At 41.4% G+C, this 144,179-nt stretch overlaps 1 protein-coding gene across 4 annotated transcripts; it reads left to right on the top strand.

The window, feature by feature from the left end:
* The first annotated feature begins 43,978 nt into the window (after positions 1–43,978).
* pcdh19 (protocadherin 19) lies at positions 43,979–118,401 on the top strand. 4 transcript variants are annotated; one of them, XM_061787142.1, is made up of 5 exons: positions 43,979–46,756; positions 49,102–49,216; positions 84,803–84,861; positions 88,490–88,662; positions 115,942–118,401. In XM_061787142.1, the coding sequence occupies exons 1-5, from the start codon at positions 44,625–44,627 to the stop codon at positions 116,499–116,501; spliced, it is 3,039 nt and encodes a 1,012-aa protein (XP_061643126.1). In that variant the 5' UTR covers positions 43,979–44,624; the 3' UTR covers positions 116,502–118,401. The 4 variants fall into 4 exon arrangements, with proteins under 4 accessions (XP_061643126.1, XP_061643124.1, XP_061643125.1 ...); XM_061787140.1 differs by having other exon boundaries at positions 49,102–49,429; XM_061787141.1 differs by having other exon boundaries at positions 49,084–49,216.
* Positions 118,402–144,179: the final 25,778 nt, after the last annotated feature.

Genomic DNA, 144,179 nt, shown 5'->3' with positions numbered 1-144,179 from the left:
CCTGAATAGTTGGTTCCAGCCTTGACAAACGTTCCTGTGAACAAAAAGCTGCACAGTACTGTATATCAAACATTACAAAGGGTGATCAATCAAAAATATGCTTATTAACGAAGACAACAACAAGTGGAACTGTCCTACTCATTTATATGCAGCTGCCCTGCCGACACGCAGCCAAACAGTGTCACGAGTCGCTTTGGTGTGTTCATAGCCAGTTGGAAATCACAAAAACCTTAAACTTTATCAACCAGGTTGCTACAATTATGAACAATAAAAACCTAAATCCACTTTACCTTGACTTCTTGGCTTGCAGCTTCTTATCTTGACAACAAGTTAGCATGTAAGTGCCTCATCTCACAAATGACAGTTTCAGAAATACTATTACTTGCTAGCTGATTTTGGTTTAAACGAGCAACAGCTTTTAGACTTGGTCCAGAAGTTTCTCTCAGCACTTTCGAAGATACTTCACACCCATTGGCCATGGTAGCAACAAAATTTATTTATTTTCCACAATAGTGGCAATTGTGGACTTGTTTCTTCCATACTGTACTGTAGCCGACTTGAGAGCATGCTATGCAATGCATGCAACATTGATATACTACTCACAAATAGTCTTTTTTAAGTCCATAGTGAGTCCCTACCTCTTGTGACGCTTGTCCCTTGCTTTTCTTGGACCCATATTGAGCAAGCAAATGTGAAAATAGAGTTTGAGAGTGGTCCGCCTCCCCACAATGGCTGCAGTATCTGGCAGAAAATGGCTCCACCGTCGGGACAAACGAGATGAATGAAACGTTCGCCCACTGCGACAAGGTGCAACTATCGGACAATAGTTTTGTTTGGTCTGTGGTTTGTACACGGAATAATGAATCAGGGTTCCATTTGTAGTTTGCTGTCTGAAGAAGTACAACATGGTGTCAGATATAAAAAGTTGGCCAGTAAAATACTGGCACGGAAACAGGAGTTTACAACATCCGTAGAGAGATTCTAACATTCGTTTGAAAATAGTATTTTTAAATGAATTTATTGTTAATTTCCCCATAGTGGACAACATTCAATAAAACATTTGGGAACTGAGGACACTAATTGTTGAAGCTTTGTCGGTGGAATTCTTTCCCACTCTTGCTTGATGTACAGCTTCAGCTGTTCAACAGTACGGGGTCTCCCTTGTCGTATTTTATGCTTGATAATGTGGCACACATTTTCAATGGGAGACAGGTCTGGACTGCAGGCAGGAATCAAAGGTCACGGGCATTCAATATTGGTTTTCGGCCTTGCCGCTGACATGCAGTGATTTCTCCAGATTCTCTGAACCTTTTGATGATATTATGGACCGTAGATGATGAAATCCCGAAATTCTTTGCAATTGTACGTTGAGAAACATTGTCCTTAAACTGTTCGACAATTTTCTCACGCACTTGTTCACAAAGAGGTGAACCTCGCCCCATCTTTGCTTGTGAGTGACTGAGCAATTCAGGGAAGCTCCTTTTATACCCAGTCACGGTACCCACCTGTTCCCAATTAGCCTGTTCACCTGTGGGATGTTCCAAACAGGTGTTTGATGAGCATTCCTCAACTTTCTCAGTCTTTTTTGCCAACTGTCCCAGCTTTTTTGGAACGTGCTGCAGCCATAAAATTCCAAGTTAATGATTATTTGCTAAAAACAATAAAGTTCATCAGTTTGAACATTAAATATCTTGTCTTAGGAGTGTATTCAATTAAATATAGGTTGAACATGATTTGCAAATCATTGTATTCTGTTTTGATTTATGTTTAACACAACTTCCCAACTTCATTGGAATTGGGCTTGTACATAATTAATAAAGTATCTAAATACCTACCTAAGAACAGGTACCTATCAAAGAAAATTAAATGTACAAAGTGGTAGCTTCATACAAAGTTTTAAAACCTTGACTAGGTGTTTCTTATCAAGAAAGAAATGGAAAAAAGATTGTAACGCACATGTTTTCGCCAGATGGCACCATGACCCCCAATCTTGGACGGGGCGGCATCCCTGTCTCCGCCCCCCTCGCCGAGACAAACGGTCACGGGGATGCTTTTTTAACTCATACGGACACTAAATGAATGACCAGCTAGTCTGAAAGAGCTCATCAAAAGCAGAGACGAGAAATCATGACTTCTCACCTGGACTTTAAATTAATTAACAGTTACCCCAGAAACCTGGGCTCACAGTCATCAGAAGACCCTCTGTGTGTGCAGGGCTCAAGATACCGACACAAAAAGTTTGAAAATCCGCTGGCCTTCTACCTTCAAATTATGAGAGAGAGTTTTTTTTTGTCACTTTTTTTCCTAATGTTTTACGGATCTAAAAAGAGACATGATGCCCCTTTTTTTAGATAAAATAGCCTGATTTTAAGATTCAAATGTAAATCGGACTAACCCGGCAGTGAACGCAGGTGTTCAACTTCGGCGAATTCATTTCTCAATTAAATTATATTTTATCCCAAATCTATATACGCTACAAGATAAAGCTTTACACTCACGGACACACGCACATACACTCGTAATTTTATAACAATGATATGTGACGTCATGACCGTGGAATCTGTTTTTTTTTTTTTATTATTCCCAGTGACAAGTTTACCAGCTGATATAGGTAATACAGTACAGGGTTCAAATAAGTAAAGCAGTGGGTGACCGGTGACGGGATAGTGAAAGACAGTATTTGCTTAGCTTACTTAGCTGTGGCAGTAGGGCTATGCTAGCTAGCTCCTCCATTACCCTCACCAGCAGTCGGGCTGACTTTGACAGTGTACACTTTTCTTGGACATGTTATCCAAAAGGAACAAATCCTCCAGTGAATATATCGAAACAGCATTCTCTTCGTTTCGCTTTTAAACTGGCCGCGTTTGGGAAACCAGCATGTACATCAGTGGCCTGTGTCATTTTCATGTTGGCCAACAACAAACTATAGGCTACATGCGTTCCATTGAGGTTCATTGTTTCAATTCACCCACTTGTTAGGCTGCTAAACTCCTGAAAAGGTTGCTTGGCCCAATAGTTTGAAAGCAAGAGTTTATTTTGCTTCCCACTAAGTTACATGACTGAATCATGTCCACTGATTCAGCGAATGAGGACTTTATGCACTTCCACCTTTCTCTCTTTCTCCTATGCCGTCCATGCACCCATTTGGTTGTTGTCTTTTAGAGACAGTATTACTACGCAATCATGTAAAATTGCACATTGTTAAAGCAACGTTCATGATTATATTGAAGGCAATATATGTCACCCATCCCTAAATGTACAAGTATTTATAGTTTAGGGCTCTAGCCTCAAAATACATGCAGATTGTCCCAAAACAGATGCAGAAGCAATTATGCTACAATATTAATGATTTTAAACTTTAAAACAAATGGAAGTTTTCTTCCAGACAGATGGTGAGCTGGTCTGTTTATGCAACATAACTTCATATCCAAATATAGTTTTAATATGTAAAACCAGCTTACAGTTGTTAAAACTGTGATTGTGAATGTAAATAATCTCAACAGATCATGATACTTTTCATCAACAGGCAGGGCAGCTGCCACTTCCTTTAAAGAGAACCACTTTGGTGTATCTTGTGGATTCTGACCCATCTTAGCACCTCAAAAAGAAATGTTCTGTGTGCTACCATTTGCCCTGTGGCCAACATCATCTTACATGTCAACACGATGATGATATAGGCCGTCAGCGATTCTCCAGATGTCTCACATTTCTGTCTGCATCCATGCAACTTCCAATGAGCAAGAAAAACATGTTTGATGAATCAGAAAAGAAGAGTGGGGCAGAGTGGAGTTTGGGAATCCAGCGCACTCTTAAATAATTCCACTTGTGCATAATCAAGGCTAAATAGCTGAACGAGGACTGATATTCAAATTGAAAGCGTACATTATGTGCTGATACCTCCATGCTGCGATAGCCCAAGGGTGCTGCTTGGGTGAGCAGCAGATAGTATCAGCATTTAAAAAAAAAAAAAAGGCCTCAGATAGTGTGTGGTATTGCAGAGATAAATAAGAGGTTTCATATCCACTCACCGCTCTCTCATTCTCTTTGAACACAATTTGGGAATGCCTTCACTGACCTAGACCTGAAAGCCTGAAGAGCACAGCACTTCTGACATCTAACAGCTCTCTCCGCGTACCTGGTCTCAATCACTCGTTCGAATGTCAACTTCAGAGTAAAGATGATACAGTGTAATTGATGCATTGCTTCGCTCCAGTAAACAGCCAACCTGCTGGTGTGAAAATAATTTAACCCCAAGAGACAATCGGCCTCATTCACTAACAGGTTATACGCACAAATTTGTGATTCATCAATATGTTCATACTTGAATTTTTGCATCTTTTGCAAACAAATTTCGAACCACCTCAGACCATGCAAAACTGTAAACACTAGTGGTCGGTCTCTCCCCTTAAAAACCCAATCTATATTCCTATTGTCTTTGGCGAGCAATGGTCGGATCCATTCGATCTCCTACTCGTTGTATTATTCCAAAATAAGTACAACAAATGAAAAATCCAATTGGATTATTTGAAAATGATCTATAGCCCGGGGGCACGGTAGGCGACTGGTTGGAGCGTCTGCCTCACAGTTCTGAGGACCGGGTTTCAATCCCCGGCCCCGCCTGTGTGGAGTTTGCATGTTCTCCCCGTGCCTGCGTGGGTTTTCTCCGGGCACTCCGGTTTCCTCCCACATCCCAAAAACATGCATGGTAGGCTGATTAAAGACTCTAAATTGCCTGTAGGTGTGAATGCAAGTGTGAATGGTTGTTTGTTTCTATGTGCCCTGCGATTGGCTGGCAACCAGTTCAGGGTGTACCCCGCCTCCCGCCCGATGATAGCTGGGATAGGCTCCAGCACGCCCGCGACCCTTGTGAGGATAAGCGCCTCAGAAAATGGATGGATGGATGGATCTATACCCCCCTGTTGAAGTCCTGTTCGCAGCTTTTTGAGGTTACGGATTTAGTCACAACATAAAGAAAGCGGGCGGCGGGCGCATTTCCCCTCTGGAAAAAAGCTGTTTCCAAAACCTTTCTTGTTACTATAACATGGCTTATTTTAACCCTCGCTGTGGCCAAGGTCTGTATCAGCAGATCTCGTTGTCGAAAAATGCGAACTCCACGCTGCCTGGCAAAATCTTGTCAACTACCAGGTAGTTAGCTTAGCTGCTAGTTAGCGGAAGCTGTCGTCAATCATCTGCCACGATGTGTCGAATAAATCTTGCATAACTTTATCCAATTCATCTGCCGCGGTCGCAGTCTGCCATGAACATTCGTGCAAGTTCTCATGGGGCGCTTCGTTCTGCAGAGATTTGTGTCTCAGTGGAGACGGCTCCATGATACGTTACATATTATACATTAGAGCGACCAGTCGGTACTGTACAACTGCGCATGCTCAGTAGGTCATACGCACCAGAAGTAAACAAGGTCGTGGCCGGATGACTTCATTCATTTCAGCTCCTGTCAGAATAAGATAGGTCAGTGAATGGGATTTTAATACAATATCTTTTTTTTTCATTGATAATTTGGGAATTTATTTGAATAGAGAATATATTTCCTAGCCCTTGTAAACACACCTTTTACCCAAGATGCACAACGTATTGAAAACACAGTCTTTCATAAAAACCTTAAAGATGACAACAGAAACCCATAATAATAATGAGTTGACTAAATGTACTAAATAACAGTGAAATGGACACTTTACCTTTGCAAGGGTGAAAGTGATCAAAATGCGTGAAGGTGAAATCGCGTGAGGGTGGAAGTGTCCAGAATGCGTTCTGTTTAAGAGCTATTATGTGCTGTATGTGTGTGTATGTACAGTTTGTATGTAGCCAGGCACGGGGAGAACATGCAAACTCCACACAGGTGGGGCCGGGGATGGAAACCCCACTCCTCAGAACTGTGAGTCAGACACCCTAACCAGTCATCCACCGTGCCTGTACTTTGGAAAATTATAGTATTTAATTTAAATTAGTTTTTATTTTAGTTCATTTTTCAACTTTAATTCTGAATTTGAAGATTATGGTCCTCCTGTAACATTCATCTTCTGTTCCACTTCTCCTCACTAGGCAAATTCTAAGTTAATGATTATTTGCTAAAAACAATAAAGTTTATCTGATTGAAAATTAAATATATTGTCTTTGTTGTGTATTCAATTAAATATACGTTGAACATGATTTGCAAATCATTGTATTCTGTTTTTATGTATGTTTAACACAACCTCCCAACTTCATTGGAATTGGGGTTGTAGTTTGTTTGTTTTTCAAATGTAATTCTAAATTTGAAGATTATGGTGCTCGACGAGACCACAGACGTTTCCAATCTAAGCCAGCTTGCTGTATTCGTGCGTTATGTGAAAGGAAGATTTTTATTTTGTAAGCCTCTTGCAACAACAGTTAAGGCAGCCGATGTTAAGAAACTTGTGGATGACTTTTTCAGAGACAACAATCTTTCGTGGGATATGGTTTCTACAGTTTGCTCAGATGGAGCTCCAGTCATGCTGGGAAGAAAGTCTGCTTTTGGTGCGCTAGTGAAAGCCGATGCACAACACATAATATTTATGCATTGTGTTCTGCACATGCATGCGTTGGTAACAAAAACATTGCCTCCAAAAATGGCAGAAGTACTAAAAATTGTAGTGGAATGCGTGAACTATGTACGAAATAGTGCTCTGAGGCACCGCGTCAGTGAGCTGTGTAAAGAAATGGGCTCTGAATTCGAGGTACTGGTTATCCCGGGGACAGGTGCTGAATCGTGTTTTTGCAATGCGTTTCGAATTAGCCCTGTTCTTGCAAGAGCACAAACATTGTCATGCAGATTGCTTTAAAAATTTAGTTTATTTTCATTTTAGCATACATGGCTGATATATTCGCAGCTCTTAATCATCTCAATCAGCAGTCAACATCATCGAAGCGGAAGAAAACCTGAAGGCGTTTCAAAAAAAGCTACCATTATGGAAGCGGCAAACAGAGAACAATAACTTCGCAAACTTTCCCCTGCTGAACGACTGTGTGAGTAAGGCCGAAGTTCTGTCTGGAATCGGAGACATTTCTGTACCTGCAGAACTGAAGCAAGCAATTGCCACGCCCTTAGATGAGCTTGCAAAGTCTCTCGATGGATACTTCCCTACACGAGAGTCATATGCAGCATGGGTGAGACAGCCGTTCACGTTTGATGTTGAGACAGCAGATGTCAATGATGTATACCTCGACGAAATCATTGAAATTCAGCAGAGCCAGATTCATCAGCAACTCTTCAGATCAACAACGCTCTCAACGTTTTGGTGTTGACAAATGGTAACATACCCTGTTATTGCTAAGAAAGCCCTACAGATTTTTTACGTTTGTTACGATATATCTTTGCGAGCAATCATTTTCAAGGATGCTGGACATAAAAACAAAGAAAAGGAACAGACTTTGTTGCGAAAACGATCTGAGAGTGGCACTTGCCAAAGTGAAGCCCCGCATTTCTGAACTGGTTTCTCAAAGGCAACAGCAGAAGTCACACTGATTTGGCATAAGTATTTATTGTTATGTTTTTGTTTTTGTGTGAAAATCCTGTTTTGTCTGTTTTGTTCTTTGAACACAGTGACGTTCATGCACAATTCATTTTGTGCACCAGTAAAACATATACCTATGTCTTGAATTTAAAAAAAATAATAATTCACATTTTATTGTTCAATAAAGAAGGGTTCGGTGACTGCGCATATGAAACTGGTGGGGTTCAGTACCTCCAACAAGGTTAAGAACCACTGCCTTAGAACTATAAGGGGGCATATGATAACCACTCATCCACTATACCGCATTATCAACTAATTTGAAATTATTTGGAGAGTTATCAAAATAACATGATGTGGAGAACATAGTAAAAGGAAGCTTGTACAACATTTTATCAAGTGCCGTCTGTGGAGGAGTTGTAAGTAGCCTCCTAGTAATGACGCCCCTAGTCGTCTCCTCCCTTGTCTATTCACTTCTAAGCGCCAAGCAATCTTAAGAGCACACTTGTCTCCTCGTCGCTTTTTAACAGAAAAGATTATACAAGACTTTAAAAGGGAGGCCTTCAGAATTTGGCAGGTCTGTTTTGTATTTCGTTAAAAGAGCTTAGAATCAAAGGAGATGAATGTTTCTTTTACTTCACTTCTTTAAATGAATAAGAAAATTAAGGGGAAAAAAGGAAAGAAAAATCCCTTTGACAGATGATTATGGATTCCGGGGAATCTCGCTGTTTGAATAGGCCGAGCTGTGGGATGATCCCACTGCAAAGAAGAACAGAGGAGATCAGTTGTCATTGTCAGGCCTGACAAGATTAAGCCGCCTCAAAAAAAAAAAAAAAAGAAAGATGATTAGACTGGGACACATTGTGTATGATGAGGCTAGAAAGGGGTGGCCAAAGGTTGTAAACAAACTTGTGTCATTGATACAGATGGATACTTCATCATCAGATGGAGGCCAAACGCTCCAGCAGCACTGCAGACATACAATGACTTCAATTTCGCTACTGTACATCGTGGCATGTTTGCGAAGAAAAAGATCCCCCAATCTTTTTGATACATTTCTATTTGGCATTAACTAGTGTTGTGTATGTTAATGATTGGGTGGAAGTAGACATGCTGGAATCCTATGATTGGACAACTTAATGGAAAGAATGCAGAACAGACAGAACACAGTAGAGAGGAATCAAAGCCATATGTGTTCTTGTCACCAAATATTGTTGATAGTGGTGGTAACTAAGACAGCAAAAAGACCCAATTTCTCGAACCACATTTCTAACCATCTGTACATCTACCCATCCAACCATCCACGCAGCCATCTAGACATCTATACATCTGGTTGGTCCCTGGTGAGCTAGAGCCTATCCCTGCTGACTTTTTGGAGAAAATGTGGGATAAAACCTAACCTGGTTGCCAGCCAATCACAGGGCACATATAGACAAGCAACCATTCACAATAAACAATTTAGAGTCTTCAATTATCCTAACGTGCATGTTTTTGGAATGTGGGAGAAAGCCGAACAAGCCTGCGGAGAACATAACAAAGGAAGGCAGAATCTGAGATTCGAACCACAAACCTCAAAACTGGCAAAAGTGCAAAGTACTAGACCAGCATGTTGCCCATTTTTAATCAAATTATAATGTTGCCATAACTTGTTGTTAAGTAAACTTGTTGTTCTTGTTCATGACCTGCACTCTGCCCTTTAGAATTTGTTGCTGGTATTTTTTTAGGGACTCTCTTGTTTCTGACATCAACATCTGTTGCTTTTCTTGGCCTACTCATTCCATGTCTTTTATTCAGTCCACCAGTGTTCTATTTCGTCTTCAGGGCAGTCAAATGGTTGTATTGGCTATTGTTAATGTTTGTCCAATGTCTTTGACAGATTTTCCAGTTACATAATCGCTCCCCTCCTCCATCCTTTTTGTGTTGCTTACACCTTTTACGTGTACGAGGTGTGTCAAAGAAAACAAGCCTTGCGAGCCATATCGTATTAAAAGTATGTGAACATACCTCAAGCCTTCTTGAATGGACAGCCAAAACGTCCTCTCCCAAGCACCCAGTGACACCACGTTTTTTTTCTTCTTTTTCTTCTTTTTTTTGCCAACATTCCCATGGCGATCCATTGTTTGACAATAACTTGTTGTCACCACGGTAAAGGTTGTATCCGGTTGTGGTGAAAGGTGACACGTTTTCTGGTCACGCCACAGTGTTTGATTTGACAAGATAAAGGCCAGTGATCGTAAAAGATGGGATACGGTGGTATCCAAATACATAATACACAAGTATTGTAGTGTTGCTACTGTCTGACCGAGATATGGCAAGATTTTTTGGCAGTAGTAAAATCGTGAAAGACCAAACTTGTCTGATCCAGGCACAACACAGCAGCTACTCTCCCACTTATACTCCTCGTGATCCTAAAAATTATTTATAGTTACTTGAAAAAAGGCATGCAAAATCATCATGGGTAACGGGGCATACACTGCTTTACCAAGTCACTCTGATCACAAAATCTCCATTAAAATATAATGTATATGATTTGTGTCCACCAACTTGTGTTTTTTCTCCCCCTTAGTTAATAACTGATTCCTCATCCATCCATCCATCCATCCATCCATTCATTTTCTGAGACGCTTCTCCTCACTAGGGTCGCGGGAGTGCTGGAGCCTATCCCAGCTATCATCGGGCAAGAGACGGGGTACACCCTGAACTGGTTGCCAGCCAATCGCAGGGCACATACAAACAAACAACCATTCACACTCACATTCATACCTTAGGGCAATTTAGAGTCTTCAATTAACCTTGCATGCATGTTTTTGGGAACTCAGAACTGTGAGGCGGACGCTCTAACCAGTTGTCCACCGTCCCGCCTGATTTGTCATAACGAATGTTATTAAAAATAAACAGAAGAATTCTGCAAACATAAATTGGAATTTTTGCTGCGACAGACAAGTCAATCATTAGCATAACAACTGAACGCATCCTATTTGAAGCGTGTTCTCACACGGGCCTGCCAACACCCATCTTTGATTATTCAGTTTTATGTGCGGTCTTTTATGAGCAGCCAAGCTCGTTGATTATAACATTAGAAGACATGCCCGCTCAGCAGACAAAAGTATTAGAGGCTCCGCTACAGCAACAGCCATGCGTCTTCCTTCCGACATTTTCATCTCCTATGCAAATACATACCAAATGGAGTCAGTAATCATTTATCAGGAAACCGTCCTGAAATGGTAACTGCCTCTGTCCTGCTCATTTATTATTCATCACTACGGCCAGGTCAGGTGGCAAGAGGGTCCACGATGACTACAGTCGGCCTTATTCAAGTGTTTATCGGCCACATTGCTCCACCAATGTTCTTCATCTCTGGCACCAGGTGGGCTTTAACGTGGCTGTAGATAAAACACCTCGCCTTCTTTACTACAGCTTCTTTACTGTGTTTAATGAGAAACTGCACCACACGGAACACATAGCCGCTTCACATAAAAATAGTTTTCAAATGTGACAGGCAACATGACGTAGAAAACACTAGATGCAGATGCATGTGTGCAATACTCTTCAGCCCTAATGTGCAAGGTTTGATTGAAATTCCACAGAAGAGGTGAGAACATCAAACTATCACCGAGCATGGGAAAGAAAAATTAGCTGCCACTCCAGTGTCTTTGTGCTGTTTTGTCTTGATCCCTGCATCAAAGTGAATAGACCTGAATGCGATGTGCTTGCATTTAGAGGTCTATCTTCCTCTCTTATGATCAACAGCAGCACACACTCCTGCTGCATACCCCCCTGGAGGCTGGATTCACTTTGAGTGTCTACGTTTTTAGGTTGAAAAATAGTTTTCCAAGCAAGAAAAAAATCCTCAGTGTTGCCAGATGCACGATCATTCTCAATGATACTTCTATGCTAATTTTTCCCTTCGTACAATCAATAATTCCCCAAATGTACAGTAAATTAAGCCTGTTATGTCACTTAACACAACCACATGCCTGTTGTCATTATACTGCACAACAGGAGGCACTGACGGTAATACACCGTCACACTGTCCTAAGAAGGCACGAATGAAGGCAGCAATCTTTTTTCCAGAAAGAACTTCCCAAGTGTTGTGAAACATTCAAATGGTAACATCAAACCAAAAAAGCTGTCTTCCAGCATCGGTGGCGGGCTACACCCTGAACTGGTCACCAGCCCATCGCAGGGCACATAGAAGCAAACAACCATTTGCACTCACATTCACACCTACAGGCAATTTAAAATCTTCAATCAACCTACCATGCATGTTTTTGGGATGTGGGAGGAAACCAGAGTGCCCGGAGAAACCCCACGCAGGCACGGGGAAAACATGCAAACTCCACACAGGCGGAGCTGAGATTTGAACCCCGGTCCTCAGAACTGTGAGGCATATGTGCTAACCAGTCGCACACCGTGCCGCCAGTACTCAGATATGTCATTACAAATACAGATGATAAAATAATAAGGAGAAACAAATTTTTTTCGCATGAAACAGTTGGTCTATGTAATACCTGTGTAATTAGTCTGCGATAATTTTGCCCTACAATAATTCAGTGCTGATGATCTGGCAACACCATTCAGCTCCAAGTACAACGCAAAGAATCTGTAGAGAGAACCTTCCTGATTTCCCTTGCTAATAAACCCATAAATGTCAGATGGTAGTTGTCATGGGAACCGATAAGCTCATTGTACAGTACTTAACTTTTTAGCCTAAAGCAAAAGCTTCAGCAAGCAATGGCAAGGAGTTCTTAGTTAAGATGTGAGTGTTTTGTGAAATCTATGGAAAAAGGCCCAAGGTACATCCCCTTTGGTCTGTTATCATACTTAAGTGAAGCATAGTCTAGGCCCTGCAGCTTACCGCCCCTTGATGAAACCGCCGTTGGTGCAAATTCACCAAGACCCCTTCGAGGCTCATTATTCTCATTGCAGGTTGTCTGAGAATTTGCTGTATATGTAATGCTTCTCCATATTGTGTTTATCAGCAACTTTGACTGACTTGTCCGTATATCCACAGTGGGTACGGAAAGTATTCAGACCCCCTTAAATTTTTCACTCTGTTATATTGCAGCCATTTGCTAAAATCATTTAACTTGATTTTTTTTCCTCATTAATGTACACACAGCACCCCATATTGACAGAAAAACACAGAATTGTTGAGATAGTTGCAGATTAATTAAAAACGAAAAAACTTAAATATCACACAGCCATAAGTATTCAGACCCTTTGCTGTGACACTCGTGTTTAACTCGGGTGCTGTCCATTTTTTCTGATCATCCTGGAGATGGTTCTACAAACAACAAGATTCTGCAACAAACAGTTTGATCAGATCTCTTCAAGTATTCCATCTTTCCTTGTTTATGGTTAAAGACAGGTATGGGATCATTTCATATGTTATGCATTTTTGGACTGCAACTGTTAAATGAGACCTGATTCAGTTCAAGTCTTGGTTTACACATCTGTTGAAAGCTCTTGTGACTTCTGCAGCCTCCTTTCTTTCTTTCTTTTTTTCTTTCTTTCTTTCTTTCTTTTAATGTTTTCATTTATTTGATACTCTTCTGTGGTAAATATTGCATAACTAAAATTCCTGGCCATATGCTGTAAGACTGTCTCCCTCTTTCGCTCTTTCTGTTTGTCATTGTACGTGACCAGAATAAAGAAGGTACAGGGGAGTGAGAGAACAGCATTTGTTGACAAGAGATTTAAAAAATATCAACATAATATGCCAAAATGAGTGTCATTGCATTTCAAACTGTACCTGTTTCAGTTCTCGCTACACAGACATTACTTGCATTGTAAGATTCAGATACTTCTAAAAAAATGTTCACCATTTTTGGAGTGCAGCTGTTCAAAGCACCTCTAAATTTGCAACTGTTATGTTTTTAATTATATTTTCATTGTTTTATGAATTAATAGATTTGTGATCAAATGTTATTTGTTAAAAAAACAAAACAAAAAAAAAACGTAATGTCTTTATGTATTCCACTCAGTCATTTTAGAAAATAAGTGATTTAGTGGACCTGACAAATAATGCGATTTGGAGGTATTGATCACACTTAAGATTGTCAGTGAGATCAACTTTTACTGAAACAGTAACCTGGCTGCCTTAAAATCTTATGCTGATTCGACTAATAGGCTTACTTGGAAAAATTTATTTTTCCTTGTTTGAGAAGCAAATGTAGAAATACATGTTTGTTGGTTGGACTTGTCATGCAATGTCACCTCAACTAGGCATTTAGTGCATACCACTTAAATGTCCTTAAAATTCCTTGTTAGTAGAACTTAGAATATCAAGTTGAGCTAACTGTTTATCACTCATATTAATCAATTTAACTTATTATTGTAAGTGGCATCAACTCAAATGGAAGTGTAAAGAACTAGAAATCCTTAGCTCTGTAGCAGTAAAATATATTCTTTATGAAACGCAACATTTACATAAGGGCATTTTTTGAGTGTGTGTGTGTGTGTGTGTGTGGGCGGGGGGCAAATGATCATTGGAAGATCAATGGTTTTTTTTTTAACCAGCTGTCAGTCAGCTGCATGGCCATGCAGAATAGTGGCTCTGTATGCCATTTATGCTTGAACACTTTTGCTGTGCAACAGGGGAGTTTGAAATAGTCCCTCTGCTTATTTAAATTTTTAAAAAATTATTCTAATGTTTATTGAAAATGCAGCCGGACAGAAAAGGGTTTTAGGGGACAGACAGAGGGACAGAACGGACAAGGGGGAAAGAGGTGCAAACCACAGCAGAGCAATAGTTAGACAGTCTAGATATTTGACCACAAGTAACATTACAACAGTGTAGCGACTATGGCCCGGTTGTCATGGCAACCCCAAGAACCTATCAACTGTTGCATTCCTGCCTCCTGAACCTCAACCAGCCAGGTTGTTTTCATAAGACACAGGAAACCTCATTTATATCATCTGACGCCATAAAAGTGGTTGCAAATGTCTGGCACAGCAAGGGGGGCGGGTGGGTGGGTCATTTGCTGACTGTTGAACAATGGAAACAATCAACGCCCCCAGTGGTGGTTAGAGACACTGCCATTGAAACTCCACGTTTGTAACAAACGAACCTACAGGAATATTCTGAATGTATGCCTTGATGTCCGTGTCATTAATGTGTCAGTTTAAAGGTTCGGCTACGAGGACTGTAGATAATGTAAATGCTTGCTGGCCCAGATTAAAAAAAACTGTGGGCCGTAAATGCCCCCCAAGCCATACTTTGCCCACCACTGTATGAATTATACAATCTCTATATGAAGCATCCAGCACCAAGATGTTTAGTGGTAATCATCTAAGAGTCATGACATTGTTATGCGTTAAGAAAAAAGAAAAACTTTGACAGTCTCACTCCATCTAGTGCTTTCTGGGCAACCCAAATGTAGATGTGTCGCATGCATTAACGTGAGTCACAAGTTGCACAGAAGGAAAGGAGGTTAGTCGGCCCAGAGCAAGAATGACATGCATTCCGTCTACATAATGTGCTCCAACTGTACGTCAAGCACACAAGGCAGCCAAGTTGCAGACATAATTGTGAGGGACACAGACTTGCTGGGGAGGAACAGGCCATCTGCAAAGGTGCAAACTATCACTATGATGCTCACAAGGGCATGAGTGCCACTGACATGACCAATTTATGCAAAAATCTGGTGTGCTGCCTGGAAAGAAGTTTGTATCTCTGATTTGAATGTGAGAAGGCGCACAGCAGGAGCCAAGGCCAATGTGTTCTATGTTTTTTTTTCAATATTTCAAATAGCATATTACCTAAGATTTTGCTTTTCTTTCCAGAGACAATGAGTCTGATTGATTGTGAGACTCAAATTGCCTGTTAACATCCGCTATGGGGTTGGCGCCAGGGAACTAAATTACAGATGAGAGGACAGGATGAACAACAGTACTTTAATTCACCACGACTAATTTGATAATAAAAGTCCATTTCCATTTCACAGAATAGCCAATTGCAATATGCTGTCACCGAGCTTGGCTGCCATGACTGCAGCTGTAGCAGTAGCAGCCAACGTGCACTAGTTCCCTGGTGCACAATGTCTTTGATGTTTTTCCTTCACTTTTGTCTGCGTGTGTGTGCGTGTGGGTTTTTTTCTACTGTGTATGTAAGATAATGAAACCATAACACACACAGGAACGAAAGGCCAAGTAATCGCTTATTAAGAGATGAAAACATGCGTTATAAGAACACTAAAAACAAAATTAACCGAAATACAGCATCATTCAAAAATTAATTGGAGTCTTGTCTTTGACATTGAACAAAACCACTGGATGTTCACAAAGGTTACTTAAAACAAAATTGTGACTCAGGATGCTGTGTCAATAACCTAGTGTTTGGCTCTTTGACCTCACCTGCCACAAGCATTTTGGCTCAAGCATCGTTTAAAATCAATAGTAATCTTGTTTTGACAACAAAACAAAAAATCCCTGAAAATTTGAGGAAGGTCAATTGAAATGTGGGTCGATTAGTGACCACAGCTACACTACAGGCGGTGCTGGAGATTGAAACCCGGTTCTCAGAACTGTGAGGCAGACGCTCTAACCAGTCGTCCACCGTGCCGCCAATAAAAAAATCAATCGAATCTTTTTTTTAATTTTAGTTTTTTATGTAGAACAAATCCTTGAATGTATGGTGTTAAGTTGAAATGTGTTACTCCTACAGTGGTGACAATGAATGCCACTTGATCACTGAACCCAGCTACCTTAGCGTCTTCGATTTAATATTCAAAATCAATAGCAATCTAATATTGACAGAAGTAAAATTCCTGAATGTTTGAGGAAGGTCAGTCAAAAATTGTGACCAACTAGAAGTGGCATTTTATCTTTGATCTCAGCTGCCTTGCTATGGGTGACTTGGCTCATGTAAAAACCTAAATCAATAGGAATCCTGTTTTGTTTTGCACTAGAACAAAAATCCTTGCATGTTTGAAAGTAAGAAATATGTTATTCCTAGCATGGTGAAAATTAATTAACTGTACTTCAATAGTCATTTGATATTTGAACCCAGCTACCTCAAGCGTCTAAATTCCATCACTCCATCCATCCATTTTCAATAACAGTTGTCCTCATTAGGGTCGACCACAGTATGTAGCATGTTCAGTACATTGTATAATGCAAGCTATTGTGCTCGCTTGCTACAGTCGGATTAAAACCAGAGGTCAAATTTTAAAATTGTCCACTCTTGTGTTCAGTCATAACATTTTACCTGCACTGTAATGTTTTACATACAGTGTCAGGGTGTGCACTTACCATCCATAGTGCAAGCTCAATTCATGACCATTTTTCCAGAAGCGCATTTGTGAGGTTACACACTGATGTTGGATGAGAAGGCCTGGCTCTCAGTCTCCGCCCTAATCGATCCAAAAGTGTTCTATAGTGTTGAGGTCAGGATTGTGCAGGCCAGTCAAGTTCATATCTACCAGACTCTGTCATCAATGTCTTTATGGACCCTGCTTTGTGCAGTGGTGCACAACCATGTTAGAAATGGAAGAACTGTTCAAACAAAGTTGGGAGTCAAGCTAAGCAAAGCAAAGCTAATTTATTTATGTAGCACATTTCCTACACAAGGTAACTCAATGTGCTTTGCATGATTAAAAGCATTTAAAAACAAAGGAAAACAAAGACAGCATATAAATATTTAAAACAAAGAGAAAAATAAAAACAAAACAGCGTACAGTGCAAGAAAGATCATTTAAAAGTGTAAATGCTTAAATAAATGCTCTTTTAACCTGGACTGAAAAACATGGAAACATGGAATTGTCCCAAGTATTGGCTCCTTCGCTCCAGAGAAAGGAACTCTGAAGCATTCAGCATACCAAGAGCTTCTCGATAATTCATTGCTTCCGACTTTGTTGGAACAGTTTGGGGATGGTCCCTACTTGTACCAACATGCTTTGTGCACCAATGCACAAAGCAAGGTCCATAAAGACATGGATGAGAGAATCTGGTGTGGATGAACTTGACTGCACAGAGGCCTGACACCAACCTGATAGAACACCTTTGGAACGAATCAGAGTGCAGACTGAGAGCCTTCCTTCTCATCCAACGTCACTGTATGACCCCATGCGCTTCTGGAAGAACGGTTAAAAATTCCCTTCATACTCCTGAACCTTTTCAGAAGAGTTAAATCTGTTATAGCTGAAAAGGGTGGACCGATATCATATTAAACCCTTTGGATTAAGAAGGAGATGTCACTTCAGATCATGTGAGTCAAGGCGGGTGAGCGAATGCTTTTGGCAATACAGTACTATATATAGTGGCTGTATACTGTATCTTCTTCTTTCTTCTTTTCCTTTTGGCATGTCTCATTAGGGGTCGCCATAGTGTGTCGTCCTTTTCCATGTAAGGCTAACTTCTGTATCATCTTCTCTAACACCAACTAATGTCATGTCTTCCCTCACTCCATCTATCAATCTTCTCTTTGGTCTTCCTCAAGCTCTCTTGCGTAGCAGCTCCATCCTCATCATCCTTCTACCACTTGTACTACTCACGATGTCCAAACCATCGAAGTCTGCTCTCTCTAACTTTGTCTCCCAAACATCTAAACTTGGCCGTCCCTCTGATGAGCTCATATTTAATCCTATCCAACCTGGTCACTCTTAGAGAGAACCTCGACATCTTCATTTCCGCCACCTCCAGCTCTGCTCTGCTGTCTTCAGTGCCACTGTCTCTAATCTGTACATGATGGCCTCACCACTGTTTTATAAACTTTGCCCTTTATCCTAGCACACCTGTCACACAACACACCTGACACCTTCCTCCACCCATTCCAACCTGCTTGGACCCATTTCTTCACTTCCTTAGCACACTCACCATTGCTCTGGACTGTTGACTCCAAGTATTTAAAGTCCTCCACCTTCACAATCTCTTCTCCCTGTAGCCTCAACTGTCCCTTTCCACCCCTCTCATTTATGCACATATATTCTGTTTTACTTTGACATATCTTCATTTCTCTCCTTTCCAGTGCTTGCCTCCACATTTCTAACTGTTGCTCCACCTGCTCCCTGCTTTCACTGCAGATCACAGTGAAACATATAGTGTATATACAGTATACTGTATATATAGGGTATATCTAGGGGTGGTTTCCACCAGCCTACCAATTGTGTCCCGTGTGTCGCAGCGGGACTTTTATTCTTCACCAACAGAACTCATGTAGAAGGCGTCAGTAAAAGAAGTGCATGGGCATAAATTATAACGGGAGTGGAGACAAGTGAAGGAATCATAGGTGTCAATCATCATTACATGTCATCTGCTCCCAATCGAAATTCCAAATGATCTCTCAATTAAGAAGAAAAATGAAGGCATGGATATGCTTAGTATTTGACATCCTTATTAATTACTGCATACTCTGTGAAGGACGGACTCCTGCTTTGTGTCACCTTGGAGTCCTTCTGTGCGCTTCGCTACATTAGCCAAGAGAGCAATGCAGTAAGATTAAATTGCAGGTGAGAAGTTTTGATAATATTTTTAAGATGTGTATGATGTCATAAAGCTGCACCATGAAATAGTGGTTACCACATCTACCACACAGTTCTGAAGCTCAGATTTTGAATGTTTACTCCAGCCTTTGTTTGTGAAGTTTGTGTCTTCCTCGCACATTCCAAAAACTTGCATGTTAGGTTAATTGAAGACTTGTCCATAGGTGTGAATGTGAGTATGAATGGTTGTTTGTTTAGATGTACCTACGACAGTCTAGTGACCAGTGCAGGGTGTACACTGCCTCTCAGCTGTGATAGGCCTCTAATGAGGACAAGCCCTATAGAAAATGGATGGACGGACGGATGATATCATCATGCAAAAATAGAAATGCTTATTGTCCTGTGATTGTTGTGACTATTGCACCTGAGCTTCACATTTTGAAAGATTTATTTTTTTTATCTGTGTCAAAACAATAATCATTATGATTTTGAATAATGATCCAAGACGGTTGAAAAGAAATGTTAATCTACAGTATACATGGAAACCAGGACCAGGCCAGTAAAATGTTATTTGATCCAAGGGGCTCTATTTTCGTGGACTGCGCAAAGTGCGGCGGAGAGCAAATGGTGGCATATCTTGATATTCATGGAACCGCAAGGATCGGTGGTGTGTTTGGCAATTTGACGGAGCTGCCCCAACAAGGGGTGTGTCCTTTTGTGACTATTTGGTGACTGAAAGTCAGTCTGAACTTCAGCCTGGTCAGACCATGTCTAACTTTTGGCACATCAAGTCTAATATGATTTTCCAAAATTATTTTTTTTCTTTCTATTACCATTATTATTTTCTTTTCAGTAAAATCCCTGTACGTTTCCCTTTTAAAACCCCAATTCCAATGAACTTGAGACATTGTGTTAAACATAAATAAAAACAGAATACAATGATTTGCAAATCATGTTCAACCTGTATTTAATTGAATACACTACAAAGACAAGATATTTAATGTCCAAACTGATAAACTTGATTGTTTTTAGCAAATAATCATTAACTTAGAATTTTATGGCTGCAACACCTTCCAAAAAAGCTGGCCCAGGTGGCAAAAAAGACTGAGAAAGTTGAGGAATGCTCATCAAACACCGGTTTGGAACATCCCACAGGTGAACAGGCTAAGTGGGAACAGGTGGGTGCTATGATTGGGTATCAAAGGAGCTTCCCTGAATTGCTCAGTCATTCACAAGCAAAGATGGGGGCGAGGTTCACCTCTTTGTGAACAAGTGCATGAGAAAATTGTCGAACAGTTTAAGGGCAATGTTCCTCAACGTACAATTGCAAAGAATTTCGGGATGCCCATGACCTTCGATCTCTCAGGCGGCACTGCATCAAAAAGCGACATTAATGTGTAAAGGATATCACCACATGGGCTCAGGAACACTTCAGAAAACCAATGTCAGTAAATACAGTTTGGTGTTACATCCGTAAGTGCAACTTGAAACTCTTCTATGCAAAGCAAAAGCCATTTATCAACAACACCCAGAAACGCCCCCGGCTTCTCTGGGCCCGAGCTCATCTAAGATGGACTGATGCAAAGTGGAAAAGTGTTCTGTTGTCCGACTAGTCCACATTTCAAATTGTTTTTGGAAATTGTGGACGTTGTGTCCTCCGGGCCAAAGAGGAAAAGAACCATCCGGACTGTTATGGACGCAAAGTTCAAAAGCCAGCATCTGTGATGGTATGGGGCTGTGTTAGTGCCAATGGCATGGGTAACTTACACATCTGTGAAGGCACCATTAATGCTGAAAGGTACATACAGGTTTTGGAGAAACCAATGCTGCCATCCAAGCAACATCTTTTTCATGGACGCCCCTGCTTATTTCAGCAAGACAATGCCAAACCACATTCTGCAGCGTGGCTTTGTAGTAAAAGAGTACGAAAACTAAACTAAGCTGCCTGCAGTCCAGACCTGTCACCCATTGAAAATGTGTGGCGCATTATGATGCATAAAATACAACTATGGAGACCCCGGACTGTTGAACAGCTGAAGCTGTACATCAAACAAGAATGGGAAAGAATTTTACCTACAAAAGCTTCAACAATTAGTGTCCTATTTTCCTATTAAATGTTGTTAAAAGAAAAGGTGATGTAACACAGTGATAAACATGGCCCTGTCCCAGCTTTTTTGGAACATGTTGCAGCCATAAAATTCTAAGTTCATGATTATTTGCTAAAAACAATAAAGTTTATTAGTTTGAACGTCCCAACTTCATTGGAATTGGGGTCGTAGATTTAATTAAATTTTCTACAAGATTCCATTTCCTGTTGTGTTTTGTGTGTGTTTGAGTATAAGTGGAAAACCGCTGTAATCAAGAACTCTTATATCATAAATATAGCACCGTTCTAAATAACAGAGATTGATAGAGGTTTTTTGTCACTCTTCCAAAATGTTTACGAATATCAAAAGAGATGTGGTGCCCTATATGAGAAAATGATAGTTTGATTGTAACTTTAAACATACGTCGAACTAAACCGGAAGTGTTCGTTTTTCCAAATTAATTACTTTTTTTATCCAACAGTCAAACCGTCTTCTTATTTGTCGATGAGGAGACACTCGGTGAGGGCATGCAACAACTAACCAACAGAGCAAGATGAGAGACGACAGAAAAGGGCAGGACAGGACAGGATGTGGGAAATGAGCAAGGCAATGCTACTGATGAGTGGTGTGGTGGGATGCTTTTTATAATGTCTTAACACCAGTAAGCACCTGTGGGTTGATATCTTAATATAACCTGTATTATTATGAGTGGTCCCAGCACAAACAATTAAAGCCTATAGCGTGTCTATGGAGCGTATTAGTGAATGAAAACCATATCACATGCATGTTAGTCAACTGCTGTACGGAGTTGCTGAGCCGACACATTGAGGAAGGGTGGGCCTGGTGCCCTCCACCCGCAATTGGGGGAGCAAAACAGAGCTCAAGAGCACAAGAATGAATCAGAATCAGCTTTATTTGCCAAGTATGCCCAAAAACACACAAGGAATTTGTCTCCAGTAGTTGGAGCCGCTCTCGTACGACAGACAGTCAATTGACAGAGAACACTTTTGAGACATAAAGAGATTGACAAAAAAAAAAGTCACTGAGCAGTAAAGGGTTGCTAGTTATCTGGTAATGCCGGTACATTTTTTTTTTTTTTTTTTTTTGACAATTGTGCAAAAAGATGCAGAGTCCTCTAGCACTTAGAGCATTTTGAATGACTAATATTGCAATAGCCCGGTGCAATGACCATTGGACCAATAACTACATGGCAGTCACGGAATACGATAAAAAACTCTATCAAGCATACGGGGGTGAGGAAGTGAATTGTCTGACGCTGCCTAGTGTCACAGCTCTCCCTAAAAAACAGCTGATTGCCAATTCGTGACCGGTGCGCTGCCGGTGTTCAGTCAGGTACTGAAACTCAAACACAAACTGAAAAAACAGGCATGACAGTTTATAACGAATGCCAGTGGACAAGAATGGACTCTGCAGTTCCAGCTCTGTTTGTTGGTCATATAATAAAAAATCTGCCATATTTGTAAAAAAAAATTAATTGTTCACAAATGAATAGTTGTGAGAATGGACTCTGTATCGACTCCAGTATTACATCAAGTATCGACATTTTAGGACTGGTTTTCCCACCACTCCAATGCACACAATCACGACAACACCTCCTCACCTTTCGTTCTGTAGGAAAACCTCATTGTATTTGTGCGCAAATGCTACATCAAAAGCCTTCGTTCTACATATTCATTGTTGTCTGTATGACATTTTTTGGGGGCAGCTTGATAGGGTTAAGCATGAGTGGATTAAAAATGCCGGCACACATCCGTTTGCATACTTTAATCCTCTTAGTGCCCACTCCAAATACGTTTTTATATCTTTCCCATCTCTCGTTGAGGTGAAATATCAGATTAGTTGCTCAGGCTCGATTCGATCTCATTACAACCTCATCTAACACCGAGGGCTTGTTAGGCCGATGGCGGCGAAGGGCGGCTGCTTTGGTCATAGAAATACAGAGCAGCTTGCAATGATCGCGTTAGTGGGTTATCATCTGAGTGTGCAAACATGGCACACACACACACACACGCACACACATGCACACACACACACACACACAAACACGTGTACACATAGTGGAAACATATTGGGTGGTAATCCATCTTCTTGTCCTTTTGCATATGGAGCGGCACTTTGGGTTCATGACGAGGAGACATGATGGCTATTGACTCTGACAAGCACATACACACATATCAACAAAAGCTACTAAATAACCCATACCTAGAGTAAATACTGTAAGTAAATTGCCTATCAACCAGAGACCTACATTAAATTTACTTGCCGCCCTGAGCTGGATCAGATCTCATAGTGCTAAAATCAATCATTTTGTTGCTAAGGTTAATGAAACGTAGTGCAAGGGAGCTAAATCAATGAGCGTGTTTTACCCACACGACTCTCTGTGTTGGTGTACAACACAAATTGTCCATATTTCAGAACTATCTTGCGTTCACAGCAAGAGCAGCGGCCATTGCAATTCACTACGTGGTTGATGGAAAATACCACATTCAAGAGGAGAAAAAAAGTGCTTGCTGCGAAGTTGTTACTCTGTTTTATGCTGCGAGTGGAGAAAACTTTTTATTTATCCCAAAGATTATTTGGTGTTTTCGAACAGAAGGAGGCCCAGCTGGCCAGAGGCCCAATGAAAATAATTTAATTCAGTCATGATTAGTGCCAAATAAAACCCCCATGCTGACCCTTTTGTTTTGCAACACCACTGGAAGTCCTAATGATGGCTGGACAGATGGATGGATGGAAGGATGGCTATCTGTAGATGATGTACACGAATATGAGGAATAACATTTAAATTTTCTGATACAGAAGTGTACAAATTATACCGTAGTCCAGTCTTAGGCTATCATTAGTGCTCTTGTTTTATTTGTTTTATTTCAGTTTAAACTACAAAACTGTCTATTCGCGAATCAAACGGGTTTACTTTAACACAACACTCTATATATTTCCATTCATATTTTCCATTCTATAAAAAAAGTTAAAATAATGTGTTTGTATTTTATTAGCCCATGACAATTTAAAAAATAACACCAATAAACACAACCAACATGTCTTCAATTTTGCCTCTCGTTACCCTCATGACAGTCACCCTAAAATAGTATTTTACAAGTGAGTTTACCCTATACTCCGGGAGCACCCTCCACAGGATTCCCCGAGGGACACGGTCGAATGCCTTCTCCAAGTCCACAAAACACATGTACACTGATTGGGTGAACTCCCATACACCCTCGAGGACCCTGCCGAGGGTGTAGAGCATTTCCACTGTTCCACTGCCAGGACAAAGACCACACTGCTCCTCCTGAATCTGAGATTCTACTTCCTGATGGACCCTCCTCTCCATCACCCCTGAATAGACCTTAGCATGGAGGCTGAGGAGTGTGATCCCCCTGTAGTTGGAACACATCCTCCGGTCCCCCTTCTTAAAAAGGGGGACCACCACCCCAGTCTGCCATTCCAGAGGCACTGTCCCCAATGTCCATACGATGTTGCAGAGGTATGTCAACCAGGACAGCCCTACAACACCCACAACCTTCAAGAACTCCGGGTGGATCTCATTCATTCCTTCGGCCTTGCGAAGGAGGAGCTTTTTAACCACCTCGGTAACTTCAACCCTAGAGATAAGGGAACCTGCCCCCCAGTCCCCAGATTCTGCTTCCTCATGGGAATTGCTCGGTGCCTCTCACCGTGGGCAACTCCAGAGTGGAAGAAGTACAACCCCTCTCGAGAAGACTGGTACCGGAGCCCAAGCTGTGTGTTGAGGTCAGCCCGACAATATCTCGTCGGAATTTCTCAACCTCGTAGACCAGCTCAGGCTCTTGCCCTATCAGAGAGGTGACGTTCCACATCCCAAATGGTTTCACATCATTAAAGCAAGTTCATCCACATCAGCTGCGAGGAACGACAAAGGCTTCAAGCTGTACGTGTCAAATTATAGTCATAACTAAGAGTATGTCCTGCATGTACGCGGTAAAGCTCACAAGCGCTGAACTTCAACTATGTTGTCTGTATCGGTTTTCAATATAAAGCAACTTTAAAGTAACAACAAATGCATTAATTTTATGCATGTTAGTCATATTAACTGAACTTGTCTTACCTGGTGAAGAACCGTATGTTTTTAACCAAGAATGTAAAACATCAATGATTGCCTTTTAGTCTTGTCTCTAATGCTGGCGCGCGTATATCCTCTTTTTTTTTTAAATGCCAGCAACATGTGATGTGTTATGCTAAAGTTGAGTTAGTGTTTTAGTGTACCATGCTTCTTGAAAATAGTCCAGTTGCTTTGTTTTTGTACCATATCCTATTTAAGTCTAACCTCATATTACGCCATTCTCAGTGTTTTATACTATATAATTTGTGTGACTGAGTAAAGTTGTCGTTTATGTTAATTTTATATTTTAAAGTGCCATGTTTCTTGAAAATCGTCTCTATTCTTGTATCATTGTTCTGCTATTATCCATTCAATTCTGACCACATTTGTTTGATCAATTTGTACTTATTCCTATTAAATTCCAACATGACTTTTGCACAGTATGAGCATGTTTAAGGTTCAAGAAGGGAATACTGTATTATAATCAGATTAGTTTGTGGTAAATGTTATTTCATTGTACAATTTAATTTGATTTGACTCCAGAAAGTGTATCAAGTAACCTACAGTACAACACGGCTGCTCCTTTTTTTCTCCATTTTTTAACAAAGAACCCACTGAACATATCATAACAGTCAACTGACTAACCAAACATTGACACAATGCTGCACAATGTCACCCATTCATCCATCCTCATTGGCCAACAATGAACGTCGCAGTTCACCTCCTTATCAGCGGAGAAAAGGCAGTGGTTAATCCACAAGGGTTAGGACTGGCAAAGTCAGTCTTTATCCACTTAAAGATGATCCCGCTTTTGCAGCCCTGCACCCTGCAGATATAAGTCGGAGCACGGAAAAGTGTGCGTTGAACGTGCGCCCTGATGTAGGCAATGAGCCATGATGAGTCTCCCGTGAACAGTGTTCCACACTGAAGATTATTAAGGGACGTAGGACAGGTGGACTCAGTAGGTGGCATTCACAGCAGTGTGAATACATATTGATGGGCCCGATTACCAGCAGTGTTGATGCTGGAGGGTAGGTGGCTAAACAAAGCATGTGTGTCATGAGCTATATTTAGGAAATGATATGAAAATCAAAACTTTATTACTTTCGAGCTGGACTTTTTCAGCAAACAAATACATTTCAAGTAACCCACAAAATGTGTACGTTTTGTGCTGATTATAGCACAATACTCTGTAAGAAAGCCGACTAAATTCTTGTGAGAAAGGTCTTGGGACTTGTGAGACAGAAATAAGAAATGTTTGAAAAATATGATTGTATTAGTCCGTGTTTGTCTGTTTGTTGTTGGCAAGATTACACTTTATTAATCCAATGGTGCCTTGAAATATGAGTTTAATTACCTCCATAAATACGCATCTTGAATCATCCATCCCTAATGAACTGAATGCAAATACCATTAATCCGTTCCACTGCCCCCCCCCCCAAAAAAACCCCCACAAAATTCAGTTTGTGTTTTTAATGAATTCGCATTCCATAATATTGTACTTTATAAAACCATACAGTAGTGACATAGTTAAATAGAATGTAAAGAATTACACTGCTTTTGCCACATTTGTTTTGCTTCAATCCAAAGGACATTATGGTGCTCCTTCTAGTGTGCGCACCTTGGCCATCTGGGAGCAGGCTTATACAGATATAGAGACAAACAAAGTAGATTTCACAACTGACTCAGTAAGGTGCAATAATATTTTTCACAAAAGATAATGAATATATGCTCATGAGTATTGTTATATTGTTTTTCTACATGTGTTGCTCCACCATTTCTGTTCAGATATCCGTTGCTTAAAGTGTTATAATATTGACACACAGATGCTATTCATTAGCCCTTTTATGGTGTTTTACATTGTTTGTTAGCATTAACCTTAATGGACTTTATTAATTCAAAGTTATGTGGTTGTTTTGACAGTATACTTCAACTGGGAGTGGTAATGACAGCTTGAAGCATCTTTTTTTGAATAACTATTCACTAGCTGCTAAACTACTACTTATTGTGAAGTGAATTAAATTGAGTTCACTGCCGCCATATGGCTCTCATACCTCTAACATTTACCCGGAAAAAAAAGGCTCATATCACAAAAAAGAAGAAACAAATTCTGAAAATCCACAATTTTAAAGCAATTAGGGTTAGCCAAGGTGATCAGAGAGACAGACAGGAGAGTAGTTGGTGTATCTTCTGATAGGAAAGTGGGGAAGAAGACTTGGTGGTGGAACCTCAAAGTACAGAAAATCATACAAGCAAAGAGGATAGCTAAGAAGAAGTGTACCAACACTTGAAAGGACTAAGGAGAGGAGAAAGGAATACATGGAGGCGCAACGTAGGGCGAAGGTAGAGGTGGCAAAGGTCAAACAAGAGCCATATGATGAACGGCAAAGTTTATAAGACAGTGGATTAAATTAGAAATGAGCTCATCAGCGGGACGGTCAACGTTCAGTGTTTTGGAGGCAAAGTTAGAGAGAGCAGACTTCGATGGCTTGGACACGTCCAGAGGAGAGATAGTGAATATATTGGTAGAAGGGTGATGAGGATGGAGCTGCCAGCCAAGAGAGCTCGAGGAAGACCAAAGAGAAGGTTGATGGATGTAGTGAGGGAAGACATGAGGACAGTTGGTGTTAGGGAGGAGGATGCAGGAGATAGGCTTACATGGAAAAGGATGACACGCTGTGGCGACTCCTCACAGGAAAAGCCGAAAGGAAAAGAAGAAGAAGAAGGGTTAGTTCTTGTCAGGATGCATGCTGTTGATTGAAGAAACTGTAGTTTGACACAATGTTGGTCAGAAAAAATGTGCATTACAATTTTTTAGTGTTTTAAACTTTTCAATGCTAGTACAATTGTGTGTTTTTAGTGAATCGTTTCTAAAGCACATCAAATCATAACTATGTTGTGTATACAACCTTTATGCTCATTCTTGATTTCAACATGAATGAGAAACAGAAAGCCAATCAAGAAACAGTATTACCCCAGTATGGTCATCTCCCTCTCTCGCTTTCTCTTTCTACTGCAGCGGCCGTGAATGAAATAACTTGACACAGAGAATTATTTTTCTGTCCTTGTGCCACTGTATGGCCAGTGGATTACGAAATGCTGTGATCACCCTCAGTCTTCAGGCCTGGGTAAACATGAGCTGACACACGGGGGGAAGGAATGCCCTCTGCCTCGGGCTAGATCGCCTCCTGCCAAAATAAGCAGCACCATCGCACTGACTACATACTAACCAATGAGAGATAGTGAAGCTACGGGCCAAAGCCTGGATGATGGAGAGGCACATGCATGTACTCACACACGCATCAGGAAAGGAAGCATTCAGCAGCAGCAGCCTGAAGTTTGAAGCTGATAGATAGTGAAGAGGAAAAGGCGGAAGGAAGGCTGCCCTTTAGTCATCAACGGCTCAGGGCTTGAATTCAGGCAGGGGAAAGGACTGTTTTTTCAGGTTTTCTTCAGCACTCTGCTCTTGTACTTTGTCACACTCTCACTCCATGCTTCTTTGTTGCTTTTTTTTCAGACATTTATGGAGCACAATGCTGTGGCAGTTTGTCATGCACCAGTAAAGGTTATAAATTCAATTGTATTACCCCAATTCCAATGAAGTTGGGACGCTGTGTTGAACATAAATAAAAACACAATACAATGATTTGCAAATCATTGTATTCAGTTTGTATTTGTTTAACACAACATCCCAACTTCATTGGAATTGGGGTTGTACTATACTATGCATATACTACAAATTTAACTTTTGGATGTACTTTCAAATACAGTCTGGGTAACTGTAAACATAGTTTCAGTACTGTTCACAGCATATTCAACACTGCATAAGGGCACAATCTCCCTATGAAACCAAGAAGTCCTACATTTTCACTTCGAACATCAGCAAATGGACCCGTCACCTCTGCGTAGTGGCTCACGCCACCTCCAATGCTAACGTCTTAGAAAAGCTAATTTCCATGCTAATTTCTTTCTTTTCTCCCTCCCATGACTCTAATTCCAGACCAGGCACGAGGCGGGGAGACATGCGTCGCTCGATCTAATGGCTGAGGACTAATTGCATTCTGAGATACTCGCGTGGAATTCACAATGTCTATGTGCAGGCGGTATTAGTGCAATTAATAAGCCTCCTTCAGGGGGGAGGAAACATTTGGAGTGTCCAGTCAGGAGTTGCACTGCTGCCTTTGCTGTGTTCAGATAGAGAGACAGAAGCGCCATCCCCGGGCAGCCCGACTCCTCTGGGGCTCCACTGTGCTTGGACTATTATGAGGCCAACTTAGCCAGTCTGCTCCAATCACAGAAGCACAAACAAGCCCCTAACCGCACTGAATGCTAAGCCAGATCAGTCTCGGGTGTGGTTTGTCAGGTTTTTGCAGGGATAACATAGCATGAGATTATTTTTTTCAGTCCGTCTCGGGCTCTCACTCTCTCTTTCTCTCTGTATTTTTGCCTGTGTGCCTGTTATTTTGAATTCACATTTTTCAGAGGAGAATTGCTTTTCGACATATGCCACTGACATGCACGCACACTCACACAGTGCTGTATTGTAGACACAAATACACACAAGAAACCCTCTCACCACTTATCTCCCCTTCGACACAATCTGCCAAAACAGTGTGTGTTTATTTGTTGCAGACGGGAGGGTAAAATGAAGACGAGGTGTTGACAGCTTGCAAATTCAAGCCGTTAGAATGGGATGTTGCTGAGCCCAGTGTTATTAGATGATGAAGTGCAACATTTTAAATGGGTCAATCCCTGAGCCAGGGGCACCATTACGGGGTTGCCAGAGGCGGCCACGGCCACCCCTAACAACTAGGTGGCCACCCACTCAACAGTCAGTCACGTAAATCTTAGCGTCACTTATATTAAACAGCGGTTACGGTTGTTATGTTATGTTAGGTTTAGGGCAAGGGTTGGGATTTAAGGCGGTTTAGGATGGGTTAAGGTTAGGATTAGGGTGGGTTAGGGTTAGTGGGAAACATTAATGCCGCCACACTTAAGTCACATACTTCTTTTCTTATCTGGAAGCAGTAGGGTGTGTTCTCCCGGGATTTATCATATTTTCATGTCAATGTGAACAGTACAATTCCGTTTTTTTTTCATATCTGACCTTTCATATGTGGATATAAATTGGATATGTATCCTTGAAATTGCCACAAATGCTTGTTTGTGCACATGCGCAATGTGACGTCCTGTTTTCTGAGCATGTGTGTGACATTACGGACACGTTGCGTCCACAGTACATTGTTTTTGTTATGTGAATGACTACACAAAAAGATCGGATTTAACAAAAAATCAGAATTGGGCATTTTGAGATCTTCAGATTGACTGGCTGGCCTTGTAACAAAGGCAACTGATTGGGAACAAAAAGGTAATCATCCGTATTAAAAGCTCCAGTGTGGGATTGTCTCTGAGTTGTCCTGTTGTGCTTCACACCACACTAAAAAAAAAAAGAATCATTTGAATTGACTTAATTTAAATAAGTACATTTGTTACACATGGTTAAAATGTGGTAAAGTAATTTATATATTTATTTAGTTATTAATTAGGAGAAGAGGTGAAAATTACATCAAGTTGCCATATTTTAAGTATATGCAACCGATGTATATGATCAAATTTAGTACTTTGTTTCAGTGCACCTTTGGGGGTGGGGGAGATTGTAGTTAAATATCATATGCTGAGAAAATATGTAGCTCAGTCAGATAATGTTCACTTCGCGCTACAAAAAATATGAGCATTTTATTTTAACATTAAGCAATAAGCATTTGTTATCAACAGTATGCAGTAGTAATAAGATATCGTGATTTCACTCCTATATGGAGTGCATGTTCTCCCCTTGCATGTCTGAGTTTTCTCGAGGTGCTCTGGCTTCCTTCCACATCCTCAAAAGATGTGTGTCAGGCTCATTGAATACTCTAAATTGTCCGTTAAGTGTGAATGGTTGTTTGTTTATATGGGCCCTGCAATTGACTGGCGATGAGTTAAGGGTGTACCTTGCCTCGCACCCTAGTCAGCAGGGATATGCTCCATTTACCCGTAACTTTAATTGGGACAAACGAGCAAAAATCGATGGATGGCTGTTGTTTGGTTGGCTTTCTTGTTTGGTTAAAATGCTGACCAAAACAACCGAGTCACTGTCCTAGATCCCATGCCAAGCCAATTATGGAGCAGTTCATTTGTTACCTTGCAAACAACCACAAAAGCCTAATTCTTTAGTTTGAGTAGCCAGTTGTAGTTTTTTTATTTAAAAAAATAAATAAATAATTAAAATTAAATTTAAAAAAAGCTGTTCCAGTCAGAATGGAGACCTAGGCTGTCCAGTGGCTTGAATATTTAATATTAGAACAAGCAAGGGCAAAAAATGTGCTGATATGTTTGCATTTGGGCGACATGGTGAATGACTGGTGAGCACATCTGCCTCACAGTTCTGATGACCGAGGTTCAAATCCCGGCCTCACTTGTGTGGAGTTTGCATGTTCTCCATGTGCCTGCATGGGTTTTCTCCGAGTACTGCGGTTTCCTCCCACATCCCAAAAACATGCGTGGTAGGTTAATTGAAGACTCTAAATTGCCCGTCGGTGTGAATGTGAGTGCAAATTGTTGTTTGTTTCTATGTGCCCTGCGATTGGATGGCGACCAGTTCAGGGTGTACCCCGCCTCTCGCCCGAAGATAGCTGGGATAGGCTTCAGCACACCCGTGACCCTCGTGAGGATAAGTGGTATGGAAAATGGATGGATGAATGGATGTTTGAATTTGTTTTCACCAACACAACAAAACATTGAAAATGTTTTATAGCGTTTTTGTAATCACACATTCATTACAAAATGAGAACAATTATATAAGCAGTCTAAAGCCTAAATTACTACTAAACTAATGTGGAGTATTGTAAAATTATCCAAGAGTCATTAAAAAAGAACCAGCGTGATAGATGAGTGAGCAGCATACAATGTCTGTTAATTATAATTTAAAAGCAGCAAAAGCGGTAACAATCATGCACAAATGGATTAAGCTGCTCCTTAACATGTTTTTATTGGAAAGTCAAATGGGTCATTGGGTAACTAATTATTAATTGTTTAAGTGTCAACAAACTGCATATTAAATGAGAGGGGGATTTTGATGTTCAGGGACCCCATCAATCATGCAACTTCAAATGGTCCATTCAGACATTTCCTTTTCTCTATTAACATGTGTATGGAACACTCAATCAATGCAAGTGCATCGGCTTTTTTTTTTTGCTGCAAAACGAGGTGGATGTGCTCTAATGTTACTATTGTGCAGAAGCCTTGACCTCATGAAAATTGATCCAACTAAAAAGTCACTGAGAAGAGGTCAAACTTCGACTAAGGCAGAATATCTCTCAAACTGTACATCCAACTCCTTTGATACAAATTCATGACGTTCTCGTTAATATTGGTTTCACTCCAGTCCAGTAGATGGCGATAATCCACATGACTGCGATTCCAGTTTACATTACGTGCTTAGCTCTACTTGAAGCAGTTTGGGATGGTAGCTTTTCCCACTTCAAAACAATTGGAATCTGTGAAATCTGTTTCAAGCATTATTTGATGGAATGACACATGCAAATTAAAAAAAAACAGTGGAAGAGAAAAATGGTCTCCTGTATTTACTACAAAAGGTGTAGTATAACTGTATGGAATTTACATTAGACAAAAATGGATGAACAAATGAGGCTCCCACACTTGCACTTTTTTCCTCCAAATACTACTCCTCTACCGTTTCCTCAATAGTGCACGTTTTTATTACCTGCGCATAAAACCTTGCAAAGTTTTATCCACATCTAGATTTTATTCTTTTGTTGGCACTGAATGGGATCTTGTGTGGTTGTCATTCTCCTTGAAACCAGTCACGACTTCTCCTTGAAGCGCAACTTGTGCAGTTTAGAAACATAACTATTACTAAAAAATGCATTGTTGAAATTGCTGTTGTGAGACGTGGAGAAAAAAAAGCTTTCAATTACCTTTTTTTGCTGCACTGCGTACTGGAATGGGCGTTGAATGTCTGCTGGATGCAGACATTGGATTGAAGGACCGTGTTTGCTCGCTAAATGTAGCTAACACGAGCTGCAAACGAGTTACCTTCGTCTCCATATCATCCGGAGGAAGCTCCTAATGAAGCTCGGCCGCTTCCAGGCGATCCAGAGGAAGTTCACTCATGTGACGATCTGGCAAGCTGGCAGCTGGCACTTGACCCCCTATGCAAGTGGATGATACCAAAGATTCTTCATTGGTGTCTACCTTGGTTTGTGTTTTGTCGAAATAATAAAAAAGATTGACCTTTTTGCATAATCTGGCCTACAAACCAACAAACCAATTTGGTGGAACCTGGGTTCCAGAACGACCATGTTCACGAACAAATCAGTTTACAAAGATTTGCAAACAAATACTGCTTCAGTTAACAAAGCATGCTTCAGTTCATCCACAGTTACAGCATCCTATTTGTGATTTTTTTTCTCTTGCAGTGTGAACGTCGCTTACTCTGTGTGTCGTATAGTTCATGTACAGACACATATTTTTGTTTTTTGCTCTGAATTAGCCCTCACTATAGCTTATTACTGTTGGAAAATGAATAAATAAATAAAATAATAGATAAAAATGAGAATGTTCTTGTTTCTGATCTCTGTGCCTGGGCATGTCAGTTCTGTACTATGCTTAAGAACAAAGAGGCAATCAAGTGTTCATTTATTTCTATGTTTCTTTTTAATAAAAAAATACTGTAGGTAAACATGGTTCTGGGGCTGGAATGTATAAATTCAATTTCTATTCATTTTAATATGAAAAATTGCTTTGATTCGCAGTCTCTGTAAAACTTAAATCTGTAAACTAAAGGTCCATGCTAAAAACAAATGCCTTGATGGTAAAAAAAGCAACTCTTGATAAGTAAAGGAGGAATAAGCATGAGAAAAATCATGAGAGAAGAGGGCTCACTGTTCAGAAGAGTACTATACACAACGGCATCCACCAACACAAACATCCATCTTTTATTCACTCAAGCGCAGCAAAACTACCACGAGTAAAATAAATAGTGTTGAGTCTGATTGATATGGACTGAACAAAACAAAGCCAAGCAAATGTACCAATGTAATTTATTTTCCAACATAGCCAGTCCCACCAAGCTTGTGCTTTGGGGAGATTTGGATTAAAAACGGGTCAAGATTAAAAGTGGCAGATTAGCAAACACTAGCCCAATAATGAAAAAAAAAACCTAACAAACAGAAAACTTACTGAAAAGCAGAAAGAGAGGCCCATTTTGCTGCTGAGCCCTGAGGGGGTGAACAGTGGAAGACCAAGTGGATGCTTAGCGTTGATACTAATTGATGCATCACAGAGGGTGGTGGCATGGAATGGAGTGAAGGGCGTATCGTCATTGACGAGAGGCGGTAGAGTAAGCCTGTTGGTTCCCATTTCTTTCTTACGCCTCTGGCAAAACATGCATATGGAGGATCAATTTTTGAGAAGTTGTATCGATGAGGATCACAATGACACCAATGTCATCTTTGGCTCAGGCAAGAGGTGTGTCGCACAGGCTCTGCTATTCCATCCTGAGCAAGAATGGCACTGAGTGGAGCGCAGACCTCAGTCAGGGCCGCATAACTCACACCCGTCCAACTCTTTGGATGAATTTCAGTAACGATATTGTATTGTACAGTACACACTCAGCTTTTCTTTCATCAGTTTGGGGTGGGTGCTTTACTACATTAAACCATTTGGTACCGTTAGAAACAGAAATGTGTATATATATATATATATATATATATATATATATATATATATATATATATATATAGTATTTTTTTGGGCGGGGAGGGGCTAGAATGGATGAATGGCATTTCTGGTCATTTCAAGGGGGCAAATAATTTGAGAGATTTGTTTTGAGCATGCTCACGGAACATTAAAATCGTATTTCAATGGGCCATTGTATTGTTTCTCTGAAAACATTTAATAGAATACATTGTTATCATTTTGATACAGTATATTTCTATTTTCTTGCGAAGCTTGTCTGTTTTGTCACAACGTTTTCTCTACAATGACAGCTCTCTTTTTTTTAAATCATCCTATTATACCACAATGGAGAGTTCCTCAGCATCAGGTGTATGGTTTGCTGTTACAAATCCATTAAGGCAATATTATCATGAAGTGTTTATGGGCTTATTGGTTGATTGAATCAAAGTGAACTGACTTTTGCTCATTTATTCAGCCCATTTACAGTATAGAGTACACTTAATTGATTGAACATAAGAGCATCTGTGGTGAAAAGATGGCGGTTACTAATTTCAAAATTAATTCCCAAGAGAAGAAGACCAAGTTAATTAAATTCATGCTATATCATCTTCAATAAGTCAAGAATTTGAAAGTTTGATGCTACCTTAATTTACGAATTAAATTGGTTCTGTCACCAAGCTGACAATTCAATTTGCTTATACATCAAATCACTTTTCCCCATTTGAATAAATTGAAGTGCCATTTATCCATAATTCAGAACGATACGCAAACAAGAAACAACAGAGAAGAACGAGGCTCTCCTGTATTAACTTCTTTTTATTCAATAGGAGACTGAGGGCAGGAAGAAAACGAAGTGCTGCACCAAAGTAGAGACTGAGGAGTACAAACTGCAGCATCCAGAGCTCAGCAAAGGTAAGCTATCATTAAGATTCGTCTGTCTGTCCCTTCGTCCATCCATCCATTTTCTAGTTTCGCTTGTCCTCATTATTGTGGCGGGTGAGCTGGAATCTATCCCAGCTGACTTTGGGCGAGAGGTGGGCTACAACCGTACGTGTCCGACACCTCTTGCCCAGTGTCCAAGTTCCATTGCCAGGCGGGCCACAGGGGTGATAATGCCAGCATCTGTCACACAGGCTCAGCTATTCCATCCAGAGGAAGCTTCAGGGACAAGACCGCAGCCGCATGTGCCATTCCTCGGCAGGAGAGCATAAGAAAAATATGCGATATGAGATAAAATTCCGTGTGTACTTTGAGCTGCAACGGTTCAAGCTTTCTGCCACAAGTGCTTCAAACAACTTCAAACCCCACGCAAACTTGTGAAATTCCCATGGACTTCAATAGCCTCGCGCTGCCTGTCGCCTTCAAGTTAAAGAACAAACCTTGAAGTGCACACAGCACCATGCGGAGTATGTGTCAGGAAACCCAATTAATTATTCACTTCCTATTATGTCAGTCTATGTTTTATTTATCTACAGTCTACTGGTGGACAATCATGTGGATTTGGATTATTCACTAATCTAAACTAGTGTCAGTTTCCTGCATGTTTATCATCCACAAATCAATGCAAAACTGTGATAAGTTTTCCCTTAATCAATATTGTTTAATGTAATTTTCATGGTCTAAAGTCAAAAATGTATATAAAATGTTCCCAATTGGAAATGAAACACATGGATCTGTTCCAGGATCAAACTGTGGCCACCATAAAAATATTTATTAACTGTATAGGTATACCTTATTTAAACCATTTCATAAGTATAACAAGAACCTTAATAATAAACTAATCTTAGCACAAATATGGTGACAAACATGCTTAATGCATCTGCTTTGTCTTCACATTAAGACAAAATATATCTTACGTTTTGGTGTATATTATGTCCCTTTTCCAATTATTATTATGGTTGATTTAGCCTATTGGACTGAGCAGCCAGGACACTGACATACTGTATGTAACCTATGTTCTACTCTGGTAATTAAAAAACTGCAAATGGGAGAAGCTATCATGGAATGGAAAAGGGGCATAAGTGGATCCCAACTGACAAGCACAACAAACTTTTTAACCAGCGTTCTTTCTGCGAAAGGAGAAACGCATTGTAGCGAAATTATTAAATTATTATTATTATTGTTTATGTTTAAGTCTGCCGCTCGAGGCAAGACTGCTACTTTTTTTTCCAATTTTTTTCGTTTCTTTTCAGACTGCACTCGACTGCGGGGGTAAATATACTGTATGTGGAACAATTTGATCCACCTCATGCACTGGAGCAGCTCAAATTGGGTCGAAACTTGCAGACCACAGCTTGGCCCTGAGGACATTGAACTCTCAGTTACGTTGGTTAGCAACACACAGCCTAGAAATGAAGTTTGTGTGTAACACCTTTGAAACATATTCGTACCACATGGGGGGGGGGGGGGGGGGGGGGGGGGACATACTATGAGACGATACAATGAAATACAAGAAATCTTGTAAGTCTGTCATTTTGGTTTATTAACATAATTAGAAAGTCAATGTTCTCCAGTATGTACTGTTAAAAGTAGTTTGACAAAAATTAAAACATGTTATACAATATAATCTTTAACAAGTACCTTCAACCATCCATTCATTTGAGTGCTTGTCCTCATTAGTTTCAGAGGTGAGCTGGTGCCTAGCTGACTTTGGAAGAGAGGCGGGGTACACCCTGGATTGGTCACCAGTCAATGACAAGGCAGACAAACAAACAACCTTCACACTCACATTCACCCCTGGACAAATTCCAGTCTACAGTTAACCTAAAAAGACTGTTTTTGTATTTATGGTAGGAAGCTGTCACACCCGTAAGAGAACGAGGACAAGATGGAAACTCTATACAGGAAGGCCTTAACAGAGATTCAAAACCAGAACCTCTCAACTGTGAGGCAGACGTGCTAACAATGCACTACCACAGTTGTTCTAAACTCTTGTCACCCTGGAACCCGCATATTCCTTCCTTTTTTTTTTTTTTTTTTTTTTTGCAGTCGCAAATTTTAATTTTTCTAGAAGTTAAGAACAATAAATAATTGTAAATTATATAACCTATAACCTTATATAAATTAAATAACCTCTGACAACACATGTACAGTTTAAATTTTCAAAAGCCGTTTTAAATTAGTTTGATGTACTGCCAAAAACTTGCCATAAAATCCATGAGGCAGAGGCTGAGCTGCACTGTATTTGTTTACGGAGTAAACTAGCGACTAATGCGTGAGGCAGCTACACTTCCAATCCTATCGCTTACATAATATGTTCCATGTGGGAATTTGGTACATCTCTGTCCTGTTATGGAAAAATCAAAATATGAATACATGTAATTTTTACTAGCTGTCCAGGACCGCCCCAAAATGATTCTTTGACCCACTTTTGGGTCCCGGCCCACCAGTTGAGAATGACTGCACTACCGTGCTGCTTGAGTATTTATATTGTCCTGTCAAAGCCCGTATTTCCACATTAGACAGAAATGAGTGATGATGAATTTAAGGCCAATCGCCACAACTTTGTTTGAATAAACCAAGTATCAGTAACCTTGCAATGGACTGATACAATCGCCTGACTTCAGTGTAGGCAGCGTTGGTTTAGTTCCAACTCAGTGATGGTGTGAATTTGAGTGAGAAATGCTGTCCGTCTCTATATGTATGTGCCTTGCGACTGACTGGCAACCAGGTCAGGGCGTAGTCCGCCTTTTGCCTGAAGTAAGCAGGGATAGGCTCTAGCACCCCACGACCCTGAACAGGATAAGCAGTATTGAGAATGGATGGATGTTTCCAGCAGATGATTAACAATAAATGTATTGACGTATACAGATACAAATTGTGTATATAATTCACCATTAAACTATGACTAATACTGTTTTCAAATGAAATTAAAGCTGAAAACAGCATTGAACAGGCCCTCATGCACTGCACCAGTCAGCATGAACGTATGTGTGCTGGATCGGGTACTCGGTACAAAAATACAGTTACGCAAGAAGCTCTGACCTCGCACGCTCAGAAGTCAGGTGATTAGATCACTTTACAATCAGTGACAAGATGTGATCATCAGAAATGATTACAGTTTGATTGTCAAAGGTGAAGCCAGCTCTTGTCCGCCATTCCACAGCCACCACGTGGGGGGAAAACTCACATGCCTGGCAATTTAACATCATCCATTGTGCATTATACCTGTCTGAATATGGAAGATATCCAGTAATTCCCCTATAGAAGAAAGCTATCCCTGTAAGTTTTAGCTACTGGGTGGACCTCTTGATGCAGGAACTTCCTCACCCATAATAATTCTGGACAGGATCGGAGCTCAGGAGGCAAGTTAAACTTTCATGTTTCGTAGTGAGTCATCAAACTTTGTGGCCATGCTCCGCCTACACTCTGTGATGAAACTTTCACAATTAAGTGTTGCCCATCTGTCTAGTACACGTCGCTGAAATTTGGCAGGGATTCCGCAGAAGAGTTCATTTAGGTAAAAACCATGGAAATGGCCCCCGGAAAATGGCACTTTCGAAACAGAATTGCTGATTACCTGTGCATTTCACAGCATTGATCCTCCATTGATTTTCGCGCATCGTGTCATAATGAACATCTGTGCCAGATTTCGGGTCAACGGGATGCACTTTTGGAGAGTGCCAATATTTTCTGTAAAATGTTCTCAAAGATCCTTGTGTTTAAAAAGTTAGGTGGATTGTTAAAGGCTGCAAAAGGCGAAATAGCTGATAGACAATAAACAAAGCGACTTCATCAGGTCCTCACACCTTCGTTCTCAGGCCCTATATATCAATACAGCTGCATAGATCCTTTTACCTTAATTAGAAAAAAGATTTTTCTGGTGTAGTCTAATACTATTCGTTTGTGGTGTTTTTGGCGGCACGGTGACCGACTGGTGAGCACATCTGCCTCACAGTTCTGATGACCGGGGTTCAAATCCCGGCCTCACTTGTGTGGACTTTGCATGTTCTCCATGTGCCTGTGTGGTTTTTGTCCGAGCACTCCGGTTTCCTCCCTCATCCCAAAAACATGCATGGTAGGTTGATTGAAGACTCTAAATTGCCCATAGGTGTGAATGGGAGTGTGAATGGTTGTTTGTTTATATGTGCCCTGCGATTAGCTGGCAACCGGATCAGGGTGTATACCTCCTCCTGCCCAAACATAGCTGGGATAGGCTCCAGCAGCCCGCGACCCGAGTGAGGAGAAGCGGTACAGAAAATGGATGGATGGATGTGCTGTTTTTATTAAGTACTTAGCGGTAAAACATGTTTTTGTCCCATTACATACAGGGGGTGCTCCGTTTATTATGATTCAAACATGCGTTTGGAGTTATGACTAGTTAGGGCAGTGGCATAAGAATACATTGTTGCGAGGCAAGAAAAGGCAAACTCAGTTACCGCAGTACTTACTGTTTTTTATTTATTTTTCAAACAAATATTTACTGTAATTATGACTTAATTACAGCAGCAAAGTGGCCTATTTGTTAGAATTGCCTCACAGTTCTGAGGTTGCAGAATTTGAATCTCAGTTCAGAGCCTCCTGTATGGACTTTGCATGTGCTCCCTATGCTTTTGTGGGTTTACACCTGGTACTCTGGCTTCCTCCCACATTCCAAAAACATGAATGTTGGATACACCCAAGACTAAATTGTCCAGAAGTGTGAACGTGAGGGTGAATGGTTGCTTATGTGCCCTTCGATTGGATAGAGATCAGTCCAGGGTGCGCCTTACTTTTCGTTAAAGTCAGCTGAGATAGGCTCGTGTTCACCCGTGACACTAATGAGGACAAACACTACAGTGGACTTGGATGAATGACCAGTAAAACGGAACTCTGTAGTAAACCAAGACCTCCTATATTTGGTTGTTATCGAACACCCATAGCCGGCACTATGACCGACTGGTTAGCACATCTGCCTCACAGTTCTGAGGACCGCCTGTGTGGGTTTTGCATGTTCTCCCCGTGCCTGGGTGGGTTTTTCCCGGGTGCTCCGGTTTCCTCCCACATTCCCAAAACATGCGTGGTAGGTTGATTGGAGACTCTAAATTGCCCGTAGGTGCGAATGGTTGTTTGTTTCTATGTGCCCTGCGATTGGCTGGCGACCGGTTCAGGGTGTACCCCGCCTCCCCCCCGAAGATAGCTGGGATAGGCTCCAGCAGCCCGCGACCCTAGTGAGGATAAGCGGTAAAGAGAATGGATGGATGGACGGACACCCATAATATTCACAGACAAGGGAAATATTGGGAACACTCGTGGACATTTCTTACAACCCCAATTCCAATGAAGTTGGGACATTGTGTTCAACATAAATAAAAACAGAATACAATGATTTGCAAATCATATATTTAATTGAATACAGTACAAAGACAAGATATTTAATGTTCAAACTGATAAACTTTATTTATTTATTATTGATGAAATCCCTAACCTCCTTGCAATTGTACGTTGAGGAACATTTTCCTTAAACTGTTCGACTATTTTCTCACGCACACAGCAAAGATGGGGCGAGGGTCACCTCTTTGTGAACCTCGCCCCTTCACTCCTTTTATACCCAATCATGGCACCCACCTGTTCCCAATTAGCCTGTTCACCTGTGGGATGTTCCAAACAGGTGTTTGATGTGCATTCCTCAACTTTCTCAGTCTTCTTTGCCACCTGTCCCAGCTTTTTTGGAACATGTTGCAGCCATAAAATTATAAGTTAATGATTATTTGCACAAAAAAAATCTACTTTATCAGTTTGAAGATTAAATATCTTGTCTTTGTAGTGTATCCAATTAAATATAAGTTGAACATGATTTGCAAATCATTGTATTTGGTTTCTCTTCTGTATTTATATTTAACACAACATCCCAACTTCATTGGAATTGGGGTTGTACTTTGGTATCTAAACAATCAACATGTTTGGTAACGTTTGGCAACATTGGACTTGGGGTTGTAGACTAATTATCTTGATCCCATTGGGTGAGCACCAAAGATGGCCTCCCCACCAGAAAAAAAGAACGTCTCCAATCGCTCCGTGCGGTTTTTTAACTTGCTGAAGTTAAAAATCTATGAGGTTCAAGACTCCTGTGGCGCGCGACCCCCCCCCCATCTTATGCAGACACATCTCGAAAACTGTTAAGGAGAAGCAAACAAATTGGTACATACTTGGTTGTCAAGGTGACGCAAGAAATGAGATCAATACTGTATATACAGTCCCCTCCAAAAGTATTGGAACAGCAATGTCAATTCCTTTGTTTTTGTTGTATACTGAAGACATTTGGGTTCCAGATCAAAAGATAAATGTGAGACAAATGTTCAGAATTTCAACTTTTATTTCATGGTATTTACATCTAGATGTGTTAAACAACTCAGGACAGAGCACCTTTTGTTTCTTCAGTATACAACAAAAACAAAGGAATTGACTTTGCCGTTCCAATACTTTTGGAGATGACTGTATATCTGTGTGTCTTTGGCAACTAGGATTTCAACAGTGTGTCTGTAGCACAAAGGTGGGCCATTCTTCAGATATGCTTCACATGCATTATATTGAATACATCATCCCCATTACATCCCCATTAAACATGTCTGTAAATTCACCACACTAAGGCCTAACTTAATGATACCCCGTCTGTTTGCATTTTGACAATAGAAGAATTGAAAGCCATTTTTTTTCCTTCTGCCGCAGCCGTTGATGAACAATGATTGGCCTTGGCTCAGTCCTCAATCACCTCTTGGACTCCACATTAATTGTACTCCAACTGTCCAATACTATTTCAATATAAAGAGCAAACTGATTGCGCCATTGTTATTCTCCTGGCTTGGAAGGCTGTCATTTTCTCTCTTTTTCCGCTGCAGTGTGAACTATCAATGCATGCAGCTGCAGACACTAGGTGTCACCCTTGTGACTTTGAAGACGGTCTGCCTCTGCATAGCGTGTATGCGTGTGTGGCCTGAAGTGGAACTCGACATTCACTTCCTCAAAGTCAGACTGAAGACGAGACAGCATTGGTATTTGCCGCTTGAGTGTTGCACGGAACGGGGATTTGTCATTCTTTACATTTTAAAGTTTGACACGCTTCAAAAGTGCTGAAATCAATCCCATGACCAGAGAATTTAACATACAACACTGCGCAGTATTTTCACGACACCTGCCTATTAAATAGAAACCTTATGTTTTGCTCCTTTTGAAGTCCTTCGTTTCAAGCAAAGGCAGCATGATATGATGTGATGTGATGTGATGTGATGTGCAGAGCAGCAGTGAGTCTACGCACAGATAATGATGGTTGGTCATCATATAGAAAGTATATCTTTTAATGAGGTAAATCAATGAATCAGGGATTGTTTTTGTCAACATAAAGGATATACAGAATAATTAAAATGCCGTTTCTCTCTCTCTCTCTAGTAAAAAAATAAACACAAATATAAAATAGAATATATAACATTAGACTGAAGAAAGAAGTAATAGCAAGTACAAATCTCATTTAGATGTGGAGTGCAATATCTTACCACTATATATGTACTCATTATTCCTTAGTATTCATTTTAACAATACGTGTTTTATTGTGGTTGTAGAGTGCAGTGGTGCATCACAACTACTACGGCAAACAAGAACCTCAATATTACACTAAATTTTGTGGGAAATGAACTCATGATGGCAAAAAACTGAGCATTATTATTGTAATTTTTGGCACTGTGCAGGTGTCATTAATATTGGGTCTACTTTTCTTTACCTTGAGATGGACCACCATAGCTGTAGTGCTAAAGCATGCAATGCTGGAGTATGCATGTCGTAATTGCAAGTAGAGAAGAAGAGCAGGTATATATCTGCTGGCAGTCGTGCATGTTATTTTTTGTTTTTTTGCTCCACCCACAAGCGACTCCAGCCCCGGCTGTGTAACCCCTGATTGGCTGAGGAGGGGAGTGGATGGGCGAGGTGGGGGGCGGTATACTGCAGGTCCGTACGCACTGAGCGCACGCAGCGGCTCTGGCGCTACGCGGCGTCTGCCAGTGTGCGTCAGTGGAGCCAGAGGAGCGCATGTTTGAGTCGGAGTTCTTTTACTTGGGATGATAGGAGCTGCTGGGTCCTCCGCTGTGCACTGCACTCGCTTCGCATTTACGGCCCTACGTCTGTTTTTCTCTTCTTTTTTCTTTTTTTTTTTTTTTGGGGGGGGGGGGGGTGGGGTGGGGTGGGGGGTGCATTTGTAACGGATTTCTTTAATGACGTGGATATTTGGTGTTTCGCAGGGGAACGTGGCATCCGCAAGTCTTGAGGAGGGGACTTAAAGAGAAAAGATGTGCTGGAATTAAAACAGATCTTGGACTTTAATGTGTGAAACATTAGCAGGCGACCAAAATCGGACTTGAGCTGTTTATTTTCAGATATTTGAGCAAGGAATTCGAATTGAAGTAGAATCTATGCAGCAATCAAGGGACTTTTGAGCATCATCACTTGGGAGAATTTTAAAAATATCAATTTGATTTTTGGGGACTTGCAACTAACTGGATTTTTCTTTCATTTCGGACGAATTATGGACTTTGCTCGTGTGAGACAGTTCTGCTCTGTGAGGACAAGCACAGCGGCACTTGGATGAAGACGTGCACGGTGAAATCACTGCAGCCTCCCCTGACACCGTGCGCGATGCATAGCCCCGCCGTCACCCCTCGCCTCTCCGCACCGAAAGAAGGACTATACGATAGATGTTAAATGTGCATGCACACAAAACCATTTGTCTCATCATTTTTGTTCTACGTGACATGCTTTTGGAGGCACGTGAGCGCGCGTGTTAATCAAGACCTTTTCTTAAGGCGAACTCAACAAGTCGGGAAGAATGGAATTAATACATTTAATTGTGCTGCTGCTCTTGTGTTGGGTCGGCGGAGAGGCTGTCATTAACCTCAAGTATGGAATAAACGAGGAGATGAAGCCCGGCTCTGTGATAGGGAACGTGACAAAGGACGCGCTCAAACAAGGCTTCCAAATCGCGCCACAGCCGCCCTACCTGCGGGTCATCTCCAATTCGGAGCCGCGCTGGGTGGAACTCAGCCCGGCCGGGATTCTTACCACGCAAATGAAGATCGACCGGGATATCGTGTGCCGCCAGAACCCCAAGTGCATTATTTCTCTGGAGGTGATGTCCAACTCTATGGAGATCTGCGTCATTAAAGTTGAAATTGAGGATTTGAACGACAACTCGCCTAGGTTCCCGACGAGCCACATTGACATCGAGATCTCGGAAAACGCATCCCCCGGGACCAGGTTTCCCCTGGAGGGGGCAAGCGATCCAGACTCGGGCGTCTTCGGAGTGCAGTCCTACTCCATTACCCCCAACGAGCTCTTCGGACTGGAGATCAAAACGCGTGGGGACGGCTCCAAAATTGCAGAGCTTGTCGTGCAAAAATCATTAGACCGAGAGACCCAGTCCCACTATACTTATGAGATCAGCGCGGAGGACGGAGGAGACCCGCCAAAAATAGGTGCGGTTCAGTTAAACATCAAAGTCATTGATTCAAATGACAACAACCCTGTTTTTGACGAGTCTGTGTACACTGTTAATGTCATGGAGAATTCCCCAATCAACACTCTAGTCATAGATTTAAATGCAACAGATCCCGATGAGGGCACCAACGGAGAGGTGGTGTACTCTTTTAACAGTTACGTCACCGAGAAGACGAGAGATGCGTTCAAAATTGATCCCGGGACGGGTATCATCACCGTCAGTGGCGTTCTAGATTACGAGACTGCCCAGATCTACGAGATCGACGTGCAGGCCAAAGATTTGGGTCCCAACTCCATACCGGCACACTGCAAAGTCACCGTGAACGTGATGGACACCAACGACAACCCGCCTGTCATCAGCCTGCTCTCTCTCAACACGGAGATGGTGGAGGTGAGCGAGAACGCGCAGCGCGGGTACGTCATTGCCCTGGTGCGTGTCTCCGACAAGGATGCGGGGGCCAACGGCAAGGTGCAGTGCCGGCTGCAGGGCAACGTGCCCTTCCGTCTGCAGGAGTATGAGAGCTTCTCCACCATCCTGGTGGACGGTCGGCTGGACCGCGAGCAGAAAGACACATACAATCTGACCATCCAGGCTGAGGACAGTGGCGTCCCACCCCTGCGCGCAACCAAGTCGCTGGTGGTCAAAGTGGCGGACGAGAACGACAACCCGCCGCACTTCCTCAAGCCGCACTATCAGGAGATGGTGATGGAGAACAACCTGCCCGGCTCATGCCTGCTGGCGGTCTCGGCAGAAGATCCCGACCTAGGCATGAATGGAACGGTGTCATACACCATAGTCCCTGGTGAGATTAAGCACATGGACGTTAACACGTATGTGAGCATCAATCCATCGGGCCGCATTTACTCCATGAGGTCCTTTGACCACGAGTACACAAGGACATTTGACTTTAAAGTTCTCGCCCGAGACAACGGCAATCCCTCATTGTCGAGCAATGCCACTGTGCGAATCGTGGTGCTGGACGTCAACGATAACACACCTGTAATGACCAACCCGCCTCTGGTGAACGGCACCGCCGAGGTGTCAATCCCTAGGAATGCTGGCGCGGGCTACATGGTGACCCGAGTGAAGGCGGATGACTACGACGAAGGCGAGAATGGCCGGCTTACCTACACCATCTCCGAGGGTGACCGGGCCTTCTTTGAGATTGACCAAGTCAATGGGGAGGTGCACTCCACCCGCATGTTCAGTGAGAACGCCAAGTCCACCTACGAGATCACAGTGGTGGCCCGAGATCACGGCAAGCCCTCGCTGTCTGCCTCGGCCTACATCGTGGTATACCTGTCGCCGGACCTGAATGCTCAAGAATCCATTGGAGCCGTCAACCTGTCCCTCATCTTCATCATCGCTCTGGGCTCCATCGCTGCCATCCTCTTTGTCACCATGATCTTTGTGGCGGTTAAGTGCAAGAGGGATAACAAGGAAATCCGGACCTACAACTGCAGGTACTGACCCACTTTTGTATGTGTGTGTGTGTGTGTGTGTGTGTGTGTGTATGTATTTGTATTGCAATCCCCTGTGTTGCATTCTGGGCCTGCAGATTTTTCTCCTTTGGTTTAGTTTGAGGCTGCTTTTGAAATAAAATTAGTCCATTTAAGGGGCATTGTTGCTGGTGATTGACTGATGTAATCTTTCCTTTGTGACCAACTGCATCATTAAGAATGAGTGTCATGTTAAATTTGTGGGTGTGTTTCTGGTAAATTAACGCCCCACTAGTTCGGTGGTAGTCGAAGACGTTTCTTATTTAACCATGGCTGATTGGTTGTTTTTAACTGTACTCTTTTATGATCATGGAGTTGGTCAGGTTTAAGCCACATTTAATTTGGCTCCCTTCTTTGACAGGACAGCAAATCACAAATAGTTTCAAACGTGGTCTCGATGAGCTCAAATAAACAACACTCAAACGGCAATTTTAACAAATTTCCTGGGAATTGGCACATTATTATTTATTTGCACATCGAATGCTTCGTTTTTGTTCATCAATCTGCAATCAACCCTGTTGCCATATTAACATTATGCATTTACATATAGATTGGATTTGAGACTTCACCTGCAGCCATAATCATATTTTGCTTCAAGTATTATTGGAAGGCAAGTTTAGATGTTTTTTTGGCCCATCATCATTCTAAAATGGTACATTACTACTTTTACTTGTTGCTGTGCATTGTCTGGTTTAATACACTCTCTGGAAACAACATTAGGTACACCCATACAATATAATGGTGATTTAAATACAAGAGGCGTATTAAAACATCTGTCTTTACAAAGCTGATAATACTCAGTTTTGATTGACACACTCCGATAAATGTTTATTATCTATGCTTATGTACAGTATTAGAGCTTACTAGACGGTACAAGCGTACCTAATGCTGTGGCTGCTGAGTGCATATAACCCTCTTCCTAGCAGCTTTGAAGAGGTTAACATTAACCAAACCGTTTTGAACTGAAGCCAGATTTACTGTAGATGGTTACACCTGCGGCATTATCTTAATGGAAAGGGTTTTGCAGGTTAAAATCGTCCCTTCTCTTGCCCCGTTACAAATCTTGTTCAAAGTAGAAACAATTATGAACTATAGATTCCAAAACGCAAGACACTCTCCCCCTTGCTGGGTGTTATAATCAGCAGTGATGAGTTATGTGGCCTTCTTACTCAGTCCCCCACCTTGACTATGAGGAGCAGTTATCTCCGATTGATTGCTTGTTCTCAGTCAGCCTGTCTCACTCAGAACAATCCACTCTCCCTGATTTGCATATTGAAGCAATGTACAGCTGAAGGCAGCATGCTAAATGATGAATGAAAACAAGGCGGAAAACGTTCTGCCTTTTGTTTGCGGCTGCCCATTTTCTTTTCGCTAAATCAAGGGGACTGGGGGGGCTAGAATGAGGGCAGCAGCTCTTTTCAAGATGCAATCTGAGAGAAAAATGAAAGCAAGGCAAAAACAATGCTGCTTCTTAGCCTGAATGATTGTAGACGTGTTGGGAGGATTAGAGCTGTGTTTTAGTGAAGAAACAGAGGCCAGTGGGGACAACAGTTACACAGATATTCCACATGCAACTGAAAAAGACTAACTCGCATTTGAACAATATAAACCATATGCTCCACGCCGTGATGACATAAATGGCATTACAGTATCGCAAAGAAAAGAAAAGAAAAATCACATACAATAATTTTGTCTAATGACATTTGGACATAGCAGCTGTTTTCCTGCGAAAATCCCCAAGCCTGTGAAAAGAATTTGCTATTTCCCAATCTCGGAGAAGCCTTTGATGAAACATAGCACAAGTTATGCTGCTCATTTGCTCTTATTTCAGTCAAAATGCTCTCTTAGAGTTTGTGGAAAACACAGAGGAGGTAAATTAATTTGAATCTGCAGTACCCACCAGCCACCAGCCTATATTCAATATTGCTAGTATGCTTGCTTGATAGTCAAAAGAGTGTGGTTTGTGTGCTTTGGATATGATTGCATAAACCGGTGGTGCTGCGCTGAACCAGTGTCATTTGTATCTGTGGTTTTTGGCATGTTTGCATACTGTCTGCCTGTTTGTGACATGTCCAGTGTTGAGCATGCAAATCCAAACATACAAGAAATGGCAACTCCTTTGCTGTCTCAGGGTGGGGAGTCCCTTAAGTGGGCCTTGCCACTCCTGGACAATTTGTTTGTCTGGCAACCATGGACCCAAACGTTATCCTAGTTGGCATGATGGTGGGAGCGCTTTGACTGTGTGCAAAACAAAGGCCAAGACAGAGCACTGCTTTATTGAGTCTGTTCAGTTTCTTCTACTTGCGCAGGGTGGCTGAGTACTCCTATGGCAACCAGAAGAAGTCAAGCAAGAAGAAGAAGCTGAGCAAGAACGACATCCGCCTGGTGCCGCGCGATGTTGAGGAGACAGACAAGATGAACGTGGTGAGTTGCTCGTCACTCACCTCCTCGCTCAACTACTTCGACTACCACCAGCAGAGCCTGCCGCTGGGCTGCAGGCGCTCTGAGAGCACCTTCCTCAACGTGGAGAACCAGAACTCGCGCAATGCCGCACCCAACCACGGCTATCAGCACCCTTTCACCGGGCAGGGCCACCAGCAGCCAGACCTCATCATCAACGGCATGCCACTGCCAGAGGTGAGAAACCGTGCACAGTAGCTCTGGACTATGTCGGGCGACGAAGTAGGAGAGCAAAGCTGATCGATATTGGATGAACAAACCCTGAAAGCAAAGTTTTTGTAAGACTTTCTTCATCAATCAAAGGCTCTGAAAGGTCTGTTTGATATCCGTTGATGGTCTGATTGGGATAGCAAGATGCTATTTGACACATTTCAACACATCTCAAGTTGTGGTGATATTTAGCATTCCATCACAATGAAGATGGTGCTGTCAGTGAAATGTCTGCCCGTCACTGATGGAAGGTTAAGCTATTTGAAATGGCATGTGTGACATGTCAATATATCTGAGTGAAATGTTCAAAGCATTTCAAGACATATTGAAGTAGACCAGAGACTGAAAGCATTTTGCCAGCACAACCTGGAGAATTGATGGAAGGAATAATTTGCCCTTCTTCTTACATCTTCTTATTTTTGTGCTTCATTTGTGGCAAAAAAGAACCCCTCAGAGCAATGATATATTGATCCAGCTAATCAGCTCCATCACGTGTAATTTCGGGTGCTAGCGGAAAGAATAATCATTGCCTAAATTACCTGCCTGCCGTCCATTTGGCCAAGCAGGCGTGCAGTGTGACCGCATGGCTGCCCTGTGCAGCCAGCCATTGAATTATCCTGACAAGCATGCACGGCTTCAGCAAAGCAGAGGTCTGATGAGAAAGCCCTTTTCAGCTGACAGCGTATGCAGACCAGCTGATCTGTATTTCAGTTTCCAATGTATGAACTGCTTAATTGGATTTCTTGTACAGCCACACCTCTCTGTTGTCATGACCTACTTCTCCTGAATCCTGCGAGAGCAGTCAACAGTTTTGTGAGTGACAGCAATATACATTTTTGCTTTGTTTGCGGAGGAGGTTGTGTGACGCTCACTCCGACATGCAGCACCGGGAAAGGTTCTGCGGCCACACACCCTATCAGACAGAAGTAATTGATGACTCCAATTTCTCTTTGACATTCATGGAAAGGAAGGTGGGGTGTTGGGAGTCTTACAACAGGAAACACAAGATGGATATTGATGTATTGAGCAGACAATCCAGAGATATTCAGGCACCCGTGGATGCAGAGAGGTCAATGAGACCTACTTACAGGCATGCTGATTTACTGAGTCTCTATGAGTTGGTTCAGAGGCAGTGTGTGAGTAAGATAGGGAATAAGAAGTGATGTTTGGGGATGGTTTATCTATCTATGCTAGCGACATACAGTGACAGGCAGAACAATGAAATGCTCTTCCACTGGAAGGCAGAAGGTACAATTAATTTGTATATCTACCGTTTGCCATTCATACAACAGAATGATAGCTTTGTGTTCAATTTAACAGGCCCAGATTTCATGAGTAAGTACATTTCTAAGAAAAGTGAGACAAGATAGCTATTATGTTGGCACGCGTACAGTACTTTTTGCAAAAGTTTTGTTTGTTAGTGTGCCGTGAGATTTTTCGAATATAAAATATGCGACTTAGCTCAACAAAGGTTTTGGAAATGCTGTTCTAAATGGTATTCAACGGACAGCAACTCCAATCTTCATCCAAAAAAAACACATCAGCCTAGTTTGACTTTCGCACTAGCTCCTGAAGCATCCTTCGTCTGTGTCTTAATCATCCAATAAAAGCACATTTGCTGCCGGATTAGCCAGGCCTTGATTTGCCTGGGCTAATGAAAAAGTAAAGAGTTAGACAAATTAGGTTCGATTGATTCCGATAATCTTATATGCAAAGCTCTGAGCCGCCTTGGTGGAGCCTTGCGAGGGGCAAACAGAGATGCGAGAAAGGAGTGAAGACTGAATGAGTGCCAGTGCCAGGTGTCGAGGCCAATGTTGTCTTAGAGCCACTTGATTGGCTTGATAGAGGCCAGGCCTGCTTAGCACGCAGGCTCCATCGCCAGCCACTTCTCTTGAAGTTGACAAGCATCTCTTTGAGCTAGCCAGCCCCCGTGTCTGGAGATGCGAACGAGACTGCGCTTTAACCTCCGACGCGTTTACCTCGACGGCACAGTTGCTGTTGTTTTTCTGCTTCCCGTCGTGACATCTGCCGTCGACAGAAGTCCCGCAACGCACACAAATGTCGCGCTTAAATAAGAAATGCTGTGGGTAAAATGACAGCGCTCCATGTAGCGCTAGCAAACAGGGTTGAAATGTCTCATAACTGATAAGGAGACAACTTAAACTGGAAACCACTTGAGTCTGCCCTTGACCTTTGGACCCTTCTCTATGATTAGGATAGGTGCTTTCGCTTATGTTGATTCATTCACCCTGTTCAAAGGAGTTTTATTGTTTTTTTTGCCAACCAATTGTTAACTAACTCATGCTAACATTTTGGTAACATTGGGCAACATTTTTGGAAACTGTGGTAACTAACTCATGGTACATTTTGCCAACTTTTTGTAAATTTTGGGAAATATGGTAAATGAAATTTGGTTAAAAAAAGGGATACCTTTTGTCAACAAACTTGTGCTAACATTTTGGTAATTGGCATTTTTTGAATTGATGGTAGCTAACATTAAATCATTTCAGTAACTAGCTAAATGTTTTGGAATATTTTTGGCAGCTAGGATAACTGACGTTTAGTAGTTTATTTTGGCAATGTTTTGTTAACTAACCAATGTTGACATTTTGATAGCTTCCAGCAACATTTTTGGAAACTGATAATATTAACTTTTTTGGAAACTTTTTGTGAACTAACTTTTGATGACATTTTTGGTAACTATTGTAAATAACTTGTGGTACATTTGTTAATGTTTTGTAACATTTTTGAAAACTACGGTAACTGAAATCTTATTTATTTAAAAAATGGCAAGCTTTTGTTAACTCACCTACAGGTATGTTGAAATTTTTTGAAATAACCCATTTTTAGTAACTAGTAATGAACAGTCAGTAACATTTTGCAAGCTAACGTTTGACAACATTTTGTTAACTTTTTGTGAATTAAAGGTAAATAATAAAAAACAATTATGTATTTAATTAAAAAAATTTAATGATTTAAATTTAAAAAAGTAAATGCTGTGAAAAATATTGTAAAGGATTGGAATAATGTTTTCTTTTTTTACACAATGTCACAAGAATGTATCTATTTATTTTCCAATCATGTCCTTTTGATCATTTCCTACGTGGCTACGAGGCTACTAGCATTTGTTGTGATTATGCTGACAATCAATGCACTTTGACTATATTGGTTGCTGATGTGAGCCAATGCAAATCTTGCTCATGGCAGAGCAGCTGGTGACAAAGCATTTCCTGCTTCAGAAATACACATCCTGTACTCAAACAGCAGACCAGGTCATGATAACAGTGACAGGTCTCCCCAAAGGCCTTATATCTGCAGTTGTGTATATTGTATTCTCCCTTGTCAGAGTAGTATATACCTCCCTCTACATCCCCGCTTGTCCATTGTTTTGAAGCACTTCAGCTGCAAGATGTTTGTTAGAGCTATATGAGGATATGCGTGATCACAGGACCATAGAGATGTCTTCCATGACTTAATTAAAGTGTATCACTTGCTCGGAAAGACAATTATACAGTCAAAGAATGGCCTTTGGCTACAATGTGTTTTTGAATATGTTAGGAGGCTTTCGCACCTGTGATTCCAGATAATTAGCACGTAGTGGGAAGATAAGTTATTCTAAATGTATTGATTCATCTCAGCCAGGTGTTCCCCCTCCCCGCCCTCCCATATAATTCTGGTAATTAATGAAAGAAGATGACAAATGAAGCAGAAAGTAGGACTTCTCCAGCCGACTGATAGTCAATACAAGTCTCAGTCACTGCACCGTTTCATCCAAGTTGCATTCCCTCCTATTTTATTCCAGATATGTCATATTGAATTATACAATTAGTAGGTAAACCACACTTTGATAAGTAATATAAGACATTTGCTCACTGCAGCTGAAATAGACACGTTTCAAGAACCGTGTGAACCATGTGATTCCTCTCAGCCAATAGGCAAAAAATTTCACTTTTTAACAACAAATGACAGTTCACATTCACATTCCCACCTATGAACAATTTGGAGTCTTCAATAAACCTAACATGCATGCGTTTGGAATGCTTGAAGAAGACGGCGTACGTGGCAAAGAAAACAAAAACAACAACTATATTTGTGCTGAATGTATATGAAGAAAAATCTATACAGGCACAGCATTATTTTAAATATGACGGTCATTATTGAAATTAAAACATAATGAGGGACATTGTATTTATTAATTACTACATATATTTTTAAACAGTGTCAAAGAGAAAAAATGCATCCTGGAAATCAAAGATCACACAGAAAATAATTAATTTAACTCCAGAACTATTACAATTCGTTACATGACTCGTTCTATTTAGCAACCTTCATCATCATAAATATATACATTTTTGTTGTTATTTTCTTCGGCTGTTGACTGGGATAAATCACATGGTTTACCTGCCTTATGTATTGTGGCATTCATTAATTTACCAAATCTGGTGCCTACATAACATTAGCAGATTCTCAGCATCACACCGGGATGCATGGCAACAGCCAAACATAATATCGAGCGAGAGGCAGACGTGTTGCTGTCATTAACATTGTTGCAGGTGGCCTTATATACTCGTGATGAATACACATGCACAGACACAAAACATCTCCTATGAATTGTCTCATTTATTTGAAACGTGAGCTGTGACATTATCATTTCAATCCAAGAGGCTGACTCAGGGAGGAGCGGCATAGTCAATAATCAGACATCATAGTGATCCTGTGTTTAAAGTGGCCTTTTAATGCTTCTGTAGTTAATATTATTGTGTTTCATATACGGTTAGACGTAAATGTTGCTTTTATCGCTGTGAGCGTTATACAGTACTTTAGAGCAGTGTTATTCAAAATATATGGTTGATCTCAGAAGTGCTTCAAATCGATTTAAGCATTACCCAACTGTACATTGAAATAAGACCCTTTTGTAAAATATTAATGACATGAGTTTTTAAAATGCAGTGGCTTTGTTAGCTTGTCGAGATAATTAGCAAAATAACATTTTTCTCACCCCATGAACTTGACAGGATGGTTGTCTTACTTTTCTAATTTTCATATACATTTCAAGGCTTCGTACTTAGTTCCCTTTGGAAATGACTTTGGCTGTCGTTCCACACGTACAAATGGGAACACACACACACACACACGCTGCTAATTTTACTGTTCCGCCGCATCCACAGTCGAAGCCCACCCGGGGTGCCGCCCCTCACGTGGACTTTGGCGAGGGTTAAAAGTCACAGGCGGCGGGGTCACTCAAAAAAAGTCCACATGCCAAGATATTTCTTCTTAATGTGCACATGACATGCAGCGCTGAGGGCACAAAAAACTGGGGAGATGGATCTGTTGATACAAATTCCATGACTTTCCACAACCTGAAACTTATTAACTCCACCAAGGAAGATTGTAAGTTTCCTTTGACGTTTATTTGTTTGGTGCCCGGGGTTACGCTAAAAGTACTCAACCAACGCCTTTGATACCGCCAAATAAATGAGTCTATCTAGAGTTTGGTAACTTTTGGTACCATTTTTGGTTACAATGATAATGACCTTATTGTCACATTTTTGTAATATTTGTTAACATTTTTGGAAGCAGTGGAAACTGGTACCATTGTTGGTTGCTCTTGGGATCTAACCTTTGTTAACTCTTGACATCTAAGCTTTGGTTTCTATTTGGTATTGGTGTTTGGTAACTATTTTGAAAGGTCTTCTAACTTTGGTGACTAACCTATGGTCACATTTTCCTAATGTTCGGTAACATTTTTGGAAGCTATGCAAACTTTTTGGTACCATTATTGGTTACTTTTGGCATCTAATCTTGAGTCAAGTCTGGCATATGACCTTTGGTAACAATGTTTGGTAACAACTATCTAAACCATCTTTTTGTCGTACTTTTGGCAACTTTTGGCAACTAAACTTTGGTTACAGTTTTGTTGATGATGTAAACTAACTTTTGGTAATTTGGTATTTTTTTGTTGATTAACTTTTGTTAAATAACTATAAAAACTGACATTTGGTAAATTTTGGGTAAATTTTGGCATGTACCTTTTGGGAAAAAATTGAGTAACTACAACCCCAATTCCAATGAAGTTGGGACGTTGTGTTAAACAAATAAAAAACAGAATAGAATGATTTGCAAATCATGTTCAACCTATATTTAATTGAATACACCACAAAGACAAGATATTTAATGTTCAAACTGATAAACTTTATTGTTTTTAGCAAATAATCATTAACTTAGAATTATATGGCTACAACACGTTCCTAAGAAAGCTGGGATAGGGTCATGTTTACCACTGTGTTACATCACCTTTTCTTTTAACAACATTCAATAAACGTTTGGGAACTGAGGACACTAATTGTTGAAGCTTTGTAGGTGGAATTCTTTCCCATTCTTGCTTGATGTACAGCTTCAGCTGTTCAACAGTCTGGGGTCTCCATTGTCTTATTTTACACTTCATAATGCGCCACACATTTTCAATGGGAGACAGGTCTGGCCTGCAGGCAGTCTTTTGGTACGAAGCCACGCTGTTGTAACACATGCAGAATGTGGTTTGGCATTGTCTTGCTGAAATGAGCAGGGGCGTCCATGAAAAAGATGTTGCTTGGATGGCAGCATATGTTTCTCCAAAACCTGTATTTACCTTTCAACATTAATGGTGCCTTCACAGATGTGTAAATTACCCATGCCATTGGCACTAACACAGCCCCATACCATCACAGATGCTGGCTTTTGAACTTTGCGTCCATAACAGTCCGGATGGTTCTTTTCCTCTTTAACCCAGAGGATACGACTTCCACAATTTCCAAAAACAGTTTGAAATGTGGACTCGTCAGACCACAGAACAGTTTTCCACTTTTCATCAGTCCATCTTAGACGAGCTCGGGCCCAGAGAAGCCGGCGGCGTTTCTGGGTGTTGTTGATAAATGGCTTTTGCTTTGCATAGTAGAGTTTCAAGTTGCACTTACGGATGTAGCGGCGAACTGTATTAACTGACATTGGTTTTCTGAAGTTTTCCTGAGCCCATGTGGTCATATCCTTTACACATTGATGTCGGTTTTTGATGCAGTCCCGCCTAAGGGATCGAAGTTCACAGGCATTCAATGTTGGTTTTCGGCCTTGCCGCTAACATGCAGTGATTTCTCCAGAATCTCTGAACCTTTTGATGATATTATGGACCGTAGATGATGAAATCCCTAAATTCCTTGCAATTGTACGTTGAGGAACATTGTGCTTCAAACTGTTTGACTATTTTCTTACGCACTTGTTCACAAAGAGGTGAACCTCGCCCCATCTTTGCTTGTGAATAATGACAATTCAGGGAAGCTCCTTTTATACCCAATCATGGCACCCACCTGTTCCCAATTAGCCTGTTCACCTGTGGGATGTTCCAAACAGGTGTTTGATAAGCATTCCTCAACTTTCTCAGTCTTTTTTGCCACCTGTCCCAGCTTTTTTGGAATGTGTTGCAGCCATAAAATTCTAAGTTAATGATTATTTTCTAAAAACAATAAAGTTTATCAGTTTGAACATTAAACATCTTGTCTTTGTAGTGTATTCAATTAAATATAGGTTGAACATGATTTGCAAATCATTGTATTCTGTTTCTATTCTGTATTTATTTTTAACACAACGTTCCAACTTCATTGGAATTGGGGTTGTACTTTGGTATCTAAACAATCAACATTTGGCAACTAAACTGTTAGTATTTTTGGTAAGTTTTTGTTAACTGTTAGTAACTTTAGTAACTACCTTTTCTGGTAACATTTAAAACTATGGTAACTGAAACAATCGATCGATCGATCTATCTATGCATCAATCCATCCATCCATCCTTGTTGTTGCTGATTCAGTTCATGACTGTTTGACCTTAGTAAAGGTCTGCGCCCTATTGAGTGCTACTGTATTTATTTTTCTTCCTATAAAACCTTCAGATGAGGAAGCATAATTTTCTTTTCATCACACTACCATTTACAATGTCCCATTTCAAATTTTAGAACAGATTATTTCGTACTGTGGCACTAAATATTACTTGAGTGTATCACACAACACAGATGTGGCATTAAGTGAAGATAGTGGTGTCAGTGGATTTTACACTGTATCCATCCATCCATTTTCTGAGCCGCTTCTCCTCTCTAGGGTCGCGGGCATTCTGGAGCCTATCCCAGCTATCATCGGGCAGGAGGCGGGGTACACCCTGAACTGGTTGCCAGCCAATCGCACTCACATTTACACCTACGGGCAATTTAGAGTCTCCAATTCATGCATGTTTTTGGGATGTGGGAGGAAACCGGAGTGTCCGGAGAAAACCCACGCAGGCACGGGGAGAACATGTAAACTCCACACAGGCGAGGCCGGGGATTGAACCCCGGTCCTCAGAACTGTGAGGCTGATGCTCTAACCAGTCGCCCACGGTGCCGCCATTTTACACTGTATGTGATATATTTTATTCAGCAGAGACAAAGTGGTTACCATTTACTACTACAACTACTATTTATCCAGCTTTGTTCAAAACCACTGAAAAGGAGGAAATGTGGAAATGTTTTGTAATATAAATCACAAAAACGGGAGTAGGATTCAGTCACACAGCTGCATAAATCGCTCTAAAGACTTCATAAGGCTACAAAAACTTCGGACCAAGGTTGATTGGTCCACATGTAATTTGGAGGTTAAATGGAGTGAAGGAAATGGACGTAGTGATGATGTTTATCACTGGGGAACAGGACATCATGACGCACCTTGTTAAGCCCTGCAAGCAATGCTGCATGGGCGTAATTACCCATTTAAATGAACATCCTTTGGCGTTTTTTTCACCTGCCCCACTCCCGCTTTTAATTTCTCAAATTAAACTCTCAGACATAAATATGCTACATTGTGTTTCCTTTCATTGAAATCATCTGACTGTTTCAAGTCCCAAAAGAGCACATGAATATTCAAATATTTACCGTCAAGCGCATAATGATCAGCATTACTAGGAGGATATGATGGGAGAAGAAATAGCTCATCTTCTAGTAATGGGACTTGGTGTAGCCCCTGAGAATAGCCTACATTCATATAGGGGGAAAAAGGTCAGCCTGCATATTAAAAGCACAAAACCAAATATTTGCAACAGCCAAGCGAGAAATGTCTTTGCAATACAACTCAGCAGTGATAGCCTCCAGCATACAGTACCTGCGACCCCAGTGTGGACAAGCGGTTAAGAGAATGGATGGATGGATGGATTAATCTCCTTCAATATCACCAAATAAACTGGGTGTCTCTCTCTCTCTCTGCCTTATATGTCAAATAGGGATTTAAAGACAGATTGGCAAATCTAATCATTGGCATCTAACAGTGTATGTAACCCTTAATTGGGTGAGCAGCCATTGTTGGTGACTGACTTTAGGTAACATTTTGGTAACAAGTGCAACTAACCATTGGTTACTAACTTAAGGTAACGTTTTGGTAACAGTGGTAGTTAGTTACTTTTTGTAATATCTATGGTTACTATGTTAAGTAACGTTTGATAACATTTTTATGTAAATATGGTAAATAAGTTCAGGTGAAAGATATGTTAGGTTTTGGGTCAGTCATTTTGGTAAAATTTTTTGGAACTTTTGGTTGGATTCTTGGTAGATTTTAGTACCGTAACCAACTTTCTTGCGAGATGTTTGCTAACCATAACTCTGGTAACATTTCTGACCATGTTTGGGAACTGTTTTGGTAATTTTGAAATGGAGGGCAGTAAAGGCATTTGATTTATCCCAGCCAATAACCAGAAATTTAATAAAGTAATTTTAGAAATATTACATCATCATTGGCCTATGAAAAGCTATATATGTTATACAAAGCATAATGCAAAGGTTAGACAGTTAACATTGATTGTTCTATATAAACATTTTAAGAAAGTGCCAATTTGTGTTTTCTGGCTACTTGGTTCATGGAGAATGATGAATGGCGTTAGGATGGCAAATAGCGCCTGGCAAGTTCATGTTTTGTTGTTGCTATATTTCATTTTGTGAAACTGTTGTATCGTCTTTTTTTTATCACAACATAGAGGCACAGACATATTTATTTAATGCTCACTGTGAATGGAAATTTCCTCGAGCAGCCAGCTCTAACACCAGGGAAGGGTGACCTTTTAGTGGAGGCCTAAAACAAGGAGGTTGCGGGAGGATGTTTGTTAGCATTTCACCCATCAGATTAAATGCCAACTTCTGCATGCATTATTGTAGAATAATAAGTAGGAAGACTTGTCAAACAATTTTCCAGAGAGGGTAGAAAACCCCCCCACTGCATTGCAGTTATGCTGCTGCGCTTTGCCACGCTACTGCCACTATATTTGGATGTACATTGGTACCTTGATTTACAAGTTAATTTTTTTCGTCACCAAGATCGTAAGTGAATATATTTGTGCATCAAATCAAATTACCCGATTGAAATTAATATCCAGCCTACCCCAAACAATGTTTTTGTTTTTGTTTTGTTACATGCTTTTAATGAAGAAAAATGGCAGTCTTGTAAAATATAAAACTATAAAAATATATATAAATATGAACACATAAAACAATAAAAGAGAATTTAAAGTGCAATTACTGTACATACTGTACTATTTATGTGTTGAATGTGTGCTTTTAAGGGGTTTGGCCTACTAAGTGACATCAGGAGCTGGAGTCGGGTTGGCCAGCTCCTTGCGAGTATTCTCATTTTGTATTTGTGTGTTTGGTCATTCATCCCGTTCGATAAACGGCTGAACGTGCATCAGTGACTGCGATTACAGTGCCTTAATTACTCTTGTAATTTTTTTTCACTTAACACAGTATATGTAACGAGCTTGTACTTCAATTTTTGTTTTGTAATGCAAAGCAAAAAAGTGACTAAGCGACAACCTTGTAACTTGAAAAACTCAGAAATTGGAGCACTCCTAAGTCAAGGTACCACTGTACTATAGAGCTATAGCAACTAGAATTAGCTTGAATCATTCTATTGTCCCATGCTTTTTAAAAGTGAGAAGGTGTTAAAAGAGCAGCACCGAAATAGTGAACAGACACATGCAATTGCTGCATTGTTGTTGTTTTCTTGGCCCAGTGGTACAAAGGCCGTTCATTTCATTTGAGAACATTCAAATGGCGCTTTTGTTTCAAGATACAAACTTGCAGGGACTAATATATAGAGTTTTTTGCAGTAGTGGTGGCAGAAATCAGCTGACTCAGAGGCGCAGGGCGGCATGGCCAGCAGAGCAGCGGGGTGGCGTAATTGTGCATTGTGCAGCCACACAACAGAGGTAGAGCATGTAATGAGCTACAGCACTTGCAACCAGTCAGCTTAATGGGCTATGACCGAGTGTGGAGGCCTCACATTCCCCCGGCCCTGTGTGGCTGCCATTTTTTTTCTCCCATACCCCCCACCGTTACCCCTGTTATCCCCTTCCTTTATGTCTCCGGCTTCGTGTGTTTAGCTCCTATTCTCATTCATGATGTGTGCAAATCTCAGAGCAGTTGGTGTGATTGAGTTTGACATAAAGCGGAGGAGCTGCGAGATGACATTACGAATCAAGCAGCACAATGAAGGCTCTGGGAGTGAATTTTGCTGATGTTTGATGTCGGGGATTTGTTGTTTGAAAATCTCACCTTTCCATTAAAGAGTATTTTGCATTTTTGCATTCACACGCAGAGATGCAGGTTTCTGCCCGGGCTAGTGTTCCTGGGATTATACTGTAGGTTTCTAGAAAAGGGCCGAGGCGTATTATTTACACCAAATGGCGGCTTGAAGAGGGATGAGAATCCATTTCTTTGCCCGAGTAATGCCAGGTCAAGTTTATAAGACAGGAATGTGTGCCTGGAATAGATGATATCGTGTCTTCCCGGGCTCAGGACACAAAGGATGAAAACACCACTAATGATAATATTTATGACTCCGTTGCTTCGGAATTAAAAATGACGACGCCTCCTCCCGCTGCTCACTTTCGGCATTAGGAAATAATATTCAGGCCGTGGCGCACAATGGGCCGCCGCGTTTTGACTTTCCCCTCATGCCTGACGTTTGACGCGCACCCAACTTTACAGCCAACTTTATGAACAAAAGAAAAGCACTTAGCCTCGCTATGGCAGCTTCGTCATCTTTTTTCCACGCTAACTGCTTTAGTTCCACCTGAGAGCTGCTCACTGTTCCAGTCAGAAAGGTAGAACGGAAGGTCTTGTGCTCCTTAGAGAAAAAGCCTCCATTTATAATCTCTGGGCTTGAATAATGTAAATTGATGATTTCTTTGGTGACCAAAGCAGGAAGGTCACCACAGAGCAGTGTTCAAGAGCTCTTACCGTTTTGCATAATTTTTCTGCACTGAAAATAGTTAAAAAATAGAAAAAAATAATGCCTCACCTTTCGGTATGCTTTCCTTTTGGTACCAGTTGTAATACAAATGCATTTAGTATGGTAATTTATTTAACTGCTTTCATGAAGATTGATGAAGATCCATCCATCCATTTTCTATACGCCTTAGCGCGTTCAGGGTCACAGGTATTACACATTTACAAATCCTGGTGTTGCCTAATAAAAAAAAACGTACGTTGGTAAACCGACATGTACTGAACCGCTCAGCTGCAAGCTAACATTAGCATTTAAAAATGGCTGACTGTCTTAAAAAAAGGCTAAGAAAAATAAAACATTCAACACACGTCAGTCGTCCAACACTGTCACACTTTCACAATGACACATTAAAAGTGTATAATTTATAATTAATATTAATTCACTAGCAGTTATACGGCCATAATTTCCTTCTACTCTATATATTCTTTATACCGTGTATCCTGTTTAGTGGTATTAAAAATGTGTTTACTTCAGTTGCACGTCCTACTGTTGTCTACAAAATCTCGCTCGGAAAAGGGCAAACCAAAATGAACTGTGCGGCTTGGTAGAAACAGTTTAGTTGCAAGCAGAGATTACTTTCCCAAATTTAACCTTTTAAAAGATAAAACAAATTATAATAGTAAAAACACTTACACACTCATAAATAACAGATATTTACTGTGTTCTCGGTAGCTGCTGTGCTCCTCACAGCCTGTCCTACCGTCGGTATCAGTATTGGGCCAAAATGTCACAATACAAGTGTGTGTTTGTCCAATATAGAAATCCTCGTGATGTGTAGTTGCCAAAATCTGAATGTGTTATTAAAAAAAGATATATATATATATATATTTCCACTTTGGAAACCCACAAAATACAGAACTCAAGCAATGGGGTTGGAAAGACATGGTTGTGGTGTTGTGACTTTTGATTTGTATGCTACTCGCTGATTATTATTTGAGCCTCTAAGCTGCAGATTTGACGTTGTTTTTGTTGGATCAGGATAGCTTGGCTTGAGGAGCTTGCGTGAGGATAAGCCGGTTGAAAAAGAGAATCAGGTACATGCATCATGCAAGACATTCTGGACATCGGTACTGACGGTCAGCTAAATGGGTAGAATTAGAGTTTGGTGGCTGAATGAGAGCATATTTCTAACTCTAAACCGCCATCAGTTTCTTTGCTAGCAGCACTGGTAGGAAGCCAGTCTCCCATCTTGAATGAGCAACTGGGGGAATCAGATTTCTTTGGTTTAATTTGGGGGACTAGCTCTAATCCGGACTAAATCTCTCATGGATGAAGCCCCCTCCCGCCTCCCACCACAGTCGGATTACGGGAGTGTCTTTAAAAGGATAAGGGTCCGCTTATTGCCGCTTCCCTCAACATTTGTTTGGGATTTAAAGAAGCGGGGGAAGGCGTTTCAGCGTCACCTGATGTGGCCAGGGCGGAGATGAGTCAGAGATTACGCATCTAACAAATGAGATCAATGGTAATCACAAATTGTATTTATTTAAACCACCCCACCCACTCCCCGCCACCAAACAGACACAAAGGCAAATGTTGTAGTGTTGTTAATGGACTGAAAGAGGCAAAAAAAGAAGTGGCTTTAATCACTTTCTTTCGGTTATTAACGCCACAAACCACAACATGACAAACATATCAGCGCTGTAATGAAAATAATTAACCAATTTGCTCACATTTAGCGTGCTCAAAGAATTTATCGTTGCCTTTTGAAAACTGCCCATAGTCTTGAATAAATACATCAAATAATATTAAATAAACCTTCTCCCATTGTCTTAAAACTCTCGCGAAACTTGTCAGTTTAGATTTAGATTTTAAAATCGAATCGAACCATGTCGAATCAAATATATATGTACGTTTGTCGCCTTTTAATGACGTATAGGTCGGATGAGCGCGACCTTCCGCGTCCATACTGCCCTTGTCACATACGAAAGAGATCTGGGTCAGATATGAAAAAAAAAAAAATAATAATTTTACTGTTCACATTGACATGAAAAAATCTGATACATGTGACATTGGGCACAAAATTTGGAATTGACCTGCAGTGTGAACAAACATAGACTAAGTTGTCCATAGGTGTGAATGTGAGTGTGAATTGCTATTTTGTCTCTTTGTGCCCTGCGACTGACTGGCGACCAGGCCAGGGTGTCCCCCTCCATTCGCCCAAAGTCAGCTGGGGTAGGTTCCAGCGACCACCACTATAGAAAACGGATGGCTGAATATCTACAAATGCTACCAATTAGATCCACGTAGCTGTTTTCTTCTGAAAACTAATAGTCCACTTACCAAAACAATGGTCGCTCATTGCGCATCCCACCAAGGCAGCTAAAGCAATTACTGAGGTCCGAAGTACAAAGACAAATTACAAAGTTCATCTCAGTTGAACTTGAGTGCACTGAACCCAGCAGTGAGCACAGCATGAGCTCGCATAGGGTTTATTTGCACACAGTCGACACATTGATTGACACACATATAGACGACTGACCTCCTGGATCTGCGTTACATGGTTTCTGATATACTGCCCCTGTCAGGAGATGACAGGCATAGACACGAAATTATGGAAATCTATTTTAGGCTCAAAAGTGACATCTTTATTAACTGTACAGATGATGTTTTCAGGTACACTTTAACAATCTTAACTGTAAAACAAGTGTAACAATAAGCTAAAGGAACTCCGTGTCCTGTTCTTTGGCTATCATCCCAATTGTCATCTTTGCAAATAAAATGTACTGCTACATACAAAGTGGTGAGATCATACCCCCCCCCCCCCTCCCCAACTACCCCCCCCCCCCCCTCCCCCTCCACACACACACAACCACACGCACTCTCCTCCGCTTTAAATGCTCTCTGACCCTAACTGTCACGCAATATGAAGTCTAGTGAGATTTCCTTGATGGCAGTTTGAAAATCTGAATTTTTTTATGTCAAATTTCAAATTGTTAGACTGGAGTAAAACCTTACAAATTTTCATAGCAGCTTGTACTGGTGTTACTCTTGTTCATTTTGCATAATTTTTACATAAATTTCATAATTACATGCTTGTTGGGGTTTATTAGCACACTGACTACACATTAACTGACATGCACACATCACACCATCACATCAAACAAGTGACTCCCAGGATCTGTATAAAAAATGTGATAACTGTCGAACCGCAAATGAGCAACAAAGGAAAGCGAGAAAAGTCACAGACTTTCAGGCACGAGTAAATAGAACCTTGTAGCTAATCCTTTAAATGCTCCGAGAGCTGAATTGGCATGCTGAAGTCTTGTGAGGTTTGTTTGATGGTGGTTTGAAATCTGGAGTTTTGAGGCATTTTTTAAAGTCCAACAAACAAGCTGAGTTTGGACGAGAGGCAGGGTACACCGTGGACTGGTCGTCAGCCAGTTGCAGGGCACAGCTAGACAAACAACGATTCGCACCCACATTCACACCTAGGGACAATTTAGTCTTTAGTGAATCTAAAATGCATGTTTCTGAAATGTGGGAGGAAGCCAGAGAAAATTCTAAATCAAATAAAAGTTGGGAAGAAAAACACACGACTGCACGGCTAAAGTGGTGTGAAAGAAAGAGTTCACCCTCCCAGTTGCATTTAATAGTTGCGACAGTTGAACAGACACCAATCTGGCACACTAAAGCATATGTGTTGCTTGAGATATGTAAGTGTGAGGCTGTTGCTTATTTCTCCACGGTGCGACGGTGACAAGGTGACTGTAAATTCATTGCGGATGCCGCCTTTAAAAAAACCCTGAGCTCTTATCTCGGGAGGCAGCCAGGGAGTTAAGATGTCGCCAAAACCACATAGGGAAAGCGAGGCTGGTGTGGAAATAGAAGCACCTCACCGGAGGGAGTTGTTTGCCACGGCGCTTTTGTCTCAGCCTGTAAACACCTGATCGCAGTTGGCAAAACAAACCTTGCCCCTTCACAATTAACAATGGGACCTATACAGTTAGCGTAAAGGCATTAGACGGCAGCTATGCAAAAAATGGGGGAGCGCAGCGATCTCACCTCCAAAGGTACAAAGACATCCCGTGTAGCTTTTTGTTGAAACAGAGTTCTGCTATGCATCTTGCAATTAAATCAGTTTTAAAAGCAGTTCTAAAAGGTAACAAAGAAGAACGCCATCATCTCCCCGCCCCTTACTTTCTTCTCATTATCCATGCAGCCTGCATCCTCTCTAAATAGTTTTGCATGACCTTTGCGACAAAAGCTATAATTATTAGCAGCACATAGGCCCTGTAAGGCACACGGCTAATTAGAGTGGATTTATCTGAGGGGACATTGCCGCCGTTCTTCACAGGCATGACTGAGCTGCCATCAGTGCAGGTGATTTAAAACCACCCCTAAGGTTAATCTGGGTGACACAGTAATAGTAATTAAAATCATAATCATGACAAACACAATTTTGATAGCAGCGCAGAGCAGATCAGTCACAGGGTTCGTGATTAACAAGCCAACTTTATCATTTCTATTGTTTTTTTTTTCTTTTCACTACTTTTGACTGATGTTTCACTATACTTGTTGAATGCTATATGACTACAAAAAAACTCCACTGCCCTTTAATATAGGACTTCTTGTCATTGCGTTTCATAAAGAGTTGTTACTGGAGAAATCCGTATTTTTCAAAGCTTCGACATGAATGGAGAGGGGCAGCAGGAGTTATCTTTTGGCTGGCGGGCAACTCGTGTAATGAGCCTAAGAGGGTTCCAATTATTCCACTTGTGATCAAAAAGGAGATGGAGATTACTTCTCGCCTCTTTTTTCCCTCTCTCTCTCGCTCTCTCTCTCTCTCTCTCTCTCTCTCACTGACATTTTGCACAGTAACATCTTTTGATAGGGGCCAGGGGAGGGAAGGGGAAAAAAAGATGATTACTAGAGAGCGTCTGATAGTCTTGAACAGGCAGTTCTGGCCTCTGCGTTAAGACAAAATAAGATTTTTGTGGCTGTCATTTTATTTTGTACTTTCCTGTCAGGATGGCCGATTTAAGACACAACCCAAAAAAAAAATGCATTAAATATTATTCTTTTTTAAAATATCGATTTCAAATGGTGTGCCTTGTTAACTGCCTTGTTTAAAAGGGCAAATAGCGAAACAGAAAGATCCTGGAGTTGGAACTCCGAGATAAATGCCTTTGCAGCCAAGCCAACTAGTATGTTTGCAAACTCAGAAACCCCATTACGTTTTGAGAAATAGCAACATATAAAATATGCAAACACCTAATACATGCGCTGACTTCGCCAGCTAATTTTATACACTTTGACGCAGGTTTTCCACAATTTAATTAGCAAGTGAACAGGAACCACACTTTTTTTTGAACCAAAATAACAAAATGGAAAGCTCAGAGCTAACAACTGTAGTTAACTTAATAATTCACACTTTCTGTTACTTTTTGAGAAATATGAGCATAAAACACCTACGCCTATGATTCAGACATACCAATATGCTAACTTTACTTTTAACCGATTTCATACAATGTGATGAAAGTGTGCTTTTCGCAAAATTGATTTAGCAGGTGAACATAAACTGTCTTTTTAAAAAACAAAACAACAGAAAGCCAGGAGAGTAGAAGCTCTGAGCTAAACGTCTTGGCAGTTAAACGTATAACTGCAGTAATAATACTCGCTGTTACTTTTGGACAAATATGAGCATCTAAAACACCTACAATACTCTTGACGATTCAGACGTACAGAATCTTGCGCCATTCACTTACACTTGCTGATTTTATACCATTGTGCTTTTGCACAATTGAGTTAGCAAGTAAGTATGAAGTTCCTTTTTTAAACAAAATTAAAACAAAATAAAAATACGGGAAAGCTCAGAGCTGGCATTCAAATGCAATTCGACATAACCAACGGAAGTGATTCAGATGGCCTGTTACTTTATGAGAAAAACACCTGCTCAGAGGATTCAGACGTTAATGCAGAGACAATGACATGCTAACTTCACCAGCCTATGGTGAAGTTCAGTCCATTTACTTTGTGTATTAAGATTTAGTAGACAAACATTTCAGTCCAAAATGGCCCCACACCAAAGTGTGTTAGTTTCTTCTTACATGCACTTATACATTAGCCCATTTAGGCAAACAGGGCTGGATGATTAGTTACGACTGTTGAATTCTGAAACCTTGTAAAAACCATTACGCCTCACTTTCTCTCGGCTGTTGCTACACCACAACATTACCTCATGGACACGTTAGATCAAATATTATATGATCTAAAACAATAGTAATGCTTTGTTTGCAATCAAAACTACAGTACTGCTTCGAGTGCACATATTACAAAAGAGGAGCTTGACTCGATGGCCGAGCCCTGCGCTGTTTTTCTCTACACTGTAGCTGTCAGGAGGAAGGCGTGTTGTGTTGTTTGTGTACTCGCTCGCTGCAGCTGTTTCTCCTCCGCTTAATAGTGACAGCCATGCCTCCCACTCGCTGCAGTACAAAAGGGAGTTGAAGCATTTGATTGTGTACAGATTGTTTCCTCCCCCATTTGATTTATTAAATTCACAGATTACAAGTAAAAGTACATTAGACACCTGGGGGTGACTAAAGGGATTTCTCCACCATTGACTATCAAACTATCGGGGCTTGGGAGAAATGGAGTGATGAAACACAAAAGATAATATTGTGTACTGTGGCACGAGGACAAGGCGAACTCTTCCAATCCATCCATCCATTTTCTGAGCTGCTTATCCTCCCGGGTCGCGGGAGTGCTGGAGCCTATCCCAGCTATCATCGGGCAGGAGGCGGGGTACACCTTGAACTGGCTCCCAGCCAATCGCAGGGCACACATAAACAAGCAACCATTCGCACTCACATTCACACCTACGGGCAATTTAGAGTCTCCAATTAATGCATTTTTTTGGGATGTGGGAGGAAACCGGAGTGCCCGGAGGAAACACACGCAGGCACGGGGAGAACATGCAAACTCCACACAGGCGGGGCCGGGGATTGAACTCCGAGGCAGACGTTCTAACCAGCCGTCCACCGTGCCGCAATTCTTCCAATCAGCCCAGATAAACATCCAGCCTAGAGATATGTTCTTGCAAGATAACAGCTTAGCACACGCGCTGACATACAAACACAAACGCGCACAGAGCGGCGCTTTTGATAAGCATCGAAAATGACTACATGTTGTTTATGGCGGCAGAACAAAAGGATTAAAAAAGACTTCATTTTAAGGAATCAAACCTGTGGAAAGGTGGATGCTGTAGTGTAAGATGCATTTCAAGGGGTTAGATTAGACTTCATAATGGAAACATAATTACAGGGAAACAAGATATGTGTTTGCGTATGTATGTATGTGGCAATATACCAGCACATCGGCTTCCCCATCAATGCGCTGCAGCGGGAAGGAGGCACAGACTCACCGTCTGTTGCTGTTTTTCATGACCCCCGTACATCCCCCCACGGTGAAAAGCTGTTCACCCCCCAAAGTCAGACAAAATACAAATTCAATTAAATGAAGTCAGTTCAGCTATTCCCCCGACACACACACACACACACACACACAATCACTTCCCCCCAACGAGCAACGAGTGGGTCATTGTTATTGCCCACTGCATCTGGCCCTCTCTTTCTCTTCCAGCAGGCCCCTGCTCCAGTTTCTATTCCCATTGTAACTGTGTGTGTGTGTGTGTGTGTGTGTCTGGGTCAACACATTTCACTGCAGATTCCTGTTGCGTTATTCCCCATCCTGACTCATCAGGAATGCACAACGTTTATTCCCCGCCTTATTTATTCTTTCACCCGCTGTATTTTTTTTCCATTGTAAATGGATTATAAAAAGAAGCACAGCACTAGATGTTATTCCCATTGGAGAGCGCCCGATCCTGTTAAGAAGCCGGATTTGCAGATGCAGCGATGATGTGAAAGCAGTTAATACTCTGCTGTCACTCTGACAGCTGCCTAGTAAAACCATTGCCATAGATGACCAAACAGATGTGCATCTCATTGATTTACCAGCAAACAGGATCAAAATCATTACGCAGTATCTGCTTATCTGGATCACTGATAGGCGTGGCGTTGTTGTGGCGTTATCTAAAGCAGTGGTTCTCAATCTGGGGTCCTGGGACCCCGGTGTCCAAGAGCCATAACTTGGGCTCTGCAAAATGATGATTATGTTGTGTCATTTGTCAAACATATATCCAATAGAATAAAATAACATAACATAACACATAACATACTTTACATTACTCATTACTACCTTAGCTTCGGGCCATTTAAAAGCTCTGATGTGATTTTGACGTATCACATAAATGTGACATCCCGACAAGCGCACTGCATTTCTAGCACTCTCACTTTCTTTTCTCAAGTATATTTGGCCAGTTAAGGCAAGGCCACCTATTCAAAATCTTTGCAGCTTGGAAGCACATTGCGGGTCAAATGTTTTGAACATGTCGCTAAACCACTGCTTTTGCCATGTATAAATGGGCACTATGTCTATGTATAATCAGCAAAACTTACTATAGATTAGTATGGTATGGTATGGTATGGTATGGTAGCATTTTATTCACTCAGTATTGAGTCAGTCCTCAATATATGTGGAACATACAGAGGGGTAATATTACTTTTCCAAGAGGCCACTGTCACAAAAAACAATCCCAAAAGAAGACAAACAAATGAAACATCAAGACAGAGAAAAACATCCAACATTTGTTGTATCAAGTGGTTTTACTGTAGGTGAAAGAGGAGTTCTTGATTCTACCTTTACCAGTTGATCATAGATGTTGCAATCACAGCATGCATGACGTCACTCCCGTTTGCCACAAGCTCAAGTTCAAACGACAAAAAGCAACTGCAGCGTTCGTTTCTGAGTAATATACATACAGAAAGTGTCTCCATTTTCCAGTCCCATCTAGCTCAGCATCGCTCCTCAACTCATCCTTTGCCTACGCTCCTCGCTTGCCTCAGCTCACCTGTCTACCTGTCCAGTCGTAGAGCACCATCATAGGCGGTCCACCAGCTCCGACGTTTCCGCGGCTATTGAAAGAGCTTGAAAGTGCTGCCTATCGAGGCTCAAAAGCAACCAGCGGCGACAGTCGAACAGAACCGACATTTCCCTTCTCAGAAATGTTGCTGCTCCAAACCTGCGGCCGAGAGGGCAACCAAGCGCAAGCACCGACATTCTCCTTCAGCTACTTAATGGCACCATCTTGAAAAAACAACAACAACGAACACCGGGGTCTTTTCCAGTCTTACGTAAAACAATGTGAAAAGGATTCCGCTCATGTTGTTTACTTCTTGACAGGATTTAAAATCTATGGTTGCCTTTTTTGAGAAATAGTCCGGACAGTGGTCAGAAAAATCAATAAAATAGCAACCAAAAAGCTAAGATTGCAGGACTGACTGTGCTTCTGTAAAGTAGCTTCTCTCTGTTCCCAGCCCTGTTGTTCGTGGAAGCAGCGCACATCATCTAGTGACGATGGATAATTATTCAATTTAATTTGGGTAAGTTCCTTTCTATTAAACAGTGCATGAATATTAAGGTTGAAACTGACAGCCCCCCACCCACCCAATACAATTCTCTTGGCATTTAGGTCTACAAATGGTAGTTATGTTTATTTGGAGGTTGGGATGATGAAAAATTTCTCCCTTTTAAGGATTCCCTGGACTCAAACGGTTTGAGAACCCCTGATGTAGCGCATCAGTTTTTGATCTTTGGTTTGTCAGACACGAGCTGGGTTAAGATGCCGGTGCGCACAGATATTGTAGCACATGCACCTGTGCTGCGTTCCCTTTAAAAGGTTGTGTCGCCTCTTCACCCGAGCAGTCCAGAGTGTAAACACAATTTGTTTGCGAGACTGGCCCGGGGTGGTGGGATTAGTGAACGCTGATGAAGTTCCACTCGTATACTGGGCGCTGCCGCCCTGTTTGCCGGAGTGGCTCGTGATGGTGGAGTATGCCTCGAGGCGGTGACTAATTCCCTTTACCCAGTGTCAGATTAAGGCATGTCAATAAACAGACCAACTCAATCCATCTCTGAGCAAGTGCATCCGCTTGCCGAGACTTCGCGCTCTGTAATGAGCTGCTGCAATGGACTGAAATGTCTGGAAGGATGCCTTGTCACAGTGCAGGGGCGGGGCAACGTGTGTGTGTGTGTGTGCTGCAGGGAAAGATGGAACTGCTGCCTTACACTACATGGTTTTATCAATTTTTTTTTTGCTCCCAAGTGGCACAATTGGGGGAATGTGGCATGTAATTAGGCTTCTTCCAAAAGTACATAAAATCAGATTGAATCGGATACCTGCTGATGCATCTGCAGCGAAAACGGACAGATAGGATGTGTTAATGGGAACCAGATGCCATTGAAATAAAATTTGTATTAGGGTTGCACAATTAATCGAATTTTAATCGTCATCGCGATTTTAGCTACCACGTTTAAATGAGCCTGATCATCGGCGTTTTTTTACATTTAATATGCGGGCACTGCTGCATATGAAAAGTGCTTCATTTGTAGCAGTGCCCGCAACCTAGTCAGCCAGCCACCAGGGGGCGAACGTACAGTTAAGTGTTTATTAATACATATGGTTAAGGCCTTATCAAGGACCGGCTCCGTGGCCAACTTCAAAATAAAATATTAAAAAAATAAAATGTCATTGATGTCCACTGTAGTAATATATGAACCTTTTATTTTGAAGTAGGCGCTCTCAGCAGAGACAGCGTGTCACGGTAAGACCCTATTAACAATGGTTCTAGGGGCTGCCTTGAATTCAACCTTTTGGCTGACCTGACCACAGCAAAAAAAAAAAAAAACAGCAGAAGTAAATAGAGGGACATCACGGCTGTCGAGTTCTTTGCAGCTTGCGACCGTGCACGACTGATCAATGGTCAAGCAGAACGGAGACGTACCGTCCTCGACAATTCATTATAGTGATGACAGAGATTTTTTAAATGAAAAGTCGGTGCATACAGCCTAATGTGATTGCCTTTTATGCATTGACTGTATTTGCTTCTATTAAGTTGCAATTTGTGATTTCACTTTGTAAAAACATATTTATTCAGTTAGCCCTTGGTAGAATTATTTTGGGGTAGATTTATTTTTTATTATTATCTATCATTTATTCTCGTTTAAAGATTCATTTTGCACTGAAAACTGTTGCATATTGTTTGTTGAAAAGTAGTGCAATAAAAAGAAAGATTTTTCCCTTACATGAGGAACAAATCGTGATTACAATATAGATCAAAATCATTGTGACTATTATTTTGGCCATAATCGCGCAGCACTACTTTCTATTATTTATTAACTTAAAGGCCCTTTTGACACTGCTTTGTTTCTTCAGTTATATTATTATTAAAGCAAATAAAAGTTAAAAGTTTTCCCATACTTAAAATGTGTATTAATTTTGGTAAGGGCTCGCAGGTGGGACCCTCAAAAATTGGACCATAATATATGTTTTTTTTTAATTCTACCTCCGAAGCCAGTTTTACTTAGCAACATGAAGTTTGGTCAGCATGTTATGCAAGAGTATACCCACAAAAAAGTCTCAAGAACCGATGCCTGAAAAGACACAGGAAGCCATTATAGGTTTGAAGCAGGCATTTTTGAGTCACTTCCAGGCATCCTTCAAAAACGAACTTGTCCCAGAGATTTTGTTCAATTGCTCCCAAACTTGTATACGAGACGGATGGATGATGCTAAATCGCAAAAGAAAGCAAGTTTCTGTCTTTGTGTGTTGGCAAAGCAAGATAACTCCTAATAAACTCATTAAATCAACTCTATAAAGTCCAAGCTAGACCTAATATGCAGCCCTGAAGATATTCATAGAGGCCCCCTCCTGTAAGAACTCTGTATACTCATATCTAGTCCTCCATCCAACTTTCCCGTGTCCCACGCAGATGTGAAGGTATGAGGTCCTGTTCATTATTGCATTTACGGTACTTGGGACAGTCAAATATGTCAGTGTTGCTCTGGTAATTACTGTGACAATTTACAGATACTATATACGGTACTGTATCCACATCGATCATTCAAACTCTTCACTTCCTTATTGCCCGGTGTGTTATGACCTCGGCTTAAAGGCTGCAAAAAAAAAGCGAAACACTATGTATAAAGATTACTCATAGTTTATTGAAATACATAAATAAAAAATAAATACAACTGACCCAAATTAGACCAAATTACGATTTATAAATAAAGTACATACATAGAGTAGTAGATGCAGTCATGTAGTGAGTTGATGAGTGGAAAATCTGTGGGTGATGTAAGGTGTAAACATATTCTAAGGATAACAAAACATAATCAAACGCAAGACCAAAGGAGTGATGTGCAGGCTGGACGGGCTGTCCTGGAGCCAGGGGTGGACAGCTAAGGAGAGAATCAGCGAGTGAAATATTCTCCACACGACTTATGTAGACTGGGACTCCTGGGCACCACAGGTGTCCAAAATCAGCCCACTCACGTAAGACACATTCAGCCAGCGACATGGCACCTCGCAGAGGATCCCGGGGCCACGACATGATGATACTTCAATAGTTGTGCATTGGGTTTGTCTCAGGTGTTACATAAACGTGAAACTAAAATAATTAATTAATAGATCTCGGATTTAAGCTTTAAATTTAGAACAGAGCCCTTGAAAATCCAGCCGAATGTATAAAGAGGAGATTTACAAAGAGATGCTCCATATGTAAGGGGGAAGTTTAATCACCACTCTTTCGGCTAATTTCTCTCCTCCCAGCATGAAAATTAGTTAATCAGATGCTCGCTAATTTCTGTCCTGCTTCAAAAGTAACCTAAAGTTATGCTGTTTACTCAGTCGCCAGTGTTTACGTAACGCACACTGGTGCAGAATGTGTGTTTGTAAGGCCCGGCCCAAGGGAGGTGATGGAATCCTTTAGGGATATCTCAATTCGTGTGCCTCACTTCTCCCCACAACACTGGCTAATGTAGGGCACAACCGAGAGGAGACAGCGCGATCTCATAATTCGCTCACCAAAAAAACAAATAAGTGACTGCTAATTATTTTGTGTGTAGTGCTTGGTCCTAAAGGGTCAGAACCACAAATCCTTTTTAGAAAAGATGCAAAGCTCATCTTTTCCTTAATCCAAACCTTGCTCCTTCATGGCAATTTACATATTTTTTGGTGGGGATGAGCTGACTAAAAACGTTCTGGTCTGAGATCCAAATGAAATCAAATCCCCAACGTCTTCCCCTCAAGAGGGAGTTCTTAAAGTGGCACTAAGCGGGCCCAAAAAAATGGCATGTAAATTCGACACACCACAGAGAAGAGTAATGTTAACAAGCCTGCCAAATTGGAATGAATAAAACAAATCACTAAGTATATAAAATCAGGTTTCAAAACATAAAAAATAAGGGCCACCTCTGAGCTCTCAGACACTGTGGGCGTGTCGAATGGATGCGCCAAAAGGACTCAAACATACTGAGGGGGTAATAGCTTATACAATTTAAAATCACGTTAGGAGGCTCAACTTAAAAAGCGAATGGTTAATGTGGAGTATAATCATAAAAATAAGAACACAAGTCAATTTACCCTCGTTGTTGGTGACATAATGTCACAGCCAAACACTAGTGATGTTACGAGATCTGCCGAGTCTTCGAGGTGTGTGTCCAGTAATGGAGGGGGCGTTTCCGCAAAGCGCGTATCGAGGCTTGCTTCATCCCATAAGTGATGACGTCCGAAGCCTCGCTGTTGGATAAAGACTGTGCAGTTTGTATCGGCTAATAGAGTTTGGAGTGTTGACAGCAGTTTGGACATAGCTTGGACAGTCGATAGCAAGCGGATCCATTTCACTCCTCGGAATCCTTGGAAAGAGGCCGCTGCCCGCTAAGCGGTTGGTGCACTCGACTATCAACATGGGGTATGGTTGACGCCTGAGTTCGAACCCCAAGCAGGGCTGCGTAGCACAAGGAAATATCATTGTGGCTTATCAATTACCTTTGTTTATCAAAAACTGTTTCTTATTTTATTCATGGGGAAAGTATATATTGTGTTCACAGAAAGCAAGGTAAAATAAAACCTCACTGGGAAAGGAGAAATGACTGCACCCGAATTTTTAAATCTTGCTCTTGAATGAATCACATCAAGACAAAAATGATGATAAACTTTTATTTCTAAATAAGCAATTTCAAAATCCTGTGCCCTCTTAAGCCCATGCCATTCTCCCAAAGTGACAGAAAAACATTATACAACCTGCCATACCAGTGATGATGAACATTTTAAGCACACAGAATACGTTAAAAAATATATATATTTTACACTTTAAGTTGGGAAATTACTTGTTCAAACATTGTTTTGTAATACATTGTCATTCACAAGAGCCAAAAAGACGCAAAAATGCAATGCAGCACACACTGCCTGTGATTATGCACATCGCCAGCAGGTGGTTTCGTGTGCAATGAAGCATCAAGAAATGAACCATTACTCGAACCAATGGCTGAAGCGTTACAATGCTTCACGAAGCTTCATCTCGCCATCACTACCGAACACAGCACCTGACGACAGCGGGAGGGTAGGAGGAAGCCCAGGGAGTTAGACAGTCGGCACTGCCCCGTTCACTAGTATCAAGTTACCCACGAAAGCATGTTGTCGCCGGTCAAAGTTTACAAAACCATCCGTCGTAAAATGCGCACTGCAGAGTTGCGTTGATGTTCAGCTCGCCATCCGCGTGTCTTCAAAAAGTCAATCCATCAGTATCAAGTTACCCACAAAACCATGTTGTCTCTGGTGAAAGTTTACAAAACTATCTGTCGTAAAATGCGCACTGCAGTCACGTTGATGTTCAGCTCACCATCCGCGTGTCTTTAAAAAGTCACATTTGTTTCCCGCATTTTTTGTGATCTTAAAAAAAAATCGTCACCGAGCTGTTCTGTAAATTGAGGCATCCAGCGAAGACGCATTTTCGGGGTATAGCCATCGATGGTTTGCTAACTGCGTGCTTGAGTGGTAAATGGGACTTGTTATGGAAGCTAAGCACAGCTAACACTCAGCTGAGCAGCCAAACGGAATGACATCACTTTTGTCTTTTATAGTGGGGGAGGGAACTCACACTAAAACGTATACGCCCCCGCCCCATGATGTCACGGGGCTGTGTTTTAGCCCGGCCCACAAAATCAGGAAAATTCAAACGGTGAAAAACTTGCTTAAGCTATTTCTCAACATTCCAGCGCTATATTGTTATGTCTTTGCCTATGTGTTCGGCACTTATCTTCAAACATATTTAATGTATTTAGAAACAAAACACAGATATCTGCTTAGAGTCCCTTTAAGCTGATTTGTTATAGGAAACTGCGCAGATACATTTTTCTCCCACAACCTTCCAGCCTCATTATTATGTAAAACCGTAGAACCTTATCTTATACTCTTCTTTCTTACTCGGAGATGGAAGTCTGTGGGCACGTGCGGTCATGAATGCTGAACAGGTGTTCAATGAAACCCTTACGCGGCTTCAGGAGTTTTGTGATGCAGTACCAAGATCGCTATTCAACTGACGCCGACCAGCCTTGTCACTCGGGACAAAGGCGACACAAAACAACCACTGCAGGAAGTCACATGGCCACCAAAGTTAGGAAAAAAATGTCAGAGGTGAGCGACGACCCCCTCCTCAACCAGAAAGACAACAGACTTAAGCTGCTTAAGCGTCGCTCGACTACACTGGAATGCAGATGTCTGCAGAGGGGGGCCTATTATTTAAGAGCTTTTCATCATGCTGAAAGGGGGGGAAATGGCTCTAAAACACATGAATAATTAATGCAGTTTCTATCAATGTATGTATAATTAATCACATCTCTTCCAACTGGACGTCTGTGGAGCCTCTAGGCCTGAGTGACATGGAGACAAGTCTGGACTATTGTCTGTGTCTGACAGTAAAAAAACAAAAACTAATAGGCATCATCTGCACTTTCTTGATGTAGGCAGTGGGGATGGGTGTAGAAACTGATCAATCGATTAAGCGATTGTGAAAATTATGTCGATTGTGTGGAATTGAATTTTGATCGGTGGTGAAACGGCAAAATTGAGTGCACCATTTGACTGTGAACAGCAGAAGCAAAGCCTGCATCTCTGAAGAAGAAGAACACGATGTCAGATTTGGGAAGTTGAGCTGCATAGAAACTGTGTCACAAAACTGAAAAGGAAACTGGAGTTCCAAACATGCGTAGTTGATCTCGGAAGTTTGGTCAAATGCTTACGCCACAAGCCCCTTTCATGCTGGCGATCGCTGTTCATGTGTATCAGGTATAGATTCTAACGTAATAACTCGGGCGTAACAGAGGTGGATGACCAATATGTGTAGTTTAACACCCGAAAGTCATATGTGTTGAAAGAAATTGTCACCTTGCCTGGCACTGGTGTTACCACGCATCTACTCTAATTATCTGAATACGTGAAGCTGTAATAGCTGTGTGAATGTGTAACTACAGACACAGCAAAGTTCTGTCGGAAAGACAAAAGTGAATAAATGTCACCTCTTGGAATAGAGATAAATAAAGGCTGACTTCTCCAGCCTTTTTTTGGAGGGGGGAAATTTTTCAATTGATTGTCTTTTTAGACAAGAGTGGGAAGTATTTGTTCACTTGTCTTTTTAGACAAGAGTGGGAAGTATTTGTTCACCTTCACACGGGAAGGCTAAACGACAGAGACAGAAACGTAAGCAGGAAGTGGTATTGTTTTTACCCGCAAGTGTCATTGTGTTTGAGAGGGACCATTATTTGGCTTGCTGGGACAACACTCGACATGTACCGCACTATCAACACAGACTGTTGGCAATTGGTTTGTTTTTGTTTCTTGCTTACAATTGTTATTGAAGCCCAAGAAAAACGGGATGATTTTTAACACATTTCCTCACCCACAATTATTCACTGGTAGGAAAATTGTTTCCGGGACAGGGCCGCAAGTTTTGGACTAAATTGATGGGTGATGGAGTGTAATCATGTGGAGAATGTGGCAGGTTGTTTGTCACGTGTACCCCTCTGTCAAAATTGATTGAATATAATTTGAGCGTGCGAGGAAGCCCGTTGATATTAAATGGTAATAACTCTGTATTCATCAGGAGCGACTCCCCGTAGCAAGCAGAAATAGAAAAAGTAATCTCATCCACAACCGTGGCTGTGGCCTAAAGCTCTATTCCATGCTTTTTCACCACTGATCCTCCCTGAGGGGCCCCTGGCCTCTCAAGGAAGAGGGGAATCTATAATCCAGCAGAGGGCGGAGGATCTATGGGAAATTCTGTTATCGGGAAGAAAGTGGAATAGTTGCCAGCGTCCGGGGCAGAGGGGGCGGGGGTTGCAAGGGGTCATGGTAGCTCAGCGGTGTGGGGTAAACAGAATATAAACCCTTTCACTGAGTTGGAGGGGTCTTTGTCTTACGTGTCACCGCAATGGGCCTAAGCGGCTCGGCGGGGGGGCAGACCTACAGGTGAGCCGGTCGCCTCTTTGAAATTACATTTCTGCCAAGTCGGGGGATTTTGGTGCTAGAAAAGCCCAACAATGGGAAGCATCTGTGTCTGCAAAAATGTGCATTAAGACTCAACGTTCAGCTTGGTTGCAGTCACAGGGGGATGCAAACGTAGTCGTCTACATCCTCACAAGAGCAGACTCAGAACCCAAATAAGATCCCGGGTCAGTTTTATTAGATAGAATAACCCCTAATGAGTCCCAAAATGGGGACATGCTAGAATATTGCATTATGTTGGGTTACTAATTATTATTTAAAAAACCAAAAAAAAACTATTTTATTGATCATCTTCTTGGCAAATGTCTTCCATTCCTGTTTGTGGTAGGAAAAAAAAGGGGGGAAAAAAATGTCTGCTGTGTTCTTTAGCAATAATGTATGTTGATGTTGACGTTACAGTTGAACAAACACCAGTCTGCCCTCACAAAACCCCACAGCTACATTTCAAAGTGATTTAATTCAATCACTCTGGTTTGTCATTGTTTTTTTGTTGTTGTTTTTTTTAACTGCACTTTTTAGCGCGGACGTTTTTGTCCACCAAATTGACAACTAAATTGTTGCAACTCTGACAGACATAAAACACTCGTGTCTGTCATTGATTTTCTACTTTTTAAAACACACAAACCTCAAGTGCCTGCTTCAGCATCTCACCCTTAATGAGAGATGCAACACATGTTCATATCTTCATTAAGGGTTTATAAATTGTTTCTACACAGGCTATTACACGAGACCTAATAAACTGAGAAATAGTTAAGAATTAGATCTGAATATTTGGAGTCACCTCCTCCATGCCAAATAATTTAGTATTTTGCATTTTCACTTTACTTCACATTTAAAAGCTTATTAATGATATTTTAGCTTCACACTCGCCAAATAGGGAGCCAGGTGGACAGCATGTATGGTTCTTTGTCAAAGATTTACACTTGCCAAATAGTGTAGACATTTGATTTTGTCCTACGATGGGGAAATTTTGATTATTCTGTTATAGTGGGTCTCTGATTGGTTGTAGTAAAATGGTGTAAGCTAATTTATTGTCATCAGCACACATTGATTCCTTTTGTGATTTTTAACAATTGCCTGTTTGCATTTATTGTTTTTTTTAATTCAATTATTAACACAAATAATGTTATTATTCATGACTTCCACACGCCAATTTGAATTCAATCTTTTGTGCAATGTGCACATTAATTAAACAGTATAAAAAGACATGAAGAGATGCTTGCACCTGGTTTAGAAGAAAGCTAATTTCCATCTGTAGTCCATTGCACAAACCTGCTGTGTTTGGCAATTTGCACTGATGTAAGGCATCCATCCATCCATCCATTTTCTGAGGCGGTTCTCCTCACTAGGGTCGCGGGCGTGCTGGAGCCTATCCCAGCGGGGTACACCCTGAACTGGTTGCCAGCCAATCGCAGGGCAGATAGAAACAAACAACCATTCGCACTCACATTCACACCTACGGGCAATTTAGAGTCTCCAATTAATGCATGTTTTTGGGATGTGGGAGGAAACCGGAGTGCCCGGAGAAAACCCACGCAGGCACGGGGAGAACATGCAAACTCCACACAGGCGGGGCCGGGGATTGAACCCGGGTCCTCAGAACTGTGAGGCTGACGCTCTAACCAGTCGTCCACCGTGCCGCCTGATGTAAGGCATTTATGTTTTTTTTTCTTTTTACTGACGATTCACACTTTTCAAATAACTCTTACGGTTGCAAGGAATTTGTTTTCACCCTGCAATGGGAAAACTATATATCATAAAAATATATTATTGGGTAGTTTCATGTTGTTGTTTTTTCAGACAGCCAATTCTCACTGTTGTCAGGCATAATGTTGTTTCAAATGGTTTACATTTGCCAAATAGTGAGCCATGCGGTACACTTGTTTATTGTTGTGTATTAATGCTGCATTAATGTTTTAATATTGCATTACTAGCCTAATTTATAAACAATTGATTTTCAATAGGTACCCTTCATTCTAGTTTTATCTTTGCACAAGTTAATGGCACGAGCGTCACTTAAATTTTAGCATTCTACCCACGCAGCGATGCCATCAGCCAAATGATTGTTTTATCAGCATCATAGCGTTCCCTTTTATCGCTGCTTTATTTTTAAACTGTAAATTGTCACGGTCGGACAAAAGGGAACATGACAGAAAAGTCTTTACCCATAAATTGAACAGATTGGCGGTGACTCCTTTTACGGTTCAGTTTTGTTCGCATCTTATTAGTGCCTATTGCTCCATCTGCCTCTGCTTGCTTCAACTTAAGCGTTGCCGTTTGCCGCCACCGCCTTCATAGAGTGAGGTATCTGTGACATTCTGTCTTTTCTTTTTTCTCCTTGTTATCTTGTTACAAAATCTCCTGAGCTTGTCGGATGTTCACTGGCACCCTCACCCTCGCAAACCACCGCCCACCCCAACCTGTTCCACCCTTAAGTCCTCTCTATAGTCCCGCGATCGCGCGGACGACAGCGTCCGCATTCCATCATGTGATCGACACATTGAGCCGCGCGCCCCTTATGCGGCCCCTATGCGACACAAATTGTCGCCGCTCGCAGAATGCCGCGGAGATAATCCCTTGTGATTGGTCCGTTTTAGTCACATGCTGTGTTGACATACTCAGCTTTCCCCTACGTTCCATCAACCACCTACGCTGCCGCCTTCTGGATTGATTTTGCAATATAATTAAACGCATCATCTGGTCATCCAGGCGGCACGGTGACCGACTGGTTAGCACATCAGCCTCACAGGGTTCAAATGTTTGTTTATATGTGCCCAGCCATTGTCTGGCGACCAGTTCAAGGTGTACCCAGGTAGCTGGGATAGGCTCCAGCACGCCCGCAACTCTAGTGAGGATAAGCGGCACAGAAAATCGATGGTTAGTTTGATCTGGTCATCTAGGTCCATTCATTCTAGCAGGCACTGTTCCACAGTCGCCATTGTTGTTGCTTTGTTCCTTTTCTCGGTAAGTAAAAATAAACGGCTACTGGAACTGGCCACTGCGATTGGCTGGCAACCAGTTCAGGGTGTACCCCGCCTCCTGCCCGATGACAGCTGGGATAGGCTCCAGCACGCCCGCGACCCTAGTGAGAAGAAGCGGCTCAGAAAATGGATGGATGGATGGCTGGATGGAACTGGCCATAAAATGCAGAGGAAACTCCAACCCTTGGTCTCCTAGCCAACACCAACCGTAGTGACACACCCGACTCGGCGTAGAAGTGCAGCACACTTTCAAAACAGCGCGCGTGGGTTGCGCTCGAGTATAAAGGCAAACTGTGCCGCAGTGACCTCAGCGCGGTCGTGGCCCGCAGAAGTATAAAGAAACCTTTACTCTTTTCCGACTGTGCGTCCAGTGCTGCAAGGAAGGCAAATCAAATCTTAGAGGAGATTGCGTTTTCTTCTGATGGCAAAAGGCGAGTCCATTGTCCCCGGGACCCTGCTTTTATTGAACAGAAAGATGCAAAGGCTTAAAAAAAAAAGAAAAACAGGGAAGAGGAGGGCGTGATGCTTCTGTGTCCTGCAGGTCAACTCTTGCCTGTTTCCTCCCATCTTCAAGCCGCTCCCTCGACTCCCTTCCCTACTCATCGTGACACAGCGATCAGTCACATTCCTCCCTGCAGTCCTCCAGATGAAACAGAACAATAATTATGGGAATAGAGTGGCTCTGGCCGCCAAACCGGGGCCACTCGGATCACAACAACACATTGTCCAACCTGATTAAGGAGCCGTTTGCAGCCTCCTCCTCCTCCTCGGCTGCTCTCGGCTGCAACTTGACCCCTCGCAGCAAGACGTATCGATACGCCCTCCAATTTGAGGTCGGTCACCAACGTGGGAGGAGGCGATGTGTTTCTGTGCTTAGCCTTCGACGGAGTGAGTGTCTCATCAAGGTCGCTCCTTCTTGTTTCGAGAAGAAGGCAACGTCGGTCATTTCCTGTTAAATCCTATGATTAAACATGTTGCGAGTTCGCAACAAGCAGGATGTTTTCTATCCACCAAATTGATGACAGTGTTTATGGCAGATAATAACCATCTGTGTAATAGACTTTTTTCTCTTCCATTTTTGAAATTAGTGAGTGATTTGAATAGGATGAAGAATTGTTTGTTCAAGTTGTGCAACGTGAAGGTGCAGCTTGCTGCGGTCAGGGCAATTTCCACAATATGTGCTCAAGCTGGTCTTTTAAATGACATTTTGTCATGTTAGTCGTGCTTTGTATTTGTATTCGGCTATAACTGGCACGATTGCTTGTAAATTGCAATGCATTGCCATGTGATGATATCCACTATTAATAATTTGTCCATATATCACTTTTCTACTGCAGGAAATCAACTTGGACTGAGCTTGACTGACGAATCTTGAACTCTTGTGGGATTTGCTGAAGTCCCACGTTACATCACACATTATTGGTTTTTGTTTGATTTTTTGAGCCATACTTTCTCCTAAAATGTTAGCGGGAGTTCCACTGTAGATTTCCTTGTCACTTTTAAAGCAAGGTTAATTCTTTGATGCCAGCTGAACTGAGCGCTGGTGAGGAACACTAGTGTCGTGAGACACATTATCAACCTCCAGGGTTTTGCGCTTTTTGTGCACCTTTTGAGGTATACTTTTCTGGAAAAAACAATCAGGCGAGGTTTTGAGGCTGTGTGTGAGGGCCTGCATTGACTTGACTTCCTCATAGGGGTGTTTTTTTTTTTTGTCTTGGTTTTGTTATTATTTCAACTTAGCTTCAGTATCTGCACAGCTGCTTTCACACAGAAGTCATGGGGTCGACCCACAGTGTCTTATCACCGCCTTCTATCTCCACTCTGCCTCTGCTTTCATTCCGTGGAAAAAAAAACCTGCATCTGATCACACTTTGCATGAAGGGTCACATGCTGGCTTTTCACCTGGGTCTCCATAATTCTTTTGAGAAGCCTCCCTTTATTTAGTGGGAGTTGATTGATGCGGGGGGGGGGGGGTGTCATAGATCCTCACCAAATATAAACGCTGGGCGAAATATGAATGTGGTATGCCTTTGAACTTTACGCTGTAATGTGGGTCAGAGATCTATCGCATGCATATTCTGAAAAAGTCTTTTCATCTCTGATTGCGGCGTTAAGATTTCCCCCGGTACGCTTTTAATTTCATCTCCTTCTCTCGCTGTTATTTATTTCATTTTCTCCACATTAATGTTTAATCTTCTCAAATGTGTTCGAAGTGAAATGTTCGCATGAGGGCAGAGGAGGGAAACATTTTTTTGGAAGGAATTCTTCTTCCACCTCTTGCATGAAAGAATGGCCGTCCTGATGATGATTCCGTTTTAAATATGGTGTGCTGACCAGCAAGGGAGTGAATGAGGACAAGGGCTTGAAGAAGCTTGTGTTCACTGCGCCACTCAACTCCCAGTCAGCCTTAATGTGTTTGTGTGTGTATGAGCTTTAAAAGAATAGGGTTCAACTGTTTCAAAGCCGAGGATACTCTCCTACGTGTAAAATAACATTCCTTCTGAAAACCAATTCCTGCTAACATTATTATAGTTTCTTCTCCTATTAAACGTATCCGTCTCTCTGTTTCCCCCCTCCCGACCCATATCCCTGACTCACTCACCCCACCTCCCCATCCCGCTCTGTGTTACAGACGGAGAATTATTCAATTGACTCCAGTTACGTGAACAGCAGAGCCCACCTCATTAAAAGGTATGTTCATTAATATTTTTGTTCCAAGCACCTTGTTACCATTGTTATCTGTAATTGTTTTATCTAATGAGAGCACAGGAATCCTTGCAGCGGTTTGTATGAGTTTGTTTTGGAGTTGGGATAATAGCGATTGGAAGAGAATATGCAGAATAAAAAAAGGAAAGCCTCAAGATAAGTCATTAGGCTGATGAAAAAAGATGCATAGAAATGACTGAATTAGACATACTGGAGCTTACGATTCTCCATGTACCTGATAGGTATCAATTCCATACTTAAGCAAGACATGATGCAAAGCTGTTTTTTTAAGCAACAGAAAGTAACATTTGTACTCACCCTATAGTTGGGAGGAATAATACAAGAAATTGGACATAATGCATGAATAATAATAAGTAATAAGTAATCTTTTTTGCAAGCAAGCACTGATGCTAGTTCTAACACAACATGAGAGGGGTCCAGGCACGTCCACCATATCAATGACCCACCCAAAGTAGGAGATCCAGGTTCACTATGACAATTAAAGATATATTATTCTCCTTTATAGAATCTATATTTATCTGATATTAATCAACTGTGCTGTCAATGGTGTTTGTGGTGTTGTGAATGGTGATTCACTTTGGTGCATAATATAACAAGCCATAAAATCAGTGTCTTGAAATAAACTTGTAAAAATCCTATTTTAGTTTTTTCGCAAACTAGTATCCTTGGTTGCACTAAACAACGGAGAAGGCACCCAGGCAGGTCCAACAATTAAAGACCTTCCAGAGTAGGAGATCTGTGGTCGCCATGGAAGAGCTTTCTATTACCTCTTTTAGAATCTACTTTTGTCTTATGTGAATCATATGTCACGTAATATTTAAGCAAAATATGATAAAACATTTTCTTTTCTTTTTTTTAAAGCAGAGCAAGTAATACTTTCAATCATGTGCTTCCTCTTAAGTGGTGAAGTGAATTTTACTTGCGTTAATATAAGCCATACCATCAGGATCTTGAAATCATTACATTGAAATCTAGCGGCACGGTGTCCGACTGGTTAGAGCGTCAGCCTCACAGTTCTGAGGACCCGGGTTCAATCCCCGGCCCCGCCTGTGTGGGGTTTGCATGTTCTCCCCGTGCCTGCGTGGGTTTTCTCCGGGCACTCCGGTTTCCACCCACATCCCAAAAACATGCATTAATTGGAGACTCTAAATTGCCCATAGGCATGACTGTGAGTGCGAATGGTTGTTTGCTTCTATGTGCCCTGCGATTGGCTGGCAACCAGTTCAGGGTGTACCCCGCCTCCTGCCTGATGACAGCTGGGATAGGCTCCAGCACGCCCGCGACCCTAGTGAGGAGAAGCGGCTCAGAAAATGGATGGATGGATGGATGGATGAAATCTATTTCAAAAGGTAGAATTGGCAGTAGCACTAAAGCATTGTGCAGTTTCTTGAAGTCAACATCCTCATACAGAGATTTAGCAAGGTAGCACTAATGCTAGCTAGCATTTACACAAAGTGTCCAGGCAGGTCAACCATATGAAATACTGTCCAGAGTAGGAGATATAGATATGGCAATGAAAGAGATTTTATTCTACCGATTACAATCTGTATTTTTTTTAAAATAATTTCCTACTTAAAATTTTATCCAAAGCATATTTTTCAAATCAAAAGTAAAAGTATTTTTGCTATCACTGTAGTTGTGAAGTATAATAGTCATAGAATACTATGCATGATCAGGATCTTTTTAGCACTTGAGCACCGAACATTACAATGTCCAGCTAAATCTGAGAAATTAAAGACCCCTTGAGTGATAGAAAAGACATTCTAGTCTCTTCTACATTCTAGAAGTCAGTGGACCACCATCTTGAAAATGGAGCTGTTACTTGAAAGAAAAAAACATGACTTTTGCTTTTAAGTATAGGATTGAGAAAAGTGTTTTAAACAATGTAAAAAAAAAAAAAGTGCCTTATGTGCATTGTATCTATTAAATATTTTACTACTTGTGAATTACTACATATCACAGCAGAATATGTTCAATGACCTCATCATTGTACGTGTCAATATCGTATCGATGACATGAGTGCTAACTTTATACACATTTTGCAAATGAAAATATGATTATTGGAGGTGTCAGAATACATCAACTAGATACTTGCTGATGCTTTTCAAGGTTTCTGTTTGGCTAAATAACAGCTGGCCAGTGTTGTTTCATGTGGAAGTAGAATAGATATTTTGAAGCAGCCATGTACAGTATGTATAAACTCACAAAGTGGATATCCCATCCATCTATTTTCTATAGCATGTGACCTCATTAAGGTTACTGGTGAGCTGGGGTTTATCCCAGAGGTTGGTCACACCCTGGACTGATTGCCAGTCAATCAATCCAAGGGCACTTACAGACAAACAACCATTCACATTAATACCTAAGCACAATCAATAGTCTTCAATGAACCTAGCATGCATGAATGTGGGAGATAGCCAGAGTACCCAGAGAAAACCCACACAAGGACAGAGAGACTGTGCAGTCTCCTGAGATTCAGACAGCGAACGTCTTTGAACGTGAGGTACATGTGCTAACCACAAGTCCAATGTGCTGCCCCAAATGGCATTTCTATTTGTGAATGCAGTGTTAACAAGTTGGCATGGGGGTCAAAATAATTCCATCCGGCTGTGGAATATTTTTGCAAGGGGGCTCTTTTTGGTTCCACAATTGTCCTTTTGTTACCTGCAGCCTTTTCAACAATGGAGGCTTTCTTTTGTTTGCCCCCAGCTTCCCCCGTTCCCTCCCTTAAGTCCCATTATGACAATTTCCCCTCCAAAGATTTCCTGCATTTATGTAAACAAAGAGCATTGAAGTGCAGATTCCCACAAAGCAAGCCCCTCAGGAGCCAAGTGAGCCCCCCTGGTCCGGGACAGGTGCAATTACAGTGATAACATCAGAGGGTCAGCATTAGCCGCCGCTGCAGCCCCACAATGGCGAATGTTCAGCCAGCGTTTGAGAATGCAGCTACCTTGGAATGTCCTTCATTGCTACCTCACACACTCTCTCCCTTCCACTTGCTCCAAGAACACATGTTGATTTATTCCCCTGCTCTTTAGTGTTGTGTATAAATGGGAATTTGTTCCAGTGGGATGGCACTCAAATGAGGGGAAATCACACTGTTACTGTGCAGCTGTTGATTGTTTCCCTATCCCCCCACCCACCCTACTTTATTGACTATGAGCCCCCAGCGCAAGGCAGATGCTCCGTTTGCACGCCTCCAGCGTTTCCGACATCCATCGTCCTTCCCAGAATTTCTGTTTGCTGCAGTATTTGTTTGATTGAAGTCAGCGAGCACCTCCCTGTTTGTTCAAGAAACCCTTGAAGGCAGCACGTCCGTTCAAAATGTGTGTGTCTTTGCCCCCAAGGAGATTCATACAAGCTCTTTATATCAGGATTATTTCAAGTTGATTATTTCTCGAGGATTTATTCTGAAGCAAATGGCTTTTTATGTCCAGAATACATGGGAAATGGCGTCGTAAAAAAAGGGAGGGGAAGGTCACTTGAGAAAAAAATGCCCGAGAGAGAAAAATATGGACCCCTCCAAAGCGAACATGTGAGTGAAGGTGATGTGACAGTTAATCAACATCTTTCTCGGCCCTCTCTTGTGCAGCACGTCGACATTCAAGGACCTGGAGGGGAACAGTCTGAAGGACAGCGGCCACGAGGAGAGCGACCAGACCGACAGCGAACACGATGTCCAGCGAGGCCACTATGTTGACACGGCTGTCAATGACATGCTCAACATGACCGTACCTCCCAATGTTTGCCAGCTGCCGGATCAAGGTAAGACCACAAGACTACAACATAATGAGTAAACCATTTTTTTTTTTTACAGTTTAGTACTTTTGAAATCGGAATGGTAACTTCAAATCTTGCTTGTGTTCCCACCATTGGGTTTGATGTAAAATATTGGGACATCTTAGCAGTTGGACACAGTGCCCATGTATTTTGTCAATTTTCTCTTTTGTATTCATAATCACTCTTTAACCAAGAAAAAATGTAGTTTATCCAAATACTCAATTATTCAATAGAATTTTCAATAGGATACTTGAATTCTAAAATATTTGATAGCCGCAGCCCTACATTGAACTCCACTATTTTATTGTCATATTTTTTATTGTTTAATACAACTCAGTGGCACGGTGGATGACTGGTTAGAGCGTCTGCCTTCAATCCCCGGCTCCGCCTGTGTGATATTTACATGTTCTCCCCGTGCCTCGGTGGGTTTTCTCTGGGCACTCCGGTTTCCTCCCACATCCCAAAAACATGCATGGTAGGTTAATTGATGACTCTAAATTGCCCGTAGCGGTGAATGTGAGTGCGAATGGGTGTTTGTTTATATGTGCCCTGCGATTGGCTGGGAACCAGTTCAGGGTGTACCCCGCCTCCTGCCCAATGATAGCTGGGATAGGCTCCAGCACTCCCGCGACCGTTGTGAGGATAAGCGGCTCAGAAAATGGATGGATGGATGGATAATACAACTCTTGCTTTAGGCCCCTGTGGGATTTACTTACAAAATTAGCAAGTTGGTCCTCAAATGAAGTCATTGATTAGCAAAACTGCAAAATTTATTTTGACCCTTGTTGTTGTTGTTAGCCTGTTAACTGTAACACGCCTTCTGTGCGAATCACAATGACAGAATTTATAGGTTTACCTAATATTGCGGCCAAACATTGTAAGTGTGGTCATCCATTTGTTGTGCGGCACTTTGTGGAATGGTCAGGGCTCTTTTTTAGGCTCATCAGGCTGGCCTCCTCTGCTTTAGGTGATCCTGGGGGGCACATGATAATGAACTACTAATCTCCACTCTAACATCTTACTACTTAATTATATCAATAAGACACTGTTTAAATGGTTGCATATTGTTGCTTTCAATGTTGAATAAAGTGGTTTGGTCACCTGAACATGGACATTGGATATCCGTGGCGATGGATTGTTTTGCAACCATGCTCCTTGTGAAGCTACAAAGTACTGAATAAATATTTGGAATGCCCCAGCCAGAGCCCAGATTTGAAGGAAGTCTTACACATGAGACGCCCTGGCAGTCTAACAGATTTGGAGTCCTTTTTCCTAAAAATTGAACATCTTGAGGTTGGTTTAAGGTAAAATTCATGCATACTGTTGCTTTAAATATTGGATAAACACAAGTCATTTGTTGACAAGAACATGGCTATTGAAGGAATTACCATCATTGATTCAGAGCACCTGACTTATTTTGGTACCCACTATCTACACACCCAACTTTTGACAGTTGGAGAGGGAAATAAAACACTACACAGTACCGGTCTGACGCAACCTCAGACGACACACATTGATTGACAGCAGCTATGTTTGCGTTTGAAGGCTCGTTGAATCCCTATGAGCTGGCGTGGCAGCAATTAGGCTGACAAAGGTGGACTTTTACATATCTCCACGAGCCCTGATCCATTATTCAGAGGAATCATTTAGCCAGCGAGTTAATGTGGATGTTTCATATCTGACTGGATCATTTAAAAAGACATCCCGTTGTCTGGCAGCAGTCAGTGTAAGGGGTCGTGTTGGTGCTTAACTGCTGCCAATCACACTGGAGGAGGATGAAGACATCTGCAGATGTTGCCGTGCACCTGGGAGCTAATTCAGGCTTGCAGGAAAACACCGCAAGTGTCCGCTTTGGGGAAAACATTTAAGATGTTTCCGCTTTTTAACACAGCAATAAGGGTTTATCAATTGCTGTGTCTTCCCTCAGTGGTGTTATTTTAACTCAAACCCTAATAAGCACCTCACTTTTCTTCTCCCCCTTCGTCACGTACAAAATAATTTTTTAATGAGCGCGACAGAACAAAAATACGCTTTTATGTCAATGAATAATAAGGCTTCCTTAAAGTTGATGTAGCTGGGAGCAATTTTGGCTGAAGGTGTTGTCTAAGTGGGGAATATCAACATCAGGATACACACTTAATGACAGACATGCAAATGAACACCACCGCCGCCGCCCCCCCCCTGGCTGCTCGCCCGTCTTTTGTAACGACTTGGCCGAGTGTTTTGAATGTGCGGCGCATGTTTAACAGTGTCATTTCACAGTGTTGTCTGTCCTTTTAAGCAGAACAGAATAGCAAAGGAGCTGTTTTGAATTACAATCAGGTCATTGTTTTTGGGATGTTTTCCATATTACTCCCCAAAAAAACAAAATAGTTTGTCTTCGCTGTCACAAGAGAATTATGAGAAGTAAGATAATGACCGACCAAGGCTCCACACATATAGTCTAGTGTTGGGGACCCCTGTTTTTCATTATAGTCTTAGGCCAGCATTAGGTTAGTCATTTTAGTAATACTATAATGACTTTAAGCACACGTCGGCAGATCTTTGCTAGCCTATCGTTAAAGAAAGACTAAGTCACAATGGTCACTGATATAATTTGAAACTGACTGGCTCGAATTTACCAAAATGCATACTGACAAGCCACAAGCCTCCGGGAGAATTTCCTGTGGAGAAAACTGGATTTTGGGGGAGAAAGTCACATCAACTCTAGAGTAACTGAAACCATAATAATACCAACAAAGAAATAAACACTATACCTACTGTGAAACATGTTCCTGTACATGTTGCGAATGCTGCATTGCTACATGTGGCACAGAAGCAGGGTACGATGAAAATCTGAAGAATATCAAGGCATTCCGGAGCAAAAGGTGCTGCCCAGTGTCAGTCAGACAGATTGGTGTTAGGCACAGGTCACGGGTCCTACAACAGGATAAAGACCCAAAAGACGAGATGTGCTAAAACTCAAATATTTCGACTATTCTGAAGGTCCCAGGTCTAAATCCCATAGAACATATTGTTCTATGGGATCCAATCCAATTAGAGTCATCAAATCATCAAAGCTAGTAATGGAAAACTTGGAAACAGAACAGCCGAGGCAGGTTTGACCCCACTTTGAGTCCATTTAATTGACAAAGATTGGACAGTGTGCAGGTGTTATTGCATGTTGGGTGAAGGGAAGGGATTATCAGAAGACAAATAGTTCACTAAACACGCTTGTATGTCTACTGGGAGGCAAAGCTGCAGCACAGTACAATGACAGACAACGCTGAGGATTCATTCTCTCCATACTCACTTTGATTGTCGTGTTTTCTTGCGTTGAAGAGGGCCGGGAACCAAATAACCAGGAAGGTGCACGGGTTTAACTCCAGGGTTTTAACAGAGCAAATGTTTATCATTCCCAGTGCCAAGCAAAGGTGCTGTTTGCCCAGGAGACGTGACTTACCTTCACACAAAGACCCTCCACAGACTATAAATATGCAGGCTGTCTTTCACGAGAGTATCCCTTTGTGCTCAGCAAGCCCCCCCACTGCTCTCCATCACAATGGACAATCCTTCTTCTTTCTCCCTCACTTTTATTGTTCGTCACCACTGTTGCACCTTTTTTCATTTTTGGGTGGGTAAAATACTTTCAATCCAGGCAAACATCCGGACGAACAATGTAAAGGGAAGCAGTAGCTTGGACGAGAAGACAAAAGGATTAAAAATAAATACATTAAATAAATAAATAAATACATTTTTCCCCACCGCTTCTCCTCACTAGGGTCAGCTTCCTAGTCTCCTGAACAGTGTCAAAGTACCCTCGAGCAATCAAAAGATCCCTAACCTCCATTCTATCCACCCAAGCTCAGGTGTGTGGTCTGGTTGTTTGTGGGTTGTATTGCATGCACAAATAAAAAGAGAGGGAAGTGTATGCAATGTAAAAATACTTCAGAAATAGAGAAAGGATGCAAGAAATAATTGGGAAAAGGGTGCTAAATCATTAGAACACAAAAGAAATCAAATCAAGGAAGTGAATGTTTAATTGTGTAATATATACACACACACCCCTATATAGGGATGTGTGTTTGTGTGTGTGTGTGTGTGCGTGTGTGCATGTGTGTGTTTAATTATGTGTAAAATGCATTTCAGGACATATGATTAATAACAAAATTAATTAGGCAAAAAAAAAAAAACTTCACTACCTGTGCTCTGAGCATAAAAGATAGGAAACATGTCAACTGCATGTATAAAAGTCTATAAATATAAAAACTGCACAAATTAAAAACACTGTGTACTTTTTTATCATCAAAATAAAAAATATTTATTGTTTACACTTCGCCAATACAAACAAAATATGTTGTACTTCCTGATCTCATCCTTTCGAAACAAAATGATTTTCAAACTTAAAGTCCAACATCAGCTGTATTTGAAATCTTTATTTTATGTTGTCATTCTTTTTTGACGTTTTCAGTGTCCCACCAGCTAAAGAATCAGCATTCTAGATTGTCTTAATCGTTTGCTGAATCCCTGCCAAGATTCTTAAGAGGACCTCTTTTTGAAAACCTCACTCCAGCCAATTTGATTCTTGAAGTATGTACAGAACAAATCACATTCAATCTCTTAAAATATATACAGGAAGGGCTATCTCTAATATGACTGAAACCACAACCTCTCAATGTGGAATGTTTAAGAAATTATTTATTTTTCTACTGAATTGGAGGGATTTGCTTGAATGGAGCTTTAGCAGTGCCAAGCCGTGACTGTCATGATAGAAGCCAGCTAACAGACAGCTAAATTAGTTTTTTTTTGGTGGGGGGGGGGGGGGTCTTCCTTTGATTGTCAGCGCTCTCGCGTAATGCCTGGCGGATATGGATGAGCCGCTGTGTTTTTAGGGATTAACATCCATGTTTTGTCGAATTTCTTCATGTAGGAATAAAGTAGGGAGGGCGACGTTTGTTAGATTTTGTGGTTTTGCAGTTATTTCAAGTTCATTAGAGTGGGGGGGATTTTAAAAAAAATCAGTCCTTGTGGCTTTTTTACACACCGAGGAAATGCAAGTGTTCAATTAGCCCGACCAGGGAACAGGCTTCTTTTATTTTTGACATATTCCTCGCCAATCCCCCCCCCCCCCCCCCCCCCCCCACACACACACGCCCTTCCCCAGCCCCCACCCCCAGCTCCCTCACCTCTGGAGAATTTCTCTCATCTATGTGCTGGCTCCCTGTGGGGGTGTGCCTGAAGCGCGGTGCCCAGGAATGGTTGTCTCCACCGAGGGCCGCAGATTCCTCCATATTCCCATCTTCCATCAGCGGGATCCACTGGGTCTCACTGCTCCTAATTGAATCGAGCGTCTCCCCCTTCCTCTCTCATTGCAAACGTCTTTTTCTGTCTTCCCTTAAACTTTGTGCCACTCAAGCACTTCCCTTTTTTTCCCTGTTGAATTTGAAATGAAAAAAAAAGTAAAAGAAACTCGTATGTTTCTGCTGCAAAAACTTGCCCTAAATTCAACACGGGAACATTTCTAGTTTGCAGTTCTGTGATCTCCTAAGGAAAATGCTGACAGGTGTCAGAGTGTGCGAGGCGGTGGGGCTGTGCTGACAGCAGGGAGAGGAAGAGCAAGAGGAGGAAGAGGAGCAGGCAACGCGAGGCAGACAGAGATGGAGAGATGAGCAGAGAGTATAGTAAGCAGTCTTAGTGAGGGAAAATGGAAAAAAGGAGAGGAAACAATCTATCTGACAGGTAAGAGTGATTTTTTTCGGCGACTAAAACTTTGACAACATCGAATCAAGTGAGCAAACAACAAATCTTGTTTGATGGTATTTTTTTGATCACATCCACAATCCAGACTCCATACAGGGACCATCCATTTTGATTTGCTTAATCTAATGTGGGAGCCATGGAGGTGAAATGGCCGACAATGACAAAGAGCGGTAGGGAGGTGCAATACGAGTTAAGGGAGACGAAGTGCACCACAGAGCGCGAGTCCGATTGGAGGAAATATGAAGGGGAATGAATTGGAATTTCAAGCTGTGTCCATCTGTGCTCCAGTTTTCTCCATCGTAGAAAGAACAGACAAAAATAATTAGTGAAATTAAGATGACCACCATTTTAGAGGGCCGTCTTTTAATTCCACACTGCACCGTTAATCACCAAGCCGACAGAAAGTGCTCACACTTTTAAGTTTTGGTCGGTGCTGTTTCTCTTAAATCCTGCGGATGGCAGTAATGATACCTTTTTATCTGTTGTCAACTGTCAAGACAAATTGTGAAGAAGCCTGAATGCTGATGTTAAAAACAACGTGAACAACTTCTCATTTGTACATCAACTGTGTGACTGACGCAACAAATTCCAAATCATCATATGATCGCGCCGTAGCTGATTGTAATGACTAATAACACCCTATGTGACTTGAAATCAGCACCAATTGAAAAGTGAGTCAAACGACTGAAAACCGGGCTTGTAAAAGGCATAATCCGCACCTCCGACAAGGAGGAAATGTTTCCATCTGAGTGAGGATTAGGCAAAACATACTTCTCGGTCATCAAACCCATTTAATTTAGTTTTGGATTGTAGCCTGTGAAGGACATAAAAAAAATTCCAGGCATTTAGAGCTTTTTTTACTGATGTAATTGGTTATTGAATAATGCACAACATTTATGACAAATTTAGTCATACTCATTCTTGTTTATTTCTAAATATCTGAAATGTACTTTCACACTGCCGTTGCGGCTTTGCGCATTCAGATAAATACATTGGTGACGATTGCTTTCGATGCAAAAGCTTGTGGGCAGTGAGTCACGGGTGTTAAACTCTCCTCTGGAAGCATTTTGCCTCTGATACTACGTCGGAAGTTGGCAAATCCATCGACTTTAACTGCAGATCCCGCAAGTGTGTTGTGATGTGTTTGTACACCATTGCAAGTGCCTCTAAAACTATAACATTAGTGTCATCCGAATGCTAGCAGCATGAGGAGGTGTCTGGGCTGGTCCACTATGTATCTATGTATCCGTCTATCAATGTAAATAGTGTACTCCATCTCGTTATAGAAGAAAAGCTGACCAGCGTTTATTTTACCCTGTGGAAAAAAGGCTGCCATTTCTTTCTTTGTTTTTACACATCTGAATATGTTAAGCAAGCGTGTACGCTGCTTTCATGTTTATAAATAGCCGCGGTCTCTTGGTAGTAGTGTTTGTTTGCTATATTTGCATAAGTAAATCAACAAATTCTTTTAAAAAATCCCGCCCCGCCCTTCCTTTTCCTGTTAGTTCTTTACTTAAATCCAAGCGGGAATAAGTCGAGGGATGTGAGGATGGATTTAAACAAACTTGATGTGTTTTGATGCTGTAAGTTTTACAAATGTCTTTTGCTGCTGGGTTTTGCACACGGGGACAAACTGAGAATGTAGATTATCTCTGCCGTGGAATGTCGTAACACGGTGGGAGCATCACCTGATCCCGGCAAAGCTTCCCTGAATACAGTCGGTGTGTTTTAATCAGCTCAAGAGGAAACTGCTTATCTCTGTGCATTTGTTATAGATAGCGTATGGAACATATCAAAGTGAGAAATGGGAATAGTTCATTATTTCACAATGTGTCTGATGTATTTTATAGCGGGCCCTCTGCTGACAGCTCATTTTCCACACAATCCTGGCATTCAGCTTGCTGTGTCAGTGTGAGGAGAGACCGAGAGAGAGAGAAAGAAAATAGGCTACCGGATCTGCATTCCTTATTCATGACGCTGTGGCATGCTAGGTGTGTTAATAATCTAGACAGAAAGTGAGTGAATCACACTTGTTTGTCGAACACTTCGTCAATCCAGGTCTCGCTCGGTGGACGGCGGGTGGGGAAACAAGGCTTGATCAGGGGTTAGGAGGTGGATTAAAACAGGTAATGGGCTGGAGTTTGAAGGCCAGGAGTGGATCAGATTAAGAGTGGAATGTTAAAAAAGGCCACGCACAAACATTGCACAGCGTGTCGAAGAGCTTGTTTTTAAAGGTTAATCACAGAAAAATGAGGAGATGGAAGAATACCTGGCGAGCGATACAGCATTTTGAAGGCCCTCTTGTGATGTGATAAATGAATCACCTTTTGGGGGCCTCAAGATGCCCAAAAACTCACCAAATGTTGTGTGCGCTGGTGAAAATATGGGTTATTTTCTAATTAGCACCCACTGGAAAAGTGGAAAAAAAATAGCCCCGAGCACAAGTGCCACCAATCGACACCAAATTGGGTGTATATCTCTCATAACAAGACAAAAAGGTCTCAAAGACCCATGCCCAAAATTGAGCTGGAAGTCCAACATATTGATTATCGGGCAAATTTTAGAGCTAATACGATACATATGAACTCCGAAATTCACCCAAATGAGCCCCAATCGAAAGAACGGATCCTAGACAAATAGGCAACGCTAAACTGCCAAGCAGTTGCCTATGCCGTCTAATCAAAGCTTCAAAGTTTGATCATTATCATGGGATGTGACTGTTCATTCCTCCTTGCATCTTAAATTGTGGTTTTAACGATTCAGGGTCAACAAATGGGGATATTTGACAAGTACAACAAAAAAAGCATTGATACATTGATTGGAAATTTAAAAAAGGAAAAACTAAAGAAGAAAATATGTCACCAAATGTGTTGTCAGGGAATTTTCATCTGTTTGTTCAGAAGGTCGAGAGTTGCAAAGGGGAGGGACATTTTCTGGGCAATTTCCATAAAAAGTGCATAAAATGTAAGAAAGTTACATGGGACGTAATTAGTTTGTTTCTTTTTTATCTTTGAACTATGTGAATAAAAAAGTAAATCAATTATTTAATTGTACAACATTTTTTTTTGTTTTGCTGTTTTGTTTACTTTATTTGTGAGCGATAATTTAAAAAAATGTTTTAATTGAAGAAAAATCTGGATAGATTCCATCAGAATAAATAAAAATAAATTTGCAAAACTTTTACATTGGATTGTTTTGTTTTGTGAATATGTCCTAAATCAACTTCGTGTACAAAAACAAGAATGTTAAATTAACGTTACCTCTCGCTTTTTAGATCCCATGTAAAGTTTCTGCAAAGATAAACATGACTTGAATAGAACTAACATATTAATTGCGATAAATGTCCGTTGAGTTGTTAAAGTAAAAAAAAAAAATAAAGATTCAGCTCTAGTCTAGCTTGTAATTGATTAATTTAGATGTTTTTTTTTTTTTAAATATTTTTGTCCATAGAGTGTATAAAGTGAGCACCAACAAGTCAACATGGTTTTAGAGCCGCTATGTATTGATACTCAAAGGACCTTAGGATGTGAAAACATTGCTTTTGATCATTTCTCCCTCTTAGAGAAATGCACACAGTTACCCTCCCATGCCCTTGCAATGCTTCTTTTGCATATATGATTACATTAGCCCGGGTCATTGCGGTAGCAGAGCTACATTCACTACCACTGGGTGGCAATTTGCATGATATGCGTGATGCACATTCAGCATAAGGAGAGTTAAGATTGTGGGCCATACCCCACCGCTCGGTATTTAGCGGCTTCCCGCCCACACGCACAATTACTTGTCAAGAGCCGCTGGAAGGGCACTTTTTGTCTTTGTGACATGTGTGGTGAGCTCAAGTGACGAACTATACCACCATGTAAGCACCTTTTTAAATCAAATGTGACATTTCATAGATGAGAAAAGAGGGTGATGTCTGTCAGGGAAACGCTTCTTGAACTGATTAGTCACTGTCATTCTACATTTCAGCTGTGCTATTTGTTTGCACACCACAAAGGTTTTCTTGACCAGTGGTCCCCATCCGCCAGGTCACAGACTGGTACCCGTCTGTCGGACATTGGCTGCAGAGGGCGACTTGATGCTAAATATTTTATTGATCATCAGAGTCTGAAAGACGTTTTATCCGATTATCAGGTGCTTCCGTCTGTGCCTCTGTTCACGTCAAAGCGCTCGTCTCGGTCACATGCTACGGTCATAAAAACGAAAAGCCGCAAGCACGCAAACAATTTGTTAAAAAAAGCACTTTTTCAATTGATTCTTTGGAAGGGGGAAAAGGCTGAATGACGACACTGAAGACGAGGCTATAAGTTCAGAAGGTGATCACTGCATTTCAGAGACAGTATCAGCAGTTCTACTTAAAATGCAGGTTTGTTGCGAAAGGTGATTCTCAATGGACTCACTCAATTCTCGTCTGAATACCTTGCTTCTACTTCCAACATCCTATCTTGTGAAGCTGTGTTTGGCTGACGATCAGGGACCTTAATGAGAACAAGCCCTATAGAAAATGGAATGATGGCTGGCTGTCTTTGTGAAGCTAGAGTCTCTGCAATGATGGCACCCTAAACAAAATTACAGAGTAGACTGGACATAAGTAACACACTGCTGGTCTCATTGTCTCCCTTTTGGGACCGGCTCATTGAAGAGAAAAATTTTGCGTTGTACTTTCAATCATTTGTTTAGGTGCTAAAATATTGCTTCATGAGTAACTTGCCTGTGGCGCAAAAAAGGTTTCAGACCGCTGATCTAGTTTCCCTCGCCCACAACACCTCTCCCAAGGACAGAAAATAGCAGTTTCACTCCGGAGCCGTAAACACAGTCACAATGGACTTGTGGCATCATTGTTACTGGCAGAGGAAACAAGCTGATATAAAGGCACACACATATAGACATGGACCGGAGGAGACCTGCGAGTGGGCAGGATAGCCGCCGAGAGACTGCCAAGCCGGGCTTGTATTACAGGGATCCCAGGATATGAGACACCGAGCGGGCGGTCTGCGCTCCCTCGAGGGAGCTGGCCCGCGGCCCAGCTGGCTATAATCAGCTTCATTACCTGTAGTACTGACTCACATTTAGGAGCACTCATAGTGAAGTCATGAAACGGGAAGTATTAACATGCGAGAAGCCGCTGCACAGCACAGCACAGAAAGGCATGTGTTTTATCTCCTAAGAATATAAATTAAACACTCTGTTTAAATCAGTGGGAATAATCAGCCGGGGACCAGTACATTGTAGCTCACACTTTTCTGTCCAGAATACAAAGAGACACTTATCACTGCAGCTGGGGTGATGAGGGAGGGGTAGAGTGAGAGGGGGGGGGGGGGGGGGGGGGGGGAGTGCCTTAAGGCATTTTAACCCCTCTCACTTCCTTTCCTTTTCCGTGGGAAAAAGCAACACCTCTATCTCCATTAATCCATTTGAGTTTTTTTCTTCTCATCAGTCCGTCACATTGATGTAGCATGGCTTGACTGGGACATGGAGTAGCATGCGTTTTCAACTGCGCAGTACATGCCTTGCTTTGGAACGGAAAATGCAAAAAAAAAAAAAACATAAATCAGTCTAAACAAGCTAACAAACAATGAAGGACAACCAGGGTTTCATTTGTCTAACTTTCAGCTTTGGTGACTCGGGGCTGAACTGCTGCAAAGTGGAGATTATGGAGTATAAACTAGCAGCGATAAGGCATAGCCAAAGGGCAAGACAATGGCAAATTTGGCTCTAAACATGGTGAAGCAGCATTTAGCTATTATGCTGCACACAAATGGAATAAGTTGCCAACAGAACTAACGTCAGCCCCAAGTGTGCATGTTTTTAAGTGAAGGTTAAAAACTCTTTTTTTTTTCCCCATGCTTTTTAGAGCATTTCCACTTTTATAATATTTCTTGCACTGTATGCTGTTTTAATTGTACTTTTATTCATTTTTTTCTCTTTGTTTTAAATGTTTATATGTGTTGAAATTTTTTAAAATGCTTTTAATCATGTAAAGCAGATTGAGTTACCTTGTGTATGAACTGCGCAATATAAATAAATTTGCTTTGCTTTGCTAGCATTGAGTGTGCAACAGTTGTTTACATCACTCTTACGGTATTGACTACATGCTAGAAATTCTTCCAACCAGTTTCTAGAAAGTGCCTTGCGTGTCCAGGTAGTAATTTGATAGCCAGTATAACTGCAAAAGTGTGCTGTTCCAGGGCGAAAAAATATCGTCTTAAACACACACGCAGGCGTTCCTTGGTTTACAACAGAGTCCTGTTACTATGGCTGTAACATTACCCAAATTTGTACGCAACTCTGGATGTGCCGTAGTCCACCACCAACCTACGCTAACGCAATATTGAAGTCATGAGTACATTAGATATTTATATTATGAAACGTGCAAATGAAAAATAGTAAGTGCAGCAGTAACTGAGCGTGCCTTCCTGTGCTGTGACACTCTGTACAGTGTTCTTACTCCGCTGCAAAAACTGTTTCATTGCGCACCATTTGGAACCTGGAAATGTCGCATGGCGGGACCGCCGGGACTGTAATTTTATCCCATAATCATTTGATAGCTATTTAAAAATCAGATTTTGCCACTAAAGACCCTAACTATTCAGTAGAGCCCTGCAGACACTATCACGACTATCTTTCATTCAGCGCTCAGCATCGGGGCTCTTTCGCTGTCCCCCAAGTGACCTTGGCGAGCTGCGCTCTAATTCGACATTCAGCCTCAGCAGCGAGCAGCTCGACATGTGACTCGCGATATCAACTATTGATGAGGCTGGACCTTTTTTTCTTGGTCAAGGCTCTTCAAGAGATCTTGGACGTTAACTCAAGTCACAGACAGATTTAGACGTGGGCTGCATCGCCTCTTGCCTCATTGCATAGTTGTCATATGTGAAATAGAAACTACAGTTCGAAATTGTGTGTGATATTAAAAAAAAGCCGAGAAACTGTCCAGAAAATATAAAATAAATGTTATAAACACCCAAAGTTAGATATTTGAAATGGGAATTCCTTTTTAAATATTCATATTTTTTTACTTAATAATTCAAACACGTTTTAATTGATCAAAAATTCAAGTGAATTTGTAAAATTTACAAATGTGGATCCTCATCATAATGAACTCATTCACTTCCATGGATGTTTATACTGGTCAGCTAAAATCCAAACGTTTTCTGCCCCTGGTGAATATATTCGTCAAGTACGTTTTTCAATGGGTAGGCATGGAATAGGGTCCTACCAAGCTCGTATGTGAAATATAAGCTTCTACATAACTGTACTGCCAAACAGACACCAATAGAGGGTGGCATTTCATTACTATGAAATTGAGATCGAGACAGTTTTGGAGTGTAAGGGGGTGAGTCTCAGCTTGTCATGTCGATTATGAGGGAGAGAAATGCCAAAGCCCTTTCATAGTTTGTGGTGTCACAAAAGCAAAAAAATATAGTCAAAGCCCCTGTTCTGCTTGACATTTCTTTTCAGAAAAAGCTTGTTTTCTTCTCTTTTTGATGCACAATCAAAAGAATAGAAAAAGCTAGAACCAACCTTTTTTTCCCAGCGAAAGAAGAGAGTCTACACTCTCTTTTGGTAGATTCAGTGTTTATATTGTGACAAAACACAATATTCGGTAGGTCTTGAAAGATCTGTCAAAATACTCTAAAATTGCTGGCAATGTGGGGACTTCTGCTTTAAAAAATGGATGGCAGTGAATGAGTTAATGAAAGCTTAACATAAATGTTGAATGAACATATGAACTTCGTCCCACTCAGTTAACTGCATTAAATGTCTGTTGAATCTCGGTATCCAACTTTTCAACACTCACAGAGGGTCGGGGTTTCGGTCAAATTCTTTTACACTACAGTCATTCATACATGCCTCAATGGACTTTATAGAACAATCCACCGCTGACATGAAAGAAAATTACACCCTAGATGCTATGAGTGGTAAGATCGGAGCAATCTGATTGGATGCTTACTCTGCACGATGATCTTTTTGGCAATGCCATGATATCATTTTCTGTTGCCTTCCTGCAGAAAAAAAAGTCCAATATCTTGGGCTGACAAAATTAAACCAGACCTTTTTTTTTTTTTTTATTGTCCCAATTCAGTGAAAAACGAAGATGCTGTATCATGTTGCTAAAGCATTTTTTTGTTTGTTTGTTTTTTGTTTTGTTATTGCTGTAGCTTGTAAACAATACAGATCTTAAGTACAGTGTGCATGGTTGTAACAGTGCGTGGATGATTACTACCAGTAGTCACTCTGAAGTGTGTTGTGCTATATGCTAGTTTCCGCTTGTTTTTCACCCACTTGAGCGTGAAAAAGGTCAGACGCATGAATGTGTTTTATGCATCATGGCCAGCGGTGGTGCATAAGCCAATTAAGTGAATTAATCAACATTAACAACATTATTCACAAAGAGCCATTTGTACAAAAAAATGATATTTCCTTCAGGCAAATCTTTCTGGCCATTAGCATAATTATCGCATTAATGTAAAGTCAGGCAGATCAGTTGCTGGTTATTTACAGTCTCGAGCTTAGAGTTAGTGAGGGGGAAAAAATGCACTGTAGCGGCTTTATTGTCCTTGCTTTCATATAATAACTAAAGCAAGGGATTCAATCAATGGGGGCCAAATTTAACTTTTCAAAGCCCCTGTGTCCCCTGCCTCTTAAAGGGAAGGATAAAAGGTAATGGGAGAGGTCGGCTGTTAAGTTAAATGGCAGACAGGCAAGTCTCTGATGTGCCTCTTCTCATGCCGCGCTCGTTAAAGGCGAGGCATGAATGCACGAAGATTCGTTAATGCATTCGTTAAATGCATGAAGAGGACAGACACACAGCTCTGCGTTACCCCCTTCGTCTCAGAACTGCACCACAGGGGCAGGGGTGGGCTTTTGTGTGTTGTGTGCACCTACTCGGCTCACATTAGCATCACAAAATAAATAAAGTAGGCACGACTTCTTAATTTCTCCACATAGTTTCAGCCATGTTGCATTTAAAAGTCCACGGAAAGCCTCGTGTGACTTTACCACAGGGGGAAGATCGCTGCTCGGCCGCCGTCTTCCGAGAGAAGGAAGCGGAGAAGCCGATGGCAGGAATTGGATCTTTGACACCTGCCACTTCCACTCTGCTGCACCTTGACCCCCCACACACACACACACACTTCTTGCCCACCCATTCCCCATCGCCACTCGTTTACGTGTCAGAGCACAGCATGTTATCATGAGTTGGCGCATGCAGGGAAATCAAATTACTTCCACTGTGTCAGACCCCTGCCATCATCCTTATGTATGTAACACAAATTAAAAAAGATGTGCCTATTAGACGGCCCTTCCGTTGACCAGTCTCCTACTGGCTGCCACCCCCTTTCCCACCCGTGCACATGTTCAGATCTTTTCGCGGACTTGGACACTGTTAAAAGTGCAGCACTGGATGGCAGGTGGTAATGCTAAGCCTATTGATTCTGACTCATATTAAGTAGTATTGTGGAGCAGCTCTCGCTGTGGTGAATAATGTGGAGCTGGAAAGAGATCAGCACGTCTATTGCTGTTTGACAGGCAGGATAGCCTTTTTGATGAGGAAATACCGCACCTTGTAGCCAAAAAAGCTTCTGCATTCTGTGTCCTAGGTGTATGTTTGCTTGTTTGATTAAGAGCAAAGACAGTATGTTTACATGTCATTAGAAAAAAGTGGATTATTCAGAAAGTCCAATTTTAACTGGATTTACAGTACACAGTTGAAGTGTGCGATTCAGACGTGGACCAGTGTTCATCACCATCATACAAGGAAGGCATCACTAGAGCAGAGTTTAGTGAGCGTCAAATTATTAATTAAGGTCATGGGTTTTGCTGTTGCTTTGGCTTATTGTGTTTTTTGGAACACTTTTCAAAAGAATGAAAAGACTATACAGTTGATATAAAGTCTACACAAATGCCAAATTTTTGAGATTTGAAAAAATTACACTGAGATAAATAATTTCAAAGCTGTTTCCACCATTAATCTAACCTATAACCTGCACAACTCAGTTGAAAAAATAAAATCTTTTTGAGAAGTGAAGTAAAAATAAACAGCAGTAACTTGTAACTGGGGATGTGGCTGTGTTCAAAATTAACCAATCACATTCAAACGTACGTTACATGGCAGTCAGCACACACCTACCACTATTTCAAGTACCTCTGATTAACCCCAAATAAAGTTTGTTTGCTGAAAAAAGTGATGCATGATGCAAAGCTAAAACTGTTTGTCTTTGTTTTCATAGTAACGTTTAACTGACTTTTACACTTGTATGGCAGTTATGAATGTTAAAATGTAACTTGACAAAAACTAGTGGGCCTCTTTTTACACTTGACATGAAATCATTTTGATTTACCTTCGCACTATTCTGTTGTTGAAGTTGACTACAGTATTTTGTTCATGATTTACTGAAAAAAATGCCTGTACAGTTTGAACCTGGAACAGAATTTTCAGCATGTGTGAAAATGGTTTATTGATCCAAGAACACAGCACGATATCAACCACAGGAACAATGCAGGTAGTGCAGTTAAATGTCCAAATTGCACATGAGCGAGCATGTATTGACAGTCTCTGGTTCCTTGAGAAAACAGAGGGATGTGTCTTTTTGAGCACTGATGGCTAATTCAATGTGAAGCACTCCATCTCATTGTGTGCTTTTCTGCTCATGGAGCTCAAGCTGCCCCTCATACTTCATACCGTCACTCACCGTATTACAATGTCCTATTTCGAGAGGTTGTTAAAATTACCTCGAAGAGACTTTTCAAGGGAAGGGGGAGGAAAGAAAAAGCGGAAGGTAAAGGGGGAAATGAGAGCGTGGGTACCTCACCGGGGCTCAGTGACAAGATAAAATGGAATATTAAACACATAGTCCTGCCTGACACAAAGTGAATGTGACTGAATGAGAAGGCACATTGTATTAATTATGTAAGGCTGCTTTTTTGAGGCAAGTCGGAAGCAGAGAGAGCGAGAGAGAGCGTTTGGATTTTTGCTATGCTGTCCTGGTGTGAAGTCCAGACACATATAGTAGTAGCGCGGAGGTTTTGTATTTGTTCCACATGTCAAAATAAAGCAGCACTACAAAGCAGCGAAATAATCAAGAAAGGAAAGAAAATAGACATGTTCCCCTTTTGTGTGATCATGGGATATAGTAAATGATGATTTCAAATGATTTCAATTACACCACACCTTTATAGCACAAACCCATGTGTGCAACATTACTTGGTTTGGGTTTGTTTACTGAAAACCATCACTAACATACAGTATCTAACTTATTACGTGCGTACAGTAGAATTGCAGTGATTTATTCCAATGCTTTTGTACTAGAAGTAGAAGTTTATTTTGTTCAGCATTTCACCTTTAACAAAATACATTCCATCTATAATCGGGTTGAGCCAATGGAAAAGGTATCAGCTGAAGCTTAATCATTTTATTTTACTCTCAAATGACATGGTTTAGCTCACATTTCAACACCAAAAAACAAACAATGTAAACACTTTTACAGAATCAAAACATACTTTAGTCTCATGACAAAATTCCTTGCATGAGTTGCTTCAGTATTTTCACAATTACTGTTTGTCATGCTAGGCAGCACTTTGGATTTGTGGTTAGTGCATTATGCGAAGCGCATATTTTCACAGGTGATCAAAATCCATTTACCCACCCCCCTATGGCTTTCATCTCTATCCCAACACCGACCACTGATGTAATTTAAAAGTCTGCTTCTGCCCCTCCTTTAGGTTTCCCCCCCAGACTCAGGGGTTTAGGAGGAAATTAGCTTGTGAGCTCGGTCAGGCTTAAACACCTAATTGGTGCATTCGTTTTGGTTATATTTAAAGATGTCCTCTGCTAAAAGCTGTGCAGAGTTATAATGAGTCAATCACATATGCGGAGGCGGGCGGTCCGCTCTGCTGTCATGGCAGGGTTGGCAGGTGCGCAGGTGGGATACCAAACGCCTGCTGTGTGGATTTTTGGTGAGGGCGTCGTATTTTCCACATGGATCAGGAGAGCAAGGACACAGGTTAATTTTGAAGCTTACCATAAGGAAGGCAATTTGGAAAGTTGCGGAAGCGGACAGTTGGCAAAGGTGAAATTTGTTGTGTTACAGTAGTGAACACCAAACAGCATACGGTATTGCAAACGTTGGAAAGAACCCTATCTCACTGGCCTGGAGCCTACTGGCGACCTGATGGCAACTTTTTATATGTCTCCGAGACTGATCAGCCTCAGCAGTCTCTGCGACATCTCCGCTTAGGCTATGTTTCATTCCAGGGTCAAATAAACTGTATATTGTAGTTTTAATTTGAACTTTGATTGCATCACTTTACATACTCTGACTCAATTATTTTGGCTTTCTTTTCAGCAGGTTGGACTAGTAGTTAGCACGTCTGCCTAACAGTTTTGAGTTTCTGGGTTTGAATCTGGGCTATCGTCTTCCTATTTGCATGTTCTCCAAGTGCTTGTGTTCGTTTTCTCATGATTCTCTGGTTTACTTCAAGACTCTAAATTGTTCATTGTTGTCAGTGGTTGTTTGACTATATGTGCCCTATATCACGCCTCTCAGCTGGGATAGGCTCCTGCTCAGCCTCATGAAGACAAGCTGATGAAAAACAGTACGGCCATAAATGAGTGACGCTTGACGACGTATTCTTAAAACACACTTCCAATACAAACCAGTTCAGTGCGCACTTGTAACCTTGGACCGTTGTAAACTGAGGACCCTTTGTATTGGCTTAACTTCTTTTTTTCTTTTCTTAGCTATTTTGACACAATTGGACAACAGTGTTGCATTTTTAAGACATTTGAACAGTGAAGGATGTGTCATTTTCAAGTCTAATTAACACTTCATTTTGGGAAATTCTAATACTTACACCATTATTTTGCTATTTATGTAGCTGTACCTTTTTTAATTGTCACAAAAAAAAAAAAAGGAAAAGCTACTCCTGGCCTGTGCGACTGATGGTTTTCACTAGGTACAATAATGTGGAAGAATCCCATCATTGCTGGGACATTGGAAAGCACCCACCCACGTATCATTGCAAAAACTGGTTTATTTGTACTTCACACAGCAGTTCAATAGCCAACAGTCCTGCCTTTGAACCTAACAATGATATAATGATTTATTAACAGCACGCCCATTGTTAGGCGATCGTTCCACCCACCTGTCGCTGTTAAACAGCTGCTGTTTGTACCAATTTAGAGGCAAGTTCATTGTTTGTTAACACGGGTTAGGTAATTCATTCCTTACATCAAAACCTGCTGGCTCGGGATCGCCGGAGGCCAAGGTCAAAACCTGGAGTACGGTTTGACCCTTTTTAAACAATTGGGCAAATGCAGCTATAGAATAGCATATACATTAGATACTAGAATTAAGTTGAAGTGACATATTTTAATAGCCCTGGGGAGGGCACAGCCATGCGTGCGGCAAGTGACAAGCTGTCAGACATTCCGCCGCGTGATGGATTCAACGTTGCAGCCGTTCTTCATAAATTGAATGGTGCTAACGTGCAAATCGAGAACCGTGTGAACCCCTGACTTCGCTGCATGTATCTAGGAGCTAACAAGACCAGTTTCTTTCACAATTAACATTTGACTGGCAGATTTCTTCATTTTCATTGCAGAAATTAGAAGAAATTTGTTTGAGGGATAGGTGTAATTACAGCAATGTTCGTCAGACAGCAGCTCTGATGAGATGAAAGGGGAGGACAAGAGGAGGAGATGTATGAAGGATGGGCTTTGGGGGGTAGCTGCAAGGGAAGTGGGCTTTCTAGGGGGTGTTCTAGAGGTGGTGGTGATTTAGGTTCATATGAATGAAACAGATGCTGCGGGAAGGAGAGGACTCAGTGCTGTGCGGAGAATGATGGTTTGCCCGGCGCACTAAGGGTGCCCCTCTACTGTTTGTAAAAACAAGACCATCACATTCCATCTTGCCGCTCCCGTTGGAGCCGAGCCTGCGGACTGATTTATGGGACACACACTGAATTGGCTCGCGAGGTTGACTGCAAGGCTCAGACTCTCCCGGGTAAGTGGTAGATGAGGCTGCTTGTCCAAGACTCAGCTGGCCGGAGCTCCCGTCCACTTCTGTGGTTAGAACTGACTAGATGACCACATGTGAACTTACTAGACTCCCAAAACTGAATATCAGTCTCTCCTGCCTCTGCATTGCTGGTGTCATTTTTCCCCCTGAATTGTTCTCCCCCTTCTATCCGCTTCTGTGGCAACAGCTTCATCAAGGCCCTGTAGTAACAATTTGAATTTAATCAATCTTTGCTGTGTGGCCGCCAGAATGGAAAATTAATACGGAGTGCAATTACAAAACAGCCATTTCACTGTCAAAGATACAATGCACCGCCATGATGAGACCAGTGAGTGGATGCTATCACGCAGCAAATTTTACCACTTTCATGCAGACATGGCAATGAGTTTCGGCTGCCAGGTTGTACTCATAACAACCAAGAGTACTGCAAGACACTCTCTTTGAAAAGATTTAGGGATTCTACACAATCTCCAGTCACGAGACAACAGGGTGAAGTAAGTGCTAGTGCATTCACAGATTTGCGAGGAAATTTTGTTTGAAATTGCAAACTGTCTAATAATGAAAAGATAAGGTACTGAATACAAGCATCGTGATCAAGTATTGTGTCTCAATAAATGTACCTTTCTCAAACTTTTAAAGCCACACACCCCTTCCGCATCCCAATAGAGCTGGTTTACCCCTCACGAGCGCAAATGCAAATGACACAATAAAACACCCTGTCTTGGTAGCTTGAGAGATTTCATCAAGTTAATGCGAACAATCTTTAAATATTTAAATATTCAAGTTTTCATTGTGTTTCAAACATGTAATGGTTTTACCAGTCTGCCATTACACTTTTAATGAGGTGCATCACAGTTTGGATATATAGGAATAACAAGACCTTTTGCCCTTTGACTTCAACTGCTGTGGCCATCGTCTGTTGGGTATAATTTGAATTGAATCATTACATCATTGCTGAGAGTCTCAGTTGAAAACCGATATCGGTCAGGGTGATTACAACCAAATCTAACTGATCATTAAAATTAGCAGTGTCGGCCAACTTGTTTCAGCTGTCATTCTAAAGGACACAATCGTCTCTTGAGTTTAAGGACAGTGGTTTGAAAGCTGGATGTGGACGAGTGACCAGGAACATGGACCAAAATGGTTGTTAACATCAGCGAACTTGTTTTTGGTATCAAAATCAAACTAGCCGTAGCATAGACAAATATCCGAAGGTTTACAGATGGAAAGGTGAGAATTGTGGTCAGTAGACTGAAGACAGGAAACCACGATCAATGTGACCAAATCACTTAGCTTTTCGGTTGAAGAAATCTTGGCTGGCTGCCTCGAACACATTCAGTTGTTGTCAAAAAGTGCTATTTAAATGCAGCTGATTTGCCATTACTTGTTGACAGAGTAGCTTTTTGTTCTCTCTGTCGAATAATTGTCCTTTCAAACAGTACGATAGATTTGTCGAAGCAGATTCATTTGATAGGGTTTCATTTGAAAAGCCGTCACAACGGAAGAGAAAAGTGGCGTATCAAAGCAAAGTGTCGGTTGAATTCTAGCCGCACCTATAACATATCAAGGTGTAAATTGCTCTTAATTATTCCCTTTCGTAGCACCAACATCACAGTGGCATCAACATGTCTTCCTGTCAGCTGCAGAGCGTCTATTTTCATATGACAAGCACAATGCGGGCACTCGCTGCACCAACAACAAAAGTGTCAGTGCAAAGTGGAGAATACAAAAAGGTAGTTTTGAGCCCAAAGTGGCAGCTATTCTCCCCATAAAATGATTTATCACACCACAGTGCTGTTTCAGGTTCTCTTTTGGGTTCATCATGCTGTGATAGCAGACTGACTAAATGTGTCACTCTGCATCACCCAATTGCCTTGTGAATTCTTTTTAAAATAAAGTTGAAGCAACTTAACTTCACCTTGACAATCACCACCCGTCTCTTTGGCGTATGTGATAGGCTAACATGACTGTTTAAGATCTTCTAGTCTGTTTGCTGAAGTGGTTGCAAAATAACTTACAAGAGCTCTGGTAGTTTCTTTCACAAGCTTGTCCTGACAGTGAACGCACCCTCTCCTATTCCCGTCACCTGGGATTTTTAGTCTTTTGATTTTTTTTTTCTCATCTTCCCTCCATTAGCCACACACAAACATTACCTCCAGTTGTATGACAAGAGGGGATCATTTTGTGCAGCACACGAGGCGACGGCAAATTTAGTGATGAGCTTGTCAGGGCTGAGGAATTCCTCAAATCTCTGTGCCAGGAAGTTAAGATGTCTTCATCAGATGGCGGGAGGCTCAGAATTTAATGAGAATGGTGACTAACTATGAGGAAGAAATAGTATGGCATGTTCGGGTTTTGCTCTTTTATGCGACCATAAACAGTTAAACTTGGACAAAAATAACATTACAATTGGCATTGAGGTATTTGTTAGGGTGTCACTGAGGCTGTAGTGGTTCATTCGCCTGGCTTCAGTGAAGACAGCATGGGTTTATTGCTGATTCTGATTCTGATTTAGTTTCTACTCAGTGATGGCTTGACTCTATGTTTGAATGGTTGTCTCCCTCGATGTTCCCTATGATTGACTAAAAACCAGTCCATTGTTCCCAACATGGCGACTTTCTTGCTAAATCTAGGACTTTCCAACTCCTCTTAGAGACTTTTTTCTCTCAAAAGTGACTAGCAACAAATATAGCCTACTTTTTTTTTTAATGTTTTGGAGACATGAAAGCACGAACCCTGTATCTGTCTCCAGTTGATGCCCTCAACGAGCAGCGGATGCTGCCGATGAGCCCCTACACCATCGCAAAGCAATTGCAGGTGCTCAGGTTCACAGTAGCTTGCACTGCAGTCAACACACAATGATTAAAAACAAAACAAACAAAAAAAAATGTCTCACAGCGGCGCCTCGGTCCCAATCCCATTGTTCATATTAATGAGCGAGTCAAAAGATTTGGTTTGTTCATGAATGTCACAAACCTCCAGTTTTTTGATACTCTAACATTTAACAATGCAGAGCTAAATTGATTTAAATTTGAAGAAAACTAAGAATTAACAGAAGAAAGTTCATTTGCAGTTTTTGTCATACTAAGCGTTTTTGAACTCACTTTTTATCTCTCCCACGACGTTATTCCTCTGTCCAACAGCGCGCATTCCAACCAACTGTGCAAATGAGGCTATGACATCATCCGGCGACTTCAAGCAACTTTCAGGACAGCCAATAGCTACTTTCCTTTCTGAGGAGTTGGCAACACTGATGTCAAGTCAGCCTTTCATCCAAAGTCTACTAAAATAAATTGGATGAATGCTATTTCTTCTGTTTGAAAGTTTGATGCCTTACCTGACTTTAAATCCGTGTCCTACTACCTGCACTCACATTAAGAGTGTTTGAGTATTAACTGACAAGAATCCCACTCCTATGATCGGAGTTCACTGTGTAATTATTGTAGTTTTCAATCCTCTATATTGTGGCCTATTTTAAGTCTTATCTTAAATTTGATGGGCCAGCTTATTTCTAAAAAAAATCATAGGAGGTGCCTCCACCGTTTTTGCTTCTGCACTAGATGCTCACAAATTTGAGCGTGGTTCTATGAAGCCCGCAATTCATCTCTGAAGAGCGCATTTTTTGGGGTGAGAATAGGAGAAGATTGTGCTTTGTCGGAGGTCACTTCTTGATTTAAATTCTGACTCCCCAATTTGTTGCAGCTCTTTAGAGCAACATCTGCGTTTTTATGAAGCTCCACGCTAAGGCAGGATGTGTGGGAGTTAATGGCACTTTCACAACAATGACTTTTACAACCCCGGTTGCTCTCCCATAGACCCCAAAGGGACTGGGAGGGAGTGAAAAAAAAGAAAACATTCACCGGAAATGCATGCACTGCTAAATAGGGAGCATACAACTTGTGTGTTTCTCTTTATACCTCAAGGGCTTTTCATGCTTTTGAAATTGCTTCAGGCTATAGGAAAAAAAAAAGCAGAAATAGTCGGCGGAAGCAGCATTAATTACCAAGAAGCTTTGTTATCTTTTATAAATTGAGAGATTTACTTTGTCAACCCTGTCACATGAGACTTTCTGTAAAGACATCTCGTATCATTAAAGGCATACCCTGAATTTGGTAAAAGAATGAACCAGGTGACGGTAATGTCAGAGGTTGGAGAAAAGACTCAACAAATATTCCCAATACAGCCGGTATGAATGACTTGGACTTTTGTTGCAAATGACATTATCTAGCTGTGTCAGCATGTCACATCCATTCATTCCAAATAACTCCCTATGTTTTGTTTGAGCTCAAAAAGGCAGCAGAGAGGGGATGGTAGTCCAGATCCCCATTCCCCATAGCAGCAACACCCAAAATTACGCTGGAGATGGCTTTTAGTTTAATAGGCATTCCAGGTTCTGCTGAATCCAACCCACACGTCATCAAGAGCGTTGCGTTGATGAAAACAACTGTCCGGTTCATTTCATACATTTTTCACATGCCATACCAGCCCTGTCTGAACATCTTAACAACAACCAGTTTACATTGCCAGGGGATTGGTCTACTTTAGTTTACGACTTGCTTTACCCTTTAACACCAACCTTCTAGGTGTCTGGTCAGACCCATAGACAAAGTCCTAAACATCCAAAATACCCTCCTCCAAGGGTTACGGCACCCTTTTTCGTCAGGTAGCCAATTAAAGACGCTGCTTGATGAAGGTTTCAGGAATCAACCGCTATTGTAGCTCGAGTAACACTCGAGAGACTGTTGGCTGTGATTACGTTTTATGGTCTGATTGGATCCCTCATCTCGATATACAAATACCATTTTGTCCCCTTAGTCTGCTTGATTGCCACCAGTGCAGCAACTCCAATCAGCATTCATGCAAATGTAAGAGTGGAAGTTGTGAAAAATAGATTTAATTTTTTCATTCTGACATGTTTTTTTTCTGGTTATAGTGACAATGGTATTGTACTTTTAAAATTCTTTTTTTATTGCTGATATCAAGATGACCGCATCTACGTATGTCATCCTTTGGACAATGGTCACTCGTGAGCTGTTTTCTTGGTGCCAGTCTTGCGGGTAACTTGATTACGCCGCAAGGTACATTTCTCCTGATATCAGGATTTGTTTGGGCATTCCCACATTGTCAATTTGATTGAACGGTATTGTAAGAGGGAAGTCTCTAGTAAACTGTCACAGCCACATCTGCAGTCTTCAGCTATCGATCCCCAGAGCCTCCGCTGAGGTGCAAGGAACGAAGGAAGAAAAACAGATCATTAATGATTTTAATTAGGTGATCTGTCAGGTTGCAATTGCCAGATGTAAGTGGATGCATTTGGGTCGATGGCAAACAACCACCCCTCTGAGATCCTGTCTTGTCACCTTGGGCCTCTTGAAATGGAGGTTGACTTATGCTCAATGAGAAGAGTGGAGCTCCAAAATGTGTCAGCGCATATCTGTGTGGCACGACGGTCCACCACAGCCCACTGGAGAAGACATATTATCATCAATTATACACTATGGCTCAATCATCTTTAAAAGGCATGCTGTGGCCAACATTTTGTACTCAATCCTATGAGGTAATTTAGTGTGCAGATGTCAGGAGAGCATGACACCTTTGTTGTAAAGAGCTGTTCTGAAAGTCCTCCCCTTTTTGAAGATAAAGAGAGAGAGAAAGTGCATCTATAGACTGCAGACAAATCTCATATTCACTACAGTGTAAAACATCATTACACATTTATGAGTCGGTGCCAGATGACAGACGCAGCGAGAGGTAGGAACCGGGGTGACAACACCGGAACCTGTCTGGTGTCTTTTTGTGAAATATCTGATCGCACTGCTTCAAGTCGCCTCTGACGATCGAGAGTTGTCACCCCCCCCACCCCCCAAATATATATATAATTACATAAAACATGTTAACAGAGTTTTTATTAACAATATAGTCATTAATCAGCAGTTGCTGCAGCCCTCATCAGATTCCAACATTGAGGCTTGAAGTTCGCATGGGTTCTTTCTGACAAGAATTTGGCGCACTATAATAATATGCTATAATAATAGAGCATCTGCCTCACAGTTCTGAGGACTGGGGTTCAATCCCCGGCCCCACCTGTGTGGAGTTTGCATGTTCTCCCCGTACCTGCGTGAGTTTTCTCCGGGCACGCCAGTTTCCTCCCACATCCCAAAAACATGCATGGTAGGTTAATTGACAACTCTAAATTGCCCGTAGGTGTGAATGTGAGCGCGAATAGTTGTTTGTTTGTATGTGCCCTGCGATTGGCTGGCAACCAGTTCAGGGTGTACCCTGCCTCCTGCCCGATGACAGCTGGGATAGGCTCAAGCACGCCCGCGACCTTAGTGAGGAGAAGCGGCTCAGAAAATGGATGGATGGATGTGTTTGCATGCTATAGAGCAGGAGTGTCAAACTCATTTAAAGTAAACCCAGTAGGTTGCCATAAAAAGCTGAAAACACAAACAATGAGTCGATATGAGGTTAGCATTAGTTTGCACAAACAATTAGCAACCCCTCTCCAACTATTAGCATGCATCAAACTAGCTTGTAGCTACATTTCACTAAAGCAGTGACTTTCAGCTTTTCCCTATCAGGGGTCTCCGCCACTCGGATGGTTTGCTTGTCTGACGTAAAGCCAACCTTTTTTTTTTATCTTGGCTTTAACAAACCCATTTCCCAATAAACTTCCCAAACTCGTTTTTAACTGCACAGTCTGCACATGTGCACATTTGCACATGAAATTAATTAAACAATACTCCATATGAAACATATACAGTTTATAGGCACTGCTTCACTCACTCTCTTACGGCATATGGATTTGAGACATGCACCGCCACGCCAATCTTTTCCCTCTCTCTCAGCTTCGTGCATGTCACATCACGCGACTCACAGCACTTCCAGTTCTACGGTGCTTGTGTCAAAATAAAAGCATGGGTTTCAAAATAAGAGTCTATATGTACAAATGAACTAAAACTTGCCTGATGGCAGAACAATGCCTGTGGGGAGCATTGGACCCCCTGACGGGCCGGTTCAGGCCTGCGTGCCATACGTTTGACACCTCTGCTCTATAGTAAAGACTGTTCATTTTACCTGCAAACACAACATAATATCTTAATATGAATCTATTTTTTGTATCATTTCCCAGTAAATTGCAGCATTGTGTTTTTCAGTGATTTCTTGTTGACATAAGGCATTTACAATTTAAAGTGAAGTGAAGTTTATTTGTATAGCCCTTAATCACAAAAGAGTCTCAAAGGACTTCACAGGCCCACAGTTGGCAATGATTGACGACATCCCGCCCCCTCCCAATCGGGCAAGGAGAAACTCAAAACCCTATTGTGGAAAACAGAAACCAAATGGGGGTGGGGGGTGTTGGGGGATCCCCCTTCCAGGATGACCAGAATGCAATGGATGTTGAGTGGACAACATTTACGGTGTCATATAGTTTGGTGCTGTACAATGTTCATTGCGTTGTTAAATTCTAACAGTCTATTTTCCTGTGTTTTTCCAACTGGAGAGCCCGCTGAAGGCTTCCACTGCCAAGACGAGTGCCGCATCCTTGGACACTCCGACCGCTGTTGGATGCCTCGCGTCCCCCTGCCGGCACGCGTCAAGTCGCCCGAGCATGCCCGCAATGTCATCGCTTTGTCAATCGAGGCCACCACAGTGGACGTTCCCCACTATGAAGACGGCACCACTAAGAGGACTTTTGCCACTTTTGGCAAGGACGGGCCCGAGGATGTGGAGCGGGGCGACGTAAAAGCGAAGCGGACTCACGAGTCTCAGGTGTGCAGCCCCAAGGCCAATGGTGGCGCCGTGCGCGAAGCCGGCAATGGGCGAGAGGCGGCCAGCCCCATCACTTCGCCCGTGCACCTGAAAAGCCCCATGTCCAAGCCCTCGTCTGCCTACAACACACTGAAATGCCGTGACGCAGAGCGCATCGCCAACCACAGTCTGCTACGGCAACCGGAGGGCAAAGACAGTGAGCCGTCGGTGCGGGAGTTCAACACGCTTCTGCACGACGGCCGTGACAAGGAATCCCCCAGCAGCAAGCGCTTGAAGGACATTGTGCTTTAGCAAGCTTCTCTGCCACACGCTTACAGCTCATGCAACGTAAAACTCACGTACCATATATAAATATATATATCCTGCAAAAGCTGTACGTACACACAAGAAGAGTCCGGCCATTGGACGAGACCAGGCACACTCATTTGCAGTATGCAATATTCAAGCGTGTGCTGCAGCTAATTGTGTGCTCATGCCAAGGTAGTGGATGTGGCTTTGTTGTAGTCGCAGTACTTTCTCCTTGTTTGCTTTCTTATTATTTTTATTTTTTTTTCTATGTGCAGTGAGCTTACAGGCAGGTTACTGTTGACTGCACGGACATGGCTAGCGGAGCGCTCCAGCTCTCACGCCAAAGCGGGACATATTGGACACCAGAGGTGCCGACACCCGAGTACAGTTATGCTTTTTCGATGACTTTTTGTATCACAATACAATATTTGCCTTCTTTGGTTTTCACAGTTTGTTTCAAGCTGCGAAAATCTGCTGTTTTTTCCTTCGTAAAATGAGCTGTCAGTGTAATAAACACGACACACAGAATTCATCTCAAAATCTACTCCTGGATTCGGGGAGACATAAAATGGTGACCTAGGCGTCTCGTTTGCACCCAACCCCACTAATAGCCTGTGAGCTCTTTACAGTATTTATACTCTGTCACAGACAGAGCTAAATGAACTGTTGCTATCTGCCTGAGCCTCTCTGAAAAAATAAAAACTGGAAGCGGGACAGATGGAGCCATGTGTTCTCGCCCGGGTGTATGATGTTGTGTCTGCAATGCTCAACCTTGATTGTAGCCAGTGGAGCACAAGTTAGGACCCTATGCTCCATGGAGTCTTGTACCTTTTTTCTGAATTTTGACTATGGGGCTAGGATAGAAGGGATCGTCACTCTTGTCTTGCTATGTGGAACTCTGTATAGAGTTTACTATTATCATTTTTTATTAACCTGTTGTTATGTGACAATCCCTTTAATGTTTTGTTTCAACAGATTAAAAAAATACAAATGAACATAAACATTGGTGTTCAACTGAAGCTACAGTAGCGTTTGTAACACAAACACAAAAATGGAAAAAAACATGCCAAAATATATTTTATAGATAATTTAAAAATGTATAATGAGAATATTTAATGCTGTGTAGTTATTCTATGAGTAAGTTATACTTGAAATTAACTTGCTTTTGTTCATTGTTTTGTCTTTTGCTTTTATATGGAACCTGTTTTTTGTTTTTATTTTTCAAAATGAACTTGGATTATTATTTTTCTTTTACTGTGCTACCCCTGGTAACTGTTGACTTGCAGTCTACCTTGTTGTAAAGAGTTTCTTATTGGTCATTTCTTGTGCTATAAAGTTTCTGTGTGAGCTACTGGAAATGTTAAAAAAAAAAAAAAAAAAAAAAAAAAGAAGAAGAAGAGATTTCAGCACCAACGTTAGTGTGTCCGTTCAATGAACATTAGAGTGAGATAGCAAAAAATAAATGCATAATTTAAAAAAAACGTAAAGGAAAGCTGATAATTGGGGTTCTAAGGTTTTGTATTTTCAATGGTTCCACCGAGGGTTTCAGTTTACCCAGCATTTTTGTCAGACATCTGTTGATTGACACAAAGTTTAGATCAGAGTGTTATAAACAGGACCCCCCCGGCCTCTACAAGCAGCAGGCAAGGCGGAATTGTGTCTGACATGACAAACATCTAAGGCACATTAGCAATGTGGTTTTATGTTGCTTTGCAGTAAACTATGTACAATGTGGTTCGTGTGAATGAAAGTGGTCAGAAAGCATACAAAAAACAAAAAAAAAATACAAAATCTAGATCTTGTAACTGAATGTTTTGCTGGTCTCACCTTAGCTTCTGGCAAAATGAACATCGGAATAATCACTGAATGTATACAGCAGCTTATAATTAAACTATTAAATGTGCTCTGCCTTGTTGCCTGATCTTTTCTGCACACACAAGTTGTTCAAAGGAGTCCAAAAGTGAATTTGCTCATTAGGAGACAATTTCTGAGCATCAAGCCACTGAGTGAGGATTTTGGCTTGGCAAACCTTTGAATTACATCAAGGAACCTGATATTGGAAAAAGCTTACAATAAAATTTTGTATCGTTACAGGAGCAATACATGGACTCTGCATCACATACAAACTGTGATAAAAGGCACCCACGGGTGAGGAAGATCAAGAAGCTCACTTTGACAATTAAGAAAATTCTTGGTGTCTTTGTGTTGTGTTTCAAGTATCTCAACAACACTGGTCCTACAATAGGCATGGAGTTTACTCACAACTAAAGACACACAACTATTCAACATGACTTGTTGTGTTACTTCACATCATATAGCTTTGTGGTCCCTGCAAAAAAAGAACTAGCCTTCAATCTTTGTGTCTGCTATCTCTTTAATTACAATCTTCTTTTGGAGAATCATTTTTATTTAATCAGGAATAGTTTCGTTGAGATTTGGAATCTCTTACAAAGGGGTCCTGGCCAAGACAGCAGCACAATAGTTTCAAGTAAAATACACATGAAGAACAAATCAGCAGGAGTTAAAGTATGCAAATTACATCAATATATCATCATCGTCATCATCATCAGTCTTTGGTGCGAAAACAAAAGCATTCAGTACTCAAATGCTCCTTAACTTTTACTTTAAACCGCTTTATACCAGGCAAATAATCCAATTTAAGATGACATTGTAATTTACACCACGATGAGGGTGCAAACAAAGATGCAATTTCACCGAAGACCGTCCTTGTCCGCAGAATGACAAACACAATTTGTCCATCAGATTGCAGATTTGTTCTATTGGTGACTTTTAGAATCAAGAGGGAACATAAACAAGGAGGGAAGTCACACAGAATAGCCTTATAAAAAAAACTAGACCAATTTTGAAGGGTTCCATGTGCTGTCACAAATTTCATTAAGATAAAAATCTGCTTTGGCTTTACATATTTGAGAGACACTTGTTTCTTAGGTACCTAAAATGTTGCCAGTCTGTGTTATGTTTGGATTTTCTTCTAGTTGTCTAAGCAAGATCTCTTTCATGAATGATGTCAACCAGTTGCTCTGAGAACCACAGATTATCACGTCCCTTTAACCTTGTATTTCCTGAGAGGAGCATGTTTGCTTATAATGCCCCAAAATAATTATTTAAAATACCCAAAAACTGTTTCATTATCTGGGATAAGATGTACCCTGGTCCAGTCACTTAGATACGGATCATTAAAAAAAAAAAACATCCCACAAGCAATAACACAGTGATCGCAAGCTTCATTTCAAAACACAGCAGTAGCTTTTTATTTCTGCGGAATTCTGCATTTGTTAAAACCAAATCCAGGAGCGTTGACTTCCCAAGATGTTTTGTGTTTAGTGTAGTTGGCGAGTCTATAATTTGGGTCAAAAACGCTGAGTCACAGAAGCATTTCAAAGAATCAGAGGCACGGGTTAACTAGTCGCAGTTTAGGTCCCCCATTAAGAATAATTCATTGTAGCTAAGAGATAATAAGCAGCCAGACAACTGTCATAACAGCTCTTCGGAAATTCTTCTTACAAGCCAAGCAATTCAAATTATTTCGACACAGTCATGTACAATTGTAGTGATGCCTGAAATTTATTTTTGACACAACTGTATGATCACGATTACTGATCGTGAACATTTTGAGGTCAATTACTGGAATCAGATGTGATCTTATTTACCCCATCAAACATGGCAGAAATGTGCACGACAACAGCTAATCAGTTTACTTTTTGCTGCCACAGCTTCGTTTACAAGTTGTATAAAGTTAACAGAAAGTACAAACCCCAATTCTCATGAAGTTGAGACATTGTGTAAAACAAAAACAGAATACAATGATTTGAAAATCCTTTTCAACCTACAGTATATTCAATTGAATACACTACAAAGACAATATATTTAATGTTCAAACTGATGAACATTATTGTTTTTTGCAACTATTCTCTCATTTTGAATTTGATGCCTGCAACACATTTCTAAGAAAGCTTCACGAGATAGGCCATTCTCTTTGTTATAATAAAATGGAAATTCACAGTTGGAGTTGGTGCCGGCTCCACAGCTAGCCATTAATATTCACACCACTCGCTGTTGCCATTTCCCATTATTTCCTGAGCGGACCTTTGGGGGAAAGTTCCAACAAGAGCGGTGAGTGCTTGCATGCTCGCGTCTATTTCTGGTGGGAAGTGTTCTTTTTATTTCCCAGAGTGGGTCACAAGGTGCAATTTCTGTGCCAAAAAACAACACGGCAAGAGTCACTGATGAGCCCTGTGTTACATTCACTCTGACGCCCCTTCCCAGTCAGCAGTATGATGTCAATAATGACTCGTGTAAACTTTTTTTCTTGACTTTGTGTGGAAGGATGGAGGAGTCTGCTACCTTTTCTATAATGCTCCCACTCAATAAATGATCCAGGTTTCACCTTTCACCCACACACGGAACAGGCAAGCTTATTCAGGATAAGATTCCAGCGCTGGTCAGTGGATGAGGGAGGAGAATGAGCAACAGGAAATGCGCATCTGCCCTGTCTGATAAGAGGCTGTCTTCATTTCTATAATGAATTTGCCATTGCCTCTATATAGCCTCTGGTGGAGCCAACATGAAAGCTGGTCTGAAAGCCCTCTTGCCATAATGTGGCCATTAAATCCATAAAGAGGATCTTGTTTCTTCAAGCTAAGTTGCAGGCAGCATTGGGACACACAGATGAATTACCGCTGGAGGGCCTAGTCCCCCGAGTAGACAGAACAAACTAATATAAACCCAGTGCTATGTCTAGCCCATTTTTAGTGGTTAGGGTAACCCTAACTCTAACACTAACCACCTAACCCTAAAGTGAATAAAACCACCCTGAAAATTTTTGTTTTTAACTGTCCTTTTTTGTTTGTTTTTACAAGCTAGAAACTTTAAGAACCATATAGTACTTGGTTGAAACGTAACAACAAAAATACAGTACTCCCCCTGCCTCAAAAATGTTTTTTTTCACCCCATCCCTACCACCTGTCCTTGACTGAAAGCAGCGCACGGACTAAAAGTAGAATACCTTTATCACCTTCCTTCCAGTGAGATAGTGACGCTCATATATACCTAGGTTGCTTAAACCACTCAATACCAATACATTGTTATCATTACCAGGCTTAATTTCTTTCTGCATTTAACCGTAGGTCTCTGTTCAGTTGTTAGGTAGGAGTTAGCTGATGTTTTTTTCTAGTTAGGAAATGTTACAGGTGGTCACTGCTCTTTTTGAGCTATGAGAGTTGTGAATGAGAGAAATAGGCATTTGCCATGTGTAGGTGTGAATATTAAAGCCTAGGTGCTGCTACAGAAATAAACCCTGATAATTTTCTTTCTACCGTTGTTAAAAAGTGTAATTATTTCAATAATAGTGTAAAACTGGAAGGGAAACTGTCAATTATATATTTTAACTGTAGGAGCATATACTCAAATTTCAAATCTATCAAACAATATTTGCATAATTTACCTCACCCATTTAGTATTATTGCAATCACAGAAACTTGGTTCAATATTCATAAAGGTATTCATGATTTTGGATGAATCAAAATATACTGTATGAATAGAGAAAAGAAAACGGGGAGGGGTTGCATTATATACTCACCGATCAATAAAATTCAATGTCATAACAAATATGACATTGGCAATTGAGGGAATACTGGAATGTTTAACAGTGGAAATTCTAAATGTAAAAAGAAAAAATTTAATTATATGCTGTGTATATCGGACAAATGGGTCAGGTATATAAACGTCCTCTGAAGTTTGGTAAAAAACAAAGCAAAACAAGAAGGGATCAAAAGTGTAACGAATGGAGTTAAATGCTCTGTAAATCGTTGATTTCCTTTACCTACCAACCGATGAGGCACAAGGTTAGTGTTTGTGATACTGTGAAACGTTTTGTGAAATTTGTCCCAATTAATTGTGACGTAAAGTTGTTCGTTTGACCTTTGGTGAAGTTTTGCCTCAATGTTAAGCTTGTAATGCAACTGTTTCTACTTTCTTTCCAGTATGGTAATTTATATATATATATATATATATATATATATTGTTTTCTGTCATCAAGTCTTACGTTGGTTTGAAGACTAAAATAACGCTACAAACCATCAGTGGAAGAGTGCAACCCAGCGTTTAACTTGCCTCAGCCTTTAACTGCCTCAATGTTGGCATAGACGTATTTGATTGTTTCACTCACCCAATTGACTTGACTGAGGTTCTGTGTGGTGTAGGCTAATCCAAGTGTATCACTGAGGTGACTGATCATTTATTTTAACACAGTTAAGACACACTTTTGTTCGCCGCTGCCGTTAAGCACAAGCACATCTTTGTGCGCGTGCTCACGCACACACACTCATTGAATCAGTCCTGTGTTCTTCTATCACAGTCTGGTCTGGTTTGGTAGACATCAAAACTGGGAATCGAAATGTTTTAATTTGAACGATTGCGGAAGAACCGGAATGTTAGTCCCAATTTGAATCGGTTCTCGATGCCCAACCCTAAATATAAAGATATACAGAAATAAATTTACAGACATTATTAGAACTAGAAAAAAAGCTATATCGTAAAGAATAAATGACAAGAAAAAGAAAACAATACAAAAGGAACTTGGGATACACTAAATAGCTTAATTAAGCAAGGATCTTCTAAGTCCTCATATCCTGACTATTTTATTGATAAAAATGGTCAAAAAAAGACCAACATTCTAAAAATGTAATGATCTTGTAAAATACAACACATCAATGATCATATTCAAAGCATTCAACAAATTATTACTGACTAACCGACAGCTACCTTTCACAATAAGAGCAAGATGTAGATGTATATGGAGTAGATGTGGAATGAAATTTTGGAATAGTCTCGTAATGCTACACAAGCAATGCCAAAATATTCATAAATTCAAACGTTTTTTTTAAACGTTTGGTCTGTTCTCAGTATACAATATAGAGAGAGGGTCTTAAACTTTTACTCCAATACTCTGTCTTACTAGTGATTGTTTGTGCCTCTTTAGCGTATACGGGTTAAATAAAAATGTAATTAATTTAGGAGAAAAGAATACTTCCGGTTTAGCGTAATTTTAAATTACAGCGTTATAAATCAAGCTATTTAATCTTTCTTTCCGCGAACCCAAACACACACAATGCAGGTAGTGAATTTTATGGAAATTTTAATGATCTAACATGGGGAATCTACAGGGAAGCAATACAGAAAAACACAAAACAAACAAACTACAGACGAACATTGGCAAAGGAAACTGACTTGTGATGTGTGATTGGTAGAATAAGCATGTAGTGACAATGCATATAGCTGGGGATTCCTGTTCTCGTTAATTTAAAACCCAAATATGCACTAATCTGTACTTTTAGTAAACCGCGTGTTTGATTTACGTGTGTTGACCAATTCAGGCAGACGGGTCGACCTTCCGGGGGTTGGAAAGAGCACTCACGAGGGATGGTTTGCAGGAAAGGGAAGCAAAGAGAAAAAGATGCACTTCAAGTGCAGGTTGGCCGGCGCGCTTGCAGTGGCAATGCTTGCCACGCGGTTAGAGAAAGCTTGCACCGCAATTCCTTCCCAACGGAGCCTCGTCCACAAACTGCCCCACACCCAAAAGGGTAACAATGGGGAGCTGGCAAGTGCTCCCTGCAGTCCACGCTTGGCAGCATGGCAGGGAAGTTCGGTGTCTCCTAGCCTCCGCCACCTCGTGGTGAGGTTGGAGGCTCCCCGGGCTGGGCCAGGCCTTCAGCAGGTGGAACAATGAGAGAGTGAGAGAGAGAGCGAGAGGGACAAAGAAGCTTCGACCTTTTTATCCGGTTCAGAGAGCAAGACCAAATGGAAGGCAGACGACGCCTCTAGAATTGCATTTCATCTTAGTATAATTTGTAGTTTAAAACCAGTGGAATAAAATATTAATTATTGGATTTAGGATAACGAGACCATTTTCCTGCTTTGCTTAGTCCCGCGCCCATCATCTCTAATGCCTGTAACAAATGTTTCAATTGTATGTTTGTTGAGAACGCTGTCATATTTGCAATGTGGCATTTGCGTGGTGTGGAGTGAAACATTTCATCCGGTTCAGTTGACAACAGATTTGACATAAGACATTCAGGTTTGCAGAAATACAGTCACTAGTGGCGTTCATGTAAAGTTCTTAGAATATTAGATCCCAGTCAAGTCCACTGACGACTGTGGTTAGTGAAGCCATGTTTGCATTGGGCTTTCCACCACCTGTGGGTGTCGCGAGTACCCCTTCCATTGTCCCGGCTTGACTGGCCAGGTGTAGCACCGGCGCAGCAGGGAGGAGATGCCTTTGTTGGTGAGGCTCTCCGGGCTGGCTGGTGGTGGAAATTAATTAATTTAGCCTTCTGGTGCAAAACCAGGTGTCTTTTGTCTCCGCTTTGATGCTTCTGGTGCTGGTAATTCACCTAGCGTCGGCGTGCAAACCAGATGTCTGTGCCTCACTTTAATGCTCCTGGGTTGTAATTCACTTAGGGTCTGTATGCGAAGTTGAATCTCTCCACTCCGTGGTGGTCTACCTCGGTGGGGAGATTGCGGTAGCCGGAGACTCTGGTGCTGGGTGTCATCTTTTAATCGCATGTCCTCTACACCTTGTTTCCTTACCATTGTTGGTATATTATCTATTACCCTTTGCTGGTATAGTTGTTCTGCACTGTTGGCATGTGCTTAATTTACCATTGTTGGTATAGCTTACTTCCTTTCCATTGCTGGTAAAAAAACACTGTTACAATGTCACAGTCTATCCGTTGTTTATGGTAATGCCACCATGAAATAAGGTTTTTGTTATTTCAGTAATTGATTTGTGAACTAAGGTCTATACTAATGTGTGGAACAACATTAATGATTAAATACCTGCTCTAGCAGTATAAGTCCTTAATTTGTTGTTAGCTATATTATTGTTTATATAAATGAGAAATGGCGGCACGGTGGACGACTGGTTAGAGCGTCAGCCTCACAGTTCTGAGGTGCGGGGTTCAATCCCCGTCCCCGCCTGTGTGGAGTTTGCATGTTCTCCCCGTGCCTGCATGGGTTTTCTCCGGGCACTCCGGTTTCCTCCCACATCCCAAAAACATGCATTAATTGGAGACTCTAAATTGCCCGTAGGCATGACTGTGAGTGCAAATGGTTGTTTGTTTCTATGTGTCCTGCGATTGGCTGGCAACCAGTTCAGGGTGTACCCCGCCTCCTGCCCGATGACAGCTGGGATAGGCTCCAGCACGCCCGCGACCCTAGTGAGGAGAAGCGGCTCAGAAAATGGATGGATGGATAATAAATCATAACTTCTATTCATATAGCGCCTTTCATTAACACGAGTGGACAGAGAAAAACACAGAACAAAGGAAACTACACTGTGTGAAATAGATGCGTTTTAAATTTTTGTTTGAAAATGTCCAACGAGTGGGGGCTGCAGGTCTGCAGGAGGGGGGAGATTTCCAGAGGGTGGGGGCTGCCATGCTGAAGGCTCTGGACCCAAAGGTTTGCAGGCGGGTGCGGGGAATGGAGAAGAGACCAGAGTTGAAAGACACCAGGTCCTGGGATGAGGTGCATAGGTCGAGGAGGTCTGACAGGTACTGGGGGCAAGTGCATGGAGGGTATTTATAGATGAGGAGCAGGTTTTGTATATGATACAGGACTTGACCGGGAGCCATTGGAAAGTCTTTGGCAGTTCTGTTGTTGCTGTCCTACATTACAAAGTGCGACGTAATGCTAAGTACTGTTTTGAAGGCAAATTCTGTCGCCCAACAGAAATAGGCGTACTAGTTTTAAACACAGAGTAAGGAAGAGTGTTTTAATAGTTTTTGACAATTACTTTCTATACATTCCCTTCACCCTTTGAAAATTTGTTTCGGAGTTGGTAAGTGTTTCACGTTTTGTAAATGTGTTTGCATTTTTGACAGTTTGTGTAAATTTCTCTAATCACACCATAATCTTCCCACCCCGGTGAAGGTCTGCGCTCAATTTATTGAGCTATCATTGTAAATCCCCCGCAAAATGGTCCTTGTTCCACAATGTTTAATCACTTCTGATTCACAATGGTAATGGAGAATATTTCCCCCATTATAGGCGAGATTTATATCAAAGGTTACCGGGACACACATCCTATTAACACCCTATTAATGTTTCAATTATCACGTGTTAAGACAGGAATTCGGAGAACAATTAGAGTGATTTATTTACGAACGGGACGAACACAAGCAAAGCCTGCTGCAACCTTCAATACAGAATATAGATTGAAGGTCCTTTTGTGTTCGACCCCCATACTAAAAACTCAATCAACCCTCCTTCATTCAAAACACTGATCTCTGCCTCTTTGGTGACCTCATTCTATCAAATGACGTTGCAGCTGCTCCTTCCTCCAAAAAATATTTTAAATGTTGGTGGCCATTTGCTGTGGATTTAAGTAACAGCATGTTTGACACTGGGTACACTGCTTATTCACCATTGTTAAAAGAAAATCATTGGTACTGTTGGTCAAATACTACCCTAATTTATGCATTTTAACATACTCAGTTTTGAATATCCAAAGTTTCTCCTCCCAGAACCTATACATTCCTCGCTCTTTCAGCCCATATCACAAAAAATACTGAATAGTATTAATTAGTAGAGATTCACTGGTGAGTTCTAAATCCTGAGCGGATGTGAGATTCCGCCACTTTTAAGCACATCAGCTATTTCTTTGAAGACACTTTCGGCCCGCGTATTAAACGATTAGCCAGCAACCCCCTCACCTCTGAAGAACAGTCGACCCGGCGACTTGAAAGAGATACCGCTGCCATCTTAGCGGGCAGATATGAATAGGCTCAGTACTTAAGAGCCTTGGTGAAAACAAGTTTTCTTGTCGCTCATAAGCCCACTGAAGATTTTCTATAGAAGCGAAAAACTGAGAAATGTTGCCATTTGCTTCATCACATTTGTTTAATTTCCACTGAAACAGTACACAATACAATTTCATGCAAAAAGCAATAAACTGTACATGCAAATGTAATAATTGTGCACACCATTTTTTAAATATATATAAAAATGTTCTCCCGGTACTCCGGTTTCCTCCCACATTCCCAAAACATGCGTGGTAGGTTGATTGAAGACTCTAAATTGCCCATAGGTGTGAATGTGTGTGTGAATGGTTGTTTGTTTCTATGTGCGCTGCGATTGGCTGGCGAGCAATTGAGGGTGTACCACGCCTCTCACCGGAAAATAGCTGGGAAAGGCTCCAGCACGCCGGCGACCCGAGTGAGGATAAGCGGTACAGAAAATGGATGGATATTAAAATGTTAAATACCAGGACATAAACCCCCAATGTCTTCATTTCGGAATAATAAAGTACTGTATATAAAGGTAGCCAGCTGTCCCGAAACGTATTCAATCCAGTAATCAAGCAGCAATTCCAGAAATGTATTTCTTTTCCAGTGTGATTAAAAAAAAAGATCACTATCTAGCTAGCTTTCCAGAAATCAATGCACATTTCTGGCGAGATCACAAAAGTTCTAGTCTTGCTATCCATCAACCTATTCAAGCTAATATTATCAATTTGGTGAGCGCCTATGCTGATATATGCTTTTTTTTTTTTTTGCAGGGTATGCTCGTTATCTATCCAGTAACTTATCGAAAGTCTTGTTGGTGGGGAAAAAGGACCTAGCTAGATATCAAGCTAATTTACCAGTTAATTTTAACTACCTGGCTAGCTATACAGAAACCTATGCTAATTTCCAGCAGAGGACAAAAGTATCAAGTAAGCTACCTCGCTAATGAACCTAGCTATACAACAACCTACCACTCAACAATATACAGTCATTGCGAAAAACCCCAGTGCTAAAAAAAAAAGCCATGACTGTAACTAGTTAACCATCAGTCTCTCTATGCTAGCTATACATCAAGACATCTGCACTGATTTCCTGCGGGGTAAAAAGTACCAAGTACCAAGCGAGCTAGCTCGATAATTTACCAGCAAACTATCTACACTAGCTATCCAGCAAACTACCAAAGCTAATTCGCAGCAGGGTAATAAAGTGTCAAGCTAACTATCTGGTTAATTTACCAGCTGCCTATCTAAGCTAGCTATTGGCAGAGGGTAGTAACGTGCTATAAATACTCCGTTACATTTACTCAGGTAGCCTTTTGGATAAATTCTCCTTGTCAAAGTAGTTTTGGATGAATTCTACTTGTCAAAGTAGTTTTAATACTCTATATATTTTACTTTTACTCAAGTATTTATGTTAAGAAGAAACGGTACTTTTACTCCGTTACAGTGATCTCGCTACTCTTATTTATCAATTCTTGCTTATTTATTAACTATTTTGTCCGCGACCTATCTGTTTAGACTACGACTACGACTTCTGAATTGGGTGCCGTTTGCTCCAATCCAATTTAAGCGCATTTGATGTTTAGGTCTAGTTCACCAATCAAACGATACAATGAATTCACATGACCACATAGAACGTCCTCTATTGGGCTTCCCAGGCATAGTGATGAAGACTAGATAAGCCAGCCGGCTAATCGGCGTGCCTACGTGGCGACCATGTTTGTAATGTCATCGTTACCATTAACGGCAACGGTACGCTACTCGTGGTTACATTGAGACAAAGAAAAGCAACAGCTTTCTTGTATTGTAGTATTTTTCTGGCACTATCTGCCCAAACGTGGAGATTTCAGCCCACTTATAACTTGAGACAACACCTTGCGGCGGCACGGTGGCCGACTGGTTAGAGCGTCAGCCTCACAGTTCTGAGGTGCGGGGTTCAATCCCTGTCCCCGCCTGTGTGGAGTTTGCATGTTCTCCCCGTGCCTGCGTGGGTTTTCTCCGGGCACTCCGGTTTCCTCCCACATCCCAAAAACATGCAATAATTGGAGACTCTAAATTGCCCGTAGGCATGACTGTGAGTGTGAACGGTTGTTTGTTTCTATGTGCCCTGCGATTGGCTGGCAACCAGTTCAGGGTGTACCCCGCCTCCTGCCCGATGACAGCTGGGATAGGCTCCAGCATGCCCGCGACCCTAGTGAGGAGAAGCGGCTCAGAAAATGGATGGATGGATGGACAACACCTTGCAGTAAATTGCAGATGTTTTTTGTTGTTTTGGCTGTGCATATTCGGCCAGATTAGTCCTATTTTATCACAAGTAAGTGTAAAACATGCATGTCTTGAGGTACGCGCTAATCTCGCTCACACGTTACACACTCGCATGCGTGCAGAAACACACACACACACACACACACGATATCAGAATTTGCACAATCACATTTTATTTTGTTATTTTTATTTTATTGATGTTCATGCTCTGTTTTAAAAAATAAAATGTTATTCACCATTTACTCAGTACTTGTGTACATTTTACTCTGACTCAAGTAATTTTTTTGGATGACTATTTTTTACTTTTACTTGAGTCACATTATTGTCAAGTAACAGTACTCTTACTTGAGTACAATATTTGGCTACTCTGCCCACTTCTGGCTATCGGTAATCCTCCATCCATCTGTCTCACCATCCATCCATCCTCTGTACTGCTTATCCTACCTAAGAAAATTATTTTGTTGTAGGATAAAAGTACTAATTACAATTTCTTAAGCAATGTTCATTAATAAAACAAATAATACATTTAATTTAATTGAATTTATTGTGTGATAATAAAGTACCAAGATAGCGATTCTACTAATTAGCGCCTACCTAAGGAATCTTGGTAGTAACCTCCATCCATCCATCCTTTCGAACCGCTTATCCTCATTAGGTTCACGGGCGTGCTTCTCCCATCTCAGCTGACTCTGGGTGAGAGGCGGGGTACACCCTGAACAAGTCGCCAGCCAGTCACAGAGCACCTACAGACAAACAATCATTCACACACATGCACACCTATGGGTAATTTAGAGTCATCAATTAACCTACCATGTTTGTTTTTGGAATGTGAGATGAAACCGTACCAGGAGAAAACCCACGCAGGCACAGGGAGAACATGCAAACTCCATACAGCCGAGTGTTGGATTTGAACCCGACTCCTCAGAACTGAGACAGATGTGCTAAACAGTCGCCAACCGTGCCACCTTGGTAATAACGTATCTAAGCTAATTTCCTGCATGCTATCTATGCTAGTTATCCGGCAACCTACCTAAGCTAGTTAATCAATTATATAATCAATAATCAATTATAAAGGCATTATTATATAACCTACCTAAGCTGTTATGGGATATTAAAGTACCCATTAGAATTTCTTGACAAATAATAATAACTCCAGTAGCCCAAAAGACATGGAAGTTTAGTTTTCTTCAGCCCTCACATTGTCACACATTTAAGTGAACCGATTCGCATCCCTTCTGGACGGGAATCTAAGCGACCTGGCATTGTATGAGTCCTCACACTACAACTGCACAGCTCCTACACTGAGACCTAATGGAGTTGGACTAGTAAGTGATTACAACACTTTGTCACTTCAACAGGGTTGCTCCCAGTCCATGTCGTTATTAGGCAACAGAGGAGAAATTTGGTAGAAATTATGAAGACTCTCTGGGATGGATTCTCCTTGGCCGACAGGCAGGACTTTCCATACAAGAAGAATTGCCTTTTGTTGGAGCTTTGTTTTGAATTGAAAAGGTTAGTCTTTGTCACACTGAGAAGTGGGCTACTCATTGCTATCAGTAAGAAGACTACACAGATTACACTCTTCATCTCCCAACCACAGCTACATATCTGCCCGCTGACCACTTCTTTTTGTGGAGAACACAAAGGAACTTTGATCACCAGTGAAATGAGTTGTACAGACAATGCTCTTCATTCACACAGGGCCACCAAGGCCTGTCTGGAATGGAGGAGCAGCAGGAAACCTCCCTCGCCACATTCCCCCAGCAGTCGTTAATTAGGAGTGATGCTGGACAGATCATATCATAACCATTAGTGATGCCCTGATAACACTGCTCCATAAAGCAGCTTTGTCTGAGATGGGTCCGCCGAGCTTACTGGGACCCCTCGGGCCGCCAGCCTGACCTCAGCCACCTTGCTCGGACATCCGATGTTGGATATGGGGGCAGATAACCCCCCACCGCTCTCCACTCTAAGGAGGATAAATTGCCCGATAGCAACAAGAAATGAGGGAGTGTAGCCTTTGAAATCCTCTGTTTTTGTCAACAGGAGCCCTGGATCTCACCACCTCGTTGGGTACCTTCGGATGAATGGCGTCGGCGAGACTCCATAAAATATCCACACCCATGCTTGTATTCTTACCCACGTTCACTGTCTTTAGCTACCCGCGTCTTCCTTAACTATTGGTCTCTTTTTTATGGTTTAAGAAATGTGATAAATTCCAACATATTGTCTATACAGAATCAAACACCTATACAGGCTCGCTATTCAGGGCATCCATATAGCCAATCGCTCAATGTGCAGGGCTGCCTCAGTAACTCTTATTTTTATGTGATGGTCGAGTCCAATTGGGTTCGACCGCATCGCACAGTGTGAGGCAGGCTTAATGCGGTGCAAAAGCAAATTTCAATGGCATTTAAACAATTTGAGGCACAATGTCATGATCCATGCACTGCAGTTCCTCTTTTAGTGTGCCTTGTCTCAATCAGCGTTACTTGCGTTACTTCCGGTTTACCGTAATTTTAAGTTTACGTTTAAGTTAAAATCAAACTAATGTCTCGAAAGGGCACCACGTCACTTTTTATGTATAAAATGTAGGAAAAATGCAGAGAAGCCTTTAATTAGAAGGTTTAGGAAATTTTGAGTGCTAGATGACAGAGGTTTACTTAAACTCAGAACACACACAAAAAATACAACAAAGAGTGGAATTTTATGGTATATTTAATGACATATAAATGGATCTACAGGTGAACACACAACTAAACCAAGAAAATAACACTAATAACGGTAAAAAGGAGAAAAATCGGCATATGAATAGGGGAATAGAACATCGTGTGTTGGACTACAGTTGGAAATGTCAGCGTTTACTGCGTCCAGTCCGGACGGGAGAGAGAGGGCAAAGTTGAGATTATGTCTGAAGCTAGTAATTGCCTCAAATTATTAGGCAGTAATATTGTAGTCTGGCAAAGTTGCCGTGTTTACTCACGACCGTAAATTCAAGATGGTGGGTGGTAGTCTTTCTTTTTGGAACGGGCTCAGGAAGCAAGGCGACAGATTTGGTTGCAGACGAAAAAGATGTAGAAAAATAAAAAAACAAAATAAAAGAGGCGGGAGAAGAAAAATGGCTGGTCGTCACGCATTCTTGGGAGAACTGGACATCTCACTTCCTGCCACTTTTTGTGTCTCGCTGGCAATTTCAGAGCAATCCCGCTTGGCTGTGAGCGTACCTGGTCCTTCGTAGTAGCGGCTCTGATCGCTCAGCGGAGGCCCACGGTTAGGCTAGGAAGCGATGTCAGTTCTATCCTGGCTTGCAGTTACCAAGCCGTGTGCCCGCACAAGAAAGGGGAAACGGGGGAGGGGTGGCCGAAGGCCAGCCCGGCTGGCGATCTGCCAGCAAGGTAAGAGGAGAGGAAAATAACTAGGAGAGGAAAATAACTAGGGGGAGAAGGTGTGAGTTAAGAGTTAAATACAACAGAGGTGGGGCGTGGGCAAGAGGGCTTGCCGACTGGGAGAAGACCACACCCATCAGCCTGAATCTTGTCTACAAATTAGATCAAATGGGTTTAAAATCAAATTAATCTAAAACACTCCCAACTTTGTACTCTCACGCAGAGAATCATTGTTTAAACTTTGGTCGTGGCAGATCGGTTGCTTATTGTTCAATACAACATTTCGTACTCAAATCACAAGGAACAGAAAAAAAATAAAATAAATAAAAAATCAATTAATTTACAGTTATTGGACAAGTATAGATCAGTCTTACTGTTCACATTTTTCATTGCCTAGATGCAAATTATTCCATTAAATAGTGTGCAAGTGTAAAAAAAAAAAAAAAAAAAAAAGCTGCTCAGCTAGTAAAGCTCAGTACTGTGGCACACTGCTATAATGGTGAACAATGATGAGCGTAAGGTCATCACAAGGCAAGGTTTTTTTGGGTTTTTTTTTTGGCAGCATTGGCTGGAGCTCATCAGCAGTCGACCTGCCTATTCAACGTGCTCAATTGAATTACTCACGGAGAGAGTCAATGAGAGAGCTGTGCAGTTGCGTGTTCAGCCAAGCAAATCAGTGAATACACATTCAGGGCTGCTTTGCCCTTATTTTGCTGCTTGTTGTAGAAAAAAAAAGTGATGGTGAATATTCACTTGAACAGAACATTATCTCAATACAGTGTCGTGAAAAAGGATTTGCAGTCTTCTCTTATTTATTTTTTGTTTTGCATTGTTTCCCACTTAAAGGTACCATATTTTACCAAACCAACTTTTTCTAGTATTTCTGGCATAGTATTGGCTCTATGTTGCCTCAGTAAACATGTGAAGTATGAATTAAAATTGTTCACACATTCCTGAGTTCCAGACATTTTTCTGCGGAGATGCCTGAAATCCGGTCATTCGAATATCTCAAGCTTATCTACGTCACTAGCAAAGATCTCAGCTCCCAAGCCAGCGCTGTCAACATAACAAAACGTATGCTCTCACAAATGCGTCTTCTACACAGAGCCAACCAATCAGCGGAAAGGGGGTGCTCTTTGCCAAATATGGACAAAGCAGATACAAAACTGAGTCAAACAGAAGAAACCCTTCTGGACTCTCGTATGACAAAACCAAGGTGATTATAGAAATAAAAAAATTACACTTTTATACAAAGTACATTTTAGAGAGTCACTCTATGGAGGTCTAAATAGCCAAAATATGAGACCTTTAAATGTTTAGGATCATCAAACAAATGTAAATATCAGACAAAGATAACCCAAGTAAATATAAAATGCAGATTTTAACTGGTGATTTTATTTATTGAGGGGAAAAACATATTCCAAGGTACCTTGCCTTGTGTGAAAAAGTAATTGACCCATTGTTAAATCATGAACTATCTTCTAATCAGGTTTTTTGAAAGCTGAGTTGATTTTCACTCACCACACCCAAGCCTGATTACGTCCAGAAGTGTCTGATGAAGAAATCTCTTAAATAGAACCTGTCAGACAAAATGAAGTCAGCCCAAAAAAAAATCTAAAAAAGCTTCAACAAAATACCAAAGAAAAAACAAACAAACAAACAAACAAAAAAACAGATGAGAAATAAAGTAATTGACATCTGTCAGTCTGGAACAGATTTTGAACCCATTTCAATAGCTGTAGTACGATGGCCTGGAAGTGCAAAACAATATAACAAATTGTGAAACACTTTTACATTTCAGGAAACAAATTAACAATAGCCGAAACACTTTTACAAAAGACGAAACACCCGGAAAGGGAAGGACACATACATTCTTAGAAATCCCACGCCCTTTCTTTGCAAGACCCACCCCGCTTTGACATGATTGGCTCCTGTATCGCTCTTATTTCGAGCCTTACGTAATGCCGCATAACGGCGGCTCTGTGAATGAAAAAGTAAATACCTACAGAGGCCTGTCAACCAATCAGTGTTCGTCAGCACAGCCCGCGCCCTCAAAGAGTTCCTGGTAGCTCTAGGAAAACCCAATCCGCCAAATCTTGCGCGTCTGCTCACGAAGTCTCACGATGATCTATCGTAGGAAATGGTAAGTCTTATCTCCTCATCAATCATCAAACATCACTCGCCTCCTTCCATCCCCACCCACCACACTGCTGCTGTCTTTGTCCATAGCCTCCTCACTTCCTTCCTGGATTGTCTCTCCTGATTAGTCTCCCCCACAAGTAACTACAAAAACTACAGCTTCTCCAGAACTCTAAATTACAAGGAACCCCTCAACGAACCACATCACTCCATCAATAACCTCTATATCTTGCTGACCTCCTTCATGTTGCCATACACTCCTGCTCTCTCAGATCTTCGTCCTCCATCCACCTCACCAACCGTTCTGCCTGTCTGTCCACCGTGAGGGACAGAGCCTTCAGCCGCTCTGCCCCCACCCATCTTTACAACTCAATACCACCTGACCTCCGAAACGTAGACTCATTAACCCTCTTCAAATCCAAACTCGAGACACACCTATTCCGGACTGCCTACTCACGTTAACATTTCCCATATCATTTTCCATTTTAATTGTTGTTTTATGTTGTGTTTTTATTGTATTGCTTGATTTTGATATTTGTACGGTGACCTAGAGTGTTCTGAAGGTTTGCCAATAAATAATAAAATAACTGAATTATACATTCATCCATCCATCCATTATCTGAGCCGCTTATCCTCACAATGGTCTATAGCCTATCCCAGCTATCTTCGGGTGAGAGGCGGGGTACACCCTGAACTGGTTGCCAGCCAATCGCAGGGCACATATAAACAAACAATCATTCACACTCAAATACACACCTACCGGCAATTTAGAGTCTTCAATCAACCTTCCACGCATGTTTTGGGGATGTGGGAGGAAACCGGAGTACCATGAGAAAACCCACCCAGCCACAGGGACAACATGCAAACTCCACACAGGCGATGCCCGGATTTGAACCCCGGTCCTCAGAACTGTGAGGCAGATGTGCTGTTCACATCTTGGGAATATGATTGCATCAATCAGATCACTATCAATCAATCAGTCAATCAATCAATCAACATACAATCATACACAAAGTGCAAAATCTGGACATAGAGTCATCTATGATTTATGTTTGATATTAAGTGAAAATGGATATGTGCGCGGCATAATTCACCAACTCATTAACTGTATTGCTAAATTACCGTCTCCTAAATGCGCTTACTCATGTGTCAGAGTTTCCGCATCGGTGTGTACGTTCTTTCTCTTGTGAAGTCTATAGTATTTTCATAGGCCACACACATACCTTGGCTGGTAGTTGCGTACACATCTTTCAAGCCTAGTGTTGTGTGTCACGTACGTGGTTAGGGCAAAGGAGAGTAACGCAAGGCAAGAACATGGTGGACCCAATTGCAGGGAAGCAGGGAGGCAAGGCAGGAGTGCGGGAGTCTCAAAATAATAATATTTAATCTTCAAAAAGGGAAAACTGAACGAAGTCCCACAACAGATACCAATCAAATCAAAGTAACAAAGAAACACTCGAATATCTAAACTGGTAACAAACTAAGACCTGTGAGTAACACGTGGAATAGAAAGGGAAAATGACACCTGACAATGACATACCACAATGATAAAGACAACTGGCGATTATGACATGGCAAAGACATGTGACAACGACAATGAACCGACAAGAAGTGAAAGAAACCAGGGAACTAAATACAAACATTGACGAGACAACGAGGAACACCTGTACAAGACACGAGTGGCTGGAGAGAGCTGATTGGTCGATACAAAGTAGACGAGAACAGGTGGACACAACAACATAATGAGCACACGACAAACATGGAACACAGGAAAACATGGAACAAAACTAAACACAACCCAAATCAAAACACAGACCATGACAGTTGTGCATACGCAAAGTTGATACGTGAGGCCCCATAAAAATCAATAATATTGTTGATTGACACTTTCAGAGAGGCATTCATTTAACATTATGTTTATTGTTTATTTATTATTCTCGATTTATCGGTCGGTTTACCTACCCTCACCACGGTCAAGAGCTGTGGGTCATGACCGAAAGAACAAGATTGCGCTTACAAGCAGCCGAAATCCGTTTCATCCGCAGGCTATCCAGGTTCAACCTAAGCGATAGGGTGAGAAGCTTGGCCATCCGGGAGGGGCTCAGAGTAGACACACTGCTCCCCTGCATTGAGAGGAGCCAGAAGAGGTGACTTGGGCATCTTGTTAGAACGCCTCCCGGAGGCCGCGGGAATGGCCCAGGACAAGCTGGAGAGACTATGTCTCCTGGTAGGCCTGGGAAAGCCATGGGATCCCCCCGGAAAGCTGGACAAAGTGGCTGAGCTTCCCTGCTTAAGCTGCTGCCTCCGGATAAGTGGAAGAAGATGGATGGATGGATGGACTTATTATCATGGCCAAAGCACCAGGCGGGGCTGCTTAATGCTTGTGTTTATTCTTCCAACGATTGAAATGCCTTTTGGGGGCCTTAACATTCGAGAAAACTCACCAATTTTTGAACGCATGTGTAAATATATACTACCGTTTAAAAGTTTAGGGTCACTTAGAAACGTTCTTATTTTTAAAAAGCAAGATATTGTCTGGGCGACCCCAAACATTTGAAAGGTAGTGCATATATTTTCGTGAACAACACAATCTCACCGAAACTCACTTTGGAGTGCACCTTGAAAATTTTGAAAATATTTGTCCCCAACACCGATCCTGCTGATTGACACAAATTCAGTGGTTGATTAAAACAGGATGCATAAAAGTCTCAAGGTCCCATGCAAAAACATTTTTAAATGCAGCAATTTTGTTTTGATAGGCTATTTGGGGCAAATTTTAAATTACAGCTCGTGCTTTGAAGAATTCCGACTGGGGAAATCTCCCAAATGAGCCTCAATCAAAAGCAATTATCCTGGAGAGATGGGCGACACTATACTGCAAAGCCCTTTTGTCCACGCCATCAAATTTGGGCAAAGTTTGATCATCAGAATCATCTTTATTTGCCAAGTAACGACCATAAGGCGCACTTAAATTTTCTCCAAAATGGACGGGACGCCTTATAATGCGGCACCCCTTATGTGTGCACCGAGTTCCCATCCATCCATCCATTTTCTGAGCCGCTTATCCTCACTAGGGTCGCGGGCACCGAGTTCCAACATCTATAAATGTTGTTGTGTGACGCTACGCTTGACTTTTTTTTTTTTTTTTTTTTTTTTTTTTAGCATTTCCTGCCGACACACTGCTTACACACAGGAAAAGTGGACGTGGCTGAGGACAGGGGAAGGGTGCGTGAAGTAGGACGCTAAAGCCACACCCACAGTAGGTATATAGCGCCGGGGTGTTTTTTTAATTTATTTTTTAAATTTTAAATACAGCTTGCCTGACTGGGAGCATTTCCGGGGTTTGGCTAAGGACCCCCGAAAATGTCACCTACGAAGAGACACGCTTATGAAGCACAGTTTAAACTGCAAGCTGTCAGTTACGCGGAGGAACATGGGAATCGAGCAGCCGCGAGAGAATTCAAGATCAACGAATCCATGGTTCGCAAGTGGAGGAAGCAGGAAAACGAGCTTTGCCAAGTCAAGAAGACGAAGCTGAGTTTCCGCGGAAAAAAAAGAAAAACAAAACGCGCAAACAAGGTGAGGTGGCCCGAGTTGGAAGACCAACTCGAGCAATGGATTATTGAGCAAAGAACAGCCGGGAGAAGCATCTCGACAGTCACCATTCAATTGAGTGCAATAACTCGGAGCTTGCCATTATTCCGGGAGGCACAAGGTCTGGGCCTGCCGGATTGTTGAACTTTTGTTGTTTGAAGATGCGTCTCACCTCCTGTTTGTAGATGGTCAACGAAGAAGGGGGAGTCAGAGGTCAAATGGTGGTCGGTGGTGCGGCTGGGTGGATGTGGGGTGTGAAAGTGTCCTTTTCAAATCTGCAGTAGAAGATGTTCAAGTCGTCAGCTAGTCTTTTATTGTTCTCAACTTGTAATTGGTATGCGATTGTAATGCATGCCAGACTGATTTTGAGTCGTTAGCTGTTAACTGTTTTTCTAACTTGACTGCATAATTTCTCTTTGCAATGTTAATTTCTTTAGTCAGCTGGTTTCTCGCATGATTATACAGGGCCCTATCCCCACTTCGATATGCATCCACTTTAGCCTAGCAAAGTTGCTTAAGTTGGCAGTGAACCACGGCTTGTTGTTATTGAACATGCAAAATTACTTTGTTGGTACACACACCTCTTCAAAGAAACTGATATAGGATGTGACAGTGTTCATATAGTCATCCAGGCTGCCAGCTGAATTTTCAAAGACACTCCAGTCTGTGCAGTATAAACAGCTTTTAAGTAATATATTTGCTTCGTTGGTCCACGTTTTCATTGTTTTCACCGTAGGCTTCGCGCATTTAAGTTTTTGCCTGTATGTTGGTATTAAGTGACTTAAGCCGTGATCAGATGATCCCAGAGCTGCACGATGTATAGCATGGTATGCATTGATTTTTGCATGTCTCATAGTGAGAAGAAAAACACAAAGAGGTGGTGATTGACAAAAAGTTTTTTGGGCTTCCAGAGGAAATAAAGTGAGTCGCAAGATGAAAGGAAGGCAGCGTGGATGTAAAATAAAAAAGAAAAAGAAGAAAAAACACGTCACTGTCATGAATGTCAGCTTATTACTTTGCCTGTGATTTCCCATTACACAACATGAGAAATTTTTGTGAACAAAACATTGGGTGCATATTTCGGAAGCATTATCACTCATTCTTATTACAAGAGACCAATATCTGCTTCACCTCCATAATTTATATTCATCATTATTTGAACAGCTGAAGTAGAAGAAGATTACAACCAACAAGGACCTCATATTTTATCATATATTCAAAACAGCAGGGTTCTTGGTAGGACAAAGTTTTAAAATCTATGAAAAATGGCTACTATTCTGATACTGATGCTGCATTCCAGACTGCTGAGAAATCAGGAGTATCCCACTTGGAGTTTACACAACGTAGACAAAAAACATGCACAACGGCGGTGGTCAGCCAGCATTTGTTTTGTTTTGTTTGTGAAGAGACCATTTGACTCCAACAAACCTTTTTTTGTCTGGCTCCTTTGAGTGTTTTTTAGGACCAAATAATGCCATTTGTCGTTGTAGTTGTTATATTATAGTGGAGTACAGTCTTGACTGGTCGCCAGTCAATAGCACCACTTTTAACTTGAACAACAAATATACTTTTCATCTGGATGGATAGTGTGGCACTTTGCGTGCCAACTTGTGTTAAATCAGATTGCTGCTGTGAAGATGGAGTACATTGATTAGCCTCGAGTTCACATTTAGGACGCAGACATCTTTTCCAATACACTTTTCGGTGACTCACACTCAGAAATTGTCCCAGTTTTCTGTAATACAGCCTAAAATCCACGTTTATTTATCCTCTACCTCATTGTGTTTTGACCATAGTTGATGCTTTAACACGGAGAGAACGTTGAAAATTTTGAGCGACTTGGCCTGGTGGGGGCCTGGCAATAAACATGAAGCTAAAGAGCTGACCTTTTACCTTACTTACCTTGACCATTTGGGGTAAAATGGTGGGATTTACATTAGAGCAAATGAGATGTATAGCTAGTAATGACTTGACTCTTGACCTAAGCATCCCTCATTTGGTCATGTGGATAAACAAAACTGGTTTCAGGACGGTGCGGCACGGTGGGCGACTGGTTTGAGCGTCAGCCTCACAGTTCTGAGGACCCGGGTTCAATCCCCGGCCCCGCCTGTGTGGAGTTTGCATGTTCTCCCCGTGGCGGGTGGGTTTTCTCTGGGCACTCCGGTTTCCTCCCACATCCCAAAAACATGCATTAATTGGAGACTCTAAATTGCCCGTAGGCATGACTGTGAGTGCGAATGGTTGTTTGTTTCTATGTGCCCTGCGATTGGCTGGCAACCAGTTCAGGGTGTACCCCGCCTCCTGCCCGATGACAGCTGGGATAGGCTCCAGCACGCCCGCGACCCTAGTGAGGAGAAGCGGCTCAGAAAATGGATGGAAGGATGGATGGGTTTCAGGACGCATTTGTCTATGAAGAACCATAGGCAAAACATGATTGTGCAGACATTAAAATGAGAGCTCTTCAAAAATTGTTGTTTAAAAGCTGCAATAGAGTAAATGTATCTTAATTTATAAAAATCTGAGTTACCAGCCCATTATTATAATAAATGATCTGTAAAGCACATAAGAGTTTAAATGATCACATCTAAAGATATGCAAAAGTGATGTAACCAAAAATATTGTATGCAAACAATAAAATATTTTTACATGTACCATCCAACTTTGCAACTGTGCTGTAAATAACTGCTATAGTATTTTTCATAAGAGGCTGTGGCAAAGAAAAAGAATGTTGAACGGGTTTCACTCTTCTGCACAGAACAATAAGAGATTACGCTGTACAGAAACTGGAGCAGTGTGTGTGTTGAAAGCGTGCAATTTATTGTTCTCTGTGTTATTTAAATCACTGAACAAAAGAGAATGGATTGCACAGAGCTTTGCTTCAACTACAGGTGTTTGTGTGTATGCTTCGAGTGCAGCTGGTGAAAGAAATTGGACATGCTTGTTTTTTTTCTAAGTTGTTCAAATCGTACAAGACACATTTTTTCTGCAACACAAAAGGGAAATCATGGAATTGTGTTGTAAGGGAACGACTTCACTCCGGCCATGGTGGCTTAAAGCTGCATCAGCAAAAATACATTTTCACTAGCTCACTTGTAGGCGGTTTATGTAATTTGTTACAAGACATGCTGCTGCATTGCGTCTATTTTCTCTTCCTGAATATTGTGTTGCTCAAATCTTTAAGTCAAATTTAATTCGACATAAAATGGCTATTTTGGCTGTAAAATGGCTACTTTATATAAAGTTGCGGGCGGCACTGGCTCAGTCTGTGAGGAAGGGTTGAAAGTTAAAATTCTGCTCTGTACCCGTTAATCTAAGCGACGATCATTAAGATACTCCAGCACGATTTACTCCATTTAAGATGCAATCCGAGGTGACATAGCGCATAAAGCATATGGTGAGCACTTAAGGAAGACATATTAAGACATTTTTTCCAAAATTTATACAGGTGTCTTTATAGAATCTCTTGTGACGTGCTTCGATCAAAATGATCCAAAATCAACAATTACAACACGCTCATTGCCCTGTCTAAACAGGCCTGTTTAGAGCAGCGGTTTTTGGGAACGATCCTGTCTCATGCCAAAGAGCCGCTGTTAACCCCACCCCCTGTACTGCTGGTCATGCAAATGTGATTTGCAGTACAATGACAACTATTAAGCATGAATCCTAGAAGAGACAAGGCTGAAGATGGTACCACTCAATAGCCATACAATGGATGGAAGAACTCTACACACCCCTGTTAAAAGGCTGTTTTTGCGCTACGTATAAAAAAAGTGACCCAGATAAAATCATCTCAAAACTTAAAGTTATAACTTATGGAATTAAACATGATCTTTTCGAGATAGGAAGTAAAAATAAACAAGTGAGATAATGTCGTTGCACATAACTGGGATGTCACAATTAAGTAATCACATTCATACTCAGTTAAATGGGAGTCAGCTAACACCTGCCACCATTTAAAGTGCCTCTGATTAACTCCAAATGAATTTCGTCTGTTTTCGTTGGCTATTCCTGACATTCGTCTTGCTTTCAAGCAGAAGCCTGAAGGTTTTGTGCTACCATTCTACCTATTTCGAACTGTTCATAATTCCCTGCACCTTGTCTAAGGTGCCAGTTCCAGCTGAACAAAAACATCCCCAAAGCATGACGTTGCCACCACTCCACATCACTGTAAGTATGGTGTTCTTTCAGCGATGAGCAGTGTTGTATTTACCCCAAATTTACCTGTTGGAATTATGGCCAAAAAGTTCAACCTTGGTTTCATCGGTCCATAAAAAATTTTCACATGTTTAGGAGATTTTGTTGTGATCCAAGAACAGCAAAAGGATTTCAGAAGACAACAGTTGGTTAACAATAGTACAAACAACTGGCCTGGCATGCATATGCCAGGGATCTTTTTGTAAGTACTGTTCTAACAATGTCACTTGGATCTGAAGCTTTTCAAAAGCAAAGTGTAGATGTACCTTAAATTGAGAACGGTTGTGAGAATTTCTACTTTACTCCCCCAAAATATATACTATTTAAAGTACTAAATACTGTATACACTGTATGCCCATTCATCCACCCATCCTACAAAATTGTATTATGTGTAAGCTACAGGTATCAAACTCAAAGCGTTAAAATAATGGTTGCTTGGTTTGCTTTATTTCAAAACTACACATCAATGTATTAGTTAAAAAAACTGGTGTGAACACGAAATTAGGATAAAAGTCCCAGTCCGTTTAAAAAGTTGCATTATCACTCACCTTCCCACTGCTGCTCAGCCCCACCATACAATTCTTTGAGAAGTCCAAGAGAGGCCTTGGGGAATACGTGTAGTGACCTCATGAAGAATAAGTAGCTCGGTCTGAGGTTGTGCCCCTGAAAACTTCAACAATAGAAGGCATTGGTAATGGCGCCAACAATAGGGGACGGTGGGGAGGATGTAAGTCACTGTGAACCTCGCTCTCGCTGACTCACTGGGGAGCATCTGAAATTCAACAGGATGACTTGTAATAAAGCTACAGCTTGCAACATTTCCAAAGCCAAGCAGCATACTTATGGAGCTTTATGCCACCATAACAAGTAAGTCCCAATGGAATTCAGTGGTACACAAGCTTCAATGGTGCACTTCATAACAACCCTCCATTGGCACACTAGCAGAGAACTAGCAGCATGTTGCAAGGGGGAGGAGGAGGAGGTTTGTAGTTCTTGCAGTGCAATGCTATATATGGTTGTTTTACCTGGCCCTTCCTAGTCAACACACTGTAACAACAGAACATTTGGGGATTATTTTCCTATATCGAAGCAATACAAGTATACATTTTAAATGAGATCCTATATAAGAAAGCTGAGGAAGGGATTCAGGTTGAATCCACCACAATTTCCGACAGATCTTCTTTAAATGGTCAGGGATAATGTTTCTACTTCGAAACACATTTGGAAAATGTCGAACATAGTTTTACAATTCAGAATTAAATCAAAATCTTTTGATGACAGTGTACAAGATCTTGGTTC

Source organism: Phyllopteryx taeniolatus, chromosome 10, assembly GCF_024500385.1.
Source record: "Phyllopteryx taeniolatus isolate TA_2022b chromosome 10, UOR_Ptae_1.2, whole genome shotgun sequence".
Taxonomy (NCBI): Eukaryota; Metazoa; Chordata; class Actinopteri; order Syngnathiformes; family Syngnathidae; genus Phyllopteryx; species Phyllopteryx taeniolatus.
The sequence above is the reverse complement of the archived record's forward strand: the minus strand, read 5'-3'. Positions and strand labels throughout refer to the sequence as shown.

What these genes read in the sequence shown, in the direction of transcription:
- pcdh19 (XM_061787139.1), top strand. Translation starts at nt 44,625, where the DNA reads ATGGAATTAATACATTTAATTGTGCTGCTGCTCTTGTGTTGGGTCGGC. An exon ending in ATCCGGACCTACAACTGCAG is followed by an intron (nt 46,757 to 49,083) that starts GTACTGACCCAC and finishes GAGTCTGTTCAG; the next exon opens with TTTCTTCTACTTGCGCAGGG. An exon ending in ACGGCATGCCACTGCCAGAG is followed by an intron (nt 49,430 to 84,802) that starts GTGAGAAACCGT and finishes TCTGTGTTACAG; the next exon opens with ACGGAGAATTATTCAATTGA.